The sequence below is a fragment of the Acartia tonsa genome, chromosome 9 (assembly GCF_053477335.1).
Source record: "Acartia tonsa isolate MP-2025a chromosome 9, ASM5347733v1, whole genome shotgun sequence".
NCBI classification, from domain to species: Eukaryota; Metazoa; Arthropoda; class Copepoda; order Calanoida; family Acartiidae; genus Acartia; species Acartia tonsa.
This window is the reverse complement of record NC_137268.1, coordinates 43,868,082-44,012,260: the sequence shown is the minus strand read 5'-3', so window position 1 is coordinate 44,012,260 and position 144,179 is coordinate 43,868,082. Positions and strand designations below refer to the sequence as shown.

The window sequence follows — 144,179 nt, the reverse complement described above, 5'->3', positions numbered from 1 at the left end:
AATTTAGATTGCGAACATGGATATCTCATCCAAGGGGAGGGGAGGGGATGGACAAAGGAAAAGAACGGGGGGGGGGGGGGTCGTTATTTTAGCCAAATACAAGTTTCACTTTTTTAGAGTACATGATAATTTGGTGTAAGTAATATAAATCTATGCGCATAGCGTTTCATTTATCTTATTTTGTAAAGTAATAAGTTTTTTTGTTTTTTTTTAAAGATCTTGCTGATCACTGAACCGATTGAGTTCTTCATTTGACTGGAATTTTGTGATTATGGGAAACTTTTTTTGCCATTAGAAATTTATCGGAAGTCATGAATGAACAATATGAGTAATTGAAATCAGTTATTTTTCATTTCATTTTTGTTTGTTCTAAAAATAAAACAGTATATACGATAAGATGGTGAAAAACGGGGAAATAAAAAATATTTCTATTCTTTTAATTTATCAATTTGAATATTGTTTTATTCACGATAAAGGAATTTAATTAACCACAGTTTTCCTTTACAAAATTTTCTTGTTAAATAAGTTAATTAAAAAATTTTGAGTTATGATAATAAAACTTAGAAACGGAAAGTGCAAATAAACTAAATAAGATTTTAAGCTTATTCTTAAATAAGAAACTTTTTTTTATTTTTTATTTTGAGCATAAGGAAAAAGGATAAGAGGATGAATACTCACCCCTTTTTCATGGTAAAATACTACTTCCCCATCCCTAAATTTAGAAGCAGACGAAAATCAAAAACCGCCCAGGGCTTTTTGTAAGTCAATCATAAATAATAATGTGAATAAAAAGAAAAGCGATATTTAGCAAACAGCCGTGGGCGGTCAGAATCAGCTGAATGTTCATTGTGAAAAAAATTTCCCTCTTTTTAGAAATAGAAGGATTCATCTTTCATGAACAAATTTTTTTAAATAAAAATAAAATTCTATGTAATTTCTAATTAAAACATTAAAACGAAAATATCTAATCTAATATTCTTGCCCTAAATATGGAAATAGTAAAAAGTAAAAAAATATTTTTTTAATAATTTTTAATCCTCCCATTTGAAAAGTAGTGGAATAGCAATAAATTTTAGCGCGGCAACAGCGCTGAGTAGGCCTCTAGGCCCACTGCCTATTTTCGTCTTCTAGTTGCTTCGATTCCTCTCTTTTATTTTTTTCTCTATGATTTTGAGTCAGGTTAGGTTAGGTTATGTTAAATTGTAAACAGGGAATTTCAGCAGGTATAAGCCCCGCCTCACCTCAGTGGTTACTAGGTTAGGCATAAAGAAAACAATATCTCATCTTCTTATTTTCAGGGGGGGGGGGGGGTATATGCTCTCTAGGCACTTTAAGGGAAAGCACCAACTTTTCTTTTATTTTGAGAAAGAAGGTAACTTTTTTTCTCGTATTTATTCGAATCCAGTGGATAGGAACCGGTTCTCATCCATACGAAAAAACTATGTCTAGCATCGTATTATATCCAGTTTTCTACGAATATAGAAATGTACAATCATAAGATTAAAACCAGTTTTTTTAGCCCGTGCCTTCGGCATCTCGGGGCTAAAAAAACTAGTTTTAATCTTATAATTGTATATTCTATATCCGCGGAAAGCCGTTTATAATAGGATGCGAGAAATAACTATTCCAGCTTCGCAACTGATTACTGCTGTGACATTTTCTAGTTTATGTGGGGAAAAATTAGGGGTCAAATATGCTACAAAAATCCGCAGTTTTGTCTTGCGGGTGGTGGTGGTACAAAAATAATAAATATTTTGCATATAATATTTTTGTAGGGGAGGAGAAATGGAGGTATAAGTAACAGCTATAGAGGTAAGGGGGGTGTTGGGTGTTGGAATCACGTAAATCGGGAGCAAAATGGACTAAATATTGAGCTAGAATTTTTAAACTTGGTACATAAGCCTAGTCCTATGGGTACTACATGCATCTAAATGAAAATCTAGGCTTATGTTTCAAAATTCTAGCTCAATATTTAGTTTACCAGCTTCCGGCACCTAGCACCCCCCCCCCCCTCATTTATGTAGGGATATTTTTTTGTCTATTCCACCAGTCATTTATAGACATCTAATTTTCAAGGCGGCCAATAATAATCTTTTCTCTACTAACTTTGTATGTATGTTCATGATTTGGTGGAAATTGGAATCGTAGAGCTTTAGAAATTCAGAGCTTATGAATTTTTACTTAAAGTTAACTTTTCATTTATGATATTTACCACTTATGTATATCTAAATATTTGAGGTTTTTTACTTTGTAGCACCTATCCAAATGGACAATTTTACAAAGAATGTCACTTTAGTTTTTATTTATCTTTTTTTGCCGAACTTTTTTAGCATTGTCTGGTCACCACGGATAACAGGGTTAGTTCAATGAGAAAAAAAACATTTTAGAAAAATTATAAGATTAATGTATGTGTAGCTTAGAACTTGTCCAGATCCTGCGAATATCAATCGGTTTCGAAGCCATGTTTTTAGTTTTGACTTGTTGAAAAGTTCAATACAAATATCAAATATGTCTCTCCCTAAATTTCGAACAAGATTAAACTAGAAATAGTCCACAGATACATTAATAAAAATTTCAGACATATCTATTCTATGACCTTTAAATGAATCATTTTTGTGCGTTTCCATGGAAATATGTCTATAACATCTTAAGCTGGAAGATTTTAAATCTTTTCCTTACCTAAAATAATTATAAATTATATTATTTAAACTTTTGTATAATTTTGTTTTTCATTTTAATTCATTATTAGAAGCATAGTGACCATGTTCTTAGAAATGCTTTATAGTAGCGAAGCTACTCCTAAATTCCCTTTGCTTGTCAGTCCGTAATGCCATGGGGAAAATGCGATTTTCTTTGCTTCCATTGAAAAAAGACAACTGAAATTTTCCGTGAACATTCCTATGACATCTCGTCTATACCTTACTGTCTGTCGGTTATGCTCCAAAACACCTTTTTTTAACGTTTCGTGATATTCTTTTAGATTATTTCATATTTTCTCTCTTTCTTTTCATTGATATGTTTCTGTAACTTACAATATCCGTTTGTCCATGGCATAACTTGGGCTTCGCTACTTATGAATGTTAGCATCCTTATTTTTAGTTGGATATGCTAATGTTTTTTATTGTATTGGGACATATCCTAAATCATAAAAATTGGACTAAAACTTACCCAGAAAGAGTATATAGATGCCCTGTAAAAAACAGTCCTATTGGCAAAAACAATTTTTCTAGATAACGAGAATCATAATTTCATAAACATAAGAATACAAGAATACAGACAGACCGACATTCAGCTACTACAGAGTATAGAGACAGACTATAGAAAAGCAGTGCGTTAAAAATGTGTTTTAGTTATATAAATATACAGAAAAAATTACACTTTTTTCACCTACACACAAGTGTGTGGGCAAAAAGATGTTTTTACAAAGTAGAATAAGTTGAATATTGTATATATTTATGCTGTTATGTCAGACACATGATAACCCACAAAGAAATTAGAATGCTTTGTCAATACAAAGTTGATAGAAATGGATATAGGATATATCTGGGTATATTGACATGGGAAAAATTATCGTCAATTTAGTTTTAATTTTGTAGTTTTTCATTTTAATATCTGCGGAAAGCTGTTTATAATACGATGCGATAAATATGCTTAGTTTATCTAGTTGTAAAGTAATACGTTTTCATTTAAATTTTTGATTTGATACAAATCGATATATTATTAATAGAACGTTGCACCAGATTTACATGTGATACTCAGAGCTGGCTAAATTATCTATAACCCCGATCCACCCTTTTAAATCAAACCCTCCCATTATATAGATGAACGAACTGACAAACAAATGAGCAACCTAAATTGACAAAAATATATTAACTTATTCTGAATCCTTTCTCTTTACAACATTGTATGAATATATTTAAAAAGCAATTTAAAGAACGCAAATGAAAGAGAATAGTTATTTCTCGCATCGTATTGTAAACGGCTTTCCGCGGATATAAAAATGTACAATTATAAGATTAAAACTAGTTTTTTTAGCCCCGAGGTGCCGGAGGCACCGGCTAAAAAAACTGGATATAATACGATGCTAGACATAGTTTTTTCGTATGGATGAGAACCGGTTCCTATCCACCGGATTCGAATAAATACGAGAAAGTTATTTAGGGCTACAGGGATAGGACAATGAAAGATGATTATTTAATTATAATCCTTTGTCCTCTCCCTCCCTTATATATGCCTACCACGTAACCCCTGAATTATAGTCATTTTCTTAACGCAATGATCATAGAGTATCTTCATTACATGCATGTATGAATCAATCAAAATTCATTGAAAGTCCCCAAAGCTTTAATACCAACAAATAAGAAAACGTTATTATAAAACTTTGAGGACTAGTGTAATAAACATCCTATTGTCTCTGTCTCTGTTGTGTACCAGTCTTTTTCTGTGCGTGCAGAATAGAACTCTCCCATGGACGTACAGCTTGAAATGTGTTTGTTGTATAGTAGCTACGCTACTAACTCCTTATAATAAAGGAAAAGGATCTTTGTCTGTCTGTCTGTTTGTTTGTACTGAATGATATCGCTAACCGCTGAACGATCGGGTTCTCCTTAACAAGGTAGCTTCTCATAGGTCCCGGGAAGGTTTTGGGGGAGGGTACCACCACTCTCCCAAGAGAAATCGCCCCTACAAAAAAATCCCCCCCCCCCGAAAAAAAAGTTTTAATAGGGGGAAGGGGCACCCCCCCCCCTTTAAACCCCCCTCCAATTTTTTTTTACTTTTTCTTTTAAGATCTAAAATAATAAATTCGGTTATCAAATTCGACTCTCCCCTCCTCAAGTGCCACTAGAGGCCTCTAGGGGCGTAGCCGCTAGTAGTTACATAAAGTAAGTTATGGTTACATAAAGACAATATTTTTTATTTTATCTACAAGAACCTTTTAATCAAACATTAAAAGCTTTTTTAATGAATGATAAAGAAGACCCTTTAAAACACAGAAATAAAATAGAGCATAATTTTATTCTCTTTTCAACAAAGCTCAAAAGCTGCAGTCGTATTATTCAGCTGCCATTTTATTTAGCAAGTAACAGCCGCAGAATTTTATTTTCAAATTTCCACACATTTATAACTCTAATTGAATTAAATGCATAAAACAATATACACGGGAAAAAAACTAGAACATTATGTCTTAACAATGATTTTTAAATGGTGGAAAATATTATGCATATCTGAACCAAATCTTGCTAATAAATGCCTAATTAAGTGGCCAAACTTCATACAGACTCTTAGATTTGGGAACCTTTGTTTGAAAGTCATAACTATGCAAGGGAATGGGTTGCTCCTGTTTTGGGACAAGGCATTCCCATTTTACATCTTTTAATGTCATACATCTGACACGGCAGAAAATGAAAATTTTTAATGTCTTGAGTCATGATAAAAAAAAACATATAAGAGATACTCTAATAAAACTCTACTAGAATGATTTATTTTGTCATTATTTGAATCTAAAGTCTCTCATTCTCTTTGTTTTAGAGGTCTTTATTTTTTTCAGACGTTTCTTAAATTAAGTCAAAAATACATTTTAGCCAACAGACTTTTTAAAAAGATTTAGATTCCTGTAAAATTAAGTCACACTCACCATAAACTAAAAATAGGATGGAAGGATGTCAACATGTACTTTCTTCAAAATCTCGCAAAAGATTGGACTGATTAATTCTGGTCTTTGACAGGTTTTAACCTATTTTAAGGAAGTGAATCAATTAAAGGCGAATGAATTCTTTAGTAAAAAACATCTAGATTAAAAATGTTTCCTTCCATCACTAAAAGATACATTTTTAAAATCTTCTTTGTGTAAACGCTTTTTTTAATTGGTTGTTTTTAGACAACATATTTTTAGCACAAGTTTAAAGTAGAAATAAAATCTAAGATAAAGAATTTTTATGTGTAGACCATGTTTAAAAACAGTAAAAACTCAAAACAAATTTATAGAATTTTTAACAGCAGCTTTTTGGGTAGGCTGTAAAACATTAGTCCAATTTTCTTTTCAATTCTATTTAGACCAATTTACAGGCGAAATTTAACGTTTTACAGTTGAAACTTCCAGACAAATTATATACTATCAAAGAATAAGCTGCCTGTTAATATGCATTATTGAATTAACACTTTTCTACCTACAATTTTATTGAACTAGGTACATTCAACAACAACCCAAATTCAAAGAGTTTTTTTGTCAAGGTACATAATTTTATTGGTATGGTTTGTTCGTACGTCCTTCCATCGTACGCCAATGAAAAATTTAAAATTATAAATGTTAGGTATCTTACTAAATCATTCTTATGTTTTTAATATAAATTACTGAAACAATCATTACCATGTTTGTCCTTGTTTATCTAACAAATGTCCAAATTCATAATGATTTTGTTTGTTAATGAACAGAAACACCATTTAAAAAAAGTGTTACTTTAGTAGGGTGTGCCAATAAGCCACTTGAAAAAAAAATGCTATATATAATTTTTAAAATCATTTTCAAAGGAAGCGCAGCAATAAAACGGCAACATATTCTTTGGAATTTTTTATTTTTAAATAAAATGATACAGCAAATTTTACTTTTCACATCAAGAAAGGGTATTTGTCAAAATAGTTTTACTTCAGGTGAAATTTCTAGTCTTTCATTTTTATTTAACGTAATTAGTGGTTTCGTGCAGAGAAAATAGTGTAAAACCAACACAAGACCTAATTTGGAAATAGAATGGTCTAAAACAATCTATAAAGCAATCCTTATAACGGAGAACTCAATCGGTTTTGTATTTAATGTATAGACAAAAAAAACTTACTACTTTATGGATCAGTATTGCTCTTTCTTTAATCTTAAGTAATTTTATTTGAATTTAATGCACCAAATAAAGAAAATTTAAAATGTTGATTTAAGCTTTGTCAAATGTTTAAAAATGATCAAGGGAACGACAGCCGCAATCATTCCTAGCCGCTAATCCTTTCGCCAAATTTCAGACAATCTAGCTAAATTGCAACTTTTACAAGCCGCATCTTTTAGCAAATATCCGCAGTCGTGCCGCCGCAAATTGCCAGTCGCGCCGCAGAAATTTTGCGGCTACTACCACGAAAAAAATCCTTTATCTGAAAGGAAAGCTTTCAGTTCAAAAGTTTAGAAAAATATTTCTTTTATAAACAAAACAGTGTTAGGTTTTTTTCAATTCGGGAATAGGAAAATAGAAGATAAATTAATTTTTGAAAAAAATTATATTCTCTTAGAAAAGTTTTTTAAAAATGTATTAAATGTTAATATTGATGCAGAATTTTGTACGTTTTTTTTGGGGTTTATTATGTAACATGAACATTACATGAAAACGTCTGAAAATGTGTGAGACCAAACTGTCATTTTTTTTTCACAAATAACTGTAAATTTGCGCATTTTAAATTTGCAATGTCAAAAAATTCAACTTTAGTCTATGATTTTAGTCCAAAAAGCTCATATTTTTGGTAAAATACCAAAAAGTTTTTTTTTACATATGTAATAAATATAACCTATTCTAATTCATGCCAGACCAAAATTATTTGTGAATATTTCTGACATTCTTATTCTAGACTAACATTGTACTTTGGTCCGTTTATTTATGAGAGTTATTCATTCTAAATAAGAATTTTATATTCATGAATTTGGTCAACCTTGTTATTAGAATAGTTTCTTATTGTTTTGAAACATTTTCAAAGTGCAGTTACATAAGTAAATGACTTGGTAATTAAAAAAGCGGAAAATTCAAGTTTCAAAGATTTTAAAAAAGATATAAAATACTCGTGAAAAGTCTGAATGGTTTACATAATGGAAATAGAGTCATCTTTAGATATAACAAGGATGACAACATCCATAAAAGCGAAACACTAAAACGGTAGGACAAACGGACATTAACATTTGTATAGTGTCAGAACTGAATAATCAAAATATAAATGTATAAGAGTCGAACCAAAATTGTAAGGACGGACGGACTGACCCTAATTATAGAAAATCTTCGCTTTTAAAAATAAGTAACAGGATGTATGTCTGAATGTTTGTAGGGAATGATCTTGCTAAATACTGACCCAATATGGTTAGGTCAAGGGACGGTTTATAACTATTTTCGGGGATTAACTTTTGCTAATCGTTCAAGCAAAATAATGACATACCTAAAAATATAAAAAAATATTAACCTTTAAAAAATAATAGGAACAATTACTAAACTTCTGTTAAAGATAATGGTAAAACAGTTCTCTTTAGATGCTAAATACCTCATGGTTTTTGTTAAGACTAGCCAGTGCACAGTTACCTTCCTTTGCTAAACTATTTCTAATTGCCAAACAAAAATGGACTAAAAGCCTACCAGCTATCTTAAGTAATTAACAATGTCTAAATGAGATTTATCGAGGATCGAACCAGACTATTAGAGGAAAAAAATATTTAACTAGTAACTTTCAAATTTGATTAACAAAAAAAATACAAAATCAATGTTATATTTTTGTCTCCGTGTGTGTGTCTGTATGCACCAATGGATCTCGCTACCGTTCAACCGTAACCTTCTAATATGTCCTGGGAAGGTTTATAGCTATTTTAGGGTTGTGAATCGGAACTTTTCCTTCAAATTTATTTTTTTTTCATAATACTTATTCCATTCTTTTGCCATTATACATAGAATTAAAATGCAAAAATAAATTAAGTCATCTAAAAAAGATGTTTATATATTAATGGTAGTTTTAAATTAGTAGCGAAGTTACACTACAAGTCATAAAAATTGTTCTATTTGTAAATGCTTTTGTGACGTAATTAACAGCAAAAAAAGTAAATTTACAAGGGATCTAGAGGTATAGGACAATGACCGATAAATTGATGTACATCTCCATTTATGATGCACAAAATTACAACTTCCGTAGATTACAATTAGTGGTCATAAACAGTCCAATGTCCCCTCACTCCCTAAATTTCACGTACTCTTACAACCAAGCAACTAAAACTAACAGTAATGCTTTGTAAAAAAAAACTTATTTTCGCAAATATTGGGCTTAATCGTTTTTGTTAAATTTTTTTTTAATGAATGGACTAATACAATCATTAAAATAGTTTAAAGATAAAAGAGGCGCTTTTCTTAATTGTTCATAACATTCTAAGGTTGTTGTAAAACATTTATTTAATGTTGAATATAACTCTATTATTAGAGGAATAGGAGGTCTATCTATCAAGATTTGTTTTTGTCCGCCATTCTGTTTGCATATAATGACCTAATACTGGCCTACCATTGGTCAATTAAAATGCACACTGGTCTGCCATTGGTAATTTAGTCTATATAGCATATATCTTTGGTCATTGTATTGTATGACGTCATTTTTTTATAGACACTATAAAGAGCTTCTATGACCTTCCCAATGATCAATATGTGAACAATCTTTCAGTAGGTTTACCAAAGTTTTCTATGACAACACCTATGATTTCCATATTAAAAACTAGAATGAAACTCAGGGATCTTACGGGATAAGACAATGGTCGATAAATTTATGTACACAACCGATTATGAAAAGCAATGTTAGCATTTTTTTGTAGATTAAAATCAACACTGATATACTGTAGCAACCAATCAATATCTGATAAAGCCCCCAAAAGTTTTTAAGCCAACGAATAAGAAAACGTGTCATTAATTTTTGGGTACCAGTGTAATTTACAGTCCAATGTCCCCACCATACCTGTATAAAACCCAGGGAGGGAGGGGAAATTGTGCTGTTTACTACACTAGTCCCCAAAGTTTTATATTAACGTTTCCTTATTCGTTGGCTTAACAAGTTTGGGGACTTTTCTTGGATTTTAATTGGTTCATTAAGTTGAGTGTTCAAACGTTTCAACCATTGTAGAAGTAGTATTATGTGTTTCATCATTGGGGATGCCTATAGATTAATCAGCAATTGTCCCCTCCCTACCTGAATAAAACCACATTATAAAGCAATTTTATAAGCCGTGATAATTATAAACAAGTGATATTTATTGATACGCCCATTTACTTATACCAGTAACATGGATTTATTAAATCTAAAAGCTCATTTATTTTTTTAATGTGATACAAGATGGATACCCATAGAACAAAATCTCCACATTTCTGCCTTAAATAATTTTTAAAGCGAAGCTTTTCTATAATTAGGGTCGGTCCGTCCGTACGTCAGTCCGTCCGTAACAGATAGCTTTTTTCGTTAATTTAGGCATATTAGAATTGTCCTATCGATTTAAAATTTTGTATGGTGATTCCTTTGGTAGTTAGGTACGAATTAGAAAGCAAAACTATAATCATTACCAAAATGTCCGTACGTCCATTTTAAACATGTTTATTTTTTACTTTTTTAACAACAAATTTTTATGTGATCTAATCATAGGATTGATCTGATTTTTGGTATATTGATTCCTGGGACAACAAAGTATAATGTAATAAGCGATGCAACTCTATAATCAAGTCCTGAAAATGTAAGTATGTCCATAAATATTATCCTGTATCAAGCAGTTTTTCAACAAATTTACTTACAATTTTGCTTTGACTCTTATACATTTATATTATGATTATTCAGTTCTGATAATATACAAGTGTTAATGTCCGTTTGTCCTACCGTTCCAGTGCTTCGCTTTTATGGATGTTGTCATCCTTGTTTATGAGAATTTTAATCATATCTTCGTTGCTGTATAAATAGGTATATTTTTTCAGTAATTGTTCTACTTGATATCTTTCCATGTTCCTGTCACAGTTGTGCGCATGAAACCAACTCTTAGTATATAAAAATACGGTTGCTAATTTTTTAATTTGGTGACTTTTGGGACTAATATTCCTAAAATTCAGAGTTGGCACATTGATTATATCGATGTTTAAATAGATTACAAATTTTTATTTACACTTTATTGAGTAAGAAACATGAGAAACCATTTTGTTTATACGTAATAATTCATGGTATAGCGCTCCCAACTGACTAAGTAACGAAATGATCCACATAGTTTAGTATTGTTATTTAGACAGATTTATTGGCCAATGACCCCATAGCAGATTTTACACTTGTTAAGATGGTTTTCCAGGGATCTAAAGGGATAAGACAATGGACGGTTTATCGATCTATATTCCCAATGATGATAAACAAAATTAGATTCTATAGATTAAAAATTGGATACAAAGTATAATTTACAGTCCAATGTCCCCTCAATCCTCCCTGATATTCAAATGCTTCTAAATCAAACCCGGGTATGCTGCTATGTCCGGCACGTGACATAAGTAAGAAAAGTAGGAATGTCTAGTAATATTTACTGTAAGTGCCGGCAAAACAAGGCATGTGCAATCAAAGTGGTACCATAATGGATGTAGGATATACGTGGATATTATAAAGATAAATTGTTGTCAATTAGGTTTATTTCCTCTATCATTTATTGTTCAGTTCGTTCATCCAGTATGAGGCGAGGGGTTGGAAAGGGGAGGGTCGTAATTTAAGTCCGCTTCAAGTTTCACTTTATCAGAGTACATGATAATCTGGTGTAAGATCCAAGTAATAGTAAATCCATTGTTACCATAATATAAACTTTTTGTATATCTAAGTTTTGAGTGTACAACGCATGTCGTTATTGTTAGCATAATGGAAAAATTAAAAGAAATAACAGAAATATAAATTCTGCTTTCTAAGAAGATTTGCTGGGGTTAGTCTTATTTAACATCTTAATTTAAGAAAAAAAAGCTAAACTTAATTTTAGACATTTTGAATATTTTTTAAATTCATTAATATTTGTAAAAAAATTCTTATATCCATAAAAGGAATATATAAAGATTGAAACTTTTAAACCTAAAAACTATTTATATAGATTAAAAAACATTATCAGTAATTTTTATTGACTTCCACATTTAAACTTTTCAGACAGAAGTCATGCAATCAAAAATATATGGTTGATTGACCGCTCACTAAAGAATGTGTAACCCTGTCCCCGAATTCTTGAATAAAACAATAATCGATTTTTATTTCTTGGAAATTGCACCAGATTTTCATGTACAATACAGTGATACTCACAGCTGACTAAAATAACGATACCCTATACCAACCCTTTTACACCATCCGCTCCAACTGGATGAACAAACTGACCAATAAATGAGGTCCATATTAGCAACCTAAATTCACGACAAATTTCCACTGTCAAAATATCCACGTATTCTATATCCATTATATAACAATGGGCCGTGTAATGATTATGTCTATGATAAAATATGAAAGTAAGGCACTCGTTATCTGCTTGTAAAATGCCTTTTTTGGAGCTTTCTTATTTTTTGGGAATAAAGCAATTTGTTACATCAAAAATCAAAACTCATCTTTGTATAATAGTAATAGGATGTTTGTCTGTCTGTTTGTACTGCAGGATTTCGCTTACACCTGAACCAGTATGGTTCTCCTTTACAATACAATAATACAATTATATTATTGTATGGTTGCCCCCCCCCTATTTTTAATTAAAAAATTAAATTGAAAAAAAAAACATTTTTTTGGGATGGAAAGTAATTTTTTTAAGGGCGATTTCTCTTGGTAGGGTAGTAACTTATAAACCTTCCCGGGAACTATGAGAAGCTACCCTGTTAACGATCGGTTAAGCGGTTAGCGAGATCCTTCGTTACAAACAAACAGACAGACAGAGACATCATTCTACTTTGTATTATAGATAGCTGATACGTATATTCTAAAACTTATAACGTAGCTTCTTTATATCTATAGGGTATGTTAGTACGTCTGTTGTATATACAAAATTTGAAGGTTTGTATCTTTAATGTTCTTGGGGAAAATACAGCTATAAACAATCTATACATTTACAATTCTCGTGAAGAATAGGATAACAAATGTGATTTATTCAGCTGCTATTAAAGATAAATTTCCGAAATTTCTTTTGAATTTCCGAGGACTTTAGGTATAGCTGTTTTATAACTTTATATGTATTATGTATTAGCTATTACAAACATTTTAGTTTAAGGATATACATATATTTGTTTAGCTTTTACTACCTACTTATGATTGAGTAAATAATATAATTTCAATTTTAAGTAAACAATAAAATTGATAATAACCGCTATGTATGTAAATATTTTGTCAGAATTTATGATAACAAACTTATTTTTTTTAATAGCGTAGCTTCTTAATATTTAAAGATATTTTATGGACAATTAAATATGTCTTGCTAACTACTGGACCAATAATTTTTTTTTTACAGACATCTTGTTATTGGTCTCGAAAAGGGCACTGTAATTTCCTCCCCCCCCCCCCTCAAAAAATCGCTTCTAGATCCCCCCCCCCCCTGAAAACTCAATATTCCTCCCCTCACCTAGATGCCTTTAGAGGCGTAACTATGAATATGTTGAATTGTAAGCTTAATTGACTAGAAAAAACTTTCATGTATCTATGCTGCGCTACTAATTTCATACTTGTAATAATAATTCAAAAGTTTATACTTATTTAAAGTTGTGTTTAAATTGCTGTGACTTTCATATACATTGTTATCCTTGTTTTCCCTGCATCAAAATTCAAAATATGATAACAATAAAAAAATCGCTTTAAGAATTATTTTTTAAACAAGGTTAAAATTACATATAAACATCAAATTACTATACGATTGAAAACAAAGAAGCGCTAAAAATCCTTTTTTTTACTTGTGGAAAAGGCAAAAGTCAAATTGGGAAACACCGTACTAAACATGGAAATACAATACGTGGATATATTTACAGAGTAAAATTTGTCGTCAATTTATTGGTCAGTTCGTTCATCCAGTAGGCGGGGACGGGCAGGGGTAAAGAGGGTGGATGTTCAGTATCGTTATTTTAGCCAGCTGCAAGTATTACTCTATTAGAGTAAATGAAAATCTGATGCAACATCCAAGTAATAATATATCGATTGTACTATATTAGGTTGGAAAAATTAAATCAAAATTTTAATTAGGTAACAAAGATTTCAAAATCAATAAATCTCAACAGATCAGACAAACAACCATTAACAATTATAGAGTAACAGAACATTTTATTTATAGACTTGATCAGAATTATGTCTATCGCCCTTAGAATCAATATTCCCAATATAAAGAATTTATGATCATATTTTTTATTAATAATAATATGAAAAATAAAATATAAAGTGATCACATGTAGGAAAACATGATTTCCATTTTAAAATTAAATTAGAATTAGTAACATTTGATAACATACAAATTATCAGAGTGTTTGATTGAGACCGCAAAAGTTCTTGATATTATATGGTCTGTAATGTAGGTTAGATAAATTCTTTTGGGGGGTAATTTAGACTAATGTAAACAACGAGTATAACTTTAATGTATGGCAGGTGTCTTACTTTAATTAAAACTGTTAATTAAATACCTTATTATTAGAATTGAGAGAAGACTACCGTAAGGTCTATAAGGAATTTTTCCTAAACACTAAACTCTAGATCTATAAATACTTGGGGTAGCTAGCAGGAAAATAGCCTTAAACCAACCACCAAGATATACATTCAAAGCAAAGAATAAAACAGTCAGCCCAACAATATAGTATAAATGCATAATCCAGACAACTACCCGGCTCAAGTGGTGAAGAACCTTTCCGTCTGCTAGCAAATTGCTTTCTTTTCTTTTGTAGGAATCGGTTGTGTTTATATTGCCGACGTTATAAGCTGATTTCAAAGACCCAATATAAAACCTAGACAGGGTCCTCGCCCTGTTGCCAGAGTTACGCATAGCCCATAACTCTTCTATTCTTTTACTTTAATAGGTAGCACAACTATCAAAACAATAATTACTATTATCAAACAGAGTACAAAGTTATCCTTTTTTATAGCAAACAAGCACAATATTTTTAGTTAGTTTTCAAAAACACATGACATCATGTGAAATAAGTGTTACTAACTCGAATACAGAGAAAGAGAGAGAAAGAGTAGAAATAAGTTCTGTAGTTGTATTTTGACAAGAATAGCTACATCCATGAGTAGCGGAGCACCCAAAAATTGTTGACAACCAAACTGACAAAGTGAATTATAATGAAGATGTTCAATAATAATTATGCTTCGCTATTAATTTTTTTTTCCTTAGGTATTTTTTTGATAAAAAGGAAGTATGTACTTTTCTAAGGGGCCAAGAATTAACACAAAAAGTAAGGACAAATTCCAAAGACATCCCTTTCATATAAGATCACTTAAAAATGAAAGGTTGGCATTGGAAGAACTCCTACTGTGAATTTAATATTTTACTTTTCATGGGATTAGCTATAAGTCAATCAACCCGGCAGTTGCTCGGTTTTTAAATTAATTTCATTTCTGAAATTTCGAACTAGAAAACTTATAAATTGACAAATATGTAGATAGATAGATAGATAGATTGATATATGGTTAGGTTGTTAAACTGATCAATAGATAAATTGAGGATAGATAGATAATGATTGATAGAAAGATTGATTGATTATGAATATATATTCAAAGAAATAGATGGATAGATTGCTATATACTGTATTAATAGTTTTAATTAGTAGAGTGATTGATAGTAGATGAACAATAGATAAATTAACAGATCTATAGTACAGATGTATATACAGATAACTACCTCCTTACTCTTTTTATTGACCTTTTTCGTCTGCTACCAAATTGTTTTCTGCTACTTGGCTGTATTAATATAAACGACACCATTGGTTAATTCTCAATGACCCAATAAAGAGTGAATGATAGATTCATGAATTCTTACCTGAATAAATAGATGAATTTATAGATGTATAAAAGAATAATAGATACATTTATTTAGATGTATAGATAAAGAATGAGCAGTATAAATTTAGTAGCGAAACTTGAATTTATATAAAATTTTGTTTAAAAATCATACCGTCATTGTTTCACAGTTAGATTTAGGGAGGAAACAAGTTTTCAAAATATTCCCCAAGTTAAGATTAATAATCAAATACAGGGGGATGACAATGGACAATAAATTATTCTTCCCCCCAAAGTCATGTGTATAAAAAATCTGCTGTAGAAGCTGTCTTTTTTTATTTATTTGAACCAGGGAGGGGGGGTTACAATGGAGTATGAAATATAACATGGTACCCAAAGTTTTATCAAGCATGTTCTTACATTCGAACACTTAAAACTTACCAAACATACTTAAAAATTGATTGGTTGGTTCAAACTAGAAGTGTTCTTACTCTTTCACTAGTACAGTAATCTTAATCTACAGACGGTATAATTTTGTTTATCATATTTTTACTGCCAAAAAAGTTCGATGTGAAATTAATATTTGCAAAAACTAGTGTAAAATATTTACAATATCGTATAAACTCCAAATGATTTTAGTTTCGTAGCCTAAGGGTGGTTTAACATAGTATAGAGGTCTTAGAACTTAACTGCTTTAATAGTGTTTCTTTAATACTGTTACTTTCTTTAAATAGCAAAGCGACTGTTTATTTTATGTTGCCAAAAAAGGGATGAACTTAGAGCAATTTTAATCATGTTATATCTGTGTAAATCTCAAATAAAATAAAATAAAGTCTACGGTTCGGTTACTAATTTATTTAGACATTTACGCTGGTTTGAAGAAATACTTAATGTGTAACTACTAAGGCCTAAGAAGTAAGGAGGCCCCTTTTAGATTATTTTCTGCAATACCACCAATTTAAGAATTAAGAATTTCCTAAGTTTTATTTTAATGAACTTCTTTGCTTTAAAAAACTCGTTAGAAACTTTTGTTTAGTTTAGTTCTAGTCATGAATCTAAAGGGATAAGACAATGGCCCCAAAATTGATATTATCCATAATGATGATATACAAAATTACCCCTTCTGTAGATTAAAATTAATAGTTGAAACTTAACTTAATGAAACAACCAATCAAAATTCACTGAATTCCCCAAAGTTGTTAAGCACACGAATAAGAAAACGTTATTATAAAACTTTGGAAACTAGTGTAATAAACAGCCCATAGTCCCCTCTCTCTCTTACTTCTAGTACTATGGTTGTGGTTTTGGGCTGTTTTTATTTAGGTATATGTTGGGTTTTTTTTGAAAAGACTAAACCTAATCTTCTTTCGTGTCTACTATGTTACACCCTCTATATAACAAAGATGCAGAAAGATAGGGATAGGCCAATAAAAAAAACAATTTTCAGTCCATTTTTTTGTACATACGAGTCATAGTAGTTTAAAATCTTTATACTGAAATATGCAGTAATTACTACAATCTGTTATAATATGGAGTAACGAAAAATTGAAGGCAAACCAATTTTTCTACATGTTCCATATCCATGCCCCTGGTCTTATTCTATGTTCCTGTTTTTAACATACAGGGATATTGGGATAAGAAAATACAGAAAAAATTAAATTCTTTAATCCTAATTCTTGATATTACTGTTTTATTTTTGATGCAATACTGTCATATTGAAGTTATAATAACCAAAGAAACAGCCTTTAATTTTCCAGTCAGATTTTAAATTTTGCATGTTTATTTGAAGCTACAAATTCATAATTTAGAATGCAAGATAATCATTATTGAAACAAAATGTATTGTAACTTTAAATGAAAAAGAAATATTATAGCTGTTATTTCTAATTGTCTAGAAAAAAAGTAAAAATACTTAGTTCTATTATCTTTTAACGTAAAGGAAAAACACACTCATAAGTGTTATTTATAAAGTGGTTCCGCTACTAAAATTTATTATTATTCTACAGTTTTGTAAAAATCCTTTAAAATTTCTATTAAACCATCCATCACATTACACTGCACAGTTTTAGAGCTTAATTTTGGAACAGCGATGTTTATTGTACAAAATGTACAGCTTTTTACGATGTTGTAAACAAATTATCTGATTCGTACTTTTGTTAAGTCTTGAATGGTTAGTTCAAACTAGAAGTTTCGAAACTGTCGATAATTTCATTCTACAGGAGTAATTTTGTTTATCATCATTGAGGATATAAATAAATTCAACATAATTTTGAGTTAGAACTCTAAAAAAATCAATTGCAAATGTATGTCATCAAATGCTTTAAAGCAGTGTTTCGGAGCCGTAGCCGGGAGCCAGGAGCAGCAACATTTTTGGTGGAGCCGGAGCCGTATTTTTCGTTAAAAACGGCTCCGGCTCCAGATTAGCCAAAAGTGATTTTTAAAAGTAATAATATAATTTGGCAACGGTTTATTTCCATATAATAAACTGAAAAACTATTGTTACTTAACAAATAGACACACATCCTTCTACTTTTATATAGCTTTAATCAAATAAAAGCAAAATATTTTATATTATTTATTTTATTTTATCAATTTCAATAATGAACAAAAGTTGATATATTAATTTTAAGGTAGGAGCCAAAGCCGGAGCTGGAGTCGGAGCCGTATTTCCAGATACGGCTCCGCGGAGCCGGAGCCGCATCAAAATTAAACGGCTCCGACACCCTGCTTTAAAGGTTTAATAGGACGGTTTCAAAAAAAGTACACTATGTTTAAATCTTGAAATAAAATTCAACAATTCATTTTTAATCTACATATATTTTCTTCCTTCTTGGTTTTTATATAGAAGTGGTCAGGTTACAAATGAAATAGCAATACTGCTCTTCAATTTGTGGATTATTAATCTAGCATAAAGATTCCTGGAACAATGAGGTATAATTATCAAAAGTAAAGATGCTCTTAAAACTTTACATAAAATTATTTAGAATTAGTTGAATTTTAGGCAGTTTTGTCACTTATTTGATATACAGTTGTAATTTCTGCAATGCAATGATAAAACACACTGGTATACTATTTCTTTATCATTATTCTCTTGTCCTTGATCGCTTGGATGGAAGTCATGATCCTTATTTTTTTTAAGAATTACCACATGTTTTATATTAGAAATTTAAAACAGTTTTACTCTCATAAAACCAAATATGTATAAAACAAAAGCAAAATATAAATATGATCCCTTATGTATAAGTAACTATTTACAGCAAACCTACATTTTTCTTATGTATATCATATACACAACGCACGACAGCCAACAATTTACCTGAAAAAAGAAAATATTTTCAAAAAAGGACAATTATGAGCATGAGTAACGCAGCAATAACGATATCTTTTTAATAGAAGACAAGCGGCTGTGGCTAAATAGAAAATCAAAACGCGCGGTAATAATACGGTTGCCAAGCCCTGCTTTTATTAGTGTTTTTTAAATGGATTTTAAAAACAGCAGTTTTTCAAAGGATTTTCATCAAGATAAGAGAGTGATTAATCTCATGGTTATAAACATGCGTGGGTGGGGTAATGGATCTAGAATATACGTGGATATTATGACACGGGAAAAGTTATCATCAATTTAGGTTGTTATTTCCTCTTTCATCTATTGGTCAGTTCGTTTATCCAGTAGGAGGGGAAGGTAGATGGGGATGTTGGAAGATCGTTATTTTAGATCGCTATTGCTATAAGCTTCAATTTATTAGAGTACATGATAATCTGGTGAAAGATCCAAGTATTAATAATTCCATTGGATGGCTAGATACCAGAGAGTCGGGGATACGACTATTGACGGAAAATTAATCTTTTTTCTTATTCTAAAGTATAAAATTCTGCTACTGGTAGATGGTCAAATTAACCATTATTATGGACGACTATTATAACTATTTTTCATAAATAATGGCTCGGATGCTACTTGGATGTTAAACCAGATTCATGTTCTCTAATAAAGTGAAACTCGCAGCGGGGTAAAATTACGATACCCCCCACATCAAACCCATTTACCCCATACCTTCCCCTCCTACTGGACGAACGAACTGACTAATAAATGAGTTTCTTGTTAACAACATAAATTCTTATATCCAATTTGTTAGAACATATTTTGTTCATTCTATAGAAATAAAATATATTTGTCATAGTGATGATCATAATGGGGCCAAAATAGTTTTTGTTTAGGAGCCACATCTCTATCTCATTTTTAGGACACACCATTCTGTAGGTATGGGTAGTAAATACCATGTGTTATGGTAAAAGTTTGGTGCCGCAAGCCTTAATTTAAATGTCCAAAAAATACAATAATAGATTGTACTTAAAACCTTGAATATGATGGGTTTTTCTAGTTTATTTTGCACTGCAAAGATGAAAAGCTTCTAGTTATTAAATAGGTACCTAGCAATTAAATTAAATGATTTTCTAATCGGATAAACTATGGGAGTTACATACTTTTATTGATACACATATACTGAGGGAAGCAAATATTTTTAGTGGGATAACTACTCTACAATAAGGATTTATCCGAATGTCTATCCTTCAATAATTGATCTAAAATATAATCAGCTATCTATTATTCTTTCCTTATGAATAAATTGTCTTTGATGAAAGCCCAAAAAGAACAAAACTCAAATTCCAAGTATTGGTCATTCGCCTATTAAGTAGTGGATTAAGGATTTTAATCACTTTTTAAGAACAAGTTTTTTTAGAGAGTTAAATATTACTTTTACCCAAAAAAGAAACTTATTTTTCTTATCCTTATAGACTCTTTAAAAAGTTTAACATGCAGTATAACATTATAGGAGTTCTTGGGTTCTTTTTATTGCTTTTTGTTCCAAGATTTAGGGTTTATTCTTCTCATTATTTTGCATCTGGCAAAGCAGCAGTTGGGACAAATTTTTCTTTTGTTTATGTACCTTTTTGTTTCGAAGTGCCCTAAATTTTATAATAACGTTTTCTTATTCGTTTGGTTAACAACTTTGATTGGTTGGCTCATTTAGTTGAGAGTTCACACGTTAAAACCACTAATTGTAATCTACAGATAGGTTAATTTTGATTACCATCATTGGAGATGTACACCAATTTATCGTCAATTGTCTTATCCTTTAATATCCCTTGCCATTACCTAACCCTAAGTTTCCAAGTAAGAATCCTAAAATCTTGGGTTTTTCACTTTCTGCTTAGTGTTTAAAATAAATTCCTTGAATGTAACCTGACACTTTAATAAATTAGACATGTTCTAATCTTAGCAGGGATAAAAGGAGAGGTGAGTGGAAGATAAGTTAATTTAAACTTCACAAAAATCAGTTGTTCAAAAATAGCATTATGACCCCATCAAATGTAATAGATTTTCCTGTTTTGCATATTAATATGCAGAAAACAATAAGTTAAATAACTTAAGTCTTATTTAGAGAGTTTATTATGATCTACCAAGTGACCTTTCTCTTTATCTCTGAATAATTTTAGAAAGCAACCCTTACTAACACCCTTTTTTGTAGTAAAGCTGCATTATAATTAGTTTTGTAAGTACGTCTATTAATTTTGTAAGTTAAGTTATATAAGATACCTATATTATTTTGTTTAATTTTTAAAAAGTCATTTTAAGCTTCACTTACATAAATGTACATAGTCTTTTTGTGTTTTGTAATAAATACATGATGTTGTAGGTACTCACTTTTCTATCTTATTTAAATTTAATTTCTAAAAAACAAGGATTAATACAAACATAAAAGCTAAGTTCAATTAATAATAATCACCGACATAAAATAAAAATTTATATATAATCTCAGCTTGTACCAACAATGAAATTAATTCGAAAAAAAATCGCGAAACCTATACCTACGTGTTTTTCAGGTGTCGTTGGGGGGCAACAAATTCCCCATTTGCCTCCAATATATTATTTTAGATTTATTTTGCTTGTTGGTTATACCTTATTCCTGATATAATCTAAGCCTTTATCATTTAAGGGATAAGACAATCGCCAATAAATTGATGTACATCCCCAATGATGATACACACAATCACCTCTTCTGTAGATTACAATTAATGGTTTAAACGTTTGGTCACTCTACTCAATGAACCAACCAATTAAAATTCAATAAAAGTCCCCAAAGTTTTTAAGCCAATGAATAAGAAAACGTTATAATGAAACTTTAAGGAATAGTGTAATAAATAGCCCATTGTCCCACCCCTCCCTGATAAAATTCGAATTATTTTCTATTTAATTGGTTAAATCTATCCGTTAAACCATACGGAAACACCAAAAATTTGGAAATGAATAAATAACCAAATAAAATATAGGTATTTTGAATAAAAAAGAAATAAGAAAACTAAAAAAATCCATTTAAAAAAAATTTTCCTAATCAGACTTTCCATTCAGAAGAAAAGCGATGGACAATAAAGAACAAATCGCCGCTATTCTAAATAGGTAATAATTGTTTTTCCAATGTATTGCTAGGGTTTATGAGGATATTTACAATAAAATATCATTATTGACAAAATATTATTGACAAAATCAAAGTGAAAAACGAACCTTTTTTTCTCAATGAGATGACATAAAAATTTCTTTAATGATGTTATTTTTCTTTTCAAATTTTCGCTTTTGAATCTATTTTATAACTAATTTTGTCCGTCTGTCTATGATAATATTTTTACAATTACCTATTAACTTTCAGCTTAAAAGCTTTCAATTAATTCTATAATCATTTCTATAAAGTCGGCATGGTCATTTTATGTAGGTATTAGCTTTAGCTTTCATTTTCAATAATACACCTACATATTTATTGAAATTTTAAATGGAGAGGTGATTACTGGGACGTTTTGCAACCCTTTATCTTAAAATATTAGTAGTGTTGTCAATATGTAGTTGTCTATTTGTTCGTTTGTGCAAATCATCAGAATTTAATGATTAATTCCACAATTTCTTCATTTTTATTGAAATTTTGATATTTAATGTTTCTGAAATCTACTAAATTGCATTTACTACATGAATATATGAGTTATTTTACTTAGAAAATTTTAATCTTATTTTAATGGCTATCACATTGCATGATAGTCAGATTTTTCCACAGTGGGTTATTTTAGGTTGAATTAGACTTTACAAATAAAAAATACTTGTGTTTTTGAGACTACAGTTTTACAAATCCAAAAGACTATAAAATGACCAGAAAAATAATGAGTTGATAAATAAATTGTACACAGCAATTTTTCGTTTTTAAGCCTTGACATTTCTATCCTGCTACCCAATTATTTGTTAATATCACATTTCCTATGTAATTGACCTTTTAACAGCTATTTAAACTGCAATTTTCTTGGTAAATTTGTTAAGTCCAATTTAGCCATTTTTAGTTCATTGTGCACTGTTGAAAAAGTGCAACTACTGATAGTTGTGTAGATGTACTGACTAAAAAATACAATTTAGGGAACATAGACAATTATGCAGAGATTTCTTTTCATTTTAATCCAGTAATCTGTAAAGGGGGTCGAAAGGGGGGGGGGGGGAGCAGGAAAGTTGTAAGATATTTGGAATACATCATTCTATGGGCACTTAAGGAGGGGTTGGGGGTGGTTGATTTCGACAACCCAATTTTTTGTTTTAAATTTAAAAAGAAAAATTATATTTTATTATGGACAGAGTAATTTTTTCTTGGAGGGATTTATCTTGAAAGGGTGGTTGTACCCTCCCCAAAATAGTTATAAACATTTCAAGGGCCTAAGAGAAGATACCCTGCAGTCTGCAATTAGCGAGATCCTTCGGTACATACAGACAAACGGACAGACAAAGAGATCCTAGTTTTAGTCATAATTAAATGCAATTAATTCCTTTTCGATGATAAATATCTCCCTCTTTATGGCATGATATAAGAATAGGATGATATCATGGTATAATTGTTCTAGTTTTAACAAACAGGCATTACAAGAATAGTTATTTATCGCATCAAATTTAGACAGATTTTCCGCGGATATTAAAATGAAAAATTTTAAGATTAAAACCAGTTTTGTAAGCCCCGAGGGGCAAAAAGGCCAGAAAAACAAAATTGGTAATAGTTTGTAGATTTATGTTTTTTATTTTAATATTCGTCGAAAATTGTCTTTAATAGGATGTTATATATGACTTTTCCGTAAGGCGGTTCTAATCCAGCGGATGTCAATAGGGTTTGAAGCCATTCTGAAAAAAAAACTTTTCTACCTATATAAAAAAACAAGAGTTCCTTTTAAATACTGTATTATTTATTTCTTTTGAAAATCGACAATTTTTCAAAACATAAAAGAAACTACAAAATATGTCTAACATTAATAACTAGCGTTAGTGACTGCACAGTCAAACCCCTAACATATAGAGGCTTTGTATTCAAAGAAGGAGAAAGAATAAAATAGCCTAAAACCACTCTGAAACGTATAGAATTCTTCCCAAAAATGCAGAAAATTAGTCCGTTATGTGTGGTTCGCGAAATAACGGACAAACATAACTAGGTATGAATTAGATAAAAGTAAAATAGTTTTAATAATCTATGTAAACGCCCTTGTTTCTGTATTACAATATTATCAGATTATTTTTCCTTTTAGCTCTGTCTATATCAGTCTTTAAAAAGGCAATACTTTTTAGCTTAAGTCACATAGTAAAAATCATAGGTTATTGCTATGAAAATTTTAGTCAATTTTTAATGCTTTTATTGGCCATTTTTTAAACTTATGTTTAATTACCTAAACATTTTTACCTATGGATCTATTCTGATTGTTGAAATTTTTAGACAATTGTTGTTAGGTAGTATATTTTTGCATGTAATTCAAATAAATCTCTAAGTATTGCCCATTGGTTTGAAACATCTTTAAATTAAAAACAATAATTTTCAAAGAATTTTTAAAATTCATTAGTAAACCAAAAAGATATTCTAAAGCGGAAAGACCTTACTTACAGAAAAGCTATACTACTAAGAAATGAAGAAAAACCTTTAATACTCCCTTCCCCTTTTCAACCCTTATAGTTTCACACCCCCATGGTAAATGACTGTGCACTGTGCATATAAGGATTCATAAAAAGGATCTAAACGGTCAGTCTAAATTATAGCGAAGCCCTAAATTGCAATTATTTTTAAGAGCTTCTTTGATTTGTAAAATACTGACGTTTAAAAAAAATAATTTCTTTTGAATTTACTCTATTATCATCAGAAAACTAAAAAGAAGCCTTTTTTGCAAATTAATCATAACTATAAGTAATAAGTATAGAGCGAAACTTCTATATAATTTTGTTTCATGTTTAGTTTCGGTATGAAAGCATTGTGCTACCAATTAAAACATTTTGTGATGATTTTTATTCAACTTAGAAGAGGCTTTCTGTTGACAATTCTGTTGTGAGATTTTTGACTTGAAACAAACAACCTCAATGAGTTAATAACCTCAAAAAAAGCTCATATTATAGGATTTTTGAGGGCTCAGTAGTTTGATATTTACGTCGTCAATTATTTACAACATTAGTATTTGCTGTTAACACCATTTACCATACACAATAAGGACCTTCAGACAAAGTTTGTGCAAACAATGAGTTGGTTGTCTGTTGAACGTTTGGCTATCCTGAGGTTATCCAAATGTTAACAACTCAACTACCTAGACTGATAACACTAATAAAACAAGATTTTTGCTTTTTTGGATATTACGATCCTTGTTTAAGTAGTTTTAGATCATGTTTCATAATTATACGTTGTTAGTCATTTCTTTTTTAAAAGATGAAATTGTAAATTTATGAAAGAGATTATGAGGTTGGGTTGTCAGAATCGCATTTGTAGGGCTTTTCTGAATTAAAAAACATAGACATAGACGTCCATGGGTGAAACCCCTCATTTTACGCCCCTGACAATTTTATAAAATGAAACCTCTCAAACCTGTTAAACTCCTCATTTACCCCCCTCAAAATTAAAAGCTTGGACGTCCCTCAAAAAAGCATCAAATATCTCAACGCAAACATATAAATCTGTATTACAAAGTAGAACAATGGCTGTCTGTCTATCTGTCTGAAGTTTATGTTATCGGTAACCGTTGAATCGATTTGGATCTTCTTTTCAGGGGTCCTTAGATTTTAGGCTAATTTCTTGGGAGGTGGGATACTCCCTATCCTCCCTATTGAAAAAATAACCCCCTAAGAAAACAAAATTACTTGAATTATAACGATTTTAGCATTATTTATTGTCTTTTAAATTTTTGACAAAATAGTGTTTTTTTTCCAGATAACACAATCATTTTAAAGTTTTTTTCTTTATTGATAACAATCATTATATGTTATTTTAATGTGAACTAAATACTAATAACTATACAAATGTGAATAGAAATGATTGTATTAGCGCAAAGTAGAAGTCATAATGGTTTTTCTTTTTAACCAATATCAGACTAATAAAACTTGCTTATCAAAATCAAATTATGCAATACCAAAAAAAGAGAATAATTTAAACGTTGAAAAATGTAACAATAGAAAATTTTAAAAAGATAAAAATGCTGTTTTTTAGTAGCGCAGCTACTATAAACAACTATTCTCTATATAAAATTACCAAAAAATCAGCTGGGCGGCGTTTTTTTTATATTTTTGGTGATTTCTCTTTGGAGCTATAAACCTTCCCAGGACCTGAAGGTGAAAAGCTTAACTGTAAAGGATCACCATATCAGTTCAGTGGTTATAGCTAGATCCTTCAGTACAAACAGACAGACAAACATCATGTTACTTAATTAAATGGATTTAGCTGAGCTTTTTATCAACACAATTTTCCTTGTGATATTTTTAAAGCCTTAAATTATGAATTTTAATGGCTACTTTAAGCAATTGTTATTCTTTACTGCCGATTATTTTTTTCTAAAGTGAAGCTACTCCAAAGTCTTGTCTTGTTTAAGTCGATCTATAAAACGATATCTGTCAGGAATAGGATGAAGCTTACGATCTTGCAAACTACTTGACCAATTGGGATCTTATTGTTATGTAATAAATCTACTAGTCTAAAGATGGATTTAAGCTATTTTATGGGAAAAAAGGCACCCCAATTTTTTTCCTATTCTCAAATTTTGAATAATAGCATTAAATACAATCGAGCTATACTTTTAAAACCTTATATTAAGTACCGAAGTATCTCCTTTTTTATAGGCACTATATAGGGCTTCTTAGTTCTGGGTAGGTTTTTTCTATGTTTTGTATACCTAACCATTATGTTACACAAACCCAACATGATTAAAATAAATGAAAATATCTCCTTCAAGGTTTATCTTTACATATTGAAATAGTTGTAAAGTCATGTGTTTAAGCCAGGGTTCGGAAGCCGCGCCTCAGCCGCGCATAAGCCTCAGTTTTAAACTTGCTTGTGAGCAGAAAAAGAAATTTATACATCCAGCTGATTTTATAGTGATAAAATGAAGATTTCACTGAGGCTTACACGCGGCTTACGCGCGGCTTCCGAACCCTGGTTTAAGCAAGAAACATTAAAACGATACTTGTAACTTTAACAGCAATAAAGGGTACAATTAATTATCCAATCATTCAATAATTAATAAAGTAAAAGGAACACATATAGCTAGTCAAGAATTAGGGCATCAAAGTAGAAGAATAGAGGGGACTTCAATTGGGGCTTTAAAACAGCTAATAGCGTCGGAAAGCTTAAACACAGCCGAGTCGCTTAAAAAGAACAGAAAGCAATTTGCTAGCAGACGAAAATGTTTTCTACCACACTGTTCTTATAATGTCAATTCACCTATTCAGTATTTTTTTAGGCAGACAAAAGACGGTAAATTTGCGGCTTCGTGATAAATATATCATTTTATTATGTTTATCAATTCCTATATCCCTTAGAATCTTATATATTGACTAATCATCTATTTTGGTCATTGTTTGCTTTCTTAAAATGACATTTCGGGAATGGGACAATGTGAGATAATAGTTATATATCGCATCGTATTTATAGACAGCTTTCCATGGATATTAAAATGAAGAACTTTAAGATTAAAACCAGCTCTGTTAGCCCTGAGGAGGCCAAAAACAAAACTGGTTTTAATTTTATTATTTTTATTTCAATATTCGTGGAAAATTGTCTGTAATACGATGCTATACGTGATTTTTTAGTATGGCTGAGAACCGGTTCTAAACCAGCGTATATTAATCAGTTTCGAAGCCATACTAGAAATTTTTTTTCAATCATCCCACCCCCCTCAAATGTAAAATAAACCCTTTGGTAGTTGTTCAATTATAAGGGAATTAGGTATTATCTTTTTCTTCCTGAATCTTAAAAAGACAATAATCAATGCTACGCTAGGTATTATTTATAAAAACATAATCACTCTTGTTTAAAAATCTAAATTGGCAAATAATCTAGAAAAACGCATTTAAAGCAGAAAAGCTACTCTATAAGCTTTACAAATTTATCTGCAAATTAAATGAGTATTTTATTATAACGGAAAAATCTTTAATCTGTAAGCATAATTTAGACAAAATGAAATGTTTATTTCTGCATATTAAATACAATATATTACTTCGTTCCAGCTTCTAGATGGGGACAAAAGAGGTCATAAAAATAGCCCAAAACCATCCCAAGCCATTTGTAAACCTTTTCTGAAAAGTACAACTCATTCGCACCAGTAATTTTCGAGATCTTAAGTTTAAGACAAAAAAAACATTCTACTTTATATACCTAAAAGGATTAGTTTTAGTTATTCTGTTATTTTTAACTAAATTTCAAAAATTGAATTAACTTATTGTGACATTAATCACCCTCCTTTTATACACAAAAAATCCTGTTTTTAATACAAAAGCTACGTTCCTATTCAACGTAATCGTACCTGTTTTTAAGCCTAAATAGTTTTGAAAGCTGCTTTCCTTTGATTATTGCAAAATCTTTTAATCTTAAGAATAAATGGATCGGTATTGCGCCCAAACCGCGTCATAACTTAAGACGTGAACTTAGACCTACTGTTGCTGCTATGACAGATGCAGGACATCAATATTAAAAGGAATACCTTGGCCTATAAATAGGAACAAAACCATTTGAAAATTTTCTACCAGTTCCCAATTCTACTATGGTGTAAATCAAATGGATTCTAAACACTTTTTTTAATAAAAGAAACTTTTTTGACTTTATAAACTTATCCTTTTACTTTTTGTATTAAACATTTAATCCTTTTGTTATTATTTCTACTCTCTTTTTGATTGGATCAACCTTTTAGTTTACAAATTAACATTATTAAATATATATTGTTCTACATAAGTAGCGCAGATTTTAAAATCAATTACTATTTTAGTCCCTCCTTAATTTTCGACCATGTACGTAATTTTATTCAAACTAGATCTTCATATATATGTGTTAAAGATAAATAGATAAAATCAGGCACGGAGGGATAATAGTCTGTACATTACACTGGTACCCAAACTTTTATAAACATGTTATCTTATTCCACAAATAAAAAAAATGGTAGTTGTTTTATTGAACTCTTATTGCTGGGATTCAAACTTGAAGTGTACAAGGTTTTGAAACAATAATATTAATCTTTAGAAGAAGTAAGTATAAAATGAAGAAGAAACAAGGACAATTTCCTTAACAGCGCACAACTACAAGTTTAAATGTATATACAGTAAAGTGTTATACACTGAATTAAGGAATTAAAAAAAACCTTCATATTTAATTGCAATTTTTCCTATAACTTCACGGTATACATATTTAATGAAAAATGGCCATCGGACATACGGCCATACCCAAATACTATGATAGCTACGCTGCTACCAAAATTCTGAATTAATCATTCTTTTATAATTACAAATATCTCATGAATAGATATGTATCTAATTAAGTTGAAAAACATGAAACTTTGCGGTTAAAAAAAGTGATTAAAATACGAAAGAAAACATTTTTTTGATTTGATTTCTTTTGTTGTTATATAAAAAAATAGATTTAAGTATGAATTAAATTATTTTTTCTTTAAACTTAAAAATGCATTTTTTATTTAAGGCGGACGAAGCAACTATCATTGATGATGAGGGGAATCTTCTTACTTGATTTCAGAGGTCCATCTCATATAGATATTTAAATGCCAGAGGTTAGATAGTTTAATAGTATAAAACTTTGGGTATCATTATAATTTACAGTCTAAAATGACCCTTCACTCCCTTGTTAATTTATTTTACAGGGGGGTAGGACATCCACTTTCCCAAATATTCTTATATTGGTTTCAATAAGGAAAAACTATGGAAGGGGGGTATGCTTCACCCCTTAACACTCATGGCGAAGCCACTAGTCTATTATATTATTAAGACGCCATCCTGTCTTATGAGCATAAAAATAATGAAGAATTAATGTTGATATACTTCTCTTTATCAGATAATAACTGTCATTGTGTTAGAATAATTCATTTAATATAAAGTCAATGACTTAAAATTATATTTTGATGTTTTTTCCACTAATCAAAAAAAGGTTTGTTTGAAGCTTAAGATCTAAATAACTACTAAACCGATCGGGTATGCTTCACATAGGTTCTGTGATGGTTTAATATATTTTATTTACAGATTTAAATCTTGGGATGGTTTTAATCTAGATTTTAGCATATCTCCACCTCATAAAATACCTAGCCCCTAGATGCTAGGGGCGTATCCGCTAGTATGCTTAAGAGCTATTTGGACTCGAGTTTGGTTCAATAAAATTAAAATAGTTTATGTCGAATATTTATATTGCACAGAAAAATGGTCTATTTCTGGCATTATATGATAATATATGGTTATAATAAAAAGCACTATATAAAAGAGGCTTCATCCAAAACCAAATTTTAAACCAGCCCTCAAATAATGAAATGGTACATTAAAGTTAAAATTAAGCTATTTGTTGGGTTTTCTAGCGACATTATAGGGACATGTTCAATTTTAATACATATCTATATTAAAAACAAACATATGTAATGTATTAAATAAATAAATAAAATATTATTTTAGAGCTGTCAGTATATATGTTCTATATTGGTTTTTACTTTAAACAATAAATGTATAAGTACAGATGTATAATCCAGACAACTACCTGCCCCAAGGGACAAAGACCCTTTTCGTCTACTAGCAAATTGCTTTTTGTTTTTTTTATGTTCGGCTGTGTTTTTTCCCCGATGCTATAAGCTGATTTCAAAATCGGGATGCCCTGCACTGCGGAGAGAGTTACTTATAGATTATGCTCCCTCTATTCTTTTACTTTAATCTTTAAACTATTTTGACTATTTTGAAAATATAGAATCATCCTATCTTTGATAAAAGCAGTTAAAGTAATAATTTAAAAAGAAAAGACACACTGAATAAAAATAAAAAGTTTTATGTTTTCTATTAGTAATTTGTCTATTAATGAAAGACATATTAGAAACATGTTAAATTTAATAATTTTCAAGCTGACACACGGTTTGTTTACATTTTAATGTGCAAATTATTATTAGGCAGCACAATTATTCTATGACTATGGCCGTCTGTTCCTCCGTCTTAAAATATGCGCAATGAATATGCGTACTAATTTTCCTCAAAGCTTTCTGTATGTCTGTCTATCTGCGTGTCTGGTCTGAAACAACTTAACCGATATGGTTCTCCTTTACAGTGAAGCTTCTTAAAGTACCCTCCCAAAAAAGAGATTGTTTCGATATCTGCGGAAAAGTTGAGAGATATAAAATTGTTTTACTTTGCTGAAAGTTTTTTTCCTATTATTTTTTATCGACCAATTTTATCTTAATTGAAATCTTTGTAATATTAATCAAATTTAAACAACAATTTCTTTCTTTAAATTAATTCTTTTTCCAAAGAAAATAGCATTGAATAATGATCTAAATTAAAGGGGGGAGGGGGGGGGAAATGTGGTGACTCGTCACACGACATACCAGCAATTTTATTTTGGGTGCTACTCCCTTAGCACCGCCGTTTTTTTTGAAAGATACCAAACCTTGGGGTAAGGGGGGGGGAAGTTCTGCCACTTTCGCGTAAACAGTGTGCTGTGGACTAGGTATTGATTTTAGATTATAGGTTATTTGGGATAAAAGTTTACTTTTGGGTATTAGTTCACGTATATTTAATCATTTTTTGAATAGGTCTCCAGGTTCAGGTGCTGCAGGCTGGAAGGTCGTTTCTGGACAGGTAAAAAAATTAAAAATTTTTTGTTTGAAGAGTTAGAGAGCAACTTATAAAACAAAATATGCTTCTTTTTGAATGTTATTAACATATCTGCAGAAAAAATTAAATTCGGCCTCCAGGTTCAGGTGCTGCAGGCCTCCAGGTACACTCTGGACAGGTAAAAATTAAGTTTTCTTATTTGAAGAGTTAGAGGTACACTTATTAAACCAAATATGCATCTTTTTGAATGTTATTACCATATTAGAAGAAAAAATGACAATCGGCCTCCAGGTTCAGGTGCTGCAGGCCTCCAGGTACACTCTGGACAGGTAAAAATTAAGTTTTCTTATTTAAAGAGTTAGAGGTACACTTATTAAACCAAATATGCATCTTTTTGAATGTTATTACCATATTAGAAGAAAAAATGACAATCGGCCTCCAGGTTCAGGTGCTGCAGGCCTCCAGGTACACTCTGGACAGGTAAAAATTAAGTTTTCTTATTTGAAGAGTTAGAGGTACACTTATTAAACCAAATATGCATCTTTTTGAATGTTATTACCATATTAGAAGAAAAAATGACAATCGGCCTCCAGGTTCAGGTGCTGCAGGCCTCCAGGTACACTCTGGACAGGTAAAAATTAAGTTTTCTTATTTGAAGAGTTAGAGGTACACTTATTTAACCAAATATGCATCTTTATGGATGTTATCATCATATTTGCAGAAAAATTTAAAATCGGCCTCCAGGTTCAGGTGCTGCAGGCCTCCAGGTACACTCTGGACAGGTAAAAATTAAAATTTCTTATTTGAAGAGTTTGATGTACACTTATTTAACCAAATATGCATCTTTTTGGATGTTATTACCATATTTGAAGAAAAAATGACAATCGGCCTCCAGGTTCAGGTGCTGCAGGCCTCCAGGTACACTCTGGACAGGTAGAAATTAAAATTTCGTATTTGAAGAGTTAGAGGTAAACTTATTAAACCAAATATGCGTATTTTTGGATGTTATTACCATATTTGAAGGTAAATTGATATTCGGCCTCCAGGTTTAGGTGCTGCAGGCCTCCAGGTACATTCTGGACAGGTAAAAATTTAAATTTCTTATTTAAAGAGTTAGAGATACACTTATTAAACCAAATATGCAACTTATTGGATGTTATTACCATATTTGAAGGTAAATTGACAATCGGCCTCCAGGTTCAGGTGCTGCAGGCCTCCAGGTACACTCTGGACAGGCAGTTATAATATTTTTTGATACTTTTTGATTTGGACACCTTACCTGGATCCTGGTGACCACTGGTGACTGCTTGTGGCCGCTGGCAAGGTAAATTCCAATAAAGGTAATATTTGATATTAGAGGAAAGGTTTCTAAATAGAAAATTATTAAAATATAATAATATGACAAAATTTATTAAGTAAGTCTTTTATTTTTGTTCCAGGCAGGCTCTAGGTAGCCTCCAGGAGCCTGCTGGACAGGTTTAAAAAATCAATTTTTAATTTGTTTTATTTAGATGAAAGGTTTGATTGTCAATTTATCTTCAAATATGATAATAACATCCAAAAACACGCATATTTGGATTAATAAGTGTACCTCTAACTCTTCAAATAAGAAATTTTAATTTTTACCTGTCCAGAGCGTACCTGGAGGCATGCAGCACCTGAAACTAGAGTCCAATTTGAATTTTTTTCTGTAAATATGATAATAACATCCAAAAAGATGCATGTTTGGTTTTATAAGTGTACCTGTAACCCTTTAAATAATTTTTTTTAATTTTTACCTGTCTAGAATGGATCTGGAGGCCTGCAGCATCTGTACCTGGAGGCCGAATATCAATTTACCTTCAAATATGATAATAACATCCAAAAATACGCATATTTGGTTTAATAAGTTTACCTCTAACTCTTTAAATAATTTTTTTAAAATTTTTACCTGTCCAGAATGTACCTGGAGGCCTGCAGCACCTGAACCTGGAGGCCGATTGTCAATTTACCTTCAAATATGGTAATAACATCCAAAAAGATGCATATTTTGTTTTATAAGTGTACCTCTAACTCTTCAAATAAGAAATTTTGATTTTTACCTGTCCAGAGTGTACCTGGAGGCCTGCAGCACCTGAACCTGGAGGCCGATTGTCATTTTTTCTTCAAATATGGTAATAACATCCAAAAAGATGCATATTTGGTTAAATAAGTGTACATCAAACTCTTCAAATAAGAAATTTTAATTTTTACCTGTCCAGAGTGTACCTGGAGGCCTGCAGCACCTGAACCTGGAGGCCGATTTTAAATTTTTCTGCAAATATGATGATAACATCCATAAAGATGCATATTTGGTTAAATAAGTGTACCTCTAACTCTTCAAATAAGAAAACTTAATTTTTACCTGTCCAGAGTGTACCTGGAGGCCTGCAGCACCTGAACCTGGAGGCCGATTGTCATTTTTTCTTCTAATATGGTAATAACATTCAAAAAGATGCATATTTGGTTTAATAAGTGTACCTCTAACTCTTCAAATAAGAAAACTTAATTTTTACCTGTCCAGAGTGTACCTGGAGGCCTGCAGCACCTGAACCTGGAGGCCGATTGTCATTTTTTCTTCTAATATGGTAATAACATTCAAAAAGATGCATATTTGGTTTAATAAGTGTACCTCTAACTCTTTAAATAAGAAAACTTAATTTTTACCTGTCCAGAGTGTACCTGGAGGCCTGCAGCACCTGAACCTGGAGGCCGATTGTCATTTTTTCTTCTAATATGGTAATAACATTCAAAAAGATGCATATTTGGTTTAATAAGTGTACCTCTAACTCTTCAAATAAGAAAACTTAATTTTTACCTGTCCAGAGTGTACCTGGAGGCCTGCAGCACCTGAACCTGGAGGCCGAATTTAATTTTTTCTGCAGATATGTTAATAACATTCAAAAAGAAGCATATTTTGTTTTATAAGTTGCTCTCTAACTCTTCAAACAAAAAATTTTTAATTTTTTTACCTGTCCAGAAACGACCTTCCAGCCTGCAGCACCTGAACCTGGAGACCTATTCAAAAAATGATTAAATATACGTGAACTAATACCCAAAAGTAAACTTTTATCCCAAATAACCTATAATCTAAAATCAATACCTAGTCCACAGCACACTGTTTACGCGAAAGTGGCAGAACTTCCCCCCCCCTTAGTGACACAACCAAAAAGATTTCACCCAATTATCTCTAAAACTAAGGGAGTAGCACCCAAAATAAAATTGCTGGTATGTCGTGTGACGAGTCACCACAATCCCCCCCCCCCCTTTCTTTACAAATGTAGAAATATTGGTTTAGCTGTTACGAAGATCCTAAGTCGTTTTAGAAATATATTTAGTTGTAGATACTTTTCAAAGATTCAAATCTATAGGACGATTTCAATAGTAAATAGTAGAGAGGGGGGGCGTTTCTTTTAGAAGATATTACACACGAATAATAGCCTAAAACCTTCCCGATACCTATAATAAGCTTCCTTGAAAACTAACTTGTCAAACCGTTTCCAAAATCTTAATGGACATAAAAACATTCATACCTTTAGTATAAGACTAGCGGCTTATACGTCCCTACAGGCCTCTAGGGGCACTTGCGGTTTGATGGGGAATTAAGTCAACGTTCCCCCACTTTCATTGCTAGATTTCTCCTGGGATAATCATGTTACCCTCCCCCAAAATAGTTCCCTGGACCTAAGAGATGGAGGAGAACCATATCAGCCCAGCGGAGCGGTTAGCGAGATCTTTCAGTATGCACAGATATACATACCCTAGTACTTTTATACAAGGATATTATAATTGTTAAAGAAATACTATGCTTATTTTATAATACCAAATCATTGAATTGGCAATTGACAATTAAATTTGAACTCTATTGAACGATTCTATCATAAGTCTTTTCTTCTAAAAGTTTCATTACGGACGTACAAACGGTCATTCCTAAATAATAGAAAAATTCTATATTGTTAAGCTTGTTAGAAAAGGATAATAAATTGACTTAAATGTCCTAGCTAACATTAAAAACAAACCTTTTTCTATTTCGGGGTTAAAAAACTCTAAAATCACTTTTTTACTGAATTATTATAAATCTTTTTTATAACTTTGAAAATCACTGATATGTTGTATATTATTCTTGATTAATAATCACTTATTGTATTGATATTTATCACTATTCTAATAATGAAAAGTACACTATTAAAACTTGCGCAAAAATTGCCTATATCACTGTTTAGCTACATCGGCTAAAGCCTAAACTAAAATTTTAAAAACTTCAAAAGTTTTTCTGTGGAAGCAATTTTTCCACGCTCTCCCTTTTTTCTCTTTCTCCCTCTCTTTCTCTCAGCTAATTCTCTTTCTCTCAGCTCTTTCTCTTTCTCTGAATGCGCTTACTACATCTGCCTATGGGGGTACTTTTGATTTTGAAGATTCATTTTTTGACCATAATCAAATACTTTATTCATACTTTCATTATTTAAACGTTATTAATCCTGTGAATGACTTCTTACCTTACCTCATCTTAGAAGATATCTATTTTAATTGTAAAGAGGATAAAAATTGGTTTTGTGTTACATGTTAAAAGATAAAATTAGACTGTTACCCCTATAAAGTAATATTTATAAAACTTGGTTTAGTTGCGTCCAACGCCTAATCTGAGGAATAACCCTGAAACTTATTTAAAATCTAATAATACAAAATAAATCTACAAACATATCCACCCCCTGAGATACTTTTACAGTAGAATAAGTGCTCTCCAAAAAGGAGAAAAAGAAGCGATTAGGAAGGTTTAAAGTGGGCGATAATAAGATCTTTTAGAGCACGAAAAGAGAAAGAAAGGGGGGGGGGTTGTAAAGGGAGAAAGAGAGATGGAGATGAATTGAAAGAAGAATTGAGAGAGAGAGTAAGCGTAGCAGAGAGACAGCGCGCGAATGAGAGAGAGAACCAAGTACGAGAGAGAGAGAGATAGAAATTTAAGGAGAAAAGAAGTAAAAAAAGGGGAAAGACTTTACAGTGAACTATTGTCGTAAATTTGAAAATACTTCCTAAAAAAAGTTTATTCTGTAGGGGCTAAGAAAAAGGAGGAAAGGTAAACTGTATAACTTTGAATATCAACTACCCATGATCCTGTATATTAAGGTAAAATAATATCTATCTGTATTCTGACTGTCCCATATCTCAGCTCTAGTGAATTACTGCATACATTAACAAAGTACTACATCACTTTTGTATTAGATCCAAATATTTCAAGTAAGCTAGAAATAGTGAAATACAGAGTTAATGTAATGATAATGCCTATTTAAGATTATTTTTTTTTTAAAGAAGACAAAAGTTCCGTTTATAGAATTTTTTTTATAGTGTTTCCTTTTTTCACTCCCGCTGTGTATATGAAGTGTGTATGGAAGCGACACATGTGCAATATTATCTGTGAAGAGTAGCACTATGGCAACATCTAGCGGTGTTTATTCAAACTAACATTTGTATCTAATTAGCATAGAAACACATGTGGCATTATACTGAAAACTTATGATTAACTTTATTAGAACATTTCTATGTTCTAACAAAGACAAAATATTGTACAGGGTGTTTAAAAAAAAAACTGCGTTTTCCAAATTTGGGAAACAACTAGTAGGAGTACCAAAAAAAATAATTAAATATTCTCTATAGAAATATGCATCAAAATTGTTACAGGTGTTTTTTAATATCTCTGAAAATAACGGCGCATTTTAAAGCATAAATATTTCAAAAGATGCGTATGATGCTTTTTTCTGGTAGAATTTTGTGCCTCAAGGTTGGTTTTCAAAAATTCATTCACTTGAAAACAACATCTTAATACGGCCAATACAATTTTCTACCAAATACACTAAAAATTTCATTTAAAATTCCCTTACTGAAAACAAATATTCAGTTTTTCTTTTTGTATACTTAAGAAACATGACAATGACCTATCATAGAGGCCGTATTTTTAGAGATAATGAAAAACACCTGTTATAAATTTGATGTACTTTTTTACAGAGAATAAGGACATATAATCGTTTTTTCTGTATTCCTTCTGGTTGTGACAGAAAAACGGAAAACGCAGTTTTTTCTGAAACACCGTGTAGTCTTAGTATAATTTATCCCAGCTTATGCCAACAACGAAATTGATCTTAAATTAAAACTCACGAAACCTCGCGTGATTTTCTGCTATCGTTGGGGGTAACACTTAGTAAAATTGACAACCTTTTTATTTGCCTCGATTTTCAATTTATTGCGCTTGATTCATCCTTCTTTAGATTTCCTTCTTCTTTAGTAGCAAAAGCTATTTCAGCATTTTAGCAGTAATAAAGAACAACCTATATCACAAACTAAAGGAATAACTTTTTGGAGAGAGAAGAGGAATGATGAATATTAAATTATTCTACAACCCTTTTTTCTTCTCAATATCAATATTATCTAAAAATTAACGACAGAAATTAGTTTTACAAAATGACAAAATACATTCATTCTTTTCATATTATTTTTGAGAATACTTTTACCCTCTTTATGTTAACTTTTTCCTTTTTCTTTCTTTGTGTTTTGCAAAATTGTCTTTTTGTCTGCGTATTTTTGTTGTATGTGCTATCTCCTAAGCTAGGGTGTACTGGCAGCACTAAATAAACATTATTATTATTATTTTTAGCGCAGTTACTATCTCATTCTTTCTGTATACCAAACCACAAAAAAATCAAATAATTTTTTGGGAGTTAAAATTAGAGCTACCATTACAGGATGAAGCTCCCCTGAAATGCAGAGACTCATTATATCACATGAGTTAAACATGGTAAATTGATTAAACTAATAAATGAAAGGTAGTTTAATATAGAGTTTTACTTATGTGGGTTCGACTCTCGACCTGCCTATTTAAAAGTTTACCAAATGCTCCTATGTCAGGCAAGGACGTCCAACCTTTTTTATGTGGGGGGGGGGGGGGGGAAGAAAATTAAAATTTAAAAAAAATCAAATATATTAGCTTTGAACTAATAAACAAAACAAAGCCTTTTAGTTTTGAATAAATCTATAAGTACGATGTGCCATTTCTTCCGCATCAAGTCTTCTTTTTAATTCTAGTTACTTAAATATTTACTAAGGCATAAATTACCCTTTACCTTTTCTTTACTTTCTTTATTAACTACTAGCAACTTCGCCCCTAGCCTCTAGGGGCTTTGCCCCATGAGGTGATAAAAAAATTAAGGCAAAATTCGTTAAAGGTCCAAGGAAATCTTCAGCAAAAAAAAAAAAATGGGGGGGGATTTTTTTGTTCCGATCGGTTCAGTGGTTACCGAGATCTTAAGCTTCAGACGGACGGACGGACGGACAGACAGACAAACATCAAGCTACTTAGTATTATAGATATAGTGGCAACGCCCTTAGAGGCCTCTAGGGGAACCTAAGTGAAGTCCAAGCTTAATTTAAGAAGGGTGTAGGTACTTCTCCCCCAAAATAGCTATAAATCGTCCCTGGACCATGAGAAGCTAAACTGTAAAGGAGAACCATATAGGTTCAGCGGTTAGAGACATGACAATTGCAATATTTAATCAAAAATCTTCAGAGCTTTAGGAATAGGAATACCTTTTTAAAACTTGCATAGACAATTATGGCCAATATTAGCTTAGATATTTATGAACAAACAAGGATGACAACATCCATAAGTAGCGAAGCACAAAAATTATGTATAAAAATTTAAAGATTAGTTGTCAAAAACATGTATATTGGGGAAAAATCACGAAACCTTTTCAACATTTGTTTTTAATTTTTTAATACTTACATATCAGTACTATGACCAACAGACTGATGGTCAAAGTAAATTACATACTGTATGCTCAAAACAATGGGAAATCTAATTTTGATATTTTTAACTAAAAAAATTTTGAAATTGGACCATAAACACCAAAGATATGAGGAAAAATGAAAAAAATATAAAAATAGCTAAAAACCTGCAAAAAGGCAGTCTGACCCCATTGGAATTCTTTTGAAAAGACAGGAAATTTAATTTTGATATCTGTAACTAAAAAAAAAATTTTGGAAATCGGACCATAAACACCAAAGGTATGGATAAAAATGTGAAAAATACAAAAATAGCCTAAAACCTGCTTAAAGGCAGTCTGACTGTCATAGTTGTTTTCTTGAAATGATAGGAAATTTTATTTTGTGATCTAAAACTGAAAAACTTTCGAAATTGGACCATAAACACTAAAGATATGGAGAAAAATGTGAAATATACATTGATGTTTTATAGTTAATTGGGCTCCTTAATAATGGGAATGTTGTCAAAAAATTTCAGCCTTTTATCTTTCATAGGAGCCGAGAAAATCACGTTTCCCCCAAACTAAGACAGACGGACATACGGACAGACGGACATACGGACATACAGACAGACGGACATTTCAAATTATAGAGTAGCTTCGCTACTAATAAATATTATTGATTTTTACATAAGCACAACTCTATGGTATGATATTTGGCCCATAGAAGAACCTTTTTAGCTCTTAATTTCATCTCAAATTATAGACGTTTGTGACTTTTTAAAAACTTATTGAGGTTTTCAAGGAGATGTAAAACCTTGTTTAGGGCGTGGTGTAGGCGGTGGATTACCCTACGTCCAAGATAACTAAATAAACAACTAATAGGTGTCGTGTTATGTCCCTATATTCTTGGTAAAAACCAGGGAGGGAGGGGACAATGGGATGTTTATTACACTAGTCCCCAAAGCGCTATAATAACGTTTTCTTATTTGATGGCTTATTGGACTTTTATTGAATTTTGTTTGGTTAGTTCATTAAGTTGAGTGTCCAAACGTTTTAACTGCTAGTTGTAATCTACAGAAAGGGTAATTTTGTTTATCATCATTTGGGATGTACATAAATTTATCGGCCATAGTCTAATCCCTTTAGATCCCTGGTAAAACCTGTCTTTAAAAAAATAAAAATAACTTTATAAATTTATATGATTGCAAAAAAAGATAATAATTACTTCCAGTTTTAAGGATTTTATTGATTTATAATTATTATTGACAAATCAAAAATAAAGATAACATCCAAAAAGCAAAAAGTGTACAAAAATCTGCTTAAATAAATGTCTTTTAAATCCACTAAGTAAGATTTAGAGTATATGTTCATCCAGGATATTTTGCTTAGCTACTTATAGAAGGTTTATCCTTGTTTAAATTTGGACACAAAATAAATGTTCCGTCGTAAATCTTAATTATTCAGTAGAAAAAAATATTAACAATGAGATGATTAATTTTAAACTGGGTTGTTTTGCAACTTTTCATTTAGTGGTTGAATATAGATTGTTGGTTAATCAAAGTAAAAGAATAGAGGGGACTGATGTTTAATGACTGTATATTCACTGGGTGGGGCTTTCAATTGGGTCTTTGAATATCAGCCAATAGCGTCGGAAATATTAACACCACCAAGTCGTTACAAAAGAGAAGAAAGCAATTTGCTAGCAGACGAAAAAGGTCCCTGGAACAAGGTAATTGTCTGGGTTACACGTCAATACTTATACATTTATTGTTGGTTATGTAGCGCAGATACTATATAGCAAATAACTGTCTGTTAAATCCTCTATTCAAATATTTTATTAAAATTGGCAATCTTATTTTAACAATTAATGAAGTACAATTGTATAAAATTTAAGCGAAAATTTAAAACTTTTTCCCGGTAGGGTTGAGGTTAATTGATTATAAGCTCCAAATAAAAAGTAAACAATGATCTTACTTTTTTTTACTTTTTAGTTTTTTATCTCAGAAAGGCTGTTAATAGGTATACCTGGCACCAGAATTACCTGATACCTGGAGCATCCTGTTGATAGGTATACCTGGCAACAGAAGTACCTGAAACCTGGAGCATTCTGTTGATAGGTATACCTAGCAACAGAAGTACCTGATACCTGGAGCATCCTGTTGATAGGTATACCTGGCAACAGAAGTACCAGAAACCTGGAGCAACCTGTTGATAGGTATACCTGGCAACAGAAGTACCTGAAACCTGGAGCATCCTGTTGATAGGTATACCTGGCAACAGAAGTACCTGAAACCTGGAGCATCCTCTTGATAGGTATACCTGGCAACAGAAGTACCTGAAACTGGAGCATCCTGTTGATAGGTATACCTGGCAACAGAAGTACCTGAAACCTGGAGCATCCTGTTGATAGGTATACCTGGCAACAGAAGTACCTGAAACCTGGAGCATCCTGCTTAATTTAAAAAAAAAAACTATAAAATATAAAAATAGGATCTTGTTACCTCTGCGCCACGTATAAACATAAAAATACTTGTTAAATAACAAACCAACGTAGGTTAGCTTATATATCTTTCTTTTGTATTGGAGATTACCTCGTCAATTACCTCATACGGGTGAGGCTGCTGTCCATGACACTCTAACAACCAAGTATAACTAAGGGGAGCCTTTTTTCTCCTTTCTGTACAAATACCTAAAAGAAAACCAACTCTTTGATTGCATGGCCTTTGTCTGGAAGTCCTAATTGTGCATGATAATGAGTTGCGCCTGTTTTTGGGTTAGGGCATTCGGTGTTGAGCCGAGATTCGAACCAATCGCCTCCACAGCGACGAACGGCTGCGCTACATTTTAAGTCAATGTCGCGGGTTTTAGATTGGGGGTTGACCAATCTACTTAATACAGGCCTGTCCAGAACCCAAAATATATAATCTCAATCTGGCCGTTTAAGATATATTGATTAACAAAAAGACAAATTATTACTTTGCTAGATATGATACAAATTTTAAAAAGACAAATAAAAACTAAATATTTATTATTTACAGTTTTAAGTTTGACATTGATCTGAAGCTAAAATTGTCATTATTGCATTATACTACTGGCGCCAAAGTACATACACAGATGATAATATGCAAAAAGGCGAAGCTAAGCAGTTAATCGAATTAGGGGGGGGGGGGGGGCTGTCCCATCCAATCAAAATTCAGTGCCCAAATATAGCTTAAAGTGTATGAAACCTTGGTTTAATTGAAATTTAAGTTTGATTACTTTTTTTGTACTTTTAGTTAAATCCTTTTCTGTCCTATTATACTATTGCATTATAGAATGTTTTGTTATGACAATAATCTGGGAATAAGGAATTAGTCATTTAAAGATAATCAAACAGTTTTTAATATTGTAAAGATTTATCTTCAATGTATCTTCACAGCTATGAACATTAATTAGAATATTTTTTATCTTCCATTTGCGAGTCCCTAAATCCTGTGCATTAATCTAACTGCAATTGTCATCATTCTTGTGGCGCCGGCTTATCTAAAAGTTAGCCTGGTTAAAAATATTATAATTAGACAATTTTTGTTTAATCTTTCTTATTTGCAAGTTTATGAACCTCGAAGTTATCAACAAAACCTGTTGGACAATATATTTTTAAGGGTTTATTTTGAAAATTAACTGGACTGAAACAAAAGTCCTTTTCTTCGTAATTTTTTTGAGAAATATATTTTGGTGAACATGGCACCCTCTTCAGTCTAATACAATTTAGCTGGATGTTAAAACCTTAGAGAAACAAATGGCCGAGAACCTTACATAGCTTCACAAAAAAAGTTAAAAGAACAGTTTAGCAATTTTAGAAGTATACACAAACACCCAAATACTTTGCTAGACATCAAACAAAATTTTACGACTAAAGCTATTATATTCGCTAAGATAGTTTTATGATAGACATTTCAAATAATATTTCTTAAAATTTTAAATCCTTCTAAAAATATACTTTTCCTTAATGGGAGACATTATTGGATTTTTTTAAACAGGGACGAACAAGCTTTTATTTTGAGGGAGGAGGGGGTAAAATGAGGTGTTTCCAAGTTTAGTAGTTTAAACAACACCCCTCCCCTAACACTATGCTTTTCAATAAATCTAATTTTTTTCTTCAATTTTGTCATTCTTTTTGAAAAACTTTTTGGGGATGTATTTGACAATTGAGAAGTAGGAAGAGGATTGTTATATTTTCTATTGTCCAATCCTTCTATTCCATGATATTTTGTTATTTTAATTGAGATGTACTTCCTCTTTCAGGGATACAAGGAAAGGACATTTCTTATTTTCTGGACGATTCCTATTTTTCAAGGGCAGGATTGTTATTTATCGCATCGTATTATAGACAGCTTAGAAAGCGCGGGCTTACAAAACTGTTTAAATTTTATTTGAATATGAAGCTACTATACATTGTATTTCAATATGGCTGAGAACCGGTTCTAATCCAGCAAATATTAATCGGTTTCAATGCCATACTGGAAAATCTTTCAGATTATTTCAAACATCATTATCCTTTCTCTCCCTGAGATCCTGTAGATAATTGTTATTTTATTGCACAATAAATTATTATATTTTTTTTTCAATTACATGCAATTTTTTTACATTAGATGTTTGTTAGGATAAATTTATTAAAGTTATATTAGAAAAATAATACATATTTTTAACTAGTGGCGTGCGATAGGGTGTTGTAGAGGAGTGTCAACACCCCCCCTATTCCTTTTTAACCCCTTAGTGAAACGCTGTGCATGCCACTGTTTTAAACCCTATTTAAATAAAAGTTTATAACTTTGATTCAACAAAAAAAATCTTTTTGTATGATGTCATTCCAAAAATGAAAAGGCATCTTGGATAAATTTAAAATTGCAAGATTTGATAAAAGAATTAATGTTTATGATTTCAATTTCTTTAATCTCAGCCTTTGAAGTGTTGTTATAGGATTTCTACAATTTCACAAAAAAATATTTTAAAAATTTAGTGCTTTCACTATAACCTATTTCATAACTATCACCCAACACCTCCTGTCATGTTTTTTTTTTAATTCTAGCCAATGTGGGTGGCCTCAGCTCTGTTGTAGGACACAAGCCTTACGGGTTCTTCTAACTTTTTCTCAACCTAACCTTTAACAAAACTAATAAAAAATTTAATCACCCAATTTTAGTTTTCCCCCAACCTCCTCCCACACAAAAAAAAACCTATTAGAGTACAACAAAAATTTTAGGGCGCTTCGCAGCACCCTAAACAACTTTCAAAGTGATCCCTATTTTTAGATTCTAAAATATTTCATTGGCTATAATATTGGAATACTACTATTATTTTGTCAGATCTAAAGCAGATTCAAAATGATGTGATAAAAGGTATTGTAATTTTTTAAGGTTTTTTGGTAACTTATGGATAAACTTTGAAATTCATAGATTATTGATAGATAGCTTGCCATGTACCAATTTGTTGGTTATGAAGCAGGGATCTAAATGAATAAGACAGTGGACAATAAATTGATGTACATGCCTACACAAAATTATCCATTCTGTAGATTGAAATTAGTGGTTGTAACGTTTGGACACTCAACTTAATCAACCAACCAATGAAAATTTACTAAAGTCCCCAAAGTTGTTAAGTCAAAGAATAAGAAAAGGTTATTATAAAACTTTGGGGACTAGTGCATTAAACAGCCCATAAAATATGTCAGTGAAAAACCTTAGACTAAAATGGATAATAAGAATAATAATAGCAAAACTGTTAGAACGATAAAATAGATTTCCATGTTAGATTTCAGGGTTATTTGGCCGCATATTTTAAATTGCCCAAAAATAATTGATCTCTCAATGGATTATTATTACTTGGATCTTTCATGTTCTCTAATAAAGTGAAACACATAGCGGGCTTAAATACAAATTTCCCCCCTTCCACCTCCTTTACCCATTTCCATTCCTCCTACTGGATGAACTAACTGACCAACAAATGACAGGGGAAATAGCAACCTAAATTGACGAAACAATTTTACCTGTCATAATATCTACATATTTTCTACATACATCCATTGATCTCTCCTGTATTACGATGCTAAATATTTATTTTCAGTATGGCTGAGAACCGGCTCTAATCCAGCTGTTTCGAAGCCTTACTGGAAATTCCTAAAAAAGTATTCTATAACATGATGTTGTGTGTGACAATGTATATGTAGAAAAATCTCGTAAATGGCTTATTACTACACACTTTTCATGTAAGCTTAAATCACTAGAAAGCTAAAGGCTGAAAACTGAAATAGAATAGAGGTTACAACTCTCCCCCAACTAATGCACATTTTGGGGAGAATTTTCCAGTAATCCTATTATATAAAATGGTGAGTTTTTTTTACATGAAGCTTAAGATCTCTACGATTACTGAGCTGATTGGATTCTCTATTTCATGTAAGCTTCACATAGGCCCTGGGATGGCATTAAGCTATTTTTGTATTAAATTTTGGAATAGTTTAAAGCTATCTATCTAGCCCTCTTTGCCACTTCAGATACTTCAGATGCACTAGGGGCGTAGCCACTAGTATTGTTTAAAAAGTGGCGTTTAACCAGCCAGCTGTCGATCCTCAGGAAATCAAAGGCAGCTGAGGCAGTGGCCGATGGTCGATCCCTGTCAAATTTAGAGCTCTGAGACTTGATAAAGATTTGCACACTTTGTTCGGTTTTAGCCGACTAAATTAATATATCAGATATAGAGTTTTTTAGTAGCAAAGCTACTTTATTTTTGAACTGTGTTTGATCAGCTGTCTCTATCAATTTCACCCTCAAATAATTTTTACTTTACCCTTTTCCCTTTTTTCTTCAAATTTTCATGGTTGAATCTGTTCAAATGTATAGCCCTCTCTTTCCCATATAAAATTGTTTTTTATCATTACAAAACAAGGATGATAACATCCATAAGTAACAAAGCACAAAATATATAAAGATATGTAGAAAACAAACAGATAAACAAAGTAACATATAGAGGGGATGTCAATAAAACAGTGGAATCGTCTGATATTTATATTGTATATCAGTAGTCATTTTTATGCTGCATGCAATATAGCTACCGGCCCTTTAATCTACAATTAAACAACCCATAGAAAAACAAGATCTTATGTTCTAAATATAAATATAATCCATTCTAGCAACATTTTACCATGAAAACAGTACCAGATCCAGGGAAAAGGGAATATGATTCTGACAAACAATTCTGAAGGAAAATATCCCCACAACCCCCTTCCCCTTTTCCTCCTCCTTCTTATCCACCCCTCTTCAGTTACATAAAAAAAAACAAGTTATATACTCCAACCTTACTCCATAAGGTTTCGTGATTTTTTGTAGAATTGATTGTTAGAATAGCTAGGCCTGACCAGATTGAAAACAATAGAAAATCTACAAAAAAAATCTTATCCCTCTAATATTACACCTTTATTTTGCAAAGATACTCTACATGCAAAATTAAAATTTGCAACATGAAACCTAATAAAAGAGTAAGGGTGCCGTGTTATGAAAAAATTATAGTAGGAAAATTCATATTAAGGGTAGATATGTCCTAACATATTTTTGTCTTTTGTGTAAAGTAATTTAGTCGAAATAAGACATCAAAATTGCATGCAGTTAGAATGCAAGCAGTTTTTATACACATATTTTTTATCCATTTGACACATTTTAATAGGAGATTTATTTGGATTAGTTTTGAGTGATATTTTTATGCAAAATTTTTTATGTAAATGATTAAGACAAATAAAAAATCAAATAATAAAAAAGATTTTATAGTATATCTTATTCTTTTAATCATCAAAAACATTAAAAACTTTGTTATAAATTATGCATTAAGACGTAACTAAACATCTCCAAAATATATAGTAGTAGTTTTTTTTGTATGATGCTTAAAAATTCAAAAATTACTGAATCAAATTGGTTGTACTTTCCAGGTTAGGTTAAACAATGTGTTTGGGTGGTTTTCTGTCATTTTCTTACCTTTCCCGCCCACTCCTAGAGTCCAAAAGGGCCAAAAAGCAGGAATAAGGTAGAGCCAACAAGAGAAATAAAGGTTTCGTGATTTTCACTCGAATTAATTCGTTGTGTATAAGTATAAAAGAAGCTACGCTTCTTTTGAAAAATGTTGACACCCGTATAGTGAAATGTAACACCTCTAAGTCTGCCTTATATACCTCATCCTAGTTAGTTCATCACCAGGGATCTAAAGGAATAAGACAATTGCCGATAAATTAATGTACATCCCCAATGATAATACACAAAATTCCCTCTTCTGTAGATTACACTTATTGGGTGAAACGTTTGGACACTCAACTTAATAAATCAACCAATCAAAATTTATAAGAAGTCCCCAAAGTTGTTAAGCCAACGAATAAGGAAACGTTATTAAAAACTTTGGGGACTAGTGTAATAAACAGCCTTTTGTTCCCTTCCTTCCTGGTTCATCACAGTATAAAATTAGCAAGGATCATAACATCCATGGCGAACTTGTAAATTGTATAAAATATTCTATTTTCTTAACTTTCTCCGTTATTACATTACTAGAGGCTACGCTCCTAGAGGACTCTAAGGACACTTGGGGTGATAAGGGTGTATTTTTTCCAAGGCGATTTTTCGTGGAGGATGGTGGTAACCTCCCCCAAAATAGTTATAAACCTACGCAGAACCTATGAAAAGCTTTTCTGTAAAGGAGAACCATATTGGTTCAGCTATTAGAGAGACACACAACCCGACATAGACATATTTTATTTGTTTGACGTTAAAACTTATATAAGCAAATTATAGAGAAGATTATTTGCAACTAATTAATTCACCAAGTATCAGAAAACTAATTTTACTAAAAAAAATTAAATTTTGCAATTTGATGAAGATAGGTGAAAATGGCAACAAAGATTATTATAATTTTTCCAAAATGAAGGTCAGATTTCGATAATGTTATTGCTTACAAAAGAAGCTCCCTATAATATAATGTAATTTAAATGACGTCATTTATGAAAAAAAAATTTAGGCTTTCCAGTTGTTCTTACCTTTAACATAACGAATGCATTATAATACAAAAGTACAGGCCTTACTCGCGCATTTATGTATGCAGCGAGATACCTGTGCATTATAAAGATTAGGATATTTTAGATTATTTGTAGGTCTTCTTATGTAGTTAGTTCTTTATAAATGATTGCTTCTGGTAACATTTCCTAACTACTTAAACTGTGTCATATCCTAAAATTTTACAAAATGAATGCAATCTTATATAATCAATTAAAGATTAACACAAAAAGATAAAATTTCTAATCTTCTAAAATTTCACTTAGTAATTATATTGATAATTTAATATAATCATAGTTTTGGAGAGATATATTCAGTGAATAAGGGTTTGGACAATTGACAGTAATTTATTCTTTCTCCAAAGTGTATGTATGTGTGTAATTAAATTTTGGAGGGAAAGATGGATTTAAGGGAGGACATTGCAGCCCCAGCCACAATCAACCTCACGGCTTACAAAAGCCTCACCGACAACCAACCAATCAGCCTAACTGTCAGCAGCGAGGCCGTGTTAGTCACCCCAAATTAATGTCAGCCGCGCAGCTTAGACAATAATATGATACAGGATAATAGATATAATACTATCAGTAGTTTGTATAAATTAATCAAGATTTATTTTACAAGTCTTGAAAGTATGAAGCCAACGAATGAAAGAACAATATAAAAATAAAATTTAGTATCAGTATAAATAAATACGTCCAATGTCCCCTCTATTAATGTACAAGCGACAAAATAAGTTAGAAATTTTAACTGGGGCGATCACACCCCATAAATTACGTAATTTATAACAAACTATGGATTTTAATCGATCAAATCAAGATTTGCATAATAAACGCTTAATAATAGAGCGCCAATTTACTTTTTTAAATAGTAGAGTTTTTATAATGTTTTGAATATTTTTAGTAGCGAAGCTACTATAAAACACTACTTAAGTTTTGTATTAAAATCACTCTAAAAAAGTACGATTTTTAAAGTCCATTGTAGGATTTCCAAGGCAGGTTTTAGGCTATTAGATTCTACTGGTTTGTTACACCTCCCTCCCCTCCCTCTCCTAAAGTATATATAGCACGAGAAAAAATTAACTCTGCCCAAATTAAGAATTTTGTTGAAATTAAAAAAGGTCAGAAATGTTGCGAAAAAGTTACTTTTAAAATTTGTCGGGTAGGGGGGGAACACCACTATATTTTTGTGATAATTGTTGAATGGGCAATTTTGATTGATGACACCCGCCAATAGGCAAAAATACACCTACTATCTTAATTGCCAATCTGCAGCTTCTAGTTAACTTGCAACCTACTTGCAGCAAAATACCAAATTTAATTACAAAACGACCTTTATAAAAAGTAAAAGGATCTCTGTCTGTCTGTGTGTACCGTAGGATCTTGCTAACCACTGAAATGATATGGTTCTCCTTTACAGGATAGCTCTAACAGATCCTAGGAAGGCTTATAACTATTTTGACGGGCACCACCACCCTCCCAAGAGAAATCGCCCTCAAGGACCCCTAGAGGCCTCTGGAAGCGTAACCGCTTGTGTTTATTAAAGAAGCACAAATTTAGTGGTATTCCCTAATCCAATTATTTTTGTTCATAAAGGCTATGGGCTCAGCCATGAGTATAAAAGTACAGCCATTTTTTATCAAAATTAATGCAAAAAGGTGTGGATGCGCTGTTTAAATTTGAAAGTTTCGCATACAGGAATATATATTCAAACTTTATAGTTTATAGTAAGTATACTATCCTAGCGTCCCTAGCATCTCGTGGACTCTGTGTTCATAGATGTAAGGAGGTGACAGAAAAATAGCCTAAAACCATCCCATTGCATTTGATCATAACCTTCAACCCACTTTATTGTTAAGAAATTCCAACATGGGAGGTGTGAGAGGTTATAAAATGTTAATTTTTTTTCTCAAATGTTTAAGATTCATGTCTTTGTTTTAGTGATTTTATTTGGGTTAGGTTTGGTTGCATTAGAGGCTTATAATCAGGAAAACGTTTTATTATTTTCCATTGTCTTATAATACAATTAGGTATATATATTTTTTAAATGCCTTTTCTATGATTTAATCATTAGAATCAACTTTCCTGTCCTAAATTGAAAATAGTCACCAAAGATTTCTTTTCAATGTTACATAGATAAGAACAAGAATGACAAGAAACAAAGCAAAGTAAAAACAGAATAACAAATAAAATCCTTTTAGGACTAAAAGATAAGAATGAAGGTATTCGACAAAGATAACTTTTAAACTGGTAGGCCAAAAATATGCTAGTTACAAAATCTTTTTTTATAAATTAGATAAACCATTTTTTAAAAATATTATAAATAATAATGAAAGTGTGAGATCATTACCGAGTTTAAGAGAGGCTGCGATACTTAAGATGACATTAAATCAATCTTTGATCGAAACAAAGGTGATTTTACCCTCTTTTTGTGTTTTCATAAAGCGAAGCTTTTCTATAATTAGGATAGGCCTGTCCGTCCATACGTGCGGAACGTTTAGCTCTTTATTTATACATGTTAGAATTGTCCTATCGATTTTAGATTTTGCATGTTGATTCCTATAACAGTTAGGTACGATTTAGGAAGCGTAGCAACATTATAATCGTTACCATACGTCCATATAAAATATGCTAATTTTTAACCCTTTTGACAACAACTTTTTGTATGATACAATTATCCTATTCATCTGATTTTTGGAGTCCTTGGACAACAGGGTTCGGTATTTAAAGAACATCATCTCTATAAGCATACCCTTACAAAGAATCCTGTAGTTTAAATAATATTTTGCTTATAAAGTTTTGACACTCTACAAGTAGCTTCGGTTTTATGGATATTGTCATCCTTGTTCTTTTTCTTCTGTACTTTCTCAACAAAGGTTAAACGATGTTATCAAACTTTTTTTACATTTTAAAAGGGTTGAGGTTTTTTAAAAGTAACTTTACACCCTAGTTTTAGACTCGTAGCATTTCTATAATTGTTCTTTTTCCCTCACTAACTGCTGAATGACTATATTTTTTATTAAGCTTTGATTTTGAAGAAGGGGACCATGAACCGTTTTTTTAAAACGCGTTCTGTCATTCATTTGCTTAAAAACTGTAAGGGGTTATTGTTGAATCTTGATTGGGTTGTATAAAGTTACAGTGTCCAAATTTTCCGGCTATATTTGTAATCTATATAAGGGAATGGGGATAAAACACCTAATTTAAAATGCTAAACTAAAAATGCCTAATCAAAAATGCCTAATTTTAAAAATAGCTAACGTTAAAAAACACCTACTATAAAATCAACAAATAAAAAAATACCTAATTCGAAAATGCCTAACTAAAAATACCTAAATACTTAAAGAAGGTAACCCTTTTTTGATTAAGGTAGCTATTCTATCTTTAGAATAACACTCCCTCTCTTCGGCGAATTAATTGCTTTAGATTGGCACTTGAAATTATTTCTAATTAGTCTTTAAATGCACTTTTAGACCAAGTTGTTTTTAGACTGATTTTTTTCTCAAGGAAAGCTATTCTAATGTGACAAGGTTGGTATGTTCTTATTTTGGTCGGTAGGGAATGCAGTTAAGAAGAACAAAAAGTGAGAAAACAACTTAGAAAAGTAGAAAAAGGCCTCTAGGAGCGTTGCCGCAAGTCCTATTATATAAAATAGTAAGTTTTTTGTCTGAAGCTTAAGATCCCAATAACAACTGAGCTAATTAAAATCTCTTTTTTTGGTAAGCTTTATTTAGGTTTATTTGGGATAGTTTAAGGCTATTTTCTGCCAATTCTATACCCCTTTAATAACAGATTTCCTAGATTCTAGGTGCACAGAAGCTAGTGGAAATGAATTGCATGAATAGAATTACTGAAAAAAATTTCTAAAATTGACCAGAAGCAAAATTATTTCAATTATTTTTATTTCGTTTGCAGCAATGTGGTGTTTTTGTAATAACACAAATATAACACTATAGCATAAACATTTAGTAATATTTATCAGTTTAAATTAGATATATTTGTTAAAAGTATTTCTATTCTTTTGCCAACTTCCCATAATTCAAAAACATATTAAATCGATATATAATTACTTGGATATATTTAGCCAGCTCGAGCATCACTCTATTAGAGTACAGAAAATCTGATGCAACATCCATGTTATAATATATCAATTGCTTTACCGTATGGTCTTTATATAAAAAATAACTATGATAACTACTAAAAAATATCATAATTTTACTTTTCATTGTAAAGTGACATAAACATTAACTCCGGAAAAGACTTACTTTAAAAAAAATGTATTGTATTATTGTAGGGCATGCCGGGTAGCTTGTTTGCGTGTGCGGTTATGCCTTCCTCTAATTAAGCAAACGATGGGCGGTTTCCCTTAAAACGCCTAACAATCAATCACAGAACTGGGAAACAAAACCCCTAAAAAAGAGATAGATAATCCCTAATTTTTATGACATGGCTGATTTTTCAGACTCTTTGTCTTACTACTTTCAATCATAAGATGTGGGGGGGGGGGGGTTAATGTGCTTGCTAGACAATTAGAGGGAAACCACTAACTATGTTTATTAATTTTAAGCTTTTCAGCAATTAGGATAGGAACGTCAGTATGTAACTACTACGTCATCCATGTTTAAATTGTTTTATTTTTAAAAGCGAAGCTTTTCTATAATTAGGGTCGGTCCGTCCGTCCGTCAAGGATAGCTTTTTTCGTTAATTTAGACATGTTAGAATTGTCCTATCGATTCCAAACTTTGCATGATGATTCCTATAGTAGTTAGGTACGATTTTCGAAGCGTAGCAACTCTATAAACAATACCAGAATGTCCGTACGTCCATTTTAAACATGACGATTTTTAACTTTTTTGACAACAAATTTTTGTATGCTAAAATTATCCGATTCTTCTGATTTTTTGAAAACTGATTCCTATTACAACAAGGTACAATGTTATAAGCGAAGCATCTCTATAAACAAGTCCCAAAATGTAAGTATGTCCTTAAACAGTATCATCTTTTTATGCAGTTTTGCAACAAATTTTGTTAAAATATTGTTTGTACTGACGCATTAATATTCTGCTAATTCAGTTCTGACAATCTACAAGTGTTAATGTTCGTTTGTCCTTCCATTTCAGAGCTTCTCTTTTATGGATGTTGTCATCCTTGTTTTTAAATAATAGTTAGTTTAAAATCAGAAATATGTCCATATCACAAAGTTTGTCTTTATGCTTTTAAGTTCTCATTTCTTTAGTATTTTTGTATGCCCAGGGATCTAGAGGGATAAGACTAGACAATGAACGATAAATCGATCTACATCCCAAATGAAAACATTAGATTAAATTGTTGGTTGAAAAGTTTGAGCACTAATACTTTGAACCAACAAATCAAGATTTAATAAAAGTGCCCAAAGCTTTAGAATGAGAGAGTATGTTAGTAAAACCTTAGGTACCAGTAAAATTGTCCATTGTTCTCTCCCTCCCAGCTGTTTGAATTCTATTAATTTTTCTGTCAATCTAAAAGAATTTATTTGATTACCCTATACAAAATATTTAGTTGTTTTGTCACTTGAATACCATTATATCGAACATATACTTACGATGGCCTCTTTTATTTTGATATAGTCGATAGAAATAATGTCAATGTCATCCTTTAGATAGTAAATGTCAATAATATTTCAGTCCAGACCACTTTTTACTAATAATTCGACTATCTATTTAAGAAATTAAAAATCGATAAAATGCCTCTAGTTCTGACATTACTTTAGTTATTATTTTTTTTTGATAACTTCAAAATCGTGTTAAATAATTAACACTAAGATATATAAGTTTTCCGGAATTTTAATGTTAGGGGGGAGATTTGAAATCTGCATCAAATTTTAAGGATTTTTTATAAAATTTGTTTTTTGTATAATTCTTTATCTAAAAGCGGAAATGCATTTTAAGTTAATTAATTTTGACCAATAGGATAGGTGGATTTTAAACTACCTGCGCTCTAATTGGTTGAATGATGTACGCTATCCAATCAGAGCGCAGATTTTTTAAATCCTCCAATCACAGATGCCAAAATTAATTAACTTTAATTGCATTTCCGCTTTTAGATAAAGAATTATAGAAAAAACGAATTTTATAAAAAATCCTCAAAATTTGATGCAGATTTCAAATCTCCCCCTAACTTTAAAATTCCGGAAAACTTATATATCTTAATTAACACCTTTACTGATTGTTTATTGATAGGTCTTGGTATTATACAATACAATAAAGAACCTCTTCAGAAAACATAGACAAAATATAGTATGCAAGCGGATATGCTCAAAGAATTTTGGGGAAATAGGGGGCAGCAAAATAGCCTAAAACCATCCTTGGTGTGTGTAAAGTTCCCCTTCAAAAGTAACAGCATGTGTGTGTGTGTGTGTGTGTGTGTGTATGTATCACTAACCACCAAACTGATATTTCATTCCTATACAGTGAAGCTTCTTACAGGGCCCAGGAGGGGTTTTAAAGAAGTAAAGATATCAAATAGAATAATGATAATAGTTAATTATCACATCGTATTACACACAGCATTCCGCGGATATGAAAATGAAACAATATGAGATGAAACCAGTTTTTTTAGGCCCGAGAAGCCAAAGGCCTGGACTAACAAAATTGGTATTATTCAAATGTTATTGTAAAATTGTCTGTAATATGATGCTATGTATGAGTTATTTAAGCAAACAAAATCTAGCATAAATGGATATTTAATACCAAATTACCGGATATTAATCGGTTTAGAAGCAATACCTAAAATATAGATTATTTTCACATCACATACTTTTATTCCAACGTTTAAAAAATATGAAATTAAATGAAAATTAAATGGTTTTCACATTAAAAAAATTTTCCCACGGGTCAAAAAAATGAATTTAAATGAAAAATATATGTGTCATTTAAATCCAAAAAAATGGTTCACACATTCGAAAATATTTCCCACGCTTGAAATTCTTGAAAAAATTCTTGAATGGATATTTAAACAAACGAAATATCGCGTTTTTTGCAATGGAATGATTTTTTAGTTTTTTAGTTTTACTGAGAACCGGTTCCAATCCAGCGGATATCAATAGGTTTTGAATCCATACTGGAAATATATATCTAGATATCCTATCTATCTAATATCTATCCATGGTTACATAACTCTTGTCTTCTAAGCTACGCATAAATGTTAGATACAGTTGCGTAACACAACTTTAAGGACGCTCAGACATTGTAGCAAAATTAAAAATGTATATTTAGAAAATCATATTTTTTATTGTTAAGCGTCAATGTTGGTCTGTCTGTCTATATGTAATTCATATACCCAAAATACAACAATACAAATTCTATCATACTATTGTAATTCTTATATTAATTTATAGAAAAATTTAGCTAAAATGTAGGCCAGTTGCTGTGCTATGTAGTACATAGTATAGCATTTATATTACCCCCACCTCTTTTCAACAATCAATAGAGCTTTTTTTACGTAGAATGATCAAAGACCTCGTTGTGAGTCAGCCTGCCAATATACATAAATTAACAAATGCCCCCTAGAATCTAATACACTCAAGAAGGGTAGGAAGAGGCAGAAAAATAGTCTAAAACCATCCGTAAACCATACGAAGCTTCCCTAAAATGGAGAACTCAATCAGTTATCGAAATCTTAAGATATACAGACAAAAAAAACTTACTACTTTGATATATTATGCATAAAAGTCAGGGAGTGAGAGATAAATGACAGTAAAATCAATCCAATTCTTCTCCCAAAATATAAAGAATCAACTAATTTAATCAAATTATGTTGGGGTTTCTTGCAATCTACAGAACAGAACTCTGTTTATTTGCAGCAGTTGTTGTTCTGCTGTTGTGTGAAGTTAGACTGCATAGGTTCAGGGATAGGACAATATAGAATATTAATTGAGCTTCCCCAAAATCAGTACGTGAAAATATAGCTGTAATAGGTCTTAATTATGGGTGAAAAATATTGTAGATAACTTTATTTCCATTGTCTGATCCATCCCTGGCTGTTAGATAACACTTTTTGGTCACATAGACTAGATAGATATATAGAATTTATATTTACAGAGAGATATTGATGTACAGATATGAGATAGATAATATGCATGATATGTAGATAGATAGTTAGATAGATAGCTAAATTGACAGAAAAAATCTATGTAATATAAAGACTAAGGGGGGGGGGGGGGGTAAGTTTTGCCACTTTCGCATAAACAGTGTTCTGTGGACTAGGTATTGATTTAAGATTATAGGTTATTTAGGATAACAGTTTACTTTTGGGTATTACTTCATGTATATTTAATCATTTTTTGAGTAGGTCTCCAGGTTCAGGTGCTGCAGGCTGGAAGGTGGTTTCTGGACAGGTAAAAAATTTTAAAAATTTTGTTTGAAGAGTTAGAGAGCAACTTATAAAACAAAATATGCTTCTTTTTGAATGTTAATAACATATCTGCAGAAAAAATTAACTTGACCTCCAGGTTCAGGTGCTGCAGGCCTCCAGGTCCACTCTGGACAGGTAAAAATTTAAAAAAATTTATTTGAAGAGTTAAAGGTATTTTTATTTAACCAAATATGCATCTTTTTGAATGTTATTACCATATTTGAAGAAAAAATGACAATCTGCCTCCAGGTTCAGTTGCTGCAGGCCTCCAGGTCCACTCTGGACAGGTAAAAATTAAAAAATTTTATTTGAAGAGTTAGAGGTAAACTTATTAAACCAAATATGCATCTTTTTGAATGTTTTTACCATATTTGAAGAAAAAATGACAATTGGCCTCCAGATTCAGGTGCTGCAGGCCTCCAGGTACACTCTGGACAGGTAAAAATTAAAATTTCTTATTTGAAAAGTTAGAGGTACACTTATCAAACCAAATATGCATCTTTTTGGATGTTATCATCATATTTGCAGAAAAATTTAAAGTTGGCCTCCAGGTTCAGGTGCTGCAGGCCTCCAGGTACACTCTGGACAGGTAAAAATTAAAATTTCTTATTTGAAGAGTTAAAGGTACACTTATAAAACAAAATATGCATGTTTTTGGATGTTATTACCATATTTGAAGAAAAAAATGACAATCGGCCTCCATGTTCAGGTGCTGCAGACCTCCAGGTCCACTCTGGACAGGTAAAAATTAAAATTTCTTATTTAAAGAGTTAGAGGTACACTTATTAAACCAAATATGCAACTTTTTGGATGATAATACCATATTTGAAGAAAAAATGACAATCTGCCTGTAGGTTTAGGTACTGGAGGCATCCAGGTACAATCTGGACAGGTAAAAATTTTAAAAAAATTAATAAAAGAGTTAGAGGTACACTTATTAAACCAAATATGCGTGTTTTTGGATGTTATTATCATATTTGAAGATAAATTGACAATCGGCCTCCAGGTACAGGTAAAAATTTTATTTAAAGAGTTACAGGTACACTTTTAAAACCAAATATGCTTCTTTTTGGATGTTATTATAATATTTGCAGAAAAAAAATCAAATTGGACTCTAGTTTCAGGTGCTGCAGGCCTCCAGGTACACTCTGGACAGGTAAAAATTAAAATTTCTTATTTGAAGAGTTAGAGGTACACTTATTAATCAAAATATGCGTGTTTTTGGATGTTATTATCATATTTGAAGATAAATTGATAATCAGCCTCCATGTTCAGGTACTGGAGGCCTCCAGGTCAACTTTGGACAGGCAGTAATACTATTTTTTGATACTTTTTGACTTGAACACCTTACCTGGAACCTGGAGGCCTCCAGTACCTGAACCTGGAGGCTGATTGCCAATTTTTCTTCAAATATAATAATAACATCCAAAAACACGCATATTTGGATTAATAAGTGTTTCTCTAACTCTTCAAATAAGAAATTTTAATTTTTACCTGTCCAGAGTGTACCTGGAGGCCTGCAGCACCTGAACCTATAGGCCGATTGTCAATTTACCTTCAAATATGGTAATAACATCCAAAAACACGCATATTTGGTTTAATAAGTGTACCTCTAACTCTTTAAATAAGAAATGTTAATTTTTACCTGTCCAGAGTGTACCTGGAGGCCTGCAGCACCTGAACCTGGAGGCCAATTGTCATTTTTTCCTCAAATATGATAATAACATCCAAAAACACGCATATTTGAATAAATAAGTGTACCTCTAACTCTTCAAATAAGAAATTTTAATTTTTACCTGTCCAGAGTGTACCTGGAGGCCTGCAGCACCTGAACCTGGAGGCCAATTGTCATTTTTTCTTCAAATATGGTAATAACATCCAAAATATTTGGTTTGATAAGTGTACCTCTAACTCTTCAAATAAGAAATGTTAATTTTTACCTGTCCAGAGTGGACCTGGAGGCCTGCAACACCTGGACCTGGAGGCCAATTGTCATTTTTTCTTTAAATATGGTATTAACATCCAAAAAGATGCATATTTGGTTTAATAAGTGTACCTCTAACTCTTCAAATAAAATTTTAATTTTTACCTGTTCAGAGTGTACCTCGAGGCCTGCAGCACCTAAACCTGGAGGCCAATTGTCATTTTTTCTTCAAATATGGTAATAACATTTAAAAAGATGCATATTTGGTTAAATAAGTGTACCTCTAACTCTTCAAATAAATTTTTTAAAATTTTTATCTGTCCAGTGTGGATCTGGAGGCCTGCAGCACCTGAACCTGGAGGCCGAATTTAATTTTTTCTGCAGATATGTTAATAACACTCAAAAAGAAGCATATTTTGTTTTATAAGTTGCTCTCTAACTCTTCAAACAAAAAATTTTAATTTTTTTTACCTGTCCAGAAACGACCTCCAGCCTGCCTGCACCTGAACCTGGAGACCTATTCAAAAAATGATTAAATATACGTGAAGTAATACCCAAAAGTAAACTTTTATCCTAAATAACCTATAATCTAAAATCAATACCTAGTCCACAGAACACTGTTTACGCGAAAGTGGCAAAACTTACCCCCCCCCCCCCCTTATTGGTTAGACACTTAAATAAAGATGATTATTTAAGCTTAAAGATCTATATATCTATATCTTTGATACTTATAGAAAAAAAAATAAAGTCGCTTATTAAAACAACGCAAATGTACGCAAATATTAAAATAGCATGAAAGCCAATGACGCATTGGCTAATAACTTTTTGTATAACAATCGCACGTTCCATCGATTTTTCCCACAAATGTGTTTTAGCCAGGGAGGGAGGGAACATTGAAATATAATTATTTCTGGTAACCATAATCACATTACATCGTTAGTTGGGGTAACAATTTTAGGACTTTTATTAAACCTTGATTGGTTGGTTCAAACTATCAGTATCTAAACTTTTCAAACAATAATTTGATCTACAGAATATATATTTGTCATCAAGAGATGAACATCATTTTATAGTCAACTAGCTGCTAGGCCCCTATTAGCCTCTAGGGATTATTAAGGTGTTGGGGGAGGGGGGAATCGAACCCTCTCACAATTTTCAAGTTTTTAAGATTTATAAAAAGTAAAAAAATGGGGATGTGTGTGGGATTAAATTTTCTAGGGTTAATTCTCTTGATTACCCTTCCAAAAAAATAGTTATAAACCTTCCTTAATCCTTTATCAATCTCCCCTGTAAAAGAGAAGAATATCGGTACGGTTCAGTAGTTAGCAAGATCCTTCGCAGGCTACAGACAAAATAAGTTTACTTCTTTATATATAGGATTTTCTTATTCTTTAAGATAAATTCTTGAAATATATCCTTTAAATGTTGTATACCCTGTTTTATTTTACCTAATTAAGTATTAGTACCTTTATTGTTATTTAAGAAGATTTTAATCCGCAATTTTACAAGAATGTCATGAACATTTTAAGATTTCTCGTGTACACTTTAATCTTAACTAGAAATTTTTTGGAATATTATTTTTTCGAAAATTCTAAACATTCGCAGGCTGTAAATTGCAAGAAAAGAAAAAATGTTAAAAGGTTTCGTGATTTTTCGATAAAATTGTTATGATGAAAGGTTGCGTGATTTTAGAAAAAAATGTTTATTGTCTTTTTTTTGTGTTACCATTTTAAGTAATAGTGGTTTCATCTCACCCTTTTAGAGCTTACATTGCAGAGGTAATTGAGATGTTTTGTCTCAATTTTAGTTTTGAAAAGAAAAAGTAAAAACATTTTATTGGATATTTTTTCTAGGGCTATTTCTTCTTAATAGTGATAGTAAATTCCCTCCTAAAAAATCTTTCCAGGACCTATGAAAAGCTACTCTGTAAAGGAAAACTAAATCGGTTGAGCGGTTAGCGAAATCCCTCAGTATTCACAGACTGACTAATATCCTGTCACATTTACTACTTTATACATGAACCAGTGGCTGCTCCCCGAGCATCTAGGTGCTCTTTATTCAAAGAGGTAAGAAAGGAGTAGAAAAATAGGGAATATTACCTTTCATGGCAACGCCCCTTAAGGGGTTATTCGTCGTATTTTTAAATTGGCTTTTGATAGGTTATTTTAGGTTAGGCAAATGGCCCCGCAGGGTTAGAGCCCCCCGCAGGGGCTAGAAATAGGAGAAAAGGTACTGTGAAAAAAACGAAGAATCGCCCCTTAAGGAGTGTTGCCACGAAAGGAACTATATCCGAAAAATAGCCTAAACCAAAACTATCCAAGGGCTAAAATTCTAAAAAAAATATCCAACCTTCAACCTATGTTAAGTTTCCTTCCAAAGGAGGACTAAATCAGTTCAGTTGTTCTTTTTTACAATGAATAAAAAAGTATAAAAACACAACACTTTATTTAAGAAATTTATAATTAATTAAACTGAAAATTTGTCGGCAATCACAGTAACAGTAAATTTTTATAAAAACAACATATTTCTACAGATTTTACATTTATAAATTTTACACAGTAAATGATCATATTTTTAGTATTAAAAATAGTAGGTTTACCCAGTAAATAAAAGATTTTTTACACTTTTTTCTAAAATCTTCTTTTACTTTAAGATTGTCTATTTTTCAAATGCTCTACATTTTGTTCTAATATTTCTAGCAGCGACGCTACTCTACATTACACTTATTATAAAAAGGTCAAACATTTTTTTACCTCCCAATCCATCTAATTTGTGTTTCCTTTTGAACTTCTTAAAATTTAATTCAAATTTTTTCCTAATATCATAAAACATGAATAAAATTGCAGTTTAAACGTTATTTTTATTTTCCTCTTTTTTTATTTCGCTACTTCTGAAACAAATTCATCCTTTTAAATAATACTTTTTTCTTACTATTCACTGAAAAAATCTTAGCACCATATCATTTTGAAAAAAAATTTAACACTTAACAATTTTTGTAATTGAATGTAAATATAACAAACATTTCATAATATTAAAATACTAAAATTAATTAAAAGACACGAATGTAATAAGAATTATATATATATAACATTTAAATAATACTTTTTTTATATAAAAAAACTAATTTTACTTGATATGCTAAAACACAATTTATTTAAGTAATACATTTTTAAATATTTTTTTTTATAAAATTTTCAATTATGCTTATTATTATTATATAACTTAATGTTAAATTTTTTTCAGATATCACAATTCACAAAAGCAGTCAAATCTTTTCAATATTTTTTCTTTTATATTTTTGTAGTAGCACAATTACTCTGTAACTCACTATTACGTCTTCTGCTCCCAAGCAACAAGACAAGCGTCCGTATCGTTCATCTTGGCCAGATTAGTGGCCAGTCTTTTGATGGGGTGCCATCTATGATAACCACGCCCGCCCATTATGGTCGTTACCGTCCTAGCGCCTTCTAACTTTTGTTTAGCAGCGGCATTATTATTACCGCCGCTCACCGTTGACCCAGCCGGCTTGCGCATGCTTGAGGCGCGGGATAATCCTTCGCCGCCACCACAAGCACCATTCATTGAAATACTAGCACCGCCGACCGATTTGTGCGACATGAAAGAGGCGTTACGAGAAACACTGGGCGATGGCGCCGAGCGGTCTGACCCGTCCGAGCTCGTGTGACTTGAGGAGCGGGACTCAACAGACCAGGAGGAGAGATCTAGGGAGCGCGGCCGAGCTAGTTTCATGGTCATACGGCGATCCAGCGTTGATACGCGGTAGGGAATAGTGTTTAGCTCAGGGTCGGATTTGTGGCAGCTTGCAAGGGCGCCAGGTTGACCACCGCAAGTGGTGGATTGTCCGCAGTAACCAGTTTCACTGTCATAATCGGCGACATTCAGCAAATCGCCATATAATCCATAGACCGAATCACCGGCGCCACATTCGGCGGTGGCCGCCGACAAACTGAAACCACGCGGCAACGTTTTGCTGAACCGTCGACTGTTTGTACTATGGCCTGGCGGAGTATTTGCCGCGCTATTGTTGCCGCTGTGATCAAGCGCGGAATATTCTGAGGATTTGCGGTAGGTGACAGGTTCGTGTGTATGATGATGATGGTTGTGCGGGTGCGGATGGTGTGGCGGAAGTCCCGCGGGGTGTGCATGCGAGTGCGGCGATGTGTGGTTGGTTGCGGTAACTGCCTGGCGCAGGGAGGAAGAACTACTCCGCGGGGAACTATAACGGCCAGCTAGAGGTGTCTGAAAATAAAGCAAATTTAGTAAGGCAGAAAAGACATAGAAGCCTTAAAAATAAAGAAGAAATTCCGCGGATATTAAAATTGAAACCAGTATTTCAAGCACTGAGGAACCAAAGACCCCGGATAAAAAAATGGTTTTAATTTTATGATTTTCATTTAATATTCGGGAAAAATTGTGTGTAATACGATGCTATACATGATTCCTCAGTATGGATAAGAAATAGTTGTAATCCAGCGGATATTACTCGGTTTCGAAGCCATACTGTAATAAAAATTAAGATAGTTTTTTTTTACCTTTTCTAAATGTTCAACTCTTAAAGATGATTGTTTTGATGGCTCTTCTTCAATTGTAATCTGAAAAAGGAATAACATCAATTAAGTAAATATTTTATTTTTGCTATGATTTGATTGTCTAGAAAACAGATCTATAGTATAGATGTATTTACAGACAACTACCTCCCTTCATTTTTCAAAGACCTCTTTCGTCTGCTTCTAAATAATTTTCTGCTACTTAGCTGTGATAATTTAAGCGATACCATTGGTAGATTTTCAATTACCCAATAGAAAGGTTGCACAAGACGATTGCGATGGGGAGATACAGTTATTTAACCCTTTCTTTCTCTAGTGTTTTACTCTAATGTCTAGAAAAATCTTTCTCGTATTCATTCGAATCCGGTGGATAGAAACCGGTTCTCATCCGTACGAAAAAACTATGTCTATCATCGTATTATATCCAGCTTTCTACGAATATAAAAATGTACAATCATAAGATTAAAACCAGTTTTATAATTGTACATTCCATATCCGCGGAAAGCCGTTTATAATACGATACGAGAAATAACTATTAAATCGGCTAATAGATTTTATTTTCGTGTCTCCAGTAAGATCTCCAAACCGATTTAACCTTTTGATTCACATTGTCCGGAAATATAGGCCCTGGCTAATTTATAGCTTAATCTTATGTTAGAGAAAAGTTATAATATTCATCAATTGTAATGGACAAATATTGATTGTGACTCTTTAGGAGACCCTTGGCACAGTTGAGAGCTTGACACTGAAACCATGGAGTAATGATTTGAAGATAAGGCATGTGGTTTTAACCAACTTGTGTGTGTAGGCACACTGCCTTCGAGATTACTAAGATGAATAAAAGGGGCGAAGATTCAAGATAAGGGGCGAAGCTAGTTGAGAGACTGATGTACGTTGAGACCATGGAGAAAAGATATGAAGATAAGGCATATGGTTTTTTACCAACTTGTGTGTGTAGGCACACTGTCTTCGAGAAAGGATTAAGAGGAGAACTTGTGAAAGTGTAAGACAGAAAAATCCCAATATACAGCCTACAGAATGCCTTCAATCTACTCCACATAGCCACCCAAAATAGTTCAAATATACATTTTTATTTGTTAAATCTACAACTTCTCTTTACTAGTTCCTCTTTGAAGGATTGTCTACATTTTATTCCTTAAACCTTTACTTCTCTTTACTAGTTCATCTATGAAAAATTGTCCTGAAATTAAGCCGTAAAATAACAGTTTGGCAAATGAACTTTTTATGTAATTGTAAATAGGATATATTGTAAAAAATGCACTTAAACTCAAAAGGAAAAAGCAAAGCAAATTAAATTCTTTTTATATTTTTCAGAAAGTAAAGTAAATGAATCAATAAGTAATATTTAATTATAAGGGTGGCCATAATAGGTAAATCATTTTATATTATTAATTTTGTAATCACCTTGAGGTAAATTTAGTTATCGAAATTAGTATCAAATGCTATACTAAAGTCAAACTACATTGTATCGAAATGAACATTAAATGCTATACTAAACTCAAACTACAGTTTATCCAAACGAGTATCAAAAGCTACACTAAAGTCAAACCTACATTTTATCGAACGAGTATCAAATGCTATTATAAAGTCAAACCTACATTAAAATAAGAACTCATATGAATTAAATCAAAGGTTATTCTAAAGTCTAACCTACATTAAAGTGAAATCATTGGAATATTGAGCTTAAATTTACTTAACCTTAAATTATAAACCCAGCCACTAGATGTAGCTTTAAATAATGCTATTTCTTTTTAGGTGGTTGTTCAAATCAGTAGCTGAGATCCTGTATGGACTAAAAAGACCCCTAAAGCCGGAAAGACCCCTAAAACCAGTAAGACCCCAGCTGACATTCAAGCCTAGTAGCGGAAAACAAGCTCTGTTTAAGCGGACAACAAGCTGAAGTGTGCCCTGCCTGTAAAGGGGCAGCTTAACACACTATAAAAAAGGTATAGAATATTATACTCTTTTCTATTACCAAGGCCTTTATTTGTTTCAAAGATTTAATTAAATATTCAACAATGATATTTGGAATCTACTTACAATAAAGAAGTTTAACTTGAATGACTCTTACAATTGTTTTCTTTGTAGGAGATACAACAAGATCAGCTAAATTAAAACCTATTGAGACCAACAACAAAATTACTCAAAAGATCATTAACAAGGAACCTTCACCAACCCAAACAACGCCACTTGGGGATATTGATCTGTACTACTCAAACCTGGAATCAAATCTAAATCTGATGGAGCCATGTAAGTAAATTTTGCTCATATTCCTAAATAGACAATTACAACAGACATTAGTGAATTCTTTGTTGATTACAATAAAGTGTAGCATCTCAAAACATATAGTTAATTTTAACCCTGCCTTTACTATTGTATTTTAGCTTTTATTTCTTTTATTTCCTTTTTTATTATTTTATTTTCTTTTATAATTGCAACTTGGTCACCCTCTAGTAAATTGTACATAACCTACAACTAATATTATCTTTTTTATTGTAGGTTATTTGTAACCGGATTACCGTGTGTATAAAACTGCTCTCATATTTCCAGACTACAAACATAAAGAAGCTGATAAAAATAAAATGATCAGCCCACAGTAAAGGATAAAATCAACCAGACCTAGTGTACGGACCCCACAAAAGCCAAGGTGAGCCGTCCGCTACATCAATAATGGCTGCTAGAGGCATTGAGAGAGGTCGACCACCCTTTTTTAAAGCGGTTAGCGAGATCTTAAGCTCCAGACAGACAGACACAAATCTCATCACTTTTGTTGAACTTTTAATATCTTTGAAATGATAAATTTTTATGGTAATTTCCTAATGTCATATTTTTAGAATGCGCCTGACATACTTGATTATCCAGTGTGAATAAATCCTACCTGACTAGCTGTGCTCATTCTGTACACTTTCTTCTGTACGTTCTGTACGTGTTCCTCTGACTGTACGCTATGGTTGATGGTTAGGAAAGTACGGATGGGACCATACAGGCCGTGGTACGAGACACTCAGAGATCTAAAACAAATTGTAACTAAATTTTTGAGTTTAAAACCTTCAAAAATCCAAGTTTATTAATTTCATTAGATGGCAAGCTAATTTAATCTATTTCTTTTTGTTCCTTTAAATGAATATTATTTTTATATAAAAATTATTTATGATGGAAATTTAGTTTAGGTTAAGTTAGATATTTGTTATATTTTTGCTTTGGTCTTAATTTTTAAAAAGTAAAATTGCTTAGACTAGCCAGTGCAGAATTAGCTTAGCTACTTACTTTGAACAGATAGGCAATCCCCCCAACCTAGGCAGGGGCACTGTCACCGCCAACCCAACGTTGGTCCCAATCCACAGCAATCCCGCCGCTGGTGATGCGCTCATAGCTGTCACCACAATGCTCCGTTTGACCGCTGCAGTCGCCACGTTGCCGTCGCTGGCCTTGCGGTGGCCCATGACCATGTCGACGCACGGCGTCAGGTCGATGTTCTCAATGTGGGTCAGCGTTTCAGTGTGGTACAGCGAGACAAAGCTGCAGCCGCTCAACGCCACCCACAGCCCAACACCGGCGGTGGCTGTGTGTGTAATTTTGGCGTCGGCGGATATTATGGCGGATGTGTCGCAGCTGCCAGCTGCTGTAGATGTTTGATTTGATTCTTCGTTGCCTGAAAAATTTAATGGTTTTTTATTATCTTGTTAAAAAAAGTAGCGGATTAATAAGTAGAGCCTTGCTTTTCAAACTACACATATTTTGGGTATGTATGCCTAGCCAACCCCCCCCCCTGCTTAAAAAATAATTACAAAATATACTACCAAGTTGAATCTCTTAATGTGCCAATAAAAATGACGTCATGCAATACAAATGACCAATGATAGGCCTATACACAGGCTAAATTCTTAACGGCAGGCTAGTATGCATTTTAATTGACCAATTGCAGGCCAGAATGACGTAAATTTTATATAGGCACTTTAAAAAGACACTATATCAGACATATATGCTTAAAAATGCTTAAGAACTAATTGTCTCTTATCATATTTTACTATTTATTAATTAGAATAAATGTAATGTCCTTTTTTACAAAGAAACATTAAAACATAAAAATAAATAATCAATACCTGACTTACCAGAACTAGGAGTTGTTGTACTGTTAATATTAATATTCCGCTCCAAGTCCAGAGTCACAGGATCAACAACTGCGATACGGCGGCCGCTGGTCGCAAAAACTGAGCCGCCGCCGGCTGTCAGTGCTATAGAACTGACGGCCTCGCTGCCAATAAACAGGACGCTTGGAGAAATGGTGTCCCACAAACCTCCTAATCCTGAAAAAAAAGTTAAAAATGTACAAAAAGTTATCTTTTTATAATTTTTAAAAGAACTTTTGTGACTTCTTTATACATTTTGTGACCTATATAAATATTCTACAATATGAAATATTAATAGATTTTTTATTAACCAGAAACGCAACAACCAAAGTGCAAATCCCATAGAGGCTAAGGACAAAGTTCACTATTTAATAGAATGCCCAATTTGCAGGAAGGAGGGGACATTATTACACAAGTCCCCAAAGTTTGTAATAACGTTTTCTTATTTGTTGGCTTGATAACTTTGGGGAGCTTAATGGTATTTTGATAGGTTGGGTCAATAAGATGAGTGTTCAAACATTTCAACCACTATTTAAATATACCAAAGAGTTAATTTTGTGTATCAACATTGGGCATGAACATCAATTTATCAGCAATTGTCTTATGCCTTTAGATCCCTGCCATTTAGAAAGATGTAAAAAAACAAGCCTCAAAATAATCACCAAACCTCTTCATAAAAAAACTTTTATACTATTACCGTAATTGCAAGCTAGCAATTTTGAAAAAGTACACCAAGTTATGTTTATTTTTGAATGATAGGCATAAAATTTAATTAAAATATCATAAAGTACATATAATTTTAAAATTAAAATAAGTAAGAAAATTTCATGTTGATATTTCTTGCAGATGGGTAACTTACCCACAGAAATAGCCTGACCTAAACTAGTATAAAGATTCGAAGACTTTACCTTAAAATGTAAAGAATAGTTATCTATGGCATCGTATTACAGACAACTTTCCGTGGATATTCAGATTAAAAATTATAAGATTTCAACCTCGGGGCTAACAAAACTGGTATTAATTTTATATTATAATTTGCATTGGAAACCGTCTGCTTCGATGCCATATTAGAAATTATTTTACCTCGTCTATAGATATTGATGGTTCCATTGGCTAGCCCCACCCACACTGTTGCATTGCTGTACATCATCACCTAAATATTATATATTAGCATCCGTGGATAATATGGTTCCATTGGCTAGCACCACCCACACTGTTGCATTGCTGTACATCATCACCTAAATATTATATATTAGCATCCGTGGATAATATGGTTCCATTGGCTAGCCCCATCCACACTGTTGCATTGCTGTACATCATCACCTAAATTTAATTCATTAACAACCTCCATCATGTGTTTACATCAATCCTTATATAAAAGTAAGAGGACCTCTGTCTGTGTTGTGTATGTGTGTGTCTGTCCCTTTTACCATAGGATCTTGCTAACCGCTGAACCGATATGGTTCTCCTTTACAATAAAGCTTCTCATAGGTCCTGTGAAAAGTTATAATTATTTTGGGGGAGGGTCCCAATACCATCACCCTCCTTGAGAATCGCCCCTAGAAAAAAATCCCTTTTTTATATTTTCTTTCACGTCAAGTGCCTCTAGGGGCGTAACCACTAGTGGATTATAAAATAAACACAGAGAAGCGGAATTGATTAAATAAATTATGATTGGATAAAAACGCTCTAATCATTCGTATTTTCATCAAAAAGATGAAAGGTAAGTTTTAAAACAGTACCTACTCCAAAATATTTAACACTTCCCCAATAAAAAAAATTCCCCATGTGTGAAGCTACCTTCAAATACTTGTCAGATGAATAAATTAATTAAATATATCTTTTATTTATCTATCCATTTTTCCCTGAATAATAAAGCAATCACCTTGGGTTCACTGGTTAATATAATTGTGTCCAGCTCCTTCCCTTTCTCTGGGTCATGTGCCATGTAGATGGTTATACACTTGTCTGTTCCTGCCACCCAAACCTGCAAAATTAACATGATTAATAATTATTCAATCTTTCTAAATAAACAAGGATGACAACGTCCATAAAAGCGAAGCACTGAAACGGTAGGACAAACGGACATGAACACTTATATAGTGTCAGAACTGAATAATCAGAATATAAATGTATAAGAGTCGAAGCAAAATTGTAAGTTAATTTGTTGAAAAACTGCTTTATACAGGATAATGTTTATGGACATACTTACATATTTTGGTAATGATTATAGAGTTGCTACGCTTTCTAAATCGTACCTAACTACTAAAGGAATCACCATGCAAAATTTGAAATCGATAGGACAATTCTAACATGCCTAAATTAACGAATAAAAGCTATCTATCTCGGACGGACGGACGTACGGACGGACGGACTGACCCTAATTATAGAAAAGCTTCGCTTTTAAAAATATGAATAATACTAGCGGCTGCGCTCCTAGAATTAAGGAGTTATATATTCGAAGGAGTAAGGAAAGTAGAAAAATAGAAATAAGACCTAAATAGCCTAAAACAATTCAAGGACCTTTAAGAAGCTACCATAAAGTTATAGAAATCATAATTTACAAACAAAAAACTTACTGCTTTATGTAGTAGGATTACTCTAAACTTAATTTAGTATAAAAACCAAATTTGCTTAAGCTTTAAAAATAAATAAAGTAAAACGATTGTTTGACACTTTTCCGTGCCAGCCACCCAAATTTTAATTGTAAATGTGTGTTTGTTTAGGCCTTAAATTATCTAGGAAGTCACATATTTGTCTCTCAGAGCTGTGCAAGTTAAAAAAAAGGATGTTTATCTTGAATATAATATTAATGAAACGAAAAGCTTTTTGAGACTCAAGCTAATATTTTTTATACAAAGCAAATCTTCAAATAAATTTTCCATTTTCTGTACATAAAGGCAAAATAGTTCAGTTTTACTGAAAGCAAAGTTCTTGCCAAAGAATAATTTAAGGTGGATTTATAAATAGAAATAAAACTATTTCACTAAAAAATATTTTCTTTCTTTAATATTTTGTAAAAATTGGAGTTGCATGCATTTCAGTTATGAAAGAGTGCGTTCATTTATCAGAATTGTCAGCTATTGGTTTTTATCAGGTCTCGGCAGCCGCGCGTAAGCCGCGATTAAGCCTAAAATTTTCACCCATTTCGATACTTTAAATTTTTTTTGAAAAGAGGGATGGCTTTATTTGGGACAGGTTTAGACTTCCAGCTGACTTTAAAATTGTTAACGGTTGATTTTCCTGAGGCGGCTGAGGCACGGCTGCCGATCTCTGATTTTATAAGCATCTCAGTTGGAGACAACAAAAATTGTTTCTTTCATTAAAAATGAAAGCACAAACAGTGAAATGGCAAATGAAGATAATTATTATGTATCCAAAATTTCTTTTGTCAAAAATAATCGTAAAAAAACAAAATGTGTTTTTATATGCATTGTATTGTACATTTGTATGCAATACAATATTATTAATATAAGCATTTAATTTGTTATTTTCAAATTTCATGAAAAGTTATTTCCAACTACCCGACTTGATTACGTAATGATATTGCCAATAAAGTATTTTAAAATTTCTAGAAAACAATATCTATCTAACTAAAATTTATATAAGCTAATATCAAATTTATATGATTTCTGGGAGGAAATGGACATTGGACTGTTGTTTATAACACTTGTCCCAAAGGCTGTAAAATAAAGTTTTCTTATTCATTGGCTTTTGAACTTTGTTTGGTTGGTTCATAAAGTGTCCAAACGTTTCAACAACTTATTGTAATCTAAAAAAGGGGCAATTCCGGGCATCATCATTGGGAATTACAATTGTCTTATCCCTTTAGATCCCTGCAATGATTTAGTAAATGATCCCTATTTTGTATCCGTGGTCAACTGTGTATAAAACAATATATGATGGCCAATTATGAATTATATTATCCTTGTTAATATTGCATAAACAATTTGTGTTCTAAATATTGCCTGATAAAATTCAGGGATGAAGGGAACAGTGATAGAGAAATAAATTTAAAACATTCCTCCCTCCTCTCATTATATTTACAAGCTATTAGAAATTTTCCGAAGGAATGGCTCTGAAGGCTAAGGCAGACAGGTCCAGGTTGGAAGTGTCTTTGAATTTGCCTAGTGTTGGTATTGGTTCTTTGCAAGTATAATATGGATGTTTTCATCCTTGTTAAAATATCATATATTTAATATTAATCAAATTGTGTTTATTCCTGATTTATGTCCTAAATTTGCTTTATTCAATATTTTTAAAGGTAATATCTTTTATGTTTTGATTGAACCTGTGATAATCCATTAAGTTTCACTCTTTTACTCCTATTTAGCATTTCATATTTTTTCTTTTAAATTATATAAGTTCTATACCGAATTAGGTAAAAAACTTTTGTTATTTTTATTGAATTTTGATTATTGATTTCCCAACCAGAACTGTTGAAACGTTTAAACCAATAATCTACAGAAGCAAGGATTAAACAGAAGGCATAATTTTGTTGATCATCATTGGAGATGTACATAAATTTTTTATTCATTGACTCAAAATGTAATGCAACAGACAACAAACCATTTGTTTAGATTTCATAGCCTTGTACGTGATTGGTAAAGCCTGCTTCTTAGCTAAGGCATTCCCACTACTTATTCTACTAAGTATAGTTAAAAGTTTTTATGTTACTAACCCCCCCCACTTAACCATAACTAAAAGACGCTGTTTCGGAACGCATTGCCTAGCCGTTCTCGAAATCTTATCTCGAAGCCCTCCGAATGACCAACATAGTGAAGTTTACGAATGTGTATTTATTACCATGAAAACAGTAAGTCTAAAACAAAAATATAAGAATTAATTACATAAAATTAATGGTTATTATTTTTGTAACATCAAGGTTGCGTGATTTCAATTTAATAAAAAATATAAATTTTCTAAAAAACTTTAAATTGGCACGAAACATATTAAATCGCATCAGAAATTGATAATTTTAGAATCAAATGATCAATAAAATAAAGGAAAATATTCGTATGTCAAAACTTAGCAGTTAAATGGTCTATTTGTTGAAAAATTAATGATTTAAATTTCTTCATAAAATTGTACCATTCTACGCTTATTTTCAAGAATTAAAGATAAATTCTTACCACATATGATGTCAAACTAAGCAGGAAGGCTTATTTGAGATCTTCCACGGATTAGAGCGCATGTATATTCAACCAATACATTATTTTCATTCACGTAGCTCCTCACATGGGAATCATCAAAGGAAAAGTGCGCGTCTTTTTTGTTTGTTTACAAGCCACGCGCGGAGATAGTTAGGAATGCCGCGTAACACACTCATTCTCTGGTGTAAGGAAAAGGGAATTAATGGGTTCGAACTTGCCAGGGAATACAAGAAATACATACCGACACAGACGCAATAAATTTATGTAACTATAACTAAAGTAAACTTTAACATTATTTTTGCTCAATTTTTTATGCCATTTCATGACGTTAATTGTTAATCGTTGCACAATTAGAGTATTTTTTGAAGTGAAACTTTTATATAATATTTTGTACGTCATAATCCAGGGTATTGCAACATTAAATAGGAAGATAAGCAAATAAATAAATGTTATTCTAAAAAAACTGTAAATCCTTTATTGGTAGTACCCTTCCCCAAAATAGTTAAAAACCTTCTCAGGACCTATGAGAAACGCTACTGTAACGGAGAACAACATCCTTCAGTACAGACTCAAAGACATCCTATTACCTTTTGGTTACATGTACGTTATTTTTAAAAGAAAAAAATCCCCCAAGAAAATATCAATAGAAAATAAAATTATGTTCCAAAGAAATTATGAATCAAAAATTCAATTATTTAGTTCTTGAGAAGATTTAAATATTGAAATAGAACACTTTGCTTAATTAAATTTCTTTTTAATTCAAAGAATTAGACCAGGTAGGGAGGGGACATTGGGCTGTTTAATACACTTATCTCCAAAGTTTTATAATAACGTATTCTTATTTGTTGGCTCAACAACTTTCGTGTGTGTTCAAACGTCCAAACACTAATTGTAATTTACAGAAGGGGCAAATTTATTGCATCATCATTGGAGATAGATAGATAGTTTACATGATCCGCCCGCCTGTCATCCTGGTACTGTGCCGCCAGACCTGGAGCACGTGGTACATAGATAGATAAATAATTTACCTGATCTGCCCGTCTGTCATACTGGTACTGTGCCGCCAGACCTGGAGCACGTGGTACATAGATATATTAGTTTACCTGATCTGCCCGCCTGTCATCCTAGTACTGGGCCGCTAGACCTGGAGCACGTGGTACATAGATAGATAAATAATTTACCTGATCTGCCCGTCTGTCATACTGGTACTGTGCCGCCAGACCTGGAGCTTGTGGCACATAGATATATAGATAAATAGATAGATTACCTGATCTGCCCGCCTGTCATCCTGGTACTGTGCCGCCAGTCCTGGAGCACGTGGCACATAAACCAGGCTGTTTATACTGCAACCATGTCTTATACAACCTAAACAAAAAGATTATTTGTTATATTTTTATAATATTGTACATATGGATATACATATAATAGTTGCAGAGATTATAAGCTAAACAATTTTTTTTTGGGGGGGGGGGGATAGTCGACCCCTACTATATTAATTTTAGTTTTAAAAAGAAAAAAAAAAATTTTTTTTGGGGGGGGTTATTTTAATTTTTGGAGGGGTTGTGGGTGTCCCACCTCCCAAGAAAATAGTTATAAACCTTCCCGGGACCTATGAGAAGCTACACTGTAAAGGAGAACCATATTGGTTCGGCAGTTAACAAGATCCTTCGGTACTGACAAACAGACAGACAGAGATCCTGTTACTTTTATTTAAATATTGTACTATCCCTACATCCCTGAGAAAAAAACTGACCTCTTTCTCTGATCCAAACTTGTTGGCTGCGCTGTGTTTGGTAAACTCTGATTATGGCTGAGCTCGGCTCCTTTGTCTTCGTGCTTTTCTTGGTATTTCCCTGAACCACAAATACAAGATTATAACAGTTATTACAGTTCAGAGGGGACAAAGGCCTAGGCTAACAAAAATGGTATTAATTTGGTTATTTTTATTTTAATATTCGTGGAAAATTAAAATACGAGGCTAATCAAGCAGATATTAATCGGCTTTGAAGACATGTTGGAATTAATGTAATTTTCTTCAAAATCATTTCCCTAATCAAAAAGTAAAAAATCATTTAAAACATTTTACATCTTTACGCCAGTCGAAATTCAAAATTCTTTATAAAATTATAAACTTTATGTTTTTCAACAATTACAGCCTCATATTGTATACTAAAATGAAGAAAAATCATGCATTTTGACTTAATAATGATAATTTGAACAGACCTAAAATTTCTAGTAAAAAAGTTTTTTGGATGTACAAATTTTTGTTGACAAATGTCGTAACAAGTTTCAAATCAGTAGGACACTTCAATCAAGTATTTGCCTGTGGTGTGTTCTGGACCTCCATGCACACTGTCCACAGGTAGGTCTCGGGTTTCAGGGTTCTAGTCGGGGTCTGAACCATTACTGTGTAACTCACACCACACACTACTTCACTCTGAAATAGATAGATTGATGGATAATTAGATAGATTGATGGATTATCAGATAGATTGATGGATTAACAGATAGATTGATGGATTAAAAGATAGGTTGATGGATTAGTAGATAGATTGATCGATTAACAGATAGATTAATGGATTAACAGATAGATAGAGGGATTAAGAGATAGATTGATGAATCAACAGATAGATTGATGGATGAATAGATAGATTAATGGAAGAATAGATAGATTGATGGATAAATAGATAGGTGATGAATGAATAATAATATATAGATTAATGGATGAATAAATAGATTAATAATAAATGAATTGGTGGATGAATAGATATGTTGAATCGTTGATATATAAATAGATAGATTGATGGATGAATCGATAGATTAATCTAAAAATAGATAGATTGATGCATAGATGGATTTAGAAGAATAACAAGAATAATTCATCTTTGCCTTTTCTTCCCACTTTTCTATCACATCCAAATTATGTAAAGTCATGACAAAATCTATCCAAATTCTTAACAAATTCATCAAACATTTTTTACTATATAGCATGTTTACCATACTTGATGTAAATAAGCTAACATAAAAACCATAAACACATATGAGAGAAAGCAACAAAAAAAGTAAAATCCCGTATTTACTCAAAACAGCCAATTTTTGTCAAAAATCCGCAGAAATAATTTTCTTCATTTTCTTATTGTAACAGTTAATTAAAGATACATTAAAGAATAGTTATTTACCACATTGTATAATAGACAGCTTTACGCGGATATTAAAATAAAAAATCAAAACTGGAATTAATTTTACGATTTAAAAAAAAAATATTCTATAATACGATGCTATATATGATTTTTTAGAATGGCTGAGAACCAGTTTTAATTATTTATGTCGTTCTGATAGCCATTGACATATATTGATAATTTGAACAGGTTTTTTAGCGCATTTGACAGAACTCACGTAAAGGATCGACAAAAAGGTGTGAAATACCAACCCCTATTATTTCCCAGTATTTTCCTAAACTTTTTGTTAGTAAACAATAACCATTTATGCTAATATCAACACATTACATATTTATCTATCTATCTATCTATCTACACACCTATTAACTATCTATCTATACATATTTCTGTATGTATGATTGTTTTTCTGTCTGTAAATCCAACTATGAATCTATCTATCCATTTATCAATCTTATTTGTTTGTCAGTCTATCCATCTATCTATAAATCTAAATTAAAATCTAGCTATTTGTCTGTCTGAATTGCTTTCTGTATATTTGTTTGTCTGTCTATAAATCTGAATCTATAGATCAATATCTAAATTTAAATCAATCTATCCATAAATATAAATTCAAATTTATCGATCTACATATCTAAGTAAAATGTATCTCATCAATAAATCTATAGTATAGATAAAAAATATATAACCAGACAACTACCTGGATCCCCCTGTTAAGGACCTTTCTCGTCTGCTAGATAATTGCTTTCTGCTCTTTTGCAGCGATTTGACAGTGTTAATATTCCCGACGCTATAGGTTGATTTTCAAAGACCCAATTGAAAGTCGGCACAGGGTCCTTGGGAAAAGGATATTCAATTGTTTAACCCCTTTCCCCTCTATTGTTTTACTCTAATATCTCATCTATAAATCTATCTATCTAAAAATCCACCTATCTATCAATATATCTACCTGTAAAGACTCCATGGTATTGGCTACCATATTCTTGACAAAGAGGGGCATCCTTGTGTTGGTTATTTATCTTATATATACCTGTGCTGACTCCATGGTATTGGCTACCATATTCTTGACAAAGAGAGGCATCCTTGTGTTGGTTATTTATCTTATATATACCTGTAAAGACTCCATGGTATTGGCTACCATATTCTTGACAAAGAGAGGCATCCTTGTGTTGGTTATCTATCTATCTATCTATATATATACCTGTAAAGACTCCATGGTATTGGCTACCATATTCTTGACAAAGAGAGGCATCCTTGTGTTGGTTATCTATCTATCTATATATATACCTGTAAAGACTCCATGGTATTGGCTACCATATTCTTGACAAAGAGAGGCATCCTCGTGTTGGTTATCTATCTATCTATCTATATATATACCTGTAAAGACTCCATGGTATTGGCTACCATATTCTTGACAAAGAGAGGCATCCTTGTGTTGGTTATCTATCTATCTATATATATACCTGTAAATACTCCATGGTATTGGCTACCATATTCTTGACAAAGAGAGGCATCCTTGTGTTGGTTATCTATCTATCTATATATATACCTGTAAAGACTCCATGGTATTGGCTACCATATTCTTGACAAAGAGGGGCATCCTTGTGTTGGTTATCTATCTTATATATACCTGTGCTGACTCCATGGTATTGGCTACCATATTCTTGACAAAGAGAGGCATCCTTGTGTTGGTTATCTATCTATCTATCTATATATATACCTGTAAAGACTCCATGGTATTGGCTACCATATTCTTGACAAAGAGAGGCATCCTTGTGTTGGTTATCTATCTATCTATCTATATATATACCTGTAAAGACTCCATGGTATTGGCTACCATATTCTTGACAAAGAGGGGCATCCTTGTGTTGGTTATCTATCTTATATATACCTGTGCTGACTCCATGGTATTGGCTACCATATTCTTGACAAAGAGAGGCATCCTTGTGTTGGTTATCTATCTATCTATCTATATATATACCTGTAAAGACTCCATGGTATTGGCTACCATATTCTTGACAAAGAGAGGCATCCTTGTGTTGGTTATCTATCTATCTATCTATATATATACCTGTAAAGACTCCATGGTATTGGCTACCATATTCTTGACAAAGAGGGGCATCCTTGTGTTGGTTATCTATCTTATATATACCTGTGCTGACTCCATGGTATTGGCTACCATATTCTTGACAAAGAGAGGCATCCTCGTGTTGGTCATCTATCTATCTATCTATATATATACCTGTAAAGACTCCATGGTATTGGCTACCATATTCTTGACAAAGAGAGGCATCCTTGTGTTGGTTATCTATCTATCTATATATATACCTGTAAAGACTCCATGGTATTGGCTACCATATTCTTGACAAAGAGGGGCATCCTTGTGTTGGTTATCTATCTTATATATACCTGTGCTGACTCCATGGTATTGGCTACCATATTCTTGACAAAGAGAGGCATCCTCGTGTTGGTTATCTATCTATCTATCTATATATATACCTGTAAAGACTCCATGGTATTGGCTACCATATTCTTGACAAAGAGAGGCATCCTTGTGTTGGTTATCTATCTATCTATATATATACCTGTAAAGACTCCATGGTATTGGCTACCATATTCTTGACAAAGAGTGGCATCCTTGTGTTGGTTATCTATCTATCTATATATATACCTGTAAAGACTCCATGGTATTGGCTACCATATTCTTGACAAAGAGAGGCATCCTTGTGTTGGTTATCTATCTATCTATATATATACCTGTAAAGACTCCATGGTATTGGCTACCATATTCTTGACAAAGAGTGGCATCCTTGTGTTGGTTATCTATCTATCTATATATATATACCTGTAAAGACTCCATGGTATTGGCTACCATATTCTTGACAAAGAGAGGCATCCTTGTGTTGGTTATCTATCTATCTATATATATACATGTGCTGACTCCATGGTATTGGCTACCATATTCTTGACAAAGAGAGGCATCCTCGTGTTGGTTATCTATCTATCTATCTATATATACCTGTAAAGACTCCATGGTATTGGCTACCATATTCTTGACAAAGAGAGGCATCCTTGTGTTGGTTGTCTGTAACCTGCCACCCTCTGTCTGCCAGGCAGGTGAGTTGAAAGGATCAGTCGCCTTAAAATAATACAGGTATGCATAAACTCAGGAATAAATAAAGCAATTAATAACAGCTAAAAAAACAGAAAGAGTATTGAATTGTGTTTCATTAGCCTATCCTTAAGAAACAAACATTGGAAATTTTTATAATTTTTAAAACTACAATGAAGCTTTTCATAGTGCCAATAAAAAATAACTTCATACTGGCATATCATTGGTCAAATAAAATGTATACTGGTATACTATTGGTAATTTAGTGCATTGGCCTATCATTGGTCATTAGTATTGTATGACAACATTTTTTATAAGTACTTTAAAGAGCTTAACTACACTTCATTTGTTTGATAATTTTGTTATTTATATTTTTCATGTGTACAAATTTTGTACGATATTGACGTACAGACAGGCAAAATTATTGATAAAGAAGCGTATATACTAAAAAACTGAACTTACCAGTCTGGCTAGACGCAGCTCAATTATCCAGTCTTCTTTGGCCTTAGGTGATTGAAGCTGAAATAGATAAGAATAGTTATTCATTGCATCATATCATATACAGCTTTAAACCAGTTGTGTTAGCCCAGAGGCGGGTCACGGCCCTGGTTAATAAAACTGGTAATGATATTAGTTTAATATTCGTGGAAAATTGTCTTTAATTCGATGATATACATGATATTTCAGGAGGGCTGAGAACCGGCTCTAATCAAGCGGATTACAATCGGTTTCGAAGCCATACTGGAATAGGAATGAATATGTTTAATTCTACATTTTAGACTTATACATTTAGTGAGGTTGCATACATTTAAAAAAGAAATTCAATGAAATCTGACGTTCAAAGCCATATTTATCTAAATGTTGACTTAAAAAGACAACATAGGTAACATGTGATTCAAGTATTATGTTCATTTGCCGCATGAATTTTTTGCAAATAAAAAAAAATAACAAGCAGCTTTACTTTGCTCAGACAACTCTTTCACATTTTGAAATACTTCAGAATGTTTCTATGTCAGACTTAAAGAAAATGAGGGTGGGGGGTTGCATTTTGACCACTAAAAATTTTAAGGATTATGTGTAAAGATTAATTTGCATTATGTACTGAGAAATGTTTTCAAAACAATAGAAACAAAAATGTTTGAAATTTGATATTTCAGAATTTTTAGTTTAAAGTTTTCATCATTTAAAATCATAATTTATGGAACAAAAATTTTGTTCTATTAAGTACCCCAACCCTCTTTAAGTATTTACCAGGGAGGGAGGGGGCATTGGGATGTTTAATACAATAGTCCCCAAAGTTATATAATAAGTTATATCTATTAGTTGACATAACAACTTTGGGGACTTTATTGAATTTTGATTTGTTGGTTCATCATGTTGAGTACCTGAACGTTTTAACCACTAATTGTAATCTAAAGATGTCCAATATTATGGGGTAGCATCGCTTCTAAAAATATATTCTTATATAACAATGATATAATATAATAAAATTTAAGGGCGTCTGCTAAAAAATAAAGACCATAAAAAAACCTACTTAAACTATGTAAAAATAAGCATATTGAACCAAAAATATGTGTATATTTTACTATATAGGCTTAGAATGTAAATTAAGAAAAAATCAACAAGGATGATAAAAAAAGAGCATTACGAAACCCAGCTAGATAATATAATAATTTTCCTCTAATTCAAAAGTTCGTTATTGTACTCATGAACTTAAGTCTTTAAATATCAGCTAATAGAGTCGTTAATATTAACACAGTAAAGTAGCTACTAAAGACCAGAAAGCAATTTGCTAGCAGAAGAAAAAGATTCCTATCAATTGGGCCAGGTCATTGTCTGGGTTATACATCTATACTTTTGCATTTATTATTGTTACAACTTCTGGTAAAAACTTTACAGAGATTAAACTGAAATTAAACAATGAACTTAAAAAGATATCCGATTGGTTTAGGAGTAATCAAATGAGCTTAAATCCTGATAAAACTAAAATCATGATATTTAATAAAAATGAAAATACTATTGATTGGAATGCTCTTAATATTAAGCTAAACTTTAACAATGAAAATGAGTTTGATCCTGAGAAAATAAAAATTTTAAATTATGTCAATTCAAGTAGCAATATTCCTGCAATTAAATTCCTAGGTGTATTTATAGATCCTTCTTTAAATTTTAAATATCATGTAGAACATTTACGTAAAAAGATTTCTAGTTCCTTATTTCTTATAAATAGAGCTAAACATATACTGAATTTAGATAGCAAAAAAATGCTTTTTCACTCACTTATAAATAGTCATTTACTTTACTGTTTACCTGCCTGGAGTTGTGGTCTTAAATCTACTATGGAACCATTAATTAAAATGCAAAAAAAGGCAATAAGAATTGTTTTTAGTAAGAAACACATCTCACACACAATGCCTTTATTTAAAAAAATGAATGTCCTTCCTTTACATGAATCAGCTAATTATTTGAAATTATTATTTATGTATGATTTTATAAACAGTAAGCTACCAAGTTCCTTTCAAGGTACATGGCTTCGCCGTAATCAATTACATACCAGAAATCTTAGAAACTCTAATATGTTTGATGTTAAAAAACCGAAGTTTAAATCTATTGAAAGATTTCCTAAGTATCATTTTCAAGAATTATGGAATAACCATTGTAATAATGATTTATTAACCCACAATCAATCAAGAAAAAAATTTATAAAAAATCTAAAAGAATCTTTGTTATCAAGCTTAACTTTAGTGTGTAACAACCCATTATGTCAAGAATGTAGATAAAATTGTATTTCTTTTCAATATTGTTTGAAATCTGATAAATCAATCAAAATCTATTTGTTGAAATGTTTTTTTAAAATTTCTATTATTGCAATAATGGTGTGAGACTTGTATGCCCTAATCAATCCTTCCTAATATCATTCTTTCCTCTCCAATATGATTTTATTTATTGCTTATTATCTTTTTTCTATTTATTTGTCTTATCTATATGGCCTGTATGAAAACAATGTGTGAATACACATTACTGCATACTTCCTAGTTTTTAGGAAACTGCCATTTGGGAAGAATTTTTTTTTATAAATTAACCATATCAATAAAATTTGACTGTATATATAAATGTATATAATATTCATTTAATTCATTTATTATTTTGTTGTTTTTTTTTCTATGTATGTACACCCAAGAATAATAAATCTAATCTAATCTAATCTATCTAATTATAAAACAAGGATGACAACATCCATAAGTAGCGAAGCACAAAAAATCCTAGATGGGAATACGTACAAGTAGATTTAAAAGGTTTTTACTAAAATCAAGAATAGATTTATTGGATAAAATAAACATGAAACCTTGTTTTATTTTGTATGATGACGATGGTCAAAGTAAATTATGTTAAAGATGTTCATAACAATGAGAAAAATCATTTTGATACTGATATCCCAAAAAAGTTTGAAAATTGGATCAAAATAAACAAAGATATGGGTAAATATGTAAAACATATAAAATAGGCAAAAACCTGATAAAAGGCAGTCTGGCCGCCATGGTTGTTTCTTAAAACGACAAAAAAATTATTTTTAAATCCTTAACTTAAAAAATTTAGAAAATCAGACCATATACACTGAAGATATGGAGAAAAGTGTTAAATATATAAAAATAGCCTAAAACCTGCCAAAAAGGCAGTCTGGCCATCATGGTTATTTTCTTTAAAAGACAGGAAATTTAATTTTGATATCTATAACTGAAAAAAATTTGAAAATCGGACTATAAACACTGAAGATATGGAGAAAAATGTTAAGAATATAAAAAAAAACAGCCTAAAACCTGCTAAAAGGCAGTCTGGTCGTCATAGTTGTTTTCTTTAAAAGACGGGAATTAAATTTTGATATCTATAACTGAAAAAATTTTGAAAATCGGACCATAAACACTGAAGATATGGAGGAAAATGTGAAAAATATAAAAATAGCCTAAAACCTGCTAAAATGGCAGTCTGGCCTTCATGGTTGTTTCTTTAAACGACGGGAAATTTAATTTTGATGTCTGTAACTGAAAAATTTTTGAAAATCGGACCATAAACACTGAAGATATGGAGAAAAATGTGAAAAATATAAAAATAGCCTAAAACCTGCTAAAAATCGGTCCGACCGCCAATGATGTTTTATAGTCAATTGTGCTCCTTAATGATGGGAATGTTGTCAAAAAATTTCAGAATTCTATCTTTTATAGGAGCTGAGTAAATCCCATTTCCCCCATAGCGTTACGGACTGACGGACTGACTGACTGACGGACGGACAAAGTGAATTATAGAGTAGCTTCGCTACTAAAAAGCAGCAATGAAATGTTCGGGTTCGCTTTAACATAAAAGCAATACCTCCCTTTCACATCGAAATTATAAAATATTAAGGGTATGTATGTTTTGTATGCTATTACATAAAAAAAAGTTTTTGCTAACCAGCTAAAAAACTCTACAAATGTTTTTTAATAATACAAAAAAACATTCTGTTATTATATGTATTAAATAATTATCAAAGATATTGTTTCAATGATTTTAAAATATAAATTATATCCAAATATTATATCAAGCCTAAACATATGCATAAAAAAAACAAAATCAATGTCTGTTGTATTACAAAAACACCTATTATAGAAGGGGTTGTATGTAAAATTACTCGTAAGCGAATAGGCAATAAATAATACTTTTTTTGCTTTAATTAAACCCTTTGCCTTTTAGGGTTTTATAACATTCGCTATATACTTAGCTATATACAAAGCTATATTTTCAGAGGATGGGGTGGGTGAGGGGGGTTGGATGGGAGATTTCTCGATTAATTAATTCAAATTTAAGAAAAAAATATTAAAATATTGGTTGATGGGTGGAATTTAGCTGTTTAAAAGATCTTAATGGACATACCATTACCCATACATCCGACAAAGTTGTTATAAATGCCCTTTCTAAAGCAATAAAATTGACATAAATACTAAATTTCTAAATTTTATACTTTATAATATTTTAATAGTTATTTCTTTCATCGTATTATAAACGGCTTTCCGCGGATATCGAATGTACAATTATAAGATTAAAACCAGTTTTTTTTAGCCCCGAGGTGCCGAAGGCACGGGCTAAAAAACTGGTTTTAATCTTATGATTGTACATTTTTATATTCGTAGAAAGCTGGATATGATACGATGCTAGACATAGTTTTTTCGTATGGATGAGAACCGGTTCCTATCCACCGGATTCGAATGAATACGAGAAAATAATTTTATTACATCTCATATTTCCTTGAAAATGCAACTTTTTACAGCTTTAAAAACATAGAAATTTGGACATATTATTTTTACTTTACTTTGCATGCAACACTTGTTATATAAATCTGTGTTTCCCTCACTCTGTAAGAAGTCTCTTTGTCTATCTGAATAGCACAAAAATATGAAATGAAGTAAGAATTAAAAATCTAGTATTAGATTTTTAATGCTGGCATAGTCAATAAAGTATTGAATATTTTTAGATAGCTTTTTATGAAAAAAACAATTAAAAATATTATCAAAATTATTTTACGTAAATTTTCACTATTGTGCCATTGCTTTTATTATGAAAATTAGCGAAAAAAGGGCAATGTAAAATAGGGTGGGTCGATTTTGGAATTTCACATTAGTAGACATTTGCAAAGGTTGATGGGCCAATATAAAACCCTGAGAAACTTGAAAGAGGTTTTTTAATCCAAAAACAACGGGCGCGCGGTGGGTGTAAAATGTACCCGCCCCCTTATAAAACCAAAAATTGAAATTACTTCAAACACAGGCATGTTGCATATCAAAATGACCGCATTGAAATGCTGATAACAGATCTGAAAACCGTTTTGAAAAATATTGAATCAGTCTGAAATGATTTTCAAATAACCTACCAAAATGAACATTTTTGACAAAATCAGCTGTCTTTAGGTACTTAATGAGATCTTATTCGAACTAGGAGTAATATTTTTCAAAACGGTTTTCAGATTCGTAATCAGCATTTCAATGCGGTCATTTTGATATGCAACATGCCTGTGTTTGAAGGAATTTAAATTTTTGGTTTTATAAGGGGGTGGGCACTTTTTATACCCCCCGCGCGCCGGCAGCCATAAGAGCCAAGTCACTTTTGAAACTTGAATGGGGCTTATCATACATATATATGACTTCCGCAACTCATGATAACAGTAAAATCTAAAAAAAGGGGGAAATGGGCCCACCCTAATGTAAAATAAGGAAGCTTTCTATTTGTCAATTGCATGTTTTAATAATTTCATATTGTCTTTTGGTGCTCCTTAGCTAATTATCTCTTTTTGACAGCTTTTCAGTAATAAGTCAATCATGATCACTTTTAATACATGAAAATTATTAAACATAAATCATTGGAATTATATACATTAACTACATGTTTTTGGATACATATGGTTAACAGTTTGAGAGTGGCTTCACTCCTAAAAAGAGAAAGCTATGATACACATATAAATGACCACCCTAAAATTCGTGGTAGCCAAAAATAGAGACTTAAATTCTTCAAAATAAAAAGTTTTAGAAAAGTCGTGAAAAATATTTATTTGAAGTAGTTTAATTAAATTTAAAACTTAAATTCCATATAATAACTCATTTTCTATAGATCTCGAATACTAAATATTTTGTTAAAAAATATACAAAGTTAGATTTCTATTAAAACTTTGTGATATATTTCCATCCATCGTGGTGGCGCTATAGGGGGCTGCTAAAGGGTTGCTAGTCAGAGGTATAGGGTTAGGTCAATGGATAATAGATACTTTTCCTCCAATTGAATAGCATAGCACAAAATTATGTTAAAAGTTTATGAAAATGTTAAAGGAGAGTTTGGAGGCAGGGATCTAAAGGGATAAGGCTATTGCCGATAAATTGTTGCACATCCCCACCCCATTTACGATACACAAATTTATCCATTCTGTAGATTACAATAAGGGGTTTAAACATTTAGACATTCATATTATTCAACCAATCAACCAAGTCCCCAAAGTTGTTAATCCAGCGAATAAGAAAAAAAATATATTAAAAAATTTGTGGACTAGTGTAATAAACAGTCCAATATCCCCTTCCTCCCTAGTTGGGAGGTTAGATTATTTTATCTTCTATTTATATACCCCTAAATCTCTGATTGCTTGTAGTTAAAAAGGGTTGGAAATAAATTTAAGAAAGAGAAGTATTGTTTTGGATTGGGATAAATATTGTGTAATTTTGGAAAAATAAAAATAACAAAATCCACTCCAAAACTATTATTAGCAGGAGGGAGTGGATATTGGCCTGTAAATTATACTGGTACCCAAAGTTTCATGTATTCTCTCTGCAAGCTGGCTTAAAATTTAGATTGGTTGGTTCAATCTAGCTGAATTCATACTTTTTAACCAATAATTTTAAACTACAGAAGGGATAATAGAAAAATACATATTATCTTTCATTTTTTCTTAAATTGTCCTTCTATTTGATTTTAAGAATATATTTCCGTATAAGAATGTAGGAAAATGTTATTCATAATTAAATTAATTCAAACACCTGGATTTAAACATAAAAGGTGTTTTGTATTATAACCAAATTCTTCAAAAAAGAGTCAAATTCAAGGCGTTTGGCTTTACATTTACAAATTCAGCTGATATAAAAGTTAGACAGTACTTTGAATTCACAAAGATATAATTATTTCCCAAAAAAATTTAACCTAAACTTATTTAATATGAAATAAATACCTAATTGTATAAGATTTTAGGCTTAGATTTATAATAGGAAAGTACCAGCAAGCCGTCAATTTATATAAAATATTTTTGAAAACGCTGTTAGCCTTTTGGGGCTATGGTGCAGCCGCTTGTATTATGAAATGCTATTAATACTTGGCTATTTAAGTTATTTGATGAAATACAAGAACACTAAAATTCCATGTTAAAGGGGTAAAACATTTTAAATTTACAGTTAAGATTTTTATTCTATTCATATGTAAATTTGAAAGTAAACTGTTAAAAAACTAAATAAATTATAAACTTTAAAATAAAAGTTTCTATCAACAAGAACAATCAAGTGACGCCAATTTACTTAAAACGGTTGCTTTTAAGTTTATCAAAATATTCCATTTCATAATTATATTAGGTAATTTTTTTTTTCACTTTTTAAAAGAATATGAATATCTTAACAATATAACTAATTGAATAATATAAAATAAAGACAAAGGAAAATTTATCATATAAGAGTGTTTAATAAACATTTTTAAATAAATGAATAAAACACGTGTCTACTTAAAATGTGTTATAACAATAAAGGTACTAAGAAAGAGAGGGAATGTCTGATTGAGCCAATAGGAGAATCGCATCGGAATTTACATTGGATCTCATTGGTTGAAATTATGTACACATTTTCCTACGAAGGCATGTTTTTTTTCATTTCATACATACATAAAAGTCAGCTGTTAACAGTATGTTTTCTTAGTAGAAAGCTTTGCGGAATCAGAATTAATTGCCCAAAAATTTCGTTTACAATTTGAAAGCTTGAAACAAAGTTGGATTCTTAAAAAAAAATTTAGGCTGGCAACTCGCTGGTGAGGCAAAATTATTTTTGTGAAAAATCCTCCAAAATCGAATAAAAAAATTTACAAAAATGAAATAAAATCTTAAGAGGGTTATTAACATATGATTTTGTTTAATTTTTGTAGATTTTTAATGTGCTTTTGGATGATTTTTCACAAAAATAATTTTGCCTCACTATCGAATAGCGAGTCTATCATTTTTTAAGAATCCACATCAGCTTGAGTCGAAAGTAAACAATACTTTTGTCTGCTAGGAATGTTCTCTCTTAGATTTGACGAAAAAAGGGTTCAGAATATTCTTCTACTCTTCTATTTCTATTGTTATAACACTTTTGGAATAATTATGAAATTTTATATCTAACGATTTTAATATATCGTAACAAAATCTATTTATACTTTCCTTATCAGTTTATTAAAATCTACACATTTTAGAGGGAAAAAAAATTAAAACTGGAAACCAGCAGAAAAGTTACTAAGCATTCTATGAATTAGTTACTCAGGCTAAATTAAATGTTTTATGAGTTAGCTATGAATGGTAATGTATTATATGGTTTATAACTAATATAACCACCACCCTCCTATAATAAATTGTCAAAAATACAAAAAAAATATTTTCTAAGTTACAGTATCGCTAGGCGATGTCACTGTATGATTACGAGACTTCCCTTTCCACAGGGGTGTCTAAACTTAATCTTTTATAAACTATAATTGAAAGTGGGGAGGAAGGTCATAAGTAGCTGCTAGTAATGTAAATATAACTAACTATACCTGGAATGTCACAGTTTCCGTTCTGTCCTTCCTCTTGATGGCCAGATGCAAGCAACATTTGTCCAGGTAAGACATCTCTTCATCCTGCACACATAGATTAATTTAATATAGAGTACAGGTAGCTTATTATTTGTCCAGGTACGACATCTCTTCATCCTGGACACATAGATTAATTTAGTATAGATGACAGGTAGCTTATTATTTGTCCAGGTACGACATCTCTTCATCCTGGACACATAGATTAATTTAGTATAAAGAACAGATAGCTTATATATTATTTGTCCAGGTACGACATCTATTCATCCTAGACACATAGATTAATTTAGTATAGAGGTCAAGTAGCTTATTATTTGTCCAGGTGCAATATATCTTTATTCTAGACACATAGATTAATTTAGTATAGAGGACAAGTAGCTTATTATTTGTCCAGGTGCAATATATCTTTATCCTAGACACATAGATTAATTTAGTATAGAGGTCAAGTAGCTTATTATTTGTCCAGGTGCAATATATCTTTATTCTAGACACATAGATTAATTTAGTATAGAGGACAGGTAGCTTATTATTTGTCCAGGTACAACATCTCTTCATCCTAGACACATGGATTAATTTAGTATAGAGGACAGATAGCTTATTATTTGTCCAGGTACGACATCTCTTCATCCTGCACACATAGATTAATTCAGTATAGAGGATAGGTAGCTTATAATTTGTCTAGGTACGACATCTCTTCATCCTTGACACATAGATTAAATTAGTATAGAGGACAGGTAGCTTATTATTTGTCCAGGTACGACATCTCTTCATCCTAGACACATAGATTAATTTAGTATAGAGGACAAGTAGCTTATTATTTGTCCAGGTGCAATATATCTTTATCCTAGACACATAGATTAATTTAGTATAGAGGACAAGTAGCTTATTATTTGTCCAGGTACGACAACTTTTCATCCTAGACACATAGATTAATTTAGTACAGTGGACAGGTAGCTTATTCTACACTGGGTAGCTGTTCAAAATCTCATTCTATAGAGTGTTATTTCCCATAACAAAACTACCTCGAAGTTGAGAGGTGCCATGGACAACCTTAAGTTTTTTTAAAAGCGAAGCTTTTCTGTAATTAGGGTCGGTCCGTCCGTCCGAGATAGATAGCTTTTATTCGTTAATTTAGGCATGTTAGAATTGTCCTATCGATTTCAAACTTTGCATGATGATTCCTGTAGTAGTTGGGTACGATTTAGAAAGCGTAGCAACTCTATAATCAGTACCAGAATGTCCGTACGTCCATTTTAAACATGTTGATTTTTCTACTTTTTTAACAATAAATTTTCAAGTGTTTTAATTATCCGTTTGATCTGATTTTTGGTATATTGATTCCTGGGACAACAAAGAACAATATTATAAGCGAAGCAACTGTATAATCAAGTCCAAAAATGTATTTAAGCAGTTTTTCAACAAATTTACCTACAATTTTGATTCGACATTTATACAATTATGTTCCGATTTTTCAGTTCAGATACTATACAAGTGTTAATGTTCGTTTGTCCTACCGTTTCAGTGCTTCGCTTTTATGGATGTTGTCATCCTTGTTTTTATTTTGGTTGGGGGTACTCTATACTTCCCTCCCGATTGGAAGACCATGGGGGTGTTTTTTCAAAGATATTATACCAAAAGATCATTTTCTTTTCAATTTAATTAAGGATTAGATTAGGCTTTTAAATCTTGTATACGTTTTATAATTTTATATCGTAACATAATTTTTAACAATGTTGATGATTTTTAAAAGCATCTACTTTTTAAAAGCGAAGCTTTTCTATAATTAGGGTCGGTCCGTCCGTCCGTCCGTACGTCCGTCCGTCCGTCCGTCCGTCCGAGATAGTTAGCTTTTATTCGTTAATTTAAGCATGTTATAATTGTCCTATCGATTTCAAACTTTGCATGGTGATTTCTGTAGTAGTTAGGTACGATTTAGAAAGCGTAGCAACTCTATAATCATTACCAAAATGTCCGTACGTCCATTTTAAACATGTTGATTTCTTTAATTTTTTAAATAGCTTTTTTCGTTAATTTAGGCATGTTAGAATTGTCCTATCGATTTCAAATTTTGCATGGTAATTCCTGTAATAGTTAGGTACGATTTAGAAAGCGTAGCAACTCTATAATTATTACCAGAATGTCCGTACGTCCATTTTAAACATGTTGATTTTTCTACTTTTTTAACAACAAATTTTTATATGATCTAATTATCCGTTTGATCTGATATTTGGTATATTGATTCCTGGTACAACAAAGAACAATATTTTAAGCGAAGCAACTCTATAATCAAGCCCTAAAGATGTAAGTATGTCCATAAACATTATCCTGTATGAGGCAGTTTTTCAACAAATTTACTTACAATTTTGCTTCGAATCTTATACTTATATATTCTGATTATTCAGTTCAGACACTATACAAGTATTAATGTCCGTTTGTCCTACCGTTTCAGTGCTTCGCTTTTATGGATGTTGTCATCCTTGTTATCCCTAGAAACAGTTAGATAATAACAAATACTTGAAAGTTATTTTCAAGTGGGTTATGAGTTATGACAGACCTCTTACAACCAGGGAGGGAGCGGACATTGGGCTGTTTATTACAAGAGTCCCCAATGTTTTATGATACAATTGTTCTTAATCGTTGGCTTTTCATTAAGCTGGTTGACCAAACGTTTCAACCACTAATTTTAATTTACAGAAGGTGTAATTTTGTGTATTAACATTAAAGATGTACATCTATTTATCGGCCATTGTCTTATCCCTTTAGATTCCTGTTTTACAAATAATAGGGGTAGAGACAGATATTCGGTTGTTTTATTTAAATTGTCTTAATTAATGGTCATAGCTAACCATTCAAGACAGGTTAAAAGTTGACAAATAGGGTCTTTAATCTGTTAGGGTACAGTTATTAAACTCCTGCACCCTTTATTTTTTAGATTAATTGTATACTTATCCCTAGCTCTGATAAATGACTTTATACTCTTGTAATATTTGCAAACTTCCTAGGATTGAGAAATGTCTTCTTTAAAATTACTATTGTTAATCATATTTAATAACTTATCTAGAAATACGCAATTCAAAGTGTTGTCATCCTTGCTATCAAAATTTAAGACAGCTTAACAAGTTTCATTCTTTTGTACTTTTGCTTAAGTTATTCCTGTCCAATAAAATAAAAATCTAAATGGGAAAGGACAATGGAGGTTAAATCAATCTCCCCCTAAATTTCATATATCTGTTTAATTCAGCTATTAATGGCTTGTAAATATTAAGAGTAACAAAGGAGTGTAGATTTATTCAAATGCCAGTGTCCTTTCCCTCCACAATAAAACCAAAACCTTGCTTAAAAATAAACATCATATGGGAACTATATGGTGCAGTCTGATCCAAAAATACAGGGATAGTTCAATGCAATATAAATTAAATTTATTGAGCAAAAAGAATTTATAAGTTGAAAATATTAAGCCTCACAGCTAAAATATAATTAATTTGTTTATCAAAACATATCAAAGCACAATATCAACAAAAATATGCAGAAAACTTTCATAAATACTTATAATTTTTAATTGGTGGAAGGGTTTAAGACATTACTAATTCTACTTTTCAGGAAATAATTTTTGGTAGGTAATATGATGATCCACATTTTTAATTTTATATTTTTAAAAACAAACATCTATGAAGTAAATGTATTTTTTTCATATTTTGCCAAAGTTGCGGTTTTAATTGCAAATTAAACCAAATGTCTCATTTTGCAAAAATGTCCATAAAATCTAACTAAATTTTGTTTTATTACATTGTGATTTAAATATAAGCCCATTTAGATTTTGAGAAAACGCTGTTTTAGGTTAGGTAAGGATCAAAGAGTTTTCTGCGGGGGTTTTAATCAATTTTTGAAGTTTTTTGTATATTTCTTTGCATTTTTGTAAGAAGACTTATTTTTGCAATTACTATCGTCGCGCTAATTTTGAAAGTATCAATTTTCATGCCATAACAAACATAGATAGATAGATATACAACTTTAATAATATTTTGATCAGTCCATTAGTAGATACATTTTCACTTTATATCCTTTGTAAACTGTTTAAGAAATACAGAAATGATAAACAATTTTGGTATTATCCTCTTAGAATTTTTTTTTTCAATTTTGAAAATTTGAGTACCAACAACCCCCCCCCCCCCTGACAGCGAACTATGAACTCTGGCTGCAGCGCTCGGCCCCTTGCCTGCCTATCCGCAGCGCTCGGACCCCTAGCCTAAAATAGTTGTTCGTCGTTGCCGTGGGGGGGGGGGGGGACTCAAATTTTCAAAATTGAAAAAAAAATTTCTAAGAGGATAACGCCAGAATTTTTAAGTGGCATCGCTGCAAGCATATGTGAAAATCCAAAGCAGCGACGTACTTTGTAAATAAACCAGACAAAAGAGTGTACGATCATGCCATGGTTATATATTTGCTATGCTTTTGAAAAAAAGCGCAGGAGTCTTAAGGGATAGGACAATGAGCAATAAATTTAGATTCATAAGTTTGGGCACTGCAAGTTTTAACCAACAAAGCAGAATTTAATAAAGTCTCATGTTTGTAATCTAACAAATGAGAGATCGTGTTTATAATTTTTTGAAGATTCCAGCATCCCCCCCCCCATCTCTTGATGAAACCTGACTCACCTTTTGTCTGATGGCAGCCTGGATTTGATTTAGGATGTCGGATGCGACCCCCGGGGACATGCGGGGGTAGTCACACTTCAGGCCCTCCAACAGGGTACCAACTCTGCAAAATAAATAGATTAATAGATAGGTAGATGGATATATAGACGAAAATATGGATAGATAAATAAAAAGGAATAAAAATATGGATAAAAAGATAAATTGATTGGTGCAAAAAATGAAAAATATATATCATTTAATGGATTCATATACAGATATATTCATAAATAGATTAATGGATGAATACTTAGACGAATAAATAAATGATTTGAAGACTAAATTGATAAAGCATAGATGAAAATGAATACATGAATAATAAAATGAATAATAGATGATTTGCTAAATGGATATATGGTTAAATAAATGGTTTGAATATGTATAAATAAATGGTAAATAGAAAGATAGATAAGTGGTTAAATAAATGAATAGATCAATAAATAGATGGTTGATAAATATTAAACGAATTTACGGTTCAATATATAGATATATGAATTGATAGCTGATGAATAAATAAATAGAATGATATAAAAATAGATATTTGTAGATATATTGCTAAAAACATATATTACATATTTGAAATTGTATCTATAAAAGTGATGACAATTACTTTAAAAGATTTCCTAAATTATCCAATTCTCGTAATTACATCATTATTGCAAGCTAAATTAGCCTGGTTATACTGTTATACTTGTGTTACTTTCGCTAGGAAAATCTACTCAAAGTGTCGATTTCTTGCAAATGTTTGTTGCTAAATAATGATGTTTCTACATTCCAGTCAAAGCATGCTATTTATGGATCTAAAATTGAATTAGTGATTGTAGCAATATATTATAATATAATCACACAAACCACTTTTTACAAGAAAATTGGAAACTTTTCCCAAAGACACAAATATGCAAGTTTTAGAAACGGCCAACATCATGACCGCCACATATGCTTGAAAATTTGAATGTGCCTTTTTTTGCCTTTAAAAAGACTAAATATCTCACCAGGTTTTTAAGGACCACTCCAAACCCGCTAAAAAATAATGAAATCATTTTTTGATTTTGTTGTTTTATGAAAATATTGAAAATGTGTATTGCTTATTGACAAGAATTTCTTACTAGAATAAAAAGTATACTGAGTATTAAAACTTTTACCATCTGAAACAATTTATCAAAATCAAATTAATCTTGATTTTAAATAGACACTTTATGTTCCACAATAGTAAATGTTTTGGTAAATAATAAATATTAGAAATGTGTTTCTTCCAAAGAGTTAATTTTTTTTGTGTTAGAACGTTGTTTACAAAATTATAAACCATTTGTATGTAAAACTACGACTTAAATCTAAGCAAAATAAGAAAAAAAGGCATTTTTTATCTTTAATCTTTTTAAATTTTTTTTTAACCAATCACCTTTTAATTACTGATAGTAGATAGTTTAGAAAAATAGTCACATGGCAAAATTAGTTTTAAAATGTAGTAAATTTTCTTTCCAAATAAGAGCAAATTATCTAAAGTTTTCTGTCCCTATAATAAGGGTCTAGAAAGAAGTTTAACTCTCCCTTAAAATCTAATTATTTAAGTCTTCCTCTCCTTTATTTTAATCCCTCAAAGTTTTCAACTCCCCTAACACCTTAGCTATCACAGAATATTTACTTTATTTGAGAAATGCTACACGACATATTTTTAAAGCAATGATAGGGTCATAGCTATAATTAGCAGTATTTAGGATATTAATAGCACAACAGTTAGACAATTTTTTTTTCTATGTATGACTGAAGCTACTCTATAAGTCAAAATTGACTGTTCTTCCTTAATTCTGGTGATATTGAAGCTAATCGGATGATTAAAGAAGAATTTCTGAACAGGGATAAGACATTGGCTATTAAATTAATGTACATCCCAATTGATAATACACAAAAATACTCCTTCTGTAGATTAAAACTAGTGGTTGAAACGTTTGGACATAAAACCAACCAATCATAATACAATAAAAGTCCCAGAAGTTGCTAGGCAAACAAATAAGAAAACGTTATTATAAACTTTGGGAACTGGTGTAATAAATGGCCCAAATGTCTCCTCCCTGATTTCTGCAGGGAAAAGAATCATAATATCTGGGTTCTAATTTTAAAAGTTTTAATATAATTTCTCTGAACAATAAGCATCTGCTCTATAACTTACTTTGTCTGTCCGTATATTTAGCTCCTATGTAAATATCACTGGAATTTTCAGGGAAGCTTAAACGTTATATATTGTAAATAGGTCATAAGATCATTTAAATAATTAAAGATTAAAGTACACATTCTTAAAATTTCTCTGAAAAAAAAGACTTAAAATAACCTTAAAATGATTGTTTCTTGGGGACAGTGATAATTTTTAGGAAATATCTTTTAAACAAGAAAAGGTTTGTCCATATGTAGCGAATCAATGAGAAGAATAAGAATAACACTATTTATTTTTTAAAATTAAAAATTGGGTAAATTGTTCACAAGCCAATGAATAATTTTGTTGTTGTTAAAATCATATTTTAAATTTGCTTTAAAAATATGAAAATACAAACGCAGTTTTGACCAGTTTTCCAAATAAAAGTCGTGCAATTAAAGTTTTCAATTTACTGAAAAGGTTGTCTAAAGAACTGTCATTATTCGTAGAAAATTGTCTGTAATACAATACGATACAGGATTATTTAGTAAGAGCACGTTTTTATCCATCGGATATGAATCGGTTTTAAAGATTTTCTGGAAATATTATTCGAACCCCCAGAAAGTTATGACAAAAGCTTATTTAAAGAATAGAAAGATTAATGAGACTTTCAAAAATTTAACACCAAGGAAAATGAATAAGTAGCAGCCGAAACTAAAGGAAACAAGGACCAACATGTACCTAGGTGGCGCAGCTATAAAGAACTGAAACTTATCATTAATTATTTTAATTAGTTAATAAAACATAATTCAAATAATCGAAGTTAAAATGTGAAATTATCAAAAACTCACGTAATAAAAGTGTATAAGTTTAATGACTTTTAGAAATTGAGGAATGCCTTGGCACAAGAACAGGCAAAATTAATTATAATGGACGTTTAGAACTCCAATCCTATAATAAATATTATGTAGTTATACAATTAAAATGGTTAATATCTACTATTTGTCTTGTTAGACATTAAAATGTTTATAAAACTTTGGATACTAGTATAATTTACAGTCCAGTGTCCCCTCCCTCCCCGATAAAACTAAAATATACTGATTTAATATTTTTAGTACGCCCTATTAAATCTGAATTGGTATAAAAGGCAGAATGTCTGGGTATATCTGACCATTTCATAAATTTCTACCAAACCAATCATTTTGTTATGTAATTTTCATTTTTATATACAGTTAAAATATCTGTACTTCGATTTGGTGATGAATTCTTATAAGCAAAGTTTTTCTACAATTAGAGTCTGTATGATCGTTCGTCCGTACATTTTCCGGTAAATTATGTCTGTTATTGTTGTCCTGTTGATTTCAAACTCTTATTCTCATACTTAGAACCTAAAGCATAAGCTATGATATAGAATGGCTACGCTTCACAATGTATAGACCTTAAAAATTTGTACAGTTATAGCAGGGAGGAAGGGGATATATGACTGTAAATTACACTAGTACCCAAATTTTGATTTTTTGGTTCAAACTACCAATGTCCAAAATTCAAACAATAATTTTAATCTATAGAAAAGGGGTAATTTGAATATCATAGTGTGACATCAAATTATCATCCAGTGTAAATTCCCTGATAGTTAAAAAATCGTGTCATTTAGGAGATATTACTGAACAAAATAATGTAAAATATCTAGTTCTCTAGTATCTACTAAGCTAAACATGCAGAAATATTTGGCTTTTATGCAAAATTAAAGTGTAGGAATGTCAAATATGCCCGAATATTTCTGTACATTTGGATTTTGACTTTAACAAGGCATTTAAAATTATGATTAAATACGTGGATTTTAATCACGATCAAACTTTTTTTCAATTTAATTTTGTTACTTGGAGGTTAAAATTGCTCCCTAAGAGGTTAGGAGACAACACCATGTAGGGTTAAAGCCCGGTAATGTTCAAAGTCTACCCGAACGGGCTAGATATAAGTTTTTCTTCAATTCAAAATAAGGGACATGATTTTTTTATTAGGTGCTCAAGAAAAAGGTTTGTTTGAAAGCACCAAGAATCTGTATGTTCAGCTATATGAGGTATCTTAAGTAACACACAAACAAACCCTTAAACTAACACGATCTTAACTATTATTGTGTTTATTCAAAGGTTGGTTTATTGATTTGTAAAGTACTGGCTTTTTTGTCATTTGTTTACAAAATTACGCCATCTCTGTTTATTTTTTGTGCATTTAATATTGAATCATTGATTATTATAGATGATTGGTCAGGTAGCTATCAATATACTAATCAGCTTTCAAGAATTTTTTTTTCAAGTTGGCATTAGGGATCTTACGGGATAAGACAATGGACAATAAAGTGATGTTCTTTTCCATTTTATGAGTAAGAAAACTATCCCTTCTGTAGCTTAAAATTGCAAAAATGAGAGATTGTGTTTATAAAACTTTGGGTACCAGTATAATTTACAGTACAATGACCAATCCCTCCCGTGTTCTTTTTCAATCGAAGTTCACATTTCAGCTCTTATTGTAATGTTCCATGTATTTCTATTGAAATAGAAATGTAAACTTGGAAATTGATTTTCTGTAAACAATTCTCAATAAATATTAGGGATAGTGCATATAAAGAAAACTATCTTGCCAAAAAAAAAAATTCTCAGCAAAATTAAAGTTTTCTACTTTATAAATTACTAGCGCACTAGCTTTTGCTAGGGGCTGGCATTAAGGGGAATCTGAATTAAGACTTAAATCTGAAAATAAAATAGCCTAAAACACAGGTTGAGTAATTATTGAGATCCTAAGCTTCAGACAAAAAATCTTCCTACTTTATTTAAAAGGATTTTCATGCAATCTATGGTCCAATAGCGTGCAACATTTACTTTTGGGAGAAAAAAAAACAATGTTTATCGTAACGTTAAATTGCCTATAACTACTAAATTAAACAAATTTTCCAAAATTCAATCTAATTTACTTATTTCAGAAAAAATTTTCGATGCCTATTCCAGCATTTCCTGATTTTTTAAAGATGCATTTATCAATATTGCAGCTTGCGGATTTTTCAATCAAAATTTACCTTTTTGTACATGTTTCAAAAATAAAGATGATCGTTATGGCAACCGAAAAAATTAATAATTAAAGTAAATAATAGTTATTTCTCGTATCGTATTATAAACGGCTTTCCGCGGATATAGAATGTACAATTATAAGATTAAAACTAGTTTTTTTAGCCCCGAGGTGCCGGAGGCACCGGCTAAAAAAACTGGTTTTAATCTTATGATTGTACATTTCTATATTCGTAGAAAACTGGATATAATACGATGCTAGACATAGTTTTTTCGTATGGATGAGAACCGGTTCCTATCCACCGGATTCGAATGAATACGAGAAATAAAATTATTTTATATTCTTTATAAAGTTGCTTAGACTATGGATAGGTCATTGGCTGATATCTTTAACTCCAATATGAATGCTATAATGGGTATTTCAAATGTTCTGTCAATGTGTGATCACTTATATGACAAAACTTAAAAAGAAAGAAAAAATACAATTTTTGCCATGCGATCATTATATGGACAAAATAAAAAAAATCACTTTGTTTTTAATACATTATCGTTTAAAATAAGATAATAGTTATTGATCGCATTGTATTACATACAGCTTTCCGCTGATGAAAAAAGTATTATAAGATTTTACCCAGTTTTGTTAACCCCAAAGGTATTAATTTTATGATTTTTATTCTAATATTTGTGGAAAATTGTCGGTAATACGATGCTATACGTAATTTTTCATTATGGCTGAGATCAGGTTCTAATCCAGCAGATATAAATCGGTTTTTAAGCCATACTGAAAAAAACTGATGCGTTTTTTATTTCGAAAGAACATATCTTGCATCCATTAATGTTAAACGTTTTAATGGTAGGGGGTGGTTACATGAAGATACCTACTCGAAGCCAAAAAAGGAATTAACCCCAGAACACTTTTTTCCTTATGAGAAATGGTGAAAAAACTGAAGCTGTCAGATTTTTAACTTAAAAATATGTCAAACATTTTATTTCCTTAGAAATGGGTTGGGCTACGAATATCCCAAATGACATTTTGATTTTAAAAATTTCCCTCACCTTAGTGGGGGGGGGGGGGGAGGGGGAATGATGTAACCTCCAATACAAAAACACTTATACAATTTACCAAGTATATAATAGTATTAAAAAAAAGAAAATAATAATACGATATTTCGTTATTTTTTACAAAAAAAGCAACTTTGTATCAAATACTGTGAATAAAAAATTGTAAATGTTAATATTGATAATCTGAAAGCATAGTATGAGTTCTTCTAAATATTTAAGTACAGTGCAAATAGATAGATAAATAGATAGTAGATCATGCACTGAAAAGATGTAAATTTGATAGATGGATAGATAATAATTGTATAAGTATAGATGTATAACCAAGACATCAATCCGGCCCGAGTGGTGGAAACCTTTTCATCTGCTAGCAAATTGCTTTCTGCTCTTTTGTAGCGACTTGGCTGTGTTTATATTTCTGACGCTACTGACTGATATTCAAAAGACCCAATTGAAAGTCGGCACAGGGTCCCCACCCCAAAGATAGAGTTACATATAGGTTCTGCCCCCCGTCCACATATCATTTTACTTTATAAATAGACTAGCGGCTACGCCCCTAGAAGCCTCTAGGGGCACTTGAGGAGGGGGGAGTCGAATTTGATAACCCAATTTCTTATTTTAGATTTTAAAAGAAAAATTTAAAAAAAAATATATTGGGGGTGGAAATTTTTTTTGGGGTGGGGGTGCTCCCTCCCCCCATCATTTTTAATTTTAGTTAAACAATAAAATTATTTTTTTTGGAGGGGGGGTATTTTTTATTTGGGGGGGGGGGGTTGGGGGTGTCCCAAGCCCCAAGAAAATAGCTATAAACCTTCCCGGGACCTATGAGAATCTACCCTGTTAAGCAGAACCCGATCGGTTCAGCGGTTAGCGAGATCCTTCAATACAGACACACAGATACACAGATACACAGACACACAGATACACAGATACACAGACACACAGACAAACAAACATCCTGTTACTTTAGTATAAGGATAAATTGACGGGTCGAAATATTGATATATGAAAGAATCTGTAGATCAATTATTAAAAGATAGAAAAATATTTATCAAATAGACATAAAATATCTACCTTCACATATGTAATAATGAATAAAATATTTGGATAGAAACTAAGATAGTAAAAAAGATAGAAAATACGTACCTTGACATAATATCGTAGTCATGCATAAGATCCGCCATTTCTTGTGCCAAATTTTCTGCCTGTCCACTCTCAACACTGAAATAGAAATTAATTAAATCTAAGTTAAAAATTTAATGCTTCAAAGACAACACAACCTCATTGGATTTCATGGGTGTGAAAATGACAATAAACTGTGTTTTTGACAGCGGTAAAGGTGTAATAATGACAGAGGATAAAAAAAAATAATGCCAAAACTACAGCCTAAACGAAATTGACAAAATCACACTCCCTTTTTGTCACTATATTTTTTGCTGGTGGTAAAAGTGGTCACAGCTCCTTTTAACCAATATAGAAATGACTATTTTTACATTAATGCTAATAATGTGTAACATACACGATGGATTGATGCTAAATCGAAATATATTTTTTTTTTATTATGTTATGTTTCATTCACAAGTTCCAATATCCTTAGAATCTAAACGTAAAAAACTTTTGCGGCATTTTCGGCCGTAGGTCGCACATAGGTTCCATTTTGCGCACATTCGTACATAGATTACTGTATCTTATTAGATACTGTGACTAAAATACATCAAAATTATAATAAATATAGAAAGACAAGATGTATAATGCTTTAATTTGACCAATAGTAACACAAAGTAGGAACATCAACAATTTTTTAAACAAAAATGAGAGAATATGTTCAATACTGTGGGGATCAATGTAATTTACAGTCAAATGTCCACACCCCACCCCTGTCTTTTTACGTAAATAATATATTTTTGAAGCCTATAAAATGTAATTAAAGCTAAAGATTAAAAAGAATATTATTTATAAGATATCAATCTTTAGTAGTCCCCTATTTTTATAACTTTATACGTAGAATTAGAAGCCTTTAAAATGTAATCAATTATAAAAGTTTTTTTTAAAAAAGAAATCAACTTTTGTTGCTATTGATCTTTTATAGCTATTGATCATTCTGTACAGACAGACAGACAGACAGACAAACAAACATCCTGTTAAATAACAATTAATATTAATAGGAAAAGATTTAAGATATTAATGTTTTTAGAATTGCTTTGCTACAAGAATTGGCGGATAATTCTTTCACATATGAACAAATATAACGTACAAACCCTAATAACAGAAAAGCTTCTCTTCAACATTAAATGTAGACTTTACCTATTATAAAGAGGCAGAGAGGAGGGTGTCATAGACCTGGTCAAGGATGACCGCTTACCGGTCACAGAGCCGCCAGCGGTCAAGCGGGCAAGTGTTCCCTGCGCTGGACCTAAATCAACAAAATAAATAAGTTATTAAAGTTATTCAAATAAATTGTAACTAGTAGTTTCCCTTAGCATCTAAGGGTGCTGTATTCGAAGTAGGAGTAGCCAGTGACAGAAAAATAACCATAAACCGACTCATACTTATCATTTAGAAATAAGATAGCACAAAACCATCCCAAGATATGTGAAACTTCCATGAACTCCTAAGGAGACAAAAACCTTTATATAACATGTTTTAGGGTAGCTATTATAGACTTTGACAATTATTTAAGATTCACACGAAAAACTTATACTAACCATATAACGCTGTTCTGATAATGATATACAGAATTATCTTCTGTTAAGATGATAACTATTGCAATAAAGCTTAACAGCGACAACTCACAATAATAAAATGTCAACTACTGAAGAATCTGGCAGGAATCTTAAGGGATAAGACAATGACCGAAAAATTGATGTGCATCCCCATTGATGATACACTAAATTACCCCTTCTGTAGATAAAAATTATTGGTTTAAACGTTTGGATACTCGATTTAATGAACCAGCAAGTCAAGATTTATACACAAAGAGATCAACTTACCGTCGACAACCTCGATTTCCGAAAAAGCAGCCGCCCATTTGAAATTCATTCGTTCTTGGGAGGAAGGGCTGAAGTCGACATCACTGCTGCGACCACTTACAGACACACAGACCACCTTAATAGATTGGTGGATTGATAAATAGATAGATTGGAGGTTTAATTAAAATTTTTAGTTAGGTTAGAAGAATAGTTAGAAGAAGTCGACAAAAATAGATAATTGAATACCTAGATAGATGGATAGGTAGATAGATATATGGGTAGAGAGATTGATTGATACATTGGTTGATGGATGGATGGATAGATATAAGGCTAGAGAGATGAACAGATAGATAGATGGATGAATGGACGGATTGGTAGATAGATGGATGGATAGACAGATATGAGGCTAGATAGTTGGATAATTGGATAGATGGGTTGATAGTTCGATGAATTGATAGATAGAAGGATATGTAGATTGATTGATTCATTGATAGATGGATTATTACATATATAGATAGATGAATGGATAGGTGGCGCAATAGCTAGATGGATGGATAGATAGATGAATAGAAAGTTATATAAATTGATTAATAGGTAAATAGAAAAATAAGTTAAAGTCTTACCGAGTCATTTAACAAAATTAATTTTCTCTGCTTCGCTCTAGAAATTTGTCCTTGTTGGTTAAACTCTAACAACCGAACCTTAAAAATATAAATTTAATTATTAAGCAAAGATAATTATGTCCTTGAATAGCACAGCAATAGCAAGATAAAATAATCATATGAAACCAGAAAACTATTGACGACATTTCAGATGGACCAATTGAATTACGTGGGTAACTACCATAGTTAGTAGCTACGAGAATAAAAATTAGATAAAAGCATTAAATGTACTTTATCTTTAAATAGTGAATTAAATTAAAGCATTTGAAATATGAATTACTTTGCAAGGCTTCTATTAGGAAATTTAAATTTAATTACTTAAATTCAGAAAGTGATAATAAAAAATGAATATTTCTACATAGACAAATATATAGACAAACATCCTATTAATACATGTGATGATTACAAACCTCGTCTGATCTAATAAGTATTCTGTCTGTGTTGGCCTTATTCATCTTGTTACCAGTGATGCGATTGTTCTCCTTGAATGCCGCGCTCTGCTCAGAAATCCTGAAAAACGCGCGAAATTAATCATAATCAAAAATAATTTTTGTAGGCCTTATGAGGAGTTTTCAATTATTTTGAATTTTGGTTTTAAAATGAATATATTTAGTGTCACAAAACGAAAACATATAAAGCTTTTGTGACCTATATTACTTTGAATGATTTTAAAGCTTAAAAATCTCAATTCATACTTTCCATGAAATTTTAGTTCTACATGTTGACTTACTAACCCCATCAAATATAATTCACGGTTAAGTAATATATAGTCAATGTTTATTTGTGAAAATTGAAGTTTTAAAAGTTTAGGACATTTTAAAAATCCCATCTACAAAAAAACACCTTAAATCTATGATACAAATGCTATTCGTATTTTTTGCTAGGTATGATTTATAGCCCCACAGAATTTATTGTTCTTACTTTGTTTTAACTAAAATATATCCCTATCCAAAATTCATGCATGAACAAATTCAAAGAAAAAAAGGGTAAAGAGAAAATCCACCGTTTCCGTTTGAAACCTTAAGATAAAAAGTTTAATAATATTATGCAAAAAATCTAAAATAAAATTACTGAAAATTCAATATTTGATGTCATATTTTAGGTTATTTACGTCAGGTCTGTTCTATATCCTTTTTAAAATGAGAAAAAAAGCCTCATAGTTAAAAACATCATTTTTTTCTATAATTATCATTATGAGCCAATATATATATAGCTGTCACGGATCTGACCCAGTAGCAGTGGGAATCTTAAAGTTTGAACCAACCAATCAATATTTAATAAAACTTTTTTTTAACAAATGAATGAGAGAACAGATTAAAAAAAACTCTCCCTGATTTTAAGCAGCTCTTGATAAAAATCATTTCTAAAGACCAGACAGACAAACAAAGTAAATTATACTATAGCTGTGCTACTGCCAAAGTCAACAGGGCTAATTTTCACTTAATCATTCTGATATTTTATGGACTTTTAGGCTCAAAGTCTTTTGCGACTTATTTTAAATTGTACCATACAGAATTTACCAAAATTAACACTTTGAAGAACACATTTTTAGAAGCAAAGATACTTTATATTTCATTTTGCTTTGGTAAAAATGTGATTATCTTGGCTGTTATTTAAGATAGACTGCTGATTTTTTAGTGAAGTTAACCATTAACAAAGATAATCCAGCATTTATGGTTACATTCTTGTTACATTTATGTATTACAAACCGACCGACAGGCAAACATAGAGACTCGTATGTCTTTCTTTTCAGGGAAGTTTTATATTAAACATGGTAAAATTTTGTTTGTTTTTGATGCACAGTGTTTTTATTCGTGCAATACAAATAAGTCAAGTATACGTGTGACGTCCTTTATTTTACTCTCCTTGAAATGGCTCTTCACTACTTCAAATATTGCCACGGACGCGGGATTAAGGATTCAAACAACAAAACACTTTATATATCATTGTAGTATTGTAGAAACCTATCCGCTGGTTTAGTACCGGTTCTAAATCATACTGAAAAATCATGTATCGATTTATAGAATTTTATTCGAATAAAAAGATAAAACTGGAATTAATCTTTTATTTTATATCCACTGAAAGTTGTCCTATCCATAATACGATGCGATAAATTACTGTTATACTTTTATTTAAATACATAATAATAGTTGAAATAAGAAGATTTTATAAATTACTGTTATACTTTTATTTAAATTCATAATAATAATTGAAATAAGTAGATTTTATTGATAAATAGTAGAAAGCGCCGTGGATAAAAATTAAAAAGCTTCCAATAGTATATTATCCCTTGACCGTGGCTCAGCCACAATGACCAAAATTGTCATGGTCACCCTTAAAAAAGGTCCAGCCAATTGTGCAAATATAAAAATTGTGTACTTTTTTTTTCTTTGGTGTCCAAGGTGCTCTATAACATTATTTGTTGGTTGGTCCGTCGATAAGGAATTCTCCCAAATGTCAACTGTCATCACCTTTGTCTAACAGAGCTGTTTTATAAGTCTTAAAAAATTACTACCCAAATTTTCTCTTTTTGTCGTTATAAAGCAGCAGTAGTTACTAATTTAAATGTTATGGTTTAGATAGATTTATAACTGTTGATTTATTGACTGTTCTGTTTTTTAAGTTCTGAAAAGTGTGCAAGGAAAGATAAAATTATCTGCGATTGACTTATCCCTCCGTTTCACGACTGATCACAGATACTTTAAGTGTCAACAATTTATTTTTTTTCTTACGGACGAACAAACAAACAAACTACAATTATAAAGCATCTCCGCAAGCAACAAAACGAAGCAAAAACCTAGTTTACTTAATTTTTCACTAACAGATTTTCAAGGCTCAAACTGTACAATGGTCTAAAACATGATATTTTGTGTGTTTTTATTAACTATTGTAATTATATTTTTTGAAAAAAAAAGTTAATGAATATTGACCCCACTTTCACCTCCCAATATTAATATTCAACTAATTTTTCAAAATCTAAATACATGGTATGTAATGGGAGGTAGGTATCCCCAACAAGTATTTTTTCTCAAGGGGGGGGGGAGCTTCTACCAATGAAAAAGGGGTGAGGTTTTCTTCTCCCTGTATATTTTTTTTTATTTAAAATAAAGATTACTTGGCAAGTTTTGGTCCATAGTGAGTTAAATAATGAATGGCGAAGTGATGTGATGTATGTATTTCTTTTTCTGGAGCGAAACTACTAAATAATTTGAGTTTGTAGTGCGTCTCTCTTAGGACTTTTCTTATAATTTATCAGTCACTTACATATACTTAGAAAGAAAATAAATATATTGCCTACAACTTAAAAGATACCAAATTTTATTAAGGCAAAATTTATTGTTTTTAATGTTATTTTTATGATTATTAATTACTATAATTATAAGCACCAAAGAAAGCGGGAGAGGACAATAGGCTGTTTATTACACTGGCCCCTGAAGTTTTAAATTTAGTTCTCTTATTCGTGGACTTTGTGGACTTTTATTGAATTTTGATTGATTGCCCAACTGTTTTAACTAACTGTTATCAACAGAAGGACAAATTTTCTGTATCATCATTGGGAATGTACATCAATTTATCTGTTATTATCTTATCCCTTTAGATCCCTGGGCTGAACATCTTGTTAACATAATTGTCCTTGTTTTTAATCTTTCTATATTTTTGTCTAATTTAAGATAAAAATATGTATAACAACATATCTATGCTGCATATCTTATCTAATTCAATGCTAAAATTCGAAATTTTTGGTAGCAAAGCTAATCTATACTAATATGTGCTTTTCCTTGTCCGTATGTCTGGTAAAATAATGAAAGTATTAGCTTAAGTCTAGAATGTGTTCATCAAAGCAGGCATATTTAAAAAAAGAAGATTTTGGACAAATTAAAAGAAAAAACCTCCATCTCCTACTCATTAATTCTTAAATGAAAGGGTAAATAATCAACGTCTTTAGTTATGACGGGGTTTTGAACCAATCACTGCCCCTATCACGGGTAGACGCCTTATATTTTTTTTTAAAAGCAAGCTGTTCATATAGACATTTGGCAGCGAAGGTATTTATAACATTGTTCGAAAACGATAACTTTTTAATTATTTAAAATTTTTACAAAGAATGATAAAAGGCTCGGCCATACAAAATGGTATTATTAAGATTTATATATATTTTACGGTTTATAAACCGGTTTGTATCCAGTGGAAATGAATCGAGATATGAAATAAGTTACAGAGTTGCTACACTGCAATTTTAAAATGAATGCGCGTGCAATGAAAGGAATGCTTATAAGCAACTTTTTAAATGACCGATATTTGGAACTAAGAAAACGTAGCTAGTCAATATAAAAATGATTATTTCATTAATGGGGACATTGCACCCGTAGAAAAATTGATGATTTAGTCATTCGTTTAATACAAACAAAACATTAGCATTTTGTAGGTACAAAAGTTAAGAGCCAAAATATTAAAAGGCAAATTGTACAAAGCCTTAAAGTTAACTATGAATCATTTATTTTTTAAGATACTGCAAACTATAATGACTTTTGATTTCTTATAATGGCTGCGCCCCCAACGTGACTGAAGTTGATTAGTTTAAATTACAGCACTATCCGCGTCATAACTAAAGACTTTAAAAAAGATTATTAATGCTAAATTAGACGCGTGATATATGAAATAAGAATAGACCTTAAACATATCATGTAATCAAATTAAGACACTCTATTTTATTTATATTAAAAACGTCATAAAAAAAAGACAAATATTTCAGTTTTCCAGCCATAAGCGGTTTTGAGGGTGCTTGCCTTAATAAATACTGAAGCATAAATCATACAATATTTGTTAGTTATATCTAAAAATATCTCCCGTTAATTATATAAATTTTGTCTTTTCAATTAGATTTAGGAGAGGGACCATAAAATTAAACTACAATTACTTCTCAAAAGTTTACATACTACAAAACACAAAACATCACATATAAGAATTAATTTACTATTCATTGTCCTATCCCTTCACCCCCAATATTTACTTGTAGCCTTTATTTTAGAGTCATTATTGCCGCGAAATCAGAATTTTTGAATTTTAATAAACATCCATGTTTTAGGATATGGCGCCTGTAAAAAACATTTTTTCCTTTTTTGCCTCTTATACTAGGAAAAAACCTCTCCTCTGCAAAAATAGTCTAAAACCTAAAAATCACCTTTCATACGGCCCGTCGCAAGGTTGCGTTGTTCCCAATCCTCATCCTAAACTAACCTGACCTAATAATTATTTTGTTATAGAAGAGGAGGGGGGGGGGGGGGAGGGGAGAGGGGATGGGAATTCTTTAATTACCATAACACATGTATGCTTATAACAACTTTTTTTTTCTTCAAAACTTTCAACTAACACACTTGAAAATGCAAATACAATGACACTTAAGGTTGACCAGGGATGAACGGATAGGTCAATGAAAGAATAGTCATTTATCGCATCGTATTATAGACAGTTTTCCGCGGATATTAAAGTTAAAAACCAGTTTTGTTAGCTCAAGTGACGCCAAAGGCTCGGGTAATAAAACTGGTAATAAATTTATCATTTTTATTTTTTGTTTTGTTGAAAATTGTCTGTATTAAGATGCTATTCATGATTTTTCTGTAAAGCTGAGAACCGGTTCTAATCCAGCGGATATTAATCGGTTTCGAAGCCATACTGGAAAAACTTTTTTTCTCCAAATCCGAAATGAACAATATTATAATTATAAGTATTATCAAAAATATAAAAAACAAATATAAAAAATTCTAATTTTAAGTTTTTATTCAAGTGAGGGGGTAGAAATAATTTTCACTCCACCATACTTAATCCCTGAGTTTCAAAGTAAATTTTGACTTTTGACATGAGGGACAAGTGTTTAGAAAAACAAATATTAGATGATAGACATAGATTCATTTATAAATAAAAGAAAATATTTTTAACTTAGATTTTATACATCTGTTTATATAAGAAACAAGGGTAAGTTTATTTATAAGAAGGGGAACTATGGCAAGCTAAGAACAATTTTAAAAACCGAGCAGTATTTGATTTATTTTATTAAATTCAAAATTTCAAAATTCTGTTCATTTTTACATTTGATCTTGATGTTTAGCATTTTTGTGTTTTAGACTTAAAAATCCACCAAAAAATGCGGAAGTAAGAGTTCTTTTACTTAACATTAGTTGAAAGTAAATTATAATGATAGAGCAGCTACGTTACCAAAAATATTAGCAAATTTATCCAAAATTTTACAAATTTGTTAATTAAGAGCAAAAATTTAATTAATAAATTGTAAAATTCATTACATAATGACTAAATTAAATCATTTCTAAAAAAATTTCCAATTTTATCATTATATACCTAATGTTTTAATAAAATGCAGGAATAAGGTATAACCAACAAGGAAATTAAATCGAAAATTGATTTGGGGGGCAAAATAACGCAACCTTTATTAAATTGCCTTTTTCAGCTGTCGTTGGGGGGCAAATTTTGTATTTCACCATCGAGAAATCAAGAGGAATCGCGGCATTTACTAAATGTTGTGCTTTATTTGTAAACAAAAAATCCACTATTAACTATGAAGTTATCCCAATCTTTTGGTCAGTGGGAGAGTAATTAGAGGTTTAATTTTTCAAAGGGCTTTGATTGCCATGCTGTCGTAAATAAAATCCGCTTAAAATTAAACAGAAAACATTGGTTTTAGGAAAAAAGTTAAAGATTTTTATAATTCCCTTTTTTTCATTAAGACACACCTTTAAAAATAAAAAATAAATCTAGTTATAATATGAATAGACATAGTAGATCTAGATGGACAATCTGGCCTTTTAATCCGCCAAACTTAAAACCTTTTTGTTTATATATACAAATATATTATTCGTTCCATTAATACAAACAAGGAAAAAATTATGTCATATGCCCCATATTATACGAGGGAATACATTTTTTACATGATATATAAATCCAAGTTAAGCTTTATCCAAATGAATGTTAATATTTACACAAAATGAAATTTTAAAAAATAACTGTCCTTTTGTATCAAAATCTGTACACTTTCTAATCATTAATATGGCCTGATTGTCCTTTATCTTTTTTCCTATGATCTTATTTAGAGATTATGCATCTAGAACATATCCAATATAACAATTCAACCAATAATAACTTAACACATCATAATTCATAATATTAATGGATATAGTATATGTGGATATATTAACAGGAGAAAATTGTCGTCAATTTTGGTTGTTTTTTTTTTAGAGTAGATTGGATTTATTTATGTATGTACATGCATAAAAAGAACAACAATGATAAATGAATTGAATTAATATTATCTACGTTTATATATACAGTCAAATTTTTATTGATATGGTTATTTTATATGAAAATTTCATGGTATGGTACTCCTTTATTGGTAAGTTTCTTCATTCAGTAGGAGGGAAGGGGATGAGATATAGGATGTGGATGTGGATAGAAATACATCAATAACCATAGTGTGAATGTTTTGGTACTAACAATTTTATCATCCAAAAATCAGGTTTTCAGCAAGTATGGTGAAATAGGGTTAAATAATTAATTCGCTTGTTGGTTATAGCTAGCTGAATAAAATGAGCTTCAAATTTCCAATTTTTTTCAGAATTTGTTTATTTAACTTCAATAGATATTTATCGCATCGTATTGTAAACAGGTTTCCTCGGACATTAAAATGAAAAACTGGTATTAGTTTTATGATTTTTATTTAAATATTCGTGGAAAATTGTAAGAAATGCTATTCTTTTCAGTCAGGGGCTGCTATTCAGCCAATTAAATATTTTCCCTGCTTTTCAATAAGTCTGAGAACCGGTCCTAATCCACCAAACATTACTCGGCGGTTCCGAAGCCATACTCAAAAAATCTTAAAGTTTGAAGTAATAACTTCTAAAATTATTGAGTGTCCACCAAAAAACAAGTAAAATTACCTTTTTCGTTCATTGAGCATTCCTGTGAGGTATTCTAGCGTTGTCAATGCTTCTTGGATAGGAACTCTGAATAGATAAACAGATTATAGATATATAAATGTAAAAGTAACAGGATGTATGTGAGTCTGCCTGTCTGTTTGTACTGAAGGATCTCGCCAACCGCTGTACAATGTACCTTCACATAGGTCCTGGAATATATAGTAGGAGGGTATCACCATTCTCGCATGAGATATCGCCCTAAGAAAAAACTCCCCCAAAAAATTATTTTTAATCCTTAAAATACTTAAATGTCCCTAGAGGCCTTTAGGTGTGTAGCCACTGCACTGGTTTAAATCGGAGAGAGAAGAAACAATAGGCTGTTTATTACATGTGTTCCAAAAGTTTTAAAATAATATTTTCTTATTCGTTGGCTTAACAACTTTGGGGACTTTTTTGATTGGTTGGTTAATTTAGTTAAGTGTTCAAACGTTTCAACCACAAATTTAATCTACAGAGAGGTGATTTTGTGGATCATCATTGTTTAAATAGCTTTATTATATATACCCTTACCTCCCCCTATCCAACAAATGGTATAAAACCATTCTTTTGGGCTCTTTGGTTGATGAGTAATAAGATAGACAGTCAATACACCTAGAGACAAACAGACAAAAAATAATTAGCCTATTAAATTAAACCTCTGTTTATTAAATTGTACTAAGAAAATTATGTTGAGTCTTAAAGATTAAGAACAACTAATTCTTTACATTTTAAAAGGATTTTAGGATAAGTATTTACTTAAAAATGAAAATTAAAATTATTATGCTTATTATAGGATACATGGATTTGTTAATGGAAAATAAAATAATACACCTAATGCACGTATATACAAAGAGATATTTTGAGGGAAGATTCAATTACTGTATTTTATCTTTTCAATCAACTATTTTATCTCATTATATTAAGTAAGTTTTTAGTCTGTAGCTTTAATAATTTTAATAACTACATACTGAACCGACTGAGTTCTCCATTTTAAGGAAGCTTCACATTGGTCTTTGGATGGGTTTAAGTTATCTTTTATATACATAAGTTTTATTTTCTGCCCTTCCCATCACTTCGAATACAGAGCCCCTAGTCTAGTATATAGTAACAATATTTTACTAAGGATATTGTAATGATTCTGTTAGCTTGCTCGGATGAACGGACTCAGGCAATGTAATGACATGGTTTATGTTGGCTATAAGGCATACAATATAGGTAAACAAGGCTGACATGTTATCGACATGACAAATAACGTCATAGACTATAATATATTGTATCTGTATATATTAACGACTTTACATTATTCCATAACACCATGACTAAAGTATTATGTTGATTTAATATTAACAAAACAAGGATGACAACATCCATAAAAGCGAAGCTCTGAAACGATATGACAGACGAACATTAACTTTTGTTGAGTGTCAGAACTGAATATACAAAATATGAAAATAAAAGGTTTGACAAAATTATACGTAAATTTGTTGCAAAACTTCTTAAATATAGAATTCTGTTTAAAGACATACTGACATTTTTAATACTTGATTATAGAGATGCTTCGCTCATAATATTGTACCTTATTGTAATAGGAATTAGTAATCAAAAAATCAGATCGATCGGATGATTTTATCACATAAAAAATTGTTATTAAAAAAGTACAAAAAACAACATGTTTAAAATGGACGTACGGACATTCTGGTAACGATTATAGAGTTGCTACGCTTTTTAAGTCGTACCTAACTACTACAGGAATCACCATGCAAAGTTTGAAATCGATAGGACAATTCTAACATGCCTAAATTAACGAATAAAAGCTAACTATCTCGGACGTATGGACGGACGTACGGACCGACCCTAATTATAGAAAAGCTTCGCTTTTAAAAATTAAGAAAGGGGATATAATAATAAAGTTATTACTAGGGTTACAGGGATAAGACTATGGTCAATAAAATAAACTTTACCCCTAAGATTCAATCCTAAGATAGATTGTGATAGAAGAAAGGGTTGAAGATTAATTTTACTGACATTGCCCCCCTCTCCCTTGTTCCCTGTATTATCACGTACGGAAATCCTTTTCTTTATTGCTTCAAGATCAGCTGAAATAAATTTCCTATTCGAGCCCTAGTTTCCTAAAGTGTACAGCAGATAACCCAATTATTGCAGAACCTATTTTCAGCGACTCCGGTCAAATGGAAAAGCGATTTAATGTATAAACGATTTATACATTATACATTCTAAAATTTTAATTTTTCAAATTTTGATTTTTTTTGAAGTTTGAAGCTTTTTTAGCTAGTAGCAAATATTGAGATAGGACGCGGAAGCTACGCACACTTTCGGAAACTAAATTCAGTTCATCAAACCAGGGATGTCGAGTGGGGGAGGGGTAATTCTTGTAGTTTTTTAACAGCATATTTTAAGCTTTTTCCCAAAGTAAATTTAAAGTAAGATTAAAGCAGGGAGGGCTGTTTATGACAAAGTTTAATGATAACGTTTTCTTATTCGTTGGCTTTACAACTTTATTGAATTTTAATTGGCTAGTTCATTAAGTTAAGTGACCAAACGTTTCAACCACTAATTCTAAACTACAGGAGGGGTGATTATGTGTTTCATCATTGGGGATATACATCCATATTTCCCTTCAGATCTCTAAATCCAAAAGCATTAAGGCCTTAAACAAACAAAATATTACTTCATTTTTTTCTTGTAGAATATGCCCCCATACGATCTTTCTGGGGCTACACCAATTTAATACATGATATCTTATTTGATTCAGGAAGCTTCTTTAATCAGCAAAGCTTTTCTATAATTAAAACCGTTTAAAATGCTTTAGCGGATTGCTCCTTAAGTTTGTTTTTTCTTTACTTAATTGATTTTTTTATTTACATTTTGTAAAATAGATAGAAATCTTATTTGATCCAGGAAACTTGACAATGAAACTTTTTTTAAAGCAATATAAATTTATATATCAGTTAAAGTACCGTTAATTTCGATGAGCTACGCTGTTATGGACGTTGCCATTCTTGTTTAAATAAACATAATTATGTCGATGAAAAAAACTAATTATTAGGTTTAAAACAAATAATAGAACACAGAATAAGATATTCAGGGTGAGAAAGAACATTGTATACTTTTCTTTGTTTTTACAATTACAGTAGGCTTGTATATAAAGTTTAACGTAAAGTTGTTTAGAAATTTTTTTTAATAGAACAGCTATTCCAGTATGACATCGAAACCGATTAATTTCCGCTGGATTTAAAACGGTTCTCAACCGTATTGATGAATCGTGTATAGTATAGTATTACAGACAAATTAGAAATAACAAAACTGGTTTTATTGATATAATTTTTCATTTTCATTTCCGCGGAAAACTGTCTACAATACGATGCGATAAATAACTATTTTACAACCATCATTTTCGTTCGTTCAATTGCGGAAGCTAAACTAATGACATTAATTTTCTTTTTTATTATTGGATTTTAAAAAGTAAGAATTAAAAAAAGTATTTCTCCAGTAATATAGACAAAAATATTGTTTTTTAAAAGCGAAGCTTTTCTATAATTAGGATCGGTCCGTACGTCTGTCCGTCCGTCCGTCCGAGATAGATAGCTTTTATTCGTTAATTTAGGCAGGTTAGAATTGTCCTATCGATTTCAAACTTTGCATGATGATTCCTGTAGTAGTTAGGTACGAGTTAGAAAGCGCAGCAACTCTATAATCATTACCATAATGTCCGTACGTCCATTTTAAACATGTTGATTTTTCTACTTTTTTAACAACAAATTTTTATGTGATCTAATTTTCCGTTTGATCTGATTTTTGGTATATTGATTCCTGGGACAACAAAGAACAATAGTATAAGCGAAGCAACTCTATAATCAAGTCCTAAAAATGTAAGTATGTCCATAAACATTATCCTATATCAAGCTGTTTTTCAACAAATTTACTTAAAATATTGCTTTGAATCATTCGATACTTTTATATTCTGATTATTCAGTTCAGACACTGTACAAGTGTTAATGTCCGTTTGTCCTACCGTTTCAGTGCTTCGCTTTTATTGATGTTGTCATCCTTGTTTTTCTTAATAATAATACTTGTTCTTTTCATACTACTTATGAACTTACATATTTGTTATTGTATTTTATAATTTTCATGTTATGTATTTTATAATTTTCTAGATAAAAGTACTTTTATCCTTATAAAATAATGACTAAAAACGTCATCGTTCACCTTAATTAATTTTTTCGTATGGTGTGCTATAATGTGAAAATTATTGTATGACAAGTGTTAAATGCTCATAAGAATTAACCAAGAGCTTTTTTAAGAGTGAGGGGGGGGGGATAAACAAATTAAAATGCTTCGTCCACAGACATTTAAACACCATACAGTAATAAAGGTGGGAGTTGGGAAAAAAACCCATTGAAATGTAAAATAATTGAACATACGCTAAATATAATAATTCTTAATTTGCCTTTTGTGTAATTGTTTCTTACTAAGTGGTAATTATATACTCCTATGAGAACACTTGATATTTTTAAGAAAATATCATAAAAAGTTGGAAAATAAATGTAAAAATCTGGACTATAATTATTTTTTAAAATGTAAAAAGTGCAACATTGTAAATTAATCTTCTCCCCAATATTCTGATAGTTTAAAAGACTATATACAATTTTGACTTTTAATATATTTTAATCTTTTCCTAACTTCCTTTAAAGAAATAGCAATATTAAATGTTCAGCAATAGATATAAAAAGTCTAGATAAGCATTTTCCGAATTTGACCAATTGTGAGATGGTAATCCGACTACATTATTGATTAGAAAGTGTTAAAGCAAACGGGGACAGGTTTTTCATCATTTCGTTTATTAGATAAAATAGTTATAAGCAGTTGAATATCGCAAGGAAAAGCTTTCCTTTGCAAAATTCTAACTCGTACATTGGAATAATTAATATAATTAACCGTCTAGGGTAATACATCAATTTATTAAGCAGATTTTATGTGGAAGTACATGTTAAGGTTAGGCAATTAGAAAGACCTTAACTATGAATGAAGGTATACTTATTTATAAACTTTTTAGTAAATAATCTTTTATATCAATGTATCATACCATTTTTTCGTTGCAATGTTTTTTTTTGTTAAGCCTTATTTAATTTTAATTGGATACTAACAAATTTTGTGAAATTATAAGATAATTAAAATTATTAAAGCATATAGGTAATGGATAAGCTTATTAAACGTTTAATAATTAAGAAATTATAAAACTTCAAAGTTAACTTTACTAAAAGAATAAACTGATGGAAAGATGGACATTTAAGATGGATAGAAAATTGGATAGATAGATAGAAACTTGGATAGATAAATAGAAAGTTGGATAGAAAGATAGAAACTTGGATAGATAAATTGCGTTGTGTTTTGAGAATAATTTTTCACGCAAAATGTTGCAAATTTTAAGGTCTTTATTTTCAAATTTCCCATTAAATTTGAATGGACAAATAAATTTTGACATACATCCTCTTTTTACCCATTTACCGTTTTATTTACACCGTTGGGGAATAGTCCCTTTCGTGGTAACGCCCCTTAAGGGACGATTCGTCGTATTCTTAAAATAGCTTTTTATAGGTTATTTTAGGTTAGGTTAGGTTATATTGAGTTAGGTGATTGCCCCTCAGGGTTAGGCAATTGGCCCCGCAGGGTTAGAGCCCCCCGCAGGGGCTATAAACAGGATAAAAGCAACTGTGAAAAATACGAAGAATCGTCCCTTAAGGTGCGTTGCCACGAAAGGGACTATACCCCACCGTTGGATAACCATTTTTCCTTCTTTTGCATTCCAGTATGCATCAGTCCATATTTAATTTAATATATCCACATATATCCTATGTTGACCAATTTGTTAAAAAAAACAATGGATGTAGAATAAATTGTCGTCAATCTAGGTTGCTAACAAGGAACTCTTTTATTGGTTAATTTTGTTCATTCTTTAGCCCGCTACGATTTTCACTTAATTGGAGAATCTGGTGTATATGTAATACTATATCCATTAAAAAAACAAATGCACTAATATTGTACGTAAATGTACTTGTCTACATAACAAGTTAGAAAACACAAATTTCTTGAAGTGGAAAGAGAGGGAAATTGAATGGGATCAAATGAGAAACAAAGGAAATTTTCTTTTTATTTTTGCTAAGATAAGCTTTAAGGAATGTTTGGGTAAAATTGACAGATATTCACTTAGACAGATAGATAGACAGACAGTAGGCTTAATACTTACAAGAAATAGCTAATATATATATTAAAACATTGTTAATTTAATAAACATATAGAAAATTATACAGATATTGTTTGTAAAGTTGATTAGATTAGTCCCGAGATGCCGAAGTCACTAAAAATACTGGTTTTAATCTTATGATTGTACATTTTTATATTCGTAGAAAGCTGGATATAATACGATGCTAGACATAGTTTTTTCGTATGGATGTGAACCAGTTCCTTTCCACCGGATTCAAATGAATACGTGAAAAATGTTTACCTGTCTTGGTGTCCGGCTGGAGTTTCTTTCAACAGGTCCTGCAACAAAAATAAAATAGTTATTCATTATTTTATTAAAAATTTTTCTTCTGTTTTTATTAAAACTTTTACTTTTATTAGTTTGTGTTATATATTCTCGTGGGGAGCGGGTTTAGGGGATATTTTTAATTTTAATTTTTTTTGTGAGGGGGTGGGGGAGTGTACTATTTCCTAGCTTTTATTAGATAATGGCCTAAAACCTGAAAAGGGCCGACATTCGCAATCCTATTATATAAAGTGGTAAGCGTTTTTGTCTGTACCGAAGGATCTCGCTAACCGCTGAACCGATATTGTTCTCCTTTACAGTGAAGCTTCTTATAGGTCCTGGGAAGGTTTTAAATTATTTTTTGGGAAGGTACCTTCACCCCCCTTCCCCCAAGAAAAATATTTTTTTTTACTCTTTTGATATTTAAAATGGGATGAGGTCGAATTTTCCCCCTCCCACCTTAAATGCCCCTAGAGGCTTCTAGGGGGTGTATCCGCTAGTAAAATTATAAAGAACAACAATAGCAAAAAAAAATTATGACAAAATGTTGAGCCTAGATTCAAACAAAATACAAAAAGATAGTAACGTAAAATAGAAATAATTACGGACGGACGGACAGACGGACGGACATTGTGAATTATAGAGTAGCTTCGCTACTAAAAAAAAGTAACAAACAAATGAGAGTTATTAACAGATAAACCGACCGACTAAAAGACTTATTAACACGGTGACTTGTAGAATTAAATCTTAAATTGGAAGAAAAATATGGAAATTACGCTGTAATTTTTGCTTTATTATTTGGCTTGTATAGAATTTCAAAGATTTTTTTAGAATCATTCTTATTTATTTATCTGTTTTTCTTACAATTTTGCCAATTTTAACAATCTTTTTTTGAGGGTTCAAAAGAATCTATTTTGAAATAAGAAAAAAAATATTTTCAGCGATAAATCTTTTTAGCAAGAGTATAATTGAATCTCTACTTTTCCCATCTTTTAGATAAATAGCATAAAGTCAGACAAGATTTAAAAACAAAGTTTTTTATGGACAGGCGAACAATAATATATTACGTCATGTTTTTTTTGGTTTTAAGTAGTTAAAATTTCCAAAGAATTTTGGGAAAATAAGATAGATAAATAGATAGGGGGAGAGAGAGAGGGAGAGAAGGATAAAAACTGTAGTGTCATGATTGGCTTATTTGACTCATAGTGGTATTACAAATATAAGTGATTTTGAGCTTTTACTTTTAAACATAAAGCTTATGAATTTCCACCTTCCACCCAGGGCTTGGCAGTTGCGCGTCAGCTGCGACTAAGCCTTAAATAAAAACCCGTTTGGATGCTTTACAAACGACTTACAGACAGCTGACTCACGGCTGCCGAGCCCTGCTGAAACCATTTGGAATTAATTATAATTTAAACAATCTAAGTCTCAAAGCTGTTCCTCAAAAAAAAAGAGATTTTTTTTCCTTTTGTATCCCCCAAATTAGTATTTGTTTATGCTTTTTGTATTGGAAGGGGGTTCATTTTTAGGCAATAATTAACATAAGAGGTTTTTTTTATAAACACAAATCTAACTATCTGTCAATATATGTCTTTTTGGCTATCCATTTTTCTATCCATTTAATAGAAGATGCTAAAATTTAGGCAATAATTAACATAAGAGGTTTTTATAAATAACTATGTAACTATCTAACCGCCTGTAAATATGTCCATCTATTTATCTATCCATCTAATAGCAGTTGCTCAAATTTAGGCATTAATTAACATAATATGTTTTTAACATAAAAAACATTGCTTAGTCAATAGAAATAGGATTGAAATACTGGAAATATTTCAGATTAAAACAAAATCTTTAGGTTCCTTGAATCCTCTATCTATCTATCAAAACTTTCGTTTACTCTAAATTACTGTTTAATCTATTTATCTTCTTCTTAGCTAAAAAAAAAATATTTTTTCAAACTTCTAGCCCCCCCAACCAAGGGCGCCTTAACCCTGCTAGACCCCATGGGAGGCCAAGCCCTGCAAGAGCTACACAAACTAATAATATACCTGAACTAGCATGATGAATTGTGGAAACCTTTGTATGGGCTTCACCATCAGACCAAATAAACTCAACCTAAAAGAGAAACATAGTTACTAAGTTAGGTAAGATATGAGGGGCTAACATAAGGGATATTGCATCTAAAGAGTAACTATTTTGCCTCAAACTTTAATCACCAAAAAATATGAAATATTTTAAAAATGTTTTACTTTGGGGGTTGGAGGTATTTTTTTTGTTTCAGAAAGGTTTAAGAGCTAAAAATTTATATGGAGGGGGGGGGGGATGAAACTAAACAAAATTGGGGAAAGATTAATTCATCATCCTTTGTCCTATCCATGTGTCCCTGAGAAATACTGAGAAAAACAATAAACCCTTTGTAAGTAAATCGCAATCATTTATATCAACATAAATATGTTTTGGACTAAAGAATGGGCATTTATGGAGGCTTCTATTTTCTTATACAAGTAATCTAAGATCAAGTATCTTCACACATATTCTTAGAATGGATATAGAATATATGTGGATATTGTGGCAGGGGGAAAATTTAGGTTGCTATTTCCCCTGTCATTTACTGTTCAGTTTGTTTATCAAGTAGAAGGGAAGGTGATGGGATAAAAGAGGAGGGGATGGAGAGGAAAGTTATTTAAGTCAGCTTCAAGGCTTACTTTATTAGAGTACATGATCTTTGTTATCTAGTAAATATTACGGGGTGAAAAGGGTGAGGATTAATTTTACTCACATAAACTGCTCCCTTCCTCCCTGTTCTAATCTACATTCTCCTTTATAAATCTTTTAAACTCAAAATAGTAAGGTAAGTTGTTGAATGATCGTTCCTGCCGTTTACGAGATTTTACATACAGAAAGACAGTCATATTGAAAAGGCAAAGGTAAAAATTGAGAAAGATCTACGAGGAAATACAATAATAACCGAACAATTTCACAATAGCACATAAAAGATCCACACTAAAAAAATGTATAAATATTTATACTAAAAATTTGCACGCTTTTCATTCATTGCGAATTTTATGATTTGTGCTCTTTTAATGGATTTATTATACACAAATTATCATTTTGCTGATTTAGGTAATATTTATAAAAAATAATCATTGATTTTTACAGCAATTCTTATTTCGTGTGGTTTTCCATAGATTCAGTGTGTATTTAATTGATGGGAAATAGCATCTAAGAGAGAACAGGGTAGGTCAGAAAAATAGCCCAAAATCACCTTAAGATATTTATAAAGAGTCCCAAATAGGTACATCCAATTTGGATTAGTATTTTTTGAGTTAAACAGAATAAAAGATAAATTAGCTAACATCCAAAATAGATAATAAATACAAATAAATAATTAACAAGGAACATACCTATCCATACTCTGCAGCTGTTTAACCTTCAAAAAGTCAGCAAACGCTGATTTTCTCTTCGACTCAGCCTTCGCCACCTCCATAGCATTGTTGAAATTGTTGATAAAGTCAGCGTAGACCTCCAGGACACGAGGCTCAGAAAATACTGATACGAATACTTTGCCGATTAGTTCATCCTAAAAAAATATTATTAAAATGTCATTTAAGGGTGATTCTTAAATCTTCTTAGTCCATATTCTTAAAATACTTTCTTTAACGAAACAACAAGAAAGTCAAAAACAAAATAAGTCAATAAAATTTTGATATACTTTTCCAGTTAATATAAATCTGTGTAGTAGATCCTCATTTTTGGTACTCGAAGCTTTAAGGAGAACCATATCGGTTCAGCAGTTAGTGAGATCGATTTGTTTGTCTGTTTCTAAAGTCTGTAGGTCTGTAATGCAGTTGTTACTTGGTGACTTCCACCTTATTCTTTCATGTGATATTTTACCAGAAAAAGCCTAGTAATTTGAGTCAAATTGTAATTTTAAAAACTTTTTAGATGCTTAGCCTTTTCTTCATAAATTATACCATTTACTTAAATTGTGCAATGTACAATGAAATATAAAACTATGACGATGCACAAAAATAATAAAAAAAGTAGCAACACTGAAATCGGTAGTAGAACACTCACAATTACCCCCCTTTATTTATGGATATTCTTATAAGCCCTTCTGAATGGCCCTAACTTTATCAACCCTTGTGACCTTTACTCTATCTAATCTAACCTAACTTAAAAATAGCAAAACAAATGAGTCCCTTTAAACTTTAAAGAAAAAGAAAAAAAAGATTTTAGAAGGGGGGATAGGAGATTTGCCGATTGCATAATTTGCGATTTTGCCAATAACAATTATTTGAAAATTTCATTTCCCTTTTCAAAGGAAAAACAAAAATATGAAAAACACAACAATAATAATTTCTTGATAGACAACTGGAAAAAAAAATAGGGACGTTTTTTGTATTAAAAGTGAAATAGTTTTTCTGTATGGCTTCAAAACCAATTAAAATCCGATGGATTAAAACCGGTTCTCAGCCATACTGAAAAATCATGTATAGCATTGTATTACAATTTACCACGAATATTAGAAAATAACCATGAAAATAATACTAGTTTTTTTAACCCAGGCACTCGGCTCCTCAGGGCTAACAAAACTGGTTAAGATCTTAATTTTTTTTCTATTTATATCCGTGGAAAGCTGTCTATAATACAATGCATACTTAACATTAAGTTTCAAAAAGAAATTGGGGGAGATAGAGGAAAGACGACCATCAACGAAAAGAAGATATAATTTTTTTTGTCAGTGAAGGGAAACAATTTAAAATCTGCTTTAGAGAGGCTACTCATAATCTACTGCACAATAATGCATACTATAAAATGAAATCATATTTATTTGGAAATATACTATATGTACCTTTAAAAGATATGATAAGTATATATATTAGAAAGATAGATTTTCTTTAAAGTGTGATTTTATTTTTCTAATAAACATATTAACTATTGTACACTATAATGCCTAATAGTAATGATTTTTTATTTGCACATGTTAATTTGTGAATTATTTAAATAGCATGCCTTCATTATGAACAGTAAAGAATAATGTATTTATCTAAAGGCAACCAGTTATTGTTTTTGACAGACAGAAAAGTTAAACAAGTTAATTAATCTTAATAAGACTGTAGACATGTATGATATGATTGTTTCTTGTAAAAAAACTCATTGATTTATTTTCATAGGATAATAATCTTATAATCTATAATGAAAAATCTCTCTAAACAAAGGACCAAAATGGGTGGTGTGTCAACCTCCCCCCCCCCCACCCTCCCTTTTATAGTGTCCCTAGATGCCTCTAGGGGCGTTGCTGCTTGTAACTAAGCCATTACCTGCTCCCAGGTAGACAAAACAGGACGCAGTTTCTCTCTGAAGGTCAGGTGGCAGGATAATATGTCAGAAACCCTGAATTAAAAACAAGATTAGTTTTTCATCTTCATTTGAAGAAGAAATTCATATTGAATAATTTTATTGGTTTGAGTCGGTTATATGGTATGGAGTGGTCAGAGCTGACATATTATCAGCAATGTGTTACTGACAAATAAATGCTAAATAAGACTGAAAAATAGATCAACCCTAAATTCTAATTGTTGATATAATGTCAGCGCTTTTAAGAAAGCAAATTTACCTGTAAAATAAAGTTTCTAGCTTGTTACTGTTCAGTAGAGGTGGTGTCGTAGAGTCCAAATATCCCTAGAAAACAAATTAATCAATCAATCACACAGTAATTTAGCTTCAGCCAGATTTTTCTTTTTATCAAGAACAAGTTTTAATTGAAACTGACCATTATTAATCAATTGCATCATAGCATACAATAGTATGCTTTAATTCTCATCGATGCAGAAAAACAATAAGCGGTTTCCCTAATTTTGTAGTTCAAGTCTAGTTGAAAACGTTTTAATGCTTATTTTTGGTTAGGTTAGGTTGAGAAAAAGTTAGAAAATCCCTGCAGCCTGCAAAGCCAGTTACCCGTGGGAATAGAAACTCACAGGGATTAAAAACAAGTTTGTAAAATTATCTAGGTGTTATTACATAGGTTTTTAGAAAAGCTGTTTATAATGCCCATAAAAAATCACGTCATACAATAAAAATGACCAATTTTAGGCCAATTCACAGACTAAATTACCATTTACAGGCCAGAATACATTTTAATTGACCAATGGTTGGCCAGTGTGACGTCATTATATATAGGCACTTCGTTTTAGTGAAAGAACCATTTTTTGTAATGTTACCATGGAATAAAATACCATAGATTATAAATTTCTCACCTTGTAATCATAGACTAATCTTTGTAGAGAGGCAATATATCCATTCTCACTTTCTATCAGAGAATTTATGATACATTTTCTTTTCATCGTTTTATTTTTACTCTATGGAAAACAATATATTGGCTATTATAGTAAGTAATATGGAGTATATGTGTGTTTGTTTGACTATTTGTAAGTGATGGGGGCTATATTTTAATACACCCTAGCAGGGGCGTCCAAGCTTTTTATTCTAAGGGGGGTAAAATGAGATGTTTCAAATGTTTGATGGGAGTAATCTAATGTATATTCTAAAATTTTGAAGGGGGTAAAGGGGGAATTTTAAAGTTTATACCCCCTCCCTAATTATTAAATGTTACCTAATCTAAATAGCTATAAACAATAAACATAAGATAAATCTTTTTAATTCTATGCTTCTTATAAACTCAATGGTTCTTGTTGTAGACAATTAAACGGATCTAAATAAAATTAATAATGAAATATTTCCTTTAATTAATATTTCAATAGACTTTATTTTTTTGAAAATTTCTAAAAAAAAACTATTTTTTTTTATTACTCAGCTAGAAATAAAGGATTTTGTACTATACAATTACGTAAGATAGGGGTATAGATCAATGGAGAAAAAAATGAACTACATACAACCATGACATGATAAAATCAACAACTATCCTCTTTTATTTTTATGATTTTCTATAGGGCAGCATCTCTATTAGTACAGTTTCAAAGGTCAGTATGTCCATTTGATTTAGCCAATATATTTGCCTGAGTAGAAAATGGTTGAGAGTTGATTACCAAGGAGGGAAGATCGTCTGTGCTTCCTGAAATTAAAGACAATTAACGCTGGATAGAAACCGGTTCTAAATGGTGAAGAACACATTTAGTTTGGCATTATATTTAGAAATGTAAATAAAAAACATAGCATTAATCCTATAAATTTTCAATTTCTTATCCGCAGACAAAGTTGTCTGACAACTGTTTTTAATGCCATTGTGCCCTAAACAGGTATATGCAACCTGAAGAACTTGATAAAAGTATGCAGAATATTAAAGTATTCAATCCCTGAAAATTTCAGCCTTCTATCTTGAATAGGAGTTGAGAAAATCATGAAACTTAGAAATGTAGGAATCGATCTAGCACCCCAATAAATTGACGAATCCTCATGAAAATATAAAGAATGTAAACATCTTTAATCCCTGAAAATTTCAGCCTTCTATCTTTTATAGGAGCCGAGAAAATCACGTTTCCTCCAACTTGTCTCTTACTGACAGTTGGACAAACGAACAGACGAACAGATGGACATTGTGAATTATAGAGTAGCTTTGCTATTAAAATAATAACAAATGTAAAAAGAGCAATTGGCTGTATGTACCTGGATTTGGTGAGACCGTAGGTAGCGAGCTTGAGTCCTCTTCCAATAACCTTGTAAATTTTTGTAACATTAATAATATTATATATATTAGAAGCAACGCTTCAAAGTTCATAATTATCGCATAATATTTTTATTTAATAATCCATTTTAATTTATAGATCTTGCCAAGCTCCGTACCGATTGGATTCTGCTTTTCAAGGAATAGATCTCCTGGGGCGTGTTTGAATCCCACAAGAAATTCAATAATAAAAGACACTTAACTAAATTTAATTTCAGATTAAGATTTTGGTAATTATTTTTAGAGGATTTTTTTGGGGATAATTATATTTTGATGCATTTTTAGGGTAAATTTAGAGCAAGATAGATTGCTACTTTTTGAAAAGTAAAATATTTCGCCGTAAATTCTTGGAATACGATATGTTTTACTACGAATTCATAAGGCCACATTTTTTATCATAAATAATATTTTTCAGCTAAAACACTGAAAATCTTCCCCAAAAGTCGCGCAAACATTAGCTTTATGTAATAGCAAATTATCTTTTTATCTTTTACTCAATTGCTAAGCTATAAAGATGCTTTCTAGGGACAGGGCTTCATTTACAAAGAACCCTGCAGGGTTATATATAAGGATCCTTATCACTATGCCAATATGATAAAATAAATCATTTCAAACGAATTAATTGAGAAAAATTAGCAATTTTAAGGAAACATATTTTACTCAGAACGTCTGTTTAAGCTCAATGATAAGTACAGAAACTTGACGCTGTTAGACACTGTCGCTAGTGTCGCTGCATCTATACATTTTGCTTTGTCCGTTAGTCCATCTAAAAACGATTATACTAATGTAACAGGATGTCTTCTGTACTCAAGCCCGCTAAGATGGTCGCAATTTTAACTAAAGTTTTCTGGAAAGGATTTAGGCTTTTTAAAAACCTTTGACAAGATTTTGCTATTTGACAGGTTTGAATCTGAATTGGACTAATTAGGACTGTTTAACTATTCGTCAGTGAAAAACATAAAAAAAAAACAGTTCACATTCTACAAACCGTTCGCGTGTCGCTTTCAAGATGTAAGATTAAATGTAAACTAAAAGTAATCGTAATTTGATTTGGAAAGCGCATTTGATTCTATACGACATGTAGCTTTAATCCATCATTCTGTCAAAATAATATCAACTACAGGGTGTCCAAAAAAAGACAACATTAGTATTTGTGTGTAATGGTGTGTCTCTTAATATATCACAAACAGCTGAACCGATAAGGTTTCCCCTTTAAATGAAGCTCAATTTAGGTCCTATTCCTAATGTCTATATACTTTGGGGAGAGATATGTAAATAGTTTAGAAAAAGAACAAAAATATAAACATAAAAAGAGTAAATTTGTGAAATACTATAAAACATTTAGTTTAGGAAATTTTGATATTTTGATAAGTTTTACATTTTATTAGCTAAATTTCTAATTTGACAACAAATAACACAGGAAAATAAGGTGAAAATATAGAATTAACTTCAGAGTTTTTTTTAACAACAAAGTATCTTCGTATCAAAATAATAATTACTTATCGCATCGAATTAAAGACAGCTTTCTGCGGATATTACAAAAAAATAATAAGATTAAATCCAGTTTTGTTTGCCCCTAGGGGCCAAAGTCCAGGCCTAACAAAACTCGTGTTCATATTATGTTTTTTTATTTTACTATTTGTAGAAAAATGTCTATAATACAGTAAATGATTTTTCAATATGACTGAGAACCGGTTCTAATCCAGCGGATATCAATCGGTTTAGAAGCAATACTGGAAAAAAACCTTACCTCGGCATGCTGTTATTGGCTCTCTCCATGGCGGGCGATGAATTACCGGTACAGTTTTGTCCAACCGCCGACCCGCCGTTACCGCCACTAGCACCGCTAATTGATCGCCGCAACGAGAAAAGGCGGGATAGGCGGCTTTCACCGCCACCGGCAAAACTTTCACTCGGTGATACGTCACGTACCGTAGCCTAAAAGAAAAGGTTTTATTTTTTTGCTTTATCTATATATTTCGTCCCTAGCCTCTAGGGGAGGGTGAAGGAGATCAGGAAAATAGCCTAAAACCTCCACAATACATTGATAAAGCTTGACTGAAAAGTACAATCAATTCAGACCAGCAGTTTCCGAGCTCTTAAGCTTAAAAAACATATTAAAAAAAAAGGATATTAAACCAGCTTTACAATGAAAAATTAGAAAATGTTTATCCTTAAATAAAACTAAAAGTTTTATTGAAAGAAAAAAATGTTAAAAATCAATTAATCAATGTATTTGGGCTAAAAAAGGTCATTTAAGTGTAGTATTACTTGTTTTATACTAGTTTTAGTACCTTCAGGAATTCTAAAAATTTATGTTAATATTTCCCTAGCCTTTATCAGTGTGTTTAATGAAACCCGTTCTCTTATTAACCTGGATGTATTTTCATACAACTTATGTTATCTCAACAAAAACAACATTACTAGTAGAAATTTAAATCTACCTAATATTACAACTCTAATAACATTGCAATTTTATATCATATTTTTTTTATTATTCAATTAATTGAAATCAATTTTAATTAAAAAACTTTTAAGTGAAGCAAATTCTCCATAGAAATGTAAAGTAGTTTGTGAAACTTAAGATTTCAACTGAATTCAAATTTACTTGACATGATAGCTTTTTACTGGTCCTGTCATAGTTTACAACAATTTTATCTCTCCTCCAAAGAAAGGCAAGCAGTGAAGCCGCTAGTTAAAAATATGCTATGAAATGTTCTTTTGTTACAAAACGACTAAATTTGGTTATGCTTTTCAAGGAAGCTTTTTATATACTTTTCTTATGTTTTTCCCCACCTACCTTATTATTATTAAACTTCATGTAGTCATCTCAACAGTTTTATTTCAAATTTTTCTTTCATTTTTTATTTTTTATATAATTTGTTTTTTAAGATATTTTGGTCACCTAATAGAAAATCATTTTTATAGAAAATGATTTTTTTTCACTATTAATTAAAATGTTAAAAAATTATAACTAAAGTATCACAAAAAAGTATATTTTTAAAAAGGTTCTTAATATTAAAAACCAGTATCACTATCACAAATAATAGCCAAGATATTAGGCAGTAACTTAATATAAGTACTAATGAAACATAAAGTTTTAATGTACAAAGACAGTAGGTTAAAACTGAAGAGCTCTCTTTAGAAAAAAAAGTCTTTTCAGCAGTTTTTATTTTTTAGTTGTAGGCACTGTTAGCTTACTAATGTTATACGCTATAGGAAATTTACTTACTTGGTGTCTTTTTTATGAAACAAAAATATGAAAAATAAACAGCAAATTCAGATTTTTTAAACAAAAGTAGTAAGAAAAACATTAAAACTTTCCCATTCCTCAAACAGTAATGTCTAAAAAAGACCTAACAATTTAGGAGTTTTAAAGGGACAGAAAACATATAAAAATTTGCTAATACGTAATGTTGTAGATATTGTATTCATACCTTTTACTAAGAGTGTTTTTGTGTTTGAGCTAAAATTTAAATTTACCTAGGCCTATTATTGGAAATATATTATAAGTTAAATAATACATAAAACCATTGTAATTCTGTCATCATTAGAATATTGTTATATTGTAAATACTAGTTTTATTAGTTTACTTGAATGTTTAATAAAACTTCGACGTAGATATAAAAAAAAGGTAGATAATGCTATTATTTTATGTGAACTCAATGTTAGGGGTTAAATATGAAATTATTTTTACTTTTTTGTTGGGTAACCCATCTTTCCCCCCTACTGACCCTCTGCTAACCTAACCCCCACATGGGTAAAGTCAAGCTGGGGGGGAAGTGGCCAAAGGATAAAGAAAGCAGGGTATATGTTTAAGTCAGTTGCTCATCATTTTTTCATTTTTTTCTAAAGCGATTGACTGTTTAGAGTTAGTTAGCCCTTTCAATTACGTTGCCAAGGTTGTGCATGCTGGTAGGCTGATAACATTCCAGCGCGCGTTGGGCCATGGGTCAAAAATAGATGCTTATTAAGTGGAGAAAAAATATAAACATTTTTATCGACCAAATCTACTATGTCTTTTCTCCATTAAAGCATTTTATCATTATAAAACATAATTATTAATCACGTATTAGCGTTTAATTTGATCGATGGAAAATTTGAAGCATCATTCTTAAAACGTGAAAGAAATGAAAAAAGTCTATTTTTGCGCAATAATGACAACCTAATTAGAAAACTTGTATACACAACCTTGAAACTTATACTCTTTCTCTCTGCGTGTGGTGCGCTTGTCTGCATGTTTTTGTCCTATTATGTCTGTCTGTCTGTCAGTCCGTTTGTCATGTACGTAATGTTGGCGGTCAAACTTAGTTCCTAATGCTCACAGTCCTAAGCTAACTATGACATTTTTATTTTAAACATATTAATGTATTATTTTTGTTCAGCTTATTCTGATTATAATTAGCAGCGATGCCATTCTAGTCATGATTCCTTCTGTATGTCTGTACATTGTTATCTATAATACAAAGTAGCTTGATGTCTGTCCGTCCGTCTGAAGCTTAAGAACTCGGTAACCACTGAACCGATCGGATTCTACTCTTCAGGGAGAATATCTACTGGTCCTGTGTGGTTTTAGGCTATTTTATTGGGGGGTGGGAGACCCCAAATCCCCCCCCCCAAAAAAAAAAAAAAATCCCCCCCCATTTTTTTTGTATGAGATATCCTTGGTCCTTTTTTTGTAGAAGATTTCCTTGGTCCTTATTTTTTAAAACTTTTTTTATCATCTCTTGGGGAAAGCCCCTAGAGGCTAGGAGCGAAGCCGCTAGTACTTAAATAAAATGACGGCTATTCCTTGTTTTTTTAAGTTTGAATTCTAGCCATAGACGACGAGGGTAAAAATATTTCTCTGCTACTATGTCAGGTGTATGATATAGCCATTATTAGAAAGATTTTAGGAATGCCTTGGTCTCATGTAGGCATACTTTTATACCATGAACAGGAAGCAGCTGATTGTGCCTATAAAATGACGATATACAATACAAATGACCAATGATAGACAAGTATATATTTTAATTTTGGTTAATTAAAATTAATACTGGCCTATCATTGGTAATTTAAATTGCATGATGTCATTTTTTCTAGGCAGTGTAAGCTGAGTTACAGACAAATGTTTGTTTGTATGTAATAGTCTGGATAAAAGCTGCCTGCAACCAAACTATCAGAAAATAAGATATTGAATAAAAATAGTTTTTTAAAAGTTAAGCTCGGTTTTCAAATAATTTAATAATTTAGTTTTTCTGAAATTTATTTATGAACAATAGTAAGAAAATTAGAACATATACCTAAAGAGTAAATTGTTTGAATTTTTTACGTAAACCTAACTATTTCAAAACGTAAATAAAATAACAAGGATGACAATATGCATAGATAATTATAATTCTGTTAGTGTATAAAAATAATAATGTTGTACTGTTTCTTTATTGATTGCAATCATAGCATGCCTACCATTATTTTAAATAATCTTTTCCGATTTGTTTTATTATTAAAATGATGTATTAATTCAAAGTCAAAAGAGTTTCCGAAAAAGAAGAGCTATTGTGAAACCAAAAGATATTCAACGGTTTTTTAAAAGTTTTTTTTTTACCTATTGTCACTTATTCTAAATCCCTTTTTGGCAGATTATTGAGAATCAATTTAATCATAAGAAAATCTGTACATGTCCATATTCAAAAGAATAGACGTACGTACTACAAGAATTTACTATATATACATATTTTCGATGATTTATTGTTTCTTTGACTTAAACAATGCGTTTGATGTTTTACTATGAGGATTTCCATATTAGATATATTTAGTTGGATAAATAATAGGAAAACAAAGATAAAAAGAAGGAAGTCCCCAAAGTCTTATAATAACGTTTTCATATTCGTTGGATTAACGACCTTGGGGAATTTTAATAAACTTTGATTGGTTGGTTGATTTACTTAAGTTTCCAAGCGTTTCAACCATTTATAGTAATCTTATAAAGAAGGTGCAATTTTATGTATAATTATTGGGGATGTATATCAATTTATCAGCCATTGTCTTATCCCTTTAGATCCTTGATTCTGATGTTAATAAAATCAAAGCTTTTGTTATGAAATAAATGTTAATAGCTGTTAACTTGTTATTGTTGCGCTACGTATGGCCACAATTGATATAATCTTACCTTGATATCTCGCTCTGAAGACCGTCTGATAGACCAGGATTTGGAGTCGCGAAACTTTTCTCTGATGGACCGGGTCGACAAGAAATTAAGGCCTCCAAATTCATCCCTAAAAAGGTTAGGTTAAGTTACGAAAGTCACTAAAAAACCCTGCAGGGTTAATTTCCCACAGGGTTAGCGGCATATAAATGTATTTTAATAAGTATAGAAATATTATTGACAGAAAAGTTAGAATCAAACCTCTTTTAGGTGCTATAAACCTTTTCTTAGAATGAGGGAAGGTAGTAGCTTTGCAGTTTAAACATACAACATTAAAATAATACCTATGTAATAAAAAAATCTACATTCATTAGGAAAATACGAGGGGGAAAACTAAAATAAGGAACTCATTCATTAACAAGGATGATAACATGCATATGAAAGCTTATAATATAAGAACACTTTTGTTTATTTTGAATTATAATAAACTATCGACGGCGCCCCTAGCATCTAGGGGCTTTAAATTCAAAGGGTTATGGAAGAGTAGAATAATAGCCTAAAAACACACTAAGACCTATTTTTAAAAATCTAATAGTCTAAAACTATTTCAGAGCCTATAAGAAGCTGCACTGTAAAGGAGAACCATATCGGTTCAGCGGTTAGCTATATCCTTAGCTACAGACAAAAGCAAGGTTAATAATTTATATAATAGAATGAACAAGCTTAAAAATTCAAACACATATTGTTACAACTCCCAATGAACAAGACTAACAGAATTTAAACAAGAAAATCTTATTTATTTCCATCTTTATAAAATAGAACATATAACCGTTTAGTATCATTTGCAGTTGCTTAAATATCAAAATAAGCTAATATTTATGGATTCTTAATGTACAGATTAAATTATATGTTAGCATCGCTGCCGTTCAAAGCGGCCATAAAATGTCTATGTTTACAAAAATTATCTAACAAATTATTTACGTTGCGAATTTAGACAATTTTTTTGGGGAGATTCACAAATTTTGCAAGTAGTCTCCCAGAAACCCCACTGTCAGTGCTGTTATTATATCAACATAATATATTTAGTAATATGCCGTTATTATATTAAACTAGTAGACAAACATTAAATTAATCTACAATTACATTTCTTATAAGGGGTTAGGTATGAAGAAAAAAAGTTATTGCACGAAATTGCATGAAAAAAAGGAAATGTAACTTAGAGGCGGGAGGAGGGAGACGGATTTTGGATACTCTTTAGCTATATTAAGGATTTGTAGTTTTAAAGGGAAAAGATTAAATAAACATTAAAATAGAAGAAATTAAAATATTCTACTTTGTATCTTTTCATCTTATTCTTTATCTATTCAAATTATTATACAATCTTTATATTCATCTAATTTAAAATTATCTTTATTAAAAATCTATTTATTTATCCGATTTCTTACCCAACTATCTATCCATCTAATTTATTTACAATCTATCCATCTAATTTATTTACAATCTATCGATCTAATTTAAAATCTTTCTAACCATCTTACTAACAATTTATCTATCCATCTTAATAATTAACACTATCTATCCATCTTATAAGCAACCTATCTATCTAATTTGTTTACAATCTATCTATCAAATATTCCATTTAATTTTTTTTAATAACTAACCATAATTAAAATCTATCTAAATATTTATCTAACTTGCATATCTTTAATTATAAATAACTATAAATCTGCCAAAAAATTTTCAATCTTTCAAAATAACTATGAAATACCTATCCTTTCGTTCATCGATCAATGCATCCTTTATTAATCTTTTAAAAAGATTCTCATGTAATCTAGTATTAAATTTAAACAAATACTTTATTTCAAAAATATCTTCACTCTTTTCCTGCTATAGTCGGAACTCTAACAAGAACAAGTATGTCTATAATTTGAGCGGAAATAATAAGTCAAGGACATTTTAAAACATGTTTTGGACATTTTGAAAAGGTGTCCAATTTATGAAACATTACGAATAATACTAATACAATCATTATTATTGGATAAATATTTTAAAAATCTGTCAATCAACAAGGTAGTATGATTCAAAAACTATCCAATTGGCACCGACAGGGAATAGGCACCCGAATAAAATCTTTTTTCTTAGTAATAGTTATCTATCATATCGTATTATAGACAGATTTCCGTGTTTATAAAAATAAAAAATAATAAATCAAAACAAGTTTTGTTAGTCCCATAGGTCCAAAGGTCATTGCTAAAAAAATTGGTATTACATTTTGAATTTTAATATGTGTGGAAAATTGTCTGTAATAAGATGCTATCTATGAATTTTCAGTATGGATAAGAACCGGTTTTTGAAGCCATACTGGAAATTTAAGATGATATTTTATTTAGATTCCAGTTTAATATAATATAGGCAAAAATATTAAATACCTATAATCTGATAAAAATGGTAGAAAAAAATCCTACCTTTCCAAAGCTAAGGATGATTCCATTTTTATTTCTATTCTACTATCACAATTTGAGTCTTAAATAATTTTCAACAACAACAAAAATAACTAATTATCTATCTATCAAAATAAAATGGAACACATGATAGATAGATACTGCAGGCTGCTGCCAGCTGCTTTCAGGTGGCTGCTGGAGGGAATCTGGATAGTGACTAAATGTCCGTCCTCTGTAATATTCAGTTAAAACCAGGTAGATTATTTCTCTTGGGCTAATTTCTCTCTCTCTCTCTTTCGGTCTCTATTTTTCTTTATGATATATACACCTTTCTCTCTCTCTCTCTCCCTCTCAAAGTACCTTTTAATTTCTCTCTATTTGATTGCTCTTTTAATCTCTTAAACCTTTGATTTAAATTTTTTTTTTAACTGTCTGGCCCTCTCTCTCCTTCACTCTCTCACTCACTCTTTATCCCCCCCTTCCTCTCTCTCTCTCTCCCCCCCTTCCTCTCTCTCTTTTTCTCTTCCGCTCTCTTTAGAAAATCTTTTCAATATTTTCAATATAATAGTATATGATTTACATTCAAATTTGACAAATTACCACTTAAAATTTGCTCCAAATGTAACTTTTTAACGACTATCCATGATTTTTTTTTGTACTTCGCTACTTATGGATTATTATTTATTTCTCGCATCGTATTATAAACAGCTTTCCGCGGATATAGAATGTACAAGACACGGGCTAAAAAAACTGGTTTTAATCTCATGATTGTACATTTTTATATTCGTAGAAAACTGGATATAATACGATGCTAGACATAGTTTTTTTGTATTCATGAGAACCGGTTCCTATCCACCGGATTCAAATGAATACGAGAAAAATTATTATTGATTTCTTGACTATACCTGTTAAATGATTATATTTATCGCTTTTCTACTTACATTAGGCAATCCAATATCTTTAGAAACACTTAATATGAAGAAAGAGTAAAGCTGAAGTAGATTTTAAGAGAGATTACATAAAATTACATTATCCTAATGTATAAAAGTATACAGGGTATCTGTTTGTCTATATGTCTCTCTATCATTCTTTCAGTCTGTCTTTTATGATATCTCTTATATATTAAAGTAACAGGATGTCGTTCTGTTTATCCTTCTGTCATTTTTCTGTCCTTCCGGACAAAGCTCAGGATCGCCGCTGAACCGATTGGGCTTTGCTTTTCAGGTCTTTTGGGGTAGTACAGTCCCCCCCCCCCCCAACACAAGAACATCCCCCATAAATAATTTTTTTTAAAATGTGGGAGGGGATGTTATGTATCGATGGAGTTGAAAACAGGCTTCTGTGGTGAAAAGATAATTGAAACGAACGAACCCCTTCCCGTACATCCCCAAATTAAATCAATTGAAATATGATTACGTTACCTATTCCTATATTCTCAAAATCACATAACTAATCCTTTTCTCATCCGTTAAAAAGTTTTATTCGGGATTAGTACAGTTATATCTTTCACACAGACATGTCTAGACATAAAAAAACTTTTTAAACAAGGACAATTAGGTACATAAGTAGCGAGAGGAAGGTTTTCCAATAAAACGGGCACAATTTGTTTATTTTACTTGTTAGGACTTAAAGACAAATGTTATACAAAAAGGAGTTTGACTAATGTAAAAATCTTACCTATCAAGGATTTAATAATTAAAAAAATATATTTTTCTTCATTATTTAAATGATGTTTATTCCAGTGCACACGCATGCTGTAGTTGTTACAATTATAGAAATAATACTTTATCTAAAAATGTATTTTTTTGGGCGATTTCTCCCAAAATAGTTTTACACCTACCAGGACCTGTGAAAAGCTACATTAAAAAGGATAATTTTTTCGGTGTAGCGCGCGGTTAGCGAGATCCTTCAATATGGACAGACACAATTCTTTTACATGTATATGTATATATGGATATTAGTAACTATTATAGAGTCAAAAAGTGTGATGTAAATTATTTCAGAATAGATTGGCCTATCCTATGAAACAATTGATTCAATTGTGTAATTTCACATTTTCTGCGTTTTTCCTTTATTTGTTGTAAAAATATGAACATAAACTAAAAACAAGGATGTTAGCAAAAGTAACGCAATTTTTATAAGAACTGGTTTTAGGACATATACAGTGACAAACGTCTTAGTGGACATTTAAACTAACCTAACCTATTTTAAACCAAATTATAAGTTTTTAAAATGTCACTCCAAGTCAATAATTTAAACCAAGAGATTTAGTATGATCATTATTTTAAATTAAAAAAAAATGTTTTTCGATTACTTTTAGTTTGATACTGCTTAAATAACATCCATTAGAATAAAAACAATACAATAGGACAAGATACAATGTATAGAAGCTTCACTATTTAAAAAATGAATATTAAAGATTAATCTTATTGTTTTTTTTTTGCCAAAACTATACACTTAATTGAAAAAATCTAAATATCATTAATATCAATTTTTAAAAAAAGAAAAAATCTAAATATCCTATCAATCTAAAAAAAACAATGTATCTAACTATTTTATTTCTACCATTCTATCGGTTTGTGCATCTATCTATCTGAGCATCAATCGATCTATGCATCTATCCATCTATCTATATAATCATATATCGAACGATCTATCCATCTATCTATCTAAGCATTTATCGATATATGCATCTATCCATCTATCTATCTATCTAATGATCTGTGCATCATTCCATCTAAATATTTATCTAAGCATCTATCAATTCATCAATCCATATATCTATCTATCTATCTATTTGTCTATCCAGCTATCTATCCATCTATCTATCTATATTACTTGTTATGATTCTGAGTTGTATTGTTGTTTGTTTTGATGCTATCCTCCCCCTCCCCCTCGGAGCAAGAGTCAGTTTCTCCCTCACTGAAATACATAATTTATTACTATAGGTCAGGTAAGGTTAGGTAATATTGAATATTGGTTAGCCTCGCAGGGTTAGAGCACCGAATGTATAATCAACCCCCCCCCCCTTAAATTTAAGCAGGAGGGGGGAGGGTGGTGCTCTCAAAGCACTTTGAGGAAAAACACCGTTTTTTAAAAAGCAGAGTGAAAATCACGAAACCTTTTGGCTTAAGAATTTATGTCTTCACAACTCTAATTCTAACCTTTTGCAATTTTAAAAACCAGCTAAAAGTACTTGAAACCTGGCCAAAATATGGCGATTCCTCTTTTCAAAGCATCTAAAAGGGTTAGTCGCGGCTGACTCGAGGCTACGGAGCCCTGGTTTAAAGAATGTTTCTATCTTTATTCTAAGTTTTGCATGTCTTCATTTTCGTATATTATTTGCAAAGTGTTTAATTTTCGCACACAGTTCTTTAAAGTAAAAATGTCTGTCCGTAATTTAAGAGAAGCTTCACATAACTTGGTGTGCTTTTATGCCATTTATCTGCCCTAGTTTCCGAATCAAAGATGCTAGGGGCGCACATGCCAGTAAAATATGAATAAATTATGAGAAAGAAGGGATGGAAAGTTTGAATGTAATAATATGCGCTTGTAGTGAAATAATAATGTGTTACTTGTGCAGAAATGAATGCACACCATTCTAAGTTATGTCATTGAATAAGTATGAAATACCAGGGAGGAAACGGACATGTATACAAGTCCCCAAAGTTTTATCATATCGTTTTCATATTCGTCGGCTTTACAACTTTGGGGACTCTCTATTGATATAATTTTTATTTAAAGTTGAGTGTCCAAACGTTTCAACCACTAATTGTAATATACAGAAGGGGCTATGGTGTGCATCAATTTATCGGTCCTTGTCTTATCCCTTTAGATCCCTGATGAAATATATAAGGTGTGGTTGGTTACTGAGCACTATAGTATGCAGAGTAAACATGTAAGCCTTGATAAAAATCAAATATCCGAGGTTTGAAAGTTTGGTTGGGATTTATAATATTACAAATGTTTATTAAGATCTTATGTTGTTACTATACATCAGAAGGGATTCCAAGGGATAAGACAATGACCGATAATATACATCCCCAATGAAAATTACCCCTTCTGCAGATTATAAGTTGAAACGTTTGAACACCTAACTTTATGATCAAACCAATCAGAATTCACTATAAGTCACCAAAAGGGGTAAGCTATCGAATAAGAAAACGCTGCTATTATAAAACAGTTGGGACTTATAAAACAACTTATTGTTCCCTCTCTCTCTTAATACATCAGTCATGACCACTTTTATTAATTGTAATATAGTTAACCTTTCTAAATTATATGTATTCCCAATATTTCAATTAAATAGCATGGCTGTTATGATGATCTTAATGATCCAAAGACTAAAACATAAATTCTATGAAACTCACTAATGTATTACAAAATATTAGCTCTTAGAAACAAGCATCTTATGGTAACTTATGTATAATTTTTGCTATATCTCTCTGTCTCTCTTTCTCTCTCTGTCTCCCTGTCTCAATCGCTCTTTCTCTCTTTTTTTTCTTTTTCTCACTTTCTCAATATATATTTATCTATCTATCTATCACTTTCTTTTTTCTATCTGTATCAATATTTCAATTTTATGTCTTTAGTACTCTTTCTCAACCTCTCTCTTTCTGTCTCTATCTTTACATTAGATTTTCGGGGAATAGTCCTTTTCATAACAACGCCCCGTAAGGGGCGATTCGTCGTATTTTTAAAATGGCTTTTTATAGGTTATTTTAGGTTAGGTTAGGTTATATTGGGTTAGGTGATTGCCCCACAGGGTAAGGTAATTGGCCCCGCAGGTTTAGAGTCCCCCGCAGGGGCTAGAAATAGGAGAAATGCTACTGTGAAAAATACGAAGAATCGCCCCATAAGGTGCGATGTTACGAAAGGGACTATACCCGATTTTCGTCTACAATGTTCTAAATTTTTTTCCATAATATGACCCCACCCATTCTGCTGAATTCATCTTATTGTGTATCGTGATTGTTTTTGCACTAATTTTTGGCAAAAACTGTTTGCCATTTCATTTCATACAATACTGCTAAAAAAATTATATCAAATTTACACATCAATGATTTTGTTATGCGCTATGTAACAGGGATCTAACAGGGACAATGGCCGATAAATTGATGTACATCCCCAATTGTGATACATAAGATTACCCCTTCTGTAAATTACAATAAGTGGTAAAACGTTTGGAATGGCTGGCGGCAGTAAGTCCGTACTTTTTGTAAACGTTTCTGTACAAACCTGTCTATTTTTAATAAGAATCCGAAGCTTACTAAAGTGCCCATAAAAAATGACAACATACTGGCCTACCATTGGTCAATTAAAAAGTATACTGGCCTGCCATAGGTAATTTAATCTGTGTATTGGCTTATTAGTGGCTATTTGTATTGTATGCCGTCATTTTTTTATAAGCACTATAAGGAGCTTTAAGAATTCAAACTTCAAGAACATACTGACATTGAGAAATAGGCATTATAGTTCTTTTTTTGTCATTATGAAGGAACGTTTAAGCCATAATGCAAATTGAAGTTAGTCTAAAATGGCAGATAAAAATTGGCGCGCTCTTTCTCTTTTTCCTACACTAGCTCATTTAATTAAAATTCATATTTGCGCAACTACATACTTTCTTTACATTTAAATCTATTAGTTAGTTATGCTTAAGTGTTTGCTACCTAAGATCTCTGTAACGACAAGATTATTAGGTCTATAATTTTCATGGAATGGAAGCTTTTTTAGTCTACCATATGGAGCTAGAAGGAAAGGTTTATATTCCCATAACAAATGTCTTAAAAGTTAAGATCTATGTAACAACTAAATTAATTGGTCTATAATTTTCATGGAAGCTTTTTTAATCTACCATATGAAGCTAGAAGGAAAGGCGTATATTTCCAAAACACACGTCAAAAAAATAACATGTTCGAACGATTTTAAAACCTATTCAATAATTGACAATGTGTCCAAGAAATAGTCATCTATAATACAAAGTAGAACGATGTCTGTCGGTCTGTTTGTTTGTTTGTGTATTTGTGTGTTTGTCTGTTTGTTTGTAGCGAAGGATCTCGCTAACCGCTGAACCGATCGGGTTCTCCTTTACAGGGTAGCTTCTCATAGTTCCCGGGAAGGTTTTTAACTATTTTCTTGGGGGGTGGGACACCCCTAACCCCCCCAAAAATGAAAAATACCCCCCCCCCAAAAAAAAAAAAAAAAATATTTTTTTTAAAACTAAAATTAAAATAGTGGGGTCGACTACCCCCCCCCCCCCAAAAAAAAAATCCCCCCCCAAAAATTTTTTTTTTCTTTTTTATTTTAAATCTAAAATACGAAAAATTGGTTTGATCAAACCTCTTGGGGCAAAGCCCCTAGAGGCTAGGGGCGAACCCGCTAGTTCTCTCTTATAAAGCTTTTTCAAAATGACAATTTTTTTTTTCTAGAGCTAACCCTGAGAGGCACTAGCCCAGCGGGACTCTCTCATGCATTTTTAACAGTGGGTCCAATTTGAAAAAAAGATGTTACTAAAAACTGAACAAACACGTACGATGAAAACTACATTTTGATTTGTTTAAGCTTTTAGGCCTTAATTTTCAATCTAAATTGTTTCAATTACATTTAGCATACAAATTGATATCAAACAGGAATTTAGTGATAGGTTAATGGAGATTTAAGTAAATCCAAACCCATAAAAATCTTTGATTTGCTTAATAATATTAAACATTTAATGGTTTCCCATTCTGATAAAATCATGGATAATACAATGAACGATATATTGATCTTTACCAATCCCTGTATTTATAGTCATACACTCACTTTAGTGTATTACCAGGGATATAAAAGGATAAGACAGTAGCCGATAAATTGATGTAAATCCCCAATGATGATACACAAAATTACTCCTTCTGTAGATTACAATTTTTTGGTTGAACTCAACTAAATGAACCAACCAATCAAAAGTCAATAAGAGTACCCAAAGTTGTTAAGCCAACGAATAATAAAACGTTTTTTTAGAAGACTTTGGGGACTACTTAAATAAACAGACCTGTATACCCTCCCTCCCTCCCTGGTGTATTAAATATACAAGAAGCGCAGTTACTCTAAAATTTTCGTATGTCCGTCATTCCATCATTTATGTTTTAATAGTTATTTCTCGCATCGTATTATAAACGGCTTTCCGCGGATATAGAAAGTACAATTATGAGATTGAAACTAGTTTTTTTAGCCCCGAGGTGCCGGAGGCACCGGCTAAAAAAACTGGTTTTAATCTTATGATTGTACATTTCTATATTCGTAGAAAGCTGGATATAATACGATGCTAGACATAGTTTTTTCGTATGGATGAGAACCGGTTCCTATCCACCGGATTCGAATGAATACGAGAAAAACAATTACAAACAGTTTGATTATTAATGAACGAAGGGTTAGGAATTTGCTCGAAGAAAAAAGTTCATCCGAAAATGTTTAGTAGTTGTATGCTAATCAATTTTTATTTTCACTATAGAATAATATATTCGAACAATTTTGGCAGATTCGTTGTTGGCTAGGGGCGAAGCCGCAAGTCCATAAAGTGCTTTAAATTCCATTTACAATTTTATTGATAAAAAGGGGTGGGAATGAACGTTTAACCATTACTATTAGAGACATGCATTATTAAAAACAATTTTAAGATTTATAAATATAGGTTCATCTTATTATACCTTCCAGGAAAGTTTTGTTTTGGCCAAGGACAGGTTTTAAACTATTTATGGTCATCACCACATGTCGCCCCAATATTCTCATTAAAGAAAAAAAATAATTGGGCTAAAAACCTTTGGGAGCGAAGTCACTCGCTTAAAAAATCTTTATTTTTATATAAGATCTCTGTGTGTCTGTTTTAACCACTGAACCGACATGGTCCCATTTGAAATGTAGCTTTTCAAAGGTCTGGGACGGTATATAACTATTTTGAAGAAGGTTACCAGCACTCTCCCAAGAGAAATCGCCCCTAGTAAAAGATACCCACTATAAAACTTTTTCTTTTTGAAACTAAAATAAAAAATTGGGGGTCGAATTCAAGCCCCCACCAACTCTAAGGCATAGAAACATTTAAGCTTTTAAGAGCGTTTGTCGTAGTCCGAACATTACTTTAGAGTTGTCTTATCTTAATTTTATATTTATTGACACAATTTGAGGGTAGTAAACCAGATAAATACACAGAACAATACCAAAACAATTTGGATCATGTAATGTTTGTATGCTTTGTGTGTGTTTGACTTTATTTTAGCAAATGGCTATCTATGTTATATATACTAAAGTAAAAGGATGTCTAAGTGTCTATCAAACTGTACCCAAGGATCTTGTTAACATCTGATTTGATATGGTTCTCCTTTACAATGTAGCTTCTCAAAGATATGGAAAGTTTTATAACTATTTATGGAGAGTGTGCTATCGCCCTACCAAGGAAAATCGCCCCTAGTAAAAAATGACACCTACCCCCCAAAAATAGGTCAACATCTCCCCAGCCTCAAGTGCACCTATTGATATCTTCTTCATTAAACTAGACTTTAATGGATCTTGTAATCCTTGTTTGACTGAAGTATATTTATTTGTATATGCTAACATTTTATTAAATGTATTATATGAATAATAGTTCCATCAAAAGAACCCATAATAAACATAGCATGAACAAATATTAAAAAGAGAGTCCACTTTTCTGATTTAATAGTGTAGCCACTCTATATATTTAGATCATTGTCAGTTAGTTGGTTGGTAATGCTCAGAGAAAAGCTACTATCTTTGTAATGGTCAGTTAATTGGTATTGTTCAAAAGAGGCTATTATAAACAGAGAATGAACAACTATTAAAGACTCAAAGAAAGTCTATATGAAGAAAAGCCAGTCAAAAATAAAGATAATTATCTTGAAATTATCTTAATTAAAATCAATAAGAAATGCATTTGTGACTCTGAAATTAACACATTTATTTGAATTAAGCGTAGGAGAGGATGTCATAAAGGTTCCTGATCACTTTCTTTCAAACTTTGGGCTACATTATAAATTAGCTACATTTGATAAAGCACAATATTTGAATACCAGAAAAACTAAACTGCCAAAAGAAATTTAGAAATTTGCCCCTAAACGTAAACAATAGGGTTGTAGCGGATTTTGTTCCATGACTTAGAGCCGTTTTAAATCTTTTGTATTTCTCGTCCCTAGCCTCTAGGTACTTCAGCCCATATAAGAAAGAAAGAAAGAGAGAGAGAGAGAGAGTGGGGGTGCTTCCCTACCATCAAATTTTGTTCTCTAATGAAATTTGATAGAAATAACCCTTTGCTAACAACAAAAAATTATCTCAAATTAGAATTAACCCAACAAACCCTTATTCTAAATAACATTCTAAAATAATTTTCTCTTAGTAAGCAACTAAATAGCAAAAAAAGAGCCTTTTTTTACTATCGTTCATTTTGGGGTAATGTAAAAGGAGACTCTTTAACTTAATTTTTATTGCTAAACAAAATGCTCGATAAGACGTTCGAGAAAAAAAAATGAAGAGTGAAAACATCTTAGAAAAACACATCTCTTTCTTCCTTCTATGGTAGAAAGGTACTAAAGTAAGACATTTTTACATTATAATTTGGCGAGAAACAATTTTTTTGTTTATTATTACCTGACTTTAGATCTGGGTATTTAAAGAATTAAATTATAGTAAATTAAGTACAGCAATACCTTCTCTTAAGATTTCTAAACCAATTTTCTGTTGCTTTTTAAGAACATTGTAATCACATTTTTGACAGACAAAAATTAAATTCAATTGAAAAGAAGACGGGGTGAAATTTTGACCACAGCGGTAAGTACCAATTTTTTTGTTAGTGGATTTAGAGGGGGGGGGGGGGGTGGGGTTAGTAGGGATATTTATATGAGAGATAAATTTATCTTACTTCCAATTATAATTAATGCACACAGTGGCGTGCATATTGATTCAAGAGGGTGTTAAACCTTTAGGTGGTGAAAAAAGAGCAAGGCAGGTCTTTACAACTTCAACTTTTAGGGGGGGGGGGGGTGTTGACATTCCCATACTGCATGCCCCTGGTGGATAATAAAACAAAATGGAGGCAATTTTGGAAAAAATTAATTTGTATTCCCTTGACCTATTCTGTATCTCTGACTTTTTAGGTATGTCTTTAAACTTTTTGTAGACAAACATTTTTTTGAGGCGTGGCTTCTATTCAATATTCTAAGTCATATGTTTTTAAAACTATAATACAAATCAAGGCAGTAAAGTTTTGATGTTGAGCTATACAGCTTGAGATGTTATTCTCAGGTCATCTTTATATAATTCATGGGAGAAGTTTTGGAATATTTTGCAAATCCCAGAATTCCAACAATTGAATCGATGT

General features: G+C 31.3%; 2 protein-coding genes across 9 annotated transcripts in view; both read right to left on the bottom strand.

Moving 5' to 3' along the window:
- Positions 1–36,080, bottom strand: part of LOC145329033 (rho guanine nucleotide exchange factor 10-like) — a 216,333-nt gene extending 180,253 nt beyond the window's left edge. For all 6 annotated transcript variants that reach the window (XM_080173043.1, XM_080173040.1, XM_080173042.1 and 3 more), the window contains exon 1: positions 35,856–36,080. The gene's annotated coding sequence lies outside the window, so the exon portion shown is untranslated. The remainder of the gene's footprint in view (positions 1–35,855) is intronic.
- A 25,308-nt stretch (positions 36,081–61,388) lies between these two features.
- Positions 61,389–134,030, bottom strand: LOC145329029 (rho guanine nucleotide exchange factor 10-like). Of its 3 annotated transcripts, none has more exons than XM_080173032.1 (31): positions 133,841–134,030; positions 131,400–131,505; positions 127,002–127,189; positions 125,194–125,243; positions 124,587–124,642; positions 123,828–123,929; positions 123,188–123,252; positions 122,892–122,964; positions 120,972–121,147; positions 119,616–119,682; positions 117,544–117,581; positions 111,003–111,068; positions 103,467–103,566; positions 103,018–103,095; positions 102,416–102,530; positions 101,730–101,838; positions 100,572–100,646; positions 93,141–93,243; positions 88,450–88,533; positions 79,582–79,638; positions 79,027–79,146; positions 75,156–75,269; positions 74,586–74,685; positions 74,100–74,197; positions 69,565–69,666; positions 68,763–68,832; positions 67,653–67,856; positions 66,817–67,201; positions 66,428–66,560; positions 63,514–63,573; positions 61,389–63,220 (listed from the first exon to the last, which is right to left on the bottom strand). In XM_080173032.1, the coding sequence occupies exons 1-31, from the start codon at positions 133,864–133,866 to the stop codon at positions 62,291–62,293; spliced, it is 4,050 nt and encodes a 1,349-aa protein (XP_080029158.1). In that variant the 5' UTR covers positions 133,867–134,030; the 3' UTR covers positions 61,389–62,290. The 3 variants fall into 3 exon arrangements, with proteins under 3 accessions (XP_080029158.1, XP_080029159.1, XP_080029161.1); XM_080173033.1 differs by having other exon boundaries at positions 67,662–67,856; XM_080173035.1 differs by lacking the exons at positions 131,400–131,505; positions 133,841–134,030 and adding an exon at positions 128,052–128,443.
- Positions 134,031–144,179: the final 10,149 nt, after the last annotated feature.

Coding starts and splice junctions, on each gene's coding strand:
- LOC145329029 (XM_080173032.1), bottom strand. CDS start 133,866: ATGGAATCATCCTTAGCTTTGGAAAG. Junction 119,683..120,971: donor CAGCTGCAGAGTATGGATAG/GTATGTTCCTTG, acceptor TTTCTCTTTTAG/GTTGAGTTTATTTGGTCTGA. Junction 79,639..88,449: donor CGGAAACTGTGACATTCCAG/GTATAGTTAGTT, acceptor TATCTATTTCAG/CTTCAATCACCTAAGGCCAA.